Source organism: Pomacea canaliculata, linkage group LG6 (genome assembly GCF_003073045.1).
Source record: "Pomacea canaliculata isolate SZHN2017 linkage group LG6, ASM307304v1, whole genome shotgun sequence".
NCBI classification, from domain to species: Eukaryota; Metazoa; Mollusca; class Gastropoda; order Architaenioglossa; family Ampullariidae; genus Pomacea; species Pomacea canaliculata.
The window spans coordinates 22,768,308-22,893,410 of NC_037595.1; the positions used below are offsets into that span (position 1 = coordinate 22,768,308).

At 42.0% G+C, this 125,103-nt stretch overlaps 2 protein-coding genes across 4 annotated transcripts; one reads left to right on the forward strand and one right to left on the reverse strand.

Annotated features, from left to right (window-relative positions):
• Positions 1-17,415: 17,415 nt before the first annotated feature.
• Positions 17,416-53,152, forward strand: LOC112566178 (ATP-dependent RNA helicase DHX33-like). Its single transcript, XM_025242171.1, is given in 21 exon segments — positions 17,416-17,533; positions 18,127-18,257; positions 18,480-18,527; positions 19,110-19,181; positions 19,658-19,767; positions 20,067-20,184; positions 20,506-20,521; positions 20,524-20,603; positions 20,845-20,930; positions 21,177-21,348; positions 21,954-22,051; positions 22,481-22,654; positions 23,060-23,150; positions 23,443-23,508; positions 24,299-24,387; positions 24,592-24,658; positions 44,487-44,591; positions 44,991-45,124; positions 50,482-50,548; positions 50,773-50,882; positions 52,595-53,152. Coding segments are annotated over 21 exon segments (1,998 nt in total). The 5' UTR covers positions 17,416-17,457; the 3' UTR covers positions 52,683-53,152.
• Positions 53,153-53,416: 264 nt separating this feature from the next.
• LOC112565532 (four and a half LIM domains protein 2-like) lies at positions 53,417-112,283 on the reverse strand. 3 transcript variants are annotated; one of them, XM_025240998.1, is made up of 10 exons: positions 111,842-112,283; positions 75,817-75,902; positions 74,968-75,148; positions 72,104-72,337; positions 71,657-71,872; positions 62,499-62,699; positions 58,533-58,707; positions 57,953-58,122; positions 57,326-57,512; positions 53,417-56,350 (listed from the first exon to the last, which is right to left on the reverse strand). In XM_025240998.1, exons 1-10 carry the CDS (start codon positions 111,881-111,883, stop codon positions 56,202-56,204), a joined length of 1,641 nt encoding a protein of 546 aa, XP_025096783.1. In that variant the 5' UTR covers positions 111,884-112,283; the 3' UTR covers positions 53,417-56,201. The 3 variants fall into 3 exon arrangements, with proteins under 3 accessions (XP_025096783.1, XP_025096782.1, XP_025096785.1); XM_025240997.1 differs by having other exon boundaries at positions 57,311-57,512; positions 111,842-112,282; XM_025241000.1 differs by lacking the exons at positions 75,817-75,902; positions 111,842-112,283 and having other exon boundaries at positions 57,311-57,512; positions 72,104-72,339; positions 74,969-75,096.
• Positions 112,284-125,103: the final 12,820 nt, after the last annotated feature.

The following is a 125,103-nucleotide window of genomic DNA, read 5'->3' on the forward strand; positions in this document are numbered from 1 at the left end:
GGAAGTAAGTGCCACGGACATCTTGTCTTCATGGCTCAGTAGCTCTGCTGGTGGCTCAGGCACACTGCCAAAAGAAAAAAAAAGCCACAAAACGTTTACTAAGAACAAGGTACACTTTTTGTTTGAACACTGATATTTACATGCCAAGATTACATACATCACCAAAGATGCAACAGAACAAGTCATTCCATTTTAAAGGATCTTATTTTATGTTATTCTATTTCTAGTCACATTTCTTCCCTTTGCACTTTTATATCTCTATGTGAAGGCTTTACAAATGATCTATCCTTGCACATATTTATCAGCCACTACGCTTGCAGCTGTGATTAAAGCTACAAACACCATGACATCCACAGACTTACCCTGCACGATAAAAGTTAAGATCACCGCGATTGGTACCATAAACAATTCCCCCTCCAGCCTCTGGCAGCCACCGGGCAGAGTTGACACTGACATGTGACCGACCTTCACTAGTAGCTGGGTGGAATACATCACTTACATGCTGAAGAAATAAATACAACAAAATGTGATAATCTCTTATAATATCAGGCGACTACTATTTTAACCTGCAAAACATGACAATAGCTACTCAAATTTTACGCCCATGACTACTGTACCCCAATGTTTCAAGTCCTACCACAAAACTGAGGTCTGCTCATGTATATAGATGTATTAACAACCCATTAAAACTATTACTTATTTGAGGTAACAGTAAACCCAAGTTGCTATCAATTTTACAATTACTTTCATTATTTTCTGTATATACTCATAAAATTGGAACCCACTCAGTCACAGTTATAAATAATGATAAGAGAAAGGTCATATCTTTGCTGAAAGTGTATCCCTACCCTAAAAGAAAAAAATAAGGTGTATACACAGATTACCTTCATAGAAAACTCGCCAGCGTTTTGTTCGACAAGCTTGTAGATTTGGGCCACTAGCTGAAGACAAAAATGGGAAATACAATATTAAAGCCCTTAAAATCCTACATAACCAGGTGAATGTCATCAAATGTTTTATCGATGGTTAAAGCTTTGGACATTGGAACTAAAGTCAACATGCTAGATCCAAACCAGTTTGCACAACTTTTGCCAATTTAATGAAACCTGGGGAAACTTCAGAGGTTTGATTCTTTGATAATTTGCCCAGTTAAAAAACAGCCTTAGAGGCATGTAGGGAAGACTGAATATACGAAGTTCATACCACATGTAGGCTTTCCTGCATATCATCATTACAAAAGACCTCCTTAATCCTTTGAATACCCTCCTCATTGAACTAAAGATATTTAAGCCACTGCCTGTAATTATTAATGGTTAAAGTCAAGTACTATATGTTTCAGATGATGTAAGCACTAAGAGAAAAAAAAATCACCTCCACCTGAGACGGACTGTAAACCCAGGAAGTCTCTTTGCGGCCAGTCCAACCAATACAAAATGGTTCTCCGGTGAAAGGCTAACAGAAATGGCATTGGGACCTGCAAACAGGTTAAGTTTCAGTCAGAGGTATAATTAAAATGTCACCTTTAAATCTCAAAAGAAAATTGTTACATGTAATATAATGTCAGCACAGGACAGTGCATAAAGACGGTGCAGTTTTAGGGCTTTTTATTTAACCACAAATGCTGCTTTGTATGCTGCAGTTTCTCCAATACATATGATGTGTTTGATGGTGTTTAACAATGCATCAGCAACGGAAGTTATATCACAGCAAGCATACTGTACTTCCTGATTTTTCTTTCGCACGCAGTGTAAAAACTGCCCTGGTGAATGTTATGTGACTGGACTATTTCAGTTAACACCAGTGCATCAGCACTTCAGAACACAACCATTTCATCAACATTCGTTGATAATAACGGCATCTGTACAATGCTACATAATGGACATTATACACTGACCAAAGCTCTTGGTGTAAAGGCACTGTCCAAAAGAATGGGGCTGCAGTGAAAAAACAGCCAGGATGTTGCTATCGGGAAACCCACGATGACTTGGAATAAATGTAGCCAGCAAGCTGCCATCACGTGACAGCTCTACACTGGCATCATTATGCAGTTTACAGTGCTCCACTACGATGTTGGCTTTGCCTGACGAGACACAATAAGTTCAGCTGTCAAATGACCGAGGAAAACAAACTTCATGGAAAGCATGATTTGAGCTGTCAAAATGAATTTTGTGTTAAGATGATAAAGATATTCTGAAAATAATTTATTAGCTGCAGATGACGAAACTCACTATGTTAATCTTTTTCTGAATATACTGATGCCCAGCTTCATTCAACAGTTTGAATATAGCAGATGCAGGCAAGAAATTTACAATATTTATCCAGCAGATGAGAAAAATACATTTTTGATGGTAAATTTTTTCTTCGAGTACTTACCAGATGACATGACTAAATGGAGTTATCCTGACATGCTGTACCTAAATTCCAGATTCCCTCTGGATTAGTCAGACATGACCAATAAACAGAGAAAACACAAAATCAACCAACTCCCCACACCCTGCCGTTGCCAGCCAGTGTGCTCTCTCACACCAGTTTTTCCACCTGGCTGAGAAAAAAACCCCAGGGAATACAGGACAAAACTAGTGAATCAAGTCATCTGGTTAATGGTAAGTACTTTAAGAAAGGAATGTCTGAATCTTGTTAGTGACCAATTGAGAGTGAATAGCTGGAACTGAGGTAGCTAGTCAGAATAACTCCATGTAGTTATGTCATCTGGGAAAGTACAAAAAAGAAAGACACATCTAGACACTGCATACTGATAAATCATGCAAAGCGATTTCCTGATATGAAATCATGTCATGTCATGTGGGACAGTACAAAGAAGAAAGAAAGTGTAGAAAAGATATAATGAGACCAAAAGGAAAAGTCATACTTTTGTCGCTGTAAACATACGATCATGAAGGTACATGTGTAAAGACAAAAACATGTTTACTAAAGCCACAACTCACTCTGGGTCAGATCAGGTATCTGGCATTGTCGGAAATCCCAGCGCTGGATTCGGTGCGTTTGAGGAACAATGTTGCTGGCCACAGCCTGTTCTCCTGTACTCATGAACGCTCCTGTCACAAGAAGTCAATGTTCAGCAGGCATGCAAGTGCACACACAAACACTACACAGATAAATACATAATTTCTTAATCTGAATTGCTCCTTTAAAACAGTTTCTTTTTTCTATGAGTAGGAAATAATGGAAAGAAGCAAGGAGGTATAATAGAAGGGGTAAAATGAACATAGCACAAGAAATGAGGCAGCACGGATTAGAAGAGTGAGAAAGAAGAACAGTAAGTGGGAAAAGGCAGAAAGACAAAGAGTTTACTCTGATAAATTTATAGCTCTGCTTATAAGCCAATCAGAAAATAAAACAAAGAGGGCTCTACCAGCTATGACTCTGTTGATGGCAGCCTGAAAAGTATAAGGTCTGTTTATAGTTTCATCCAGAATGCTAACAGAGTAATGTGGGTGTAGGTGGTGCTGCTGAAGAGAATGCCAGCTTGTCTCTTCCCGACACCCTGATCATCATTATCCGTGTCCTGATGCTGGAGAGTTCTCTTGAGACACAGAGTGGTCAACACGAATCCTGAAAGCAAAATAAATTAGCTTTATCTGGCTATTTATTACACACAGCTACTTCTTTCTAGGAAGTAGAAATGTATCTGCATTGCACTATTGCTTTTGGCCAGATACTCCTACAATTTTGTTTGTTTTCATTTAGCACAATTTTGGTTTCAAGGCTTTTACATTGTTACCAGCACTCTGAAATAAGAATAAAAGTCCCGTAAAGGACAAATTATAAACTAATCTTGAAATCAATTCTGTTAAGTCACTACCGTCTGATAGACCCAGGAATCCTAACTTACGTTGGCAAAGGTCCTGGCCGGATGGGGAAGGGTCATTGTGCATAAATGTCTCCAAAAGAGGGTGCTGGCCACGAGGTGGATCTGAAAATGTAAAGTTTACTTACCAAATATTGACTATGGTGCATTGCACATCTGTACAAGGATTATTATGAGAAAGCTGAAACAAAGTTAAGGTGCTCAACATTCAAAGACTTGAGCAGCATTGAGTTCAAGTTAAAAATCCAATAACAAAATGAAACTGACAAATGATTAACCGTCTTCCTTCATCAAAAGAAGTATTATACTTTTTGAATTCCAATTTTTTTTATGCAATGGACCATAGGATCAGGATATGGTGCTATATAAGTTCACTGTATTACTATTATTTAATTTTACTGCTATTATTATCATTTACAATTTAATGTGACTGAAATAAGTGAAAGGTTATTTGTATTCACAGAATTAATTACAATTTTCTTCCCTTACACTGGTAACCTTCTAAGTGCTGGACTATATAATGATGGTTCACTGCATCCTTTTATGCCTTGCTCACGAAATCCTGCTTAGACTCTAAAATAGTTATCAATTTATTTTTCTCCTGTCCATAAATATTGTGAACTTTATCTATAAATAAAGAAGAAAACTGACTATGTATGAACAATTAATCAACAAAAAATAAATGTTAAAAGTGTATGTATGTGGTCTCTCGCCCACTTCTACATAACACAAACAAGAACACAAATGACATCATGCAAACAATTCTACATAAAATAAATATGTACACAAATGATGTCATGCAAATGTGAATCTACATCTTGATGCAAATTTACACTATCCCTGTCACCAGAACAACTACATATGGTCACTGAAATTTTTCAGTTACTGTGCTGCAAAACAGTGGAAATCTTTTTCTTTCCATATCTGCCATCTACCCACCATCAAATCCTTTAAATGTGCACTAAAAACACATCTATCCCACAAGCTTTACTCCTTACACCAATCAACATAGTTGTCAACAGTTGTGATTATAGCCAACTGACTTGTCTGCCTGCTCTGCCCATCTGTGACACTCTCATCCTTACTGTTTGTTCCCAGATTCCTCTTTGTGTCATCTAGGTTTCTCATTTATTACTTGTCTGTATAATTGTTCTCCTTCCCTTCTTTGTATCTGTCCATGTCTCCTACTTGCCTTAAGCAGTGAGAGCATAGTATTTTGTGTGATCATGCACTATATAAATTACATTTTTATTATTATTATTTAAACAAAAGATAGTGAAAAGACAGAACCTGAAGGCACATGGACAAATGCAAAGTTAAGAAGTACCTAATGTGCCTTGTGTGGAGGGATTCCTGAAAGATCCTGGAGGACGATGCTCTCCCACAACTGTAAAGTCTTCTCTGTTGGCCACCCGCCGGGCCAGCTCCTGATAGCTGATTACCTCGCGTTCCCCAGTGACACCTAGTACCTCCACTCTCTGGTCCCCTCTCTCACAGGCTGATGCTGGGCCTGTGACCAGGTGAGAGTGGGAACTAGGTGCTAAGTCTGACCTCGAGATGGATTCCTGATCGTGTTGTGAAGCTGACCCCAAACTAAATCCTGACGATGATTCTGCACTGCGCCTTGGCCTGGATATGGATACAATAGGAACGATTGTATTAGTCCTTGGCGCAGAATCACATTCATTGGCGATGCCTTGGCATGAAGTCAAAATGCTGGCTGCCGATGATGTGGTAAGCTGCCCTCTTGTTCTGATGCTGGTGTGGGGTCTGGAATGTGAGATGATGTTGACGTGCATGATGTGGGCAGATCTCGCACAGGCAATCTGCTGTGCAACATTGGACTAAGTCCTGTTCTCCTTCCCGATTCAGGAATGAAAGTTCTAGTCAAAGGTAAGTCTCTATCTTCCATGCTAGATCTGAGGGTACCTTGTGGCTGAGAGGCTAAATTGTCTCTGGAAGAAGAAGCAGATGCAGTCAAGGACGATGTGGAGGGAGAAGAGAAGGTGGAAAGTTGAGATGATCTGGTGTGATCCCCATGTAAGGTGGACAAAAGACGCCTACGGTCAGCATACAACATGTGCAGTCGTGTGCTGAAAGTGTCCTGAAGATCGCTTATTCTCTGGTTCAGTTCGTGCACCTACATCAATAAATATTTTGTAAACATGTTCCAGGCCACTGTGCTTTGGTGAAAAATACATAGTATGCCTGAATTCTGACGCAATCAAATTCCTGTTTCAGAAGGGCATAAACATTTGTTGCTGAATAGTCATTTTGAATAATAACTATCCACCATTCTAGATAGGAACTATTGCAGAACTATAGAAATACAAATCTTAAGTTATATTTCTCTCCTGATGTCAGAATTTAGTTGAATGATAAAAAACAGCTAAGCACTTCGACAGAGATCATAACAATGGCAAATATGTGAGGCATTGCACCAGACAAGAAGGCAAAAATAAAAAAAACGTAAACTGTTAGATGTATTGAGCACTGTTTGCATCTTTTTTTTTCGAAGGTGAGAACAGCATGCAGATCCCGACCTGTCTCACCTGCTGTTCCAGGTGCTGTGTGAGACCCTCCAGCACCTGCCTGCGAGATTCTGCTGTCGGTGGCTGGAGTGGAGGCTCGGATTGAGGCACTATTTTCCAGGATCTTTGCCTCTCTGCATCCACATTATTAACACAGCTGCCATCATCTTGGACATGCACCACAGCAGGCATACCTGATGATAGTGACTCAGGAGAATTCTGATTCAAAACAGACTTTTGTATCACAGCTGTAGTGCTGCCTGCATTATCATTGGCTTGGCCAAGTGTGTAAGCAGGATCTTCATGGTCAATGGCAGAGAACTGCAAATGGGAAGTGGAGGGATGAAAAGGTTGTGAGATAATAGTGTCCAGGCTAGTCACTGCATCTTCTGGAGCTTGTCCAGGCTCTGTTGAAAAAACATGACAGCATATGATCATGTTTTTTCTTCTGCATGTACTTAATTATAACATTATTTATAATAACTGTACTTCATACAAAAATGTTAAGTGTGATAGACTGTACAAACCTGGACTCAGTGAGGCTGATTCTTCATCATCCTCTTCATTCATCACTTCAGAATCATCTTCTGGGTCAGCACCCACAAGCCCATTGATGTCTGTGCCCTGGTCAGCTAGCTCTGGCACATTAAGACTGCCTAAGGTTTGGCTGGCACCATCAGCTTTCACGTAGTAATGCTGAACACTTCTACCTTGTCCATCACCTCTGGCATCTGCTCCTAGGTGGTTCTCCCGACCCAATAAAACATTGGAGGAGGACAGTGAGCGTGGTACCCCTGACCCAAAGCCAAAAGAAAAATGTGATGTAGATGGAATAGAAGATGCCCACGACACCTGTCCAGATGCTCCAGATGCTGATGAAGATGGGACAGATGTCAAGAAGGCTCGTCGTGACTGAAGGAGATCCATGTTAAAGTTCCCACAGATAGGGCACATAGAACTGCTAGAGCTGGAACTGCCATGACTACAAGGCTCAACTGAGGCCCTGAAATCCTGACTTGGCAGCACTTGGCGGAAAGCGCTGCTTCCAACTTGTCTAGGGATATTACTGCCCCAGCTAGTCCTCCGTGCTATGCGAGCTGGGTGGGAGGAAGATCGAGACAAGCCATTTTGGTTTTGCACCATTGCAGCCTGGTTGCCAACTGCTGGGTTTTGTGGCCTTGCTGCTTGATCTGATGCCTCTGAAAGAGGCAGAGCCAAACTCTGAGAGCTAACCCTGGATAAGGATGGCAAGGACACTGTGCCTTGTGCTGCTTCTGCTGCTGCTGGCAATAAATTAACATTTTCTGACTTCTGCCTCGATTCTAACCTGGACGGTGAGCACACAGACTGCAAGGTGGCAGGCTGTGCAGCACCAAAAGCTGTTGAGTGTGACCTCTTTCCTACATATGACTGGGCAGCACAACTTTGTCTCTGAGCCATGCCGGCATCCTGCAAGTTATCTACAAGTGAAGATCTGGCTTCTGCAGTGAAACTGTTATCTGTCCTGTCACATGTACCACTGCTAGACCCACTAGTACTCTCACTCTCAACATAGTTTCTATCAGAAGCTACACTGGCAGGCAGTGAATCTCCAGATATTGCATAGCTAGTGCTCCTTTCATGAGATACTGCATTCTGACTGCAGTTAACGACATGTTCAGTTCTTGCTTGAGAGTGTACACCTAGAGGATGGTCAGAGGAATTTCCTGACTGAAATGTTTCACACTCTTTTGAACAACCTTTAGCTCTACCACGTTCAGTCCTCTCAGGGTCATTTACCTGAGATATGGATGTTGAGCTTGGGCCAGATAAATTGGCTGAATCATCTTGTTTTGCATGACTACTAGGCAAACCACTTAAGGCAGTCTGTGAATCTTCAGTACGGACACTTCTATTTAGAGACTGATTACTGTTAATGGTGTTAGCTGAGTGTCCAAGTTGATCACTATCTGAGGTAAAAGTTGCTTGTTCCACCTGATCACTATCTGCGGAACGAGTGAAATATTCCAGTTGATTGCCATCTACTGCACTAGCGAGTTGTCCCAGTTGTTCACCATCAGTGGCAGATCGTCCCAATTGATCGTTGTTTGTAGCATTAGCTGATTGTCCTAACAGATTTCTTTCTCTTGCATTAACAGACCATTCAGAAAAGGTTGATCTGTGCCTGAGCCGTTGCCTTCGCCCAAGAATAGGGCCACTATCATTATTTTGGCTGGAATTGGACCTTACTGTGCTGTCTGACTGGGGATGCTCTTCACTGTTTAGATTCTCCGAGTTGGGTGAAAAACAGTGTCTACTAATGGCAAATCTTACTAAAGCAGGCTGCAAAAAAAATATGGTCAAGTTACCAACAAATTACGTTGGATTTATTCAAGAAATATGTCAGTTATATGCTTAAAGTGAAATCTATCTAATGGAAATATGAAATTACAGAGGGAAAACATTTTTTAGAAAAGCAGGTCTGCTCTATTTAAAAGTCAACAATCATAAAGACAAACAAGAAGCTTAATTAGATCCTGATACAATTTTATTTCTGTCAATAAGCTGCCTTAAAGTCATTTTGGATTTTTTAAAAACTTAATTATCAAACATTCAAGTGAAGGAACTGCTGCTTTTCAGAAGTAGAATTGGTTCTCTATAGAATTTTATCTCTTAAATCCATTTCTGTATGGCAGCAAGGTTAGGTTTCTAATTGTCTTCTAAAAATATCTGAAAGAAACAACCCTTACATTAAAAAAAATCTCAACCAGATGAACCAAAAACAAAAAGGCAAACCGTAAATTGAACAATAAAGCTTTACAAGTCAAAAACATGTCAAGTCCTTACCCCAGACCCAGCTAGTCATATCTGTCACCTGGGGGCCGGGGTGGAGGGCTGAGTGATCCACGATGTGGCAGAACTCCAGAGTTTCTGCTGCAAAACCATAAACCGAGTACACACCCTTAAGGCAACGACATTCAAATAAATGAGGGGCATTTTTCATGAATTTTACTTGTAAAATCACAAATAATCTAGCACTATCACTATCATACAACTCACATTTGAAGATCCAGCAGGGTGAAAGTTATTTGTTTCTAATCAGTGGGCAAAGCTCAGTTCACGATACAATTTCTCCAAATCTGAGCGAAAATTATTTTTGCTCTCAAGACACACACCTACAAACATCACCATGCAGAGAATAAGAAAAAAATCACATCACATTTGTACACAAATATACCCAATTAACATAGGAGTCTAGCCGTCCCATAATACAAATGTATCCATGCACAATCTTAATGTCTGTGCTGTTGATCTCTTTCTGTTCAGTGACATTTGCAGGCCTTTATCTTAAGAACAGAAGGCTACTCACTAAGGTCTGGGGAAATATCTTGCATCCAGCTTTACCTAATCATAAGAAAAAAATATATTCCACCCCACTATGCTCACAGTAATAAAATACTTCTAGACCTTTAAGATGAGCTTTGCATGGATTTCCATGACCCCAGTGGCCAAGGCAAGAGTTTGCCTGACAGATATGCTCTGATAATGCAGAACATCAGTCAGTCCTCCCTTGACTAGCACTGGTCACTGGGGAGAGTATATGGATAGACGTAGCATCCAATAGGGCCCGCAACATGCCTTTCTTAGGCAATAGTGAGCCAGTTTTGCGAGGGATGACCAGTCTACTCTTTCGTGTTCATAAACCAGTTTTTCCTGGCTACCACAATGTCAACCACCCTCCAATGTTCCTTGAACAGTGTCATGCCGGGTCACATGGCCAAACGAGATCAGCTTACGCCACTTCAATGTTGCAAGTAGGGATTTTCTGATGTGTTGTAAGTGTGGCAACTATGCTTTGTACAAAGTCATTGATTTTATGTTCTCTTGTTCTCTGTACAAGATCTGGAGCAGCCTTCTCAGGCACTTATTTTCTAATGCCTGGATTCTCCTGTTCATACAAGCAAGCAGAATCCATGTTTTACATCTGTAAAGTAGGATCAGCACTATAAGGGACTTGTAAAGATTACATTTCACAATAAACCTAATGCTGTAGCTGCACCAGACCCTGTCCTCACTAGCGATTACTGCTGTTAGCTGCAATCCTGATGTGGATATCTGTTGCGGAGTTGCTGTCTTTGGACAGGGAGGATCCCAAGTTCTTAAAACTGTTTGTCTCTTCAAGCCATTCCCCCTCTGTGTAGTTATCTGATTTGCCACTGCCAATGACATTGCAATTTGAAATCATGATCATCAGCAAATGCAAAGCAGAACATAACTACATCCTATCTAGCTCAGTCATTAGGAGGCTAGAATAGACAAATCTCCTTCTGGCTGGCTGGAATGAAGAAAAGTTATCTTCTTGCACTTCCATTCTGCTTTTCTTACCTAGAAGCCCCCCTTTCTGTTCCTCCACTAGTTTGGGATGGATCGCTGACATTAGTGGCAGCACGTGGACTTCCGCGAGACTGCTCAGTCACATATGTGGCATAGGCATGAGCTTGGCTCAGTGCATCAATATGCACAGGTGATGCACGGTGATAACTTTCATCCTCCTGCACTGGTTCCCAGTCTTGAGGATCTGCAATTTGGAGACCTTCAGATGACTAAGATTAGTGAGTGCAAATTAAAAAACCAATTTTAACTAGGACTACATTAGCACTGTTGAATCTTAGCACTCAATCAGTTTTAAAACATTTTTCTCCATGAAATGTGCAATGATTGTGCAAAATATCAGGCAGAACTGAGATATCAGATACTAAATAGGCTGCTTTTAGAAATCAGTAAAACATCAAAATGTAAGTAAATAAGGTGGCTTTTAGACATCAGTACGCAAGTAAGGTGACTTTTAGACATCAGTAAAACATCAAAATGTAAGTAAATAAGGTGGCTTTTAGACATCAGTACGCAAGTAAGATGACTTTTAGACATCAGTAAGACATCAAAATGTAAATAAATAAGGTGACTTTAAGACATCAGTAAAAAAATTAGCATGTAAATAAGGTGACTTTTAGACATCAGTAAAACATCAGCATGTAAGACAGCAAGGCAGCTTTTAAAAACACCAGTGAAACCACTGAAACTAAAATAACCATTACCTAAGTTAAGCTTTGCTGATTCTAATGCTGCTCTTTGAGAACCAATAAGGCCCTGTTCTTGGAGAAAACCTTTAATAATGCACTGTTTAAGTGGGGCATATGCAGTTAACTGAAGCAGATAAAAACAACCCATAATTATGTACAGTAAAATGTGTGTGTCTGCTACCTGCCAAACGACGCCTCATCCGGACTCGATCCTGCTGGTAGCTATAAAAACTCTGAAGCAATTGCTGATATCGAATTCTGTTGGCCTGTAAATGTTGCTGATGTCGAATTCTGTTGATATCGAATTCTGTTCGAATTCTGTTGATATCGAATTCTGTTCGAATTCTGTTGATATCGAATTCTGTTCGAATTCTGTTGGCCTGTAAATGTTGCTGACTAGGGTTGGGTGCTTGACTTGCAGGCATCCTGGTGTTAGTGCCACTGCAAAAGCATTGAGAACTGTTCAAGCTGCATGAATTTAGAATAGATTCATAAAGAGGGCAGAGGAAAAAGTCAGCCAGACTTTTGAGGATTATAATCATCTAATGCTTGTGAGAAAAATTCACATATTATCATACATGGAATGAAAAGGTCTTTACCTCATTTGATGTATCTGGAAAAAAATTTTCTTCTCTACTTACCTAGCATGTGCGACATTTGAAACATGAACTCTTTGAAGTGTTGTGTTGTTGCATATACCAGTAAACAGGTAATGGCCAAAACAATCAAATCTAAGCCACCTGCACAGGCACAAAAGTATGTTAATATAAAGTAACAGTTATTTATTTTTAAACACACTGAAAAACATCCATTAGTATCTCATGCAAATAAACTGCTTACATGACAATTCTTTAGTGGGGTAGGAGTATAAGAGGCCCCAATGAATCCATGTGCTTTACTCAACCAACTTCTCCTTTATACATCTAAGCTACAAACGCCTGGGACCAGGTGCACAAGCTGGATGGCTGCACCTAGCAGTCAGTTTAAGAGCTTACAAAAGTTTAGCAGTTTAGCTGACAGCTAGGTTATCCTTCAGCTAGCAGCCTAATGGTGTGCTGCATCTGGTCCAGGAACTCTTTATAATGTCCAGAGATCCCAATTACCTCAGTTACACATGCTCATATTCATAGTTTGTGATCCCCTCGTGCCTACCTCACACGCTCATATTCATAGTTTGTGCGGCAGCATGCAAATGGCTGTGGTTTGCTCCAGTCCCAGAAGTACACTGTGTTGCTGGTTGCAAACACCAGCACATGGTCATTTGGGTGGAATGTCAAAGATGAAATCACAGAGTTGTTGTTGGATTTCCAGACTTCACTTCCACCACCCTGCACAGTTTATAGCAAGAGCAATCTGTGAAGCTCTTCATGTTTATTTTTTATATTGTTAACAGGACTAAGTGCTCTGGTTGCTTTTCAAAACATGCAGTCTCCTGACATTTCACAGTACGCATTCTCTACATGTACAGTTTCTGTTGCTGATTATATAAAAGAACATGCAACACTAAATCATGTTCAACAGCACAGAGGTTAAAACAACAGGTATAGATTGTTACTTAATCTTTTCATTGGGGATTGAGCTTTTAGAGGCCTCATTTTTCTCGGGGCCATCTTTACCTGAGGGCGGTGCCCTTCTCCTCTTCCTGGCCACCTTACCTTTCTCAACCCTCTTTGGAGTCAGGTACCCATTCCCGACAGCTGGATCAACTGAAGGAGGCTTGCTACACTACTTGGACATCAAACCAGCATGCCTCTTACTTTAGATGCCAGCACTCTAACCACATGGCCATCCAATTTCACAACAGCAGCACAAAATTTTAGAGGAAGAGGATGAAGATTATAATAATTTGAATCAAGACACTGTACAGCTACAAATTACAAGATGGATTAGTTACATCCCATGGGCTCAGTCTGATTTGTTAAAAGGCACAAGAAAGGATTGATGTTTATTTTTTCAGCACCAGAACACAATTAAGGACAGTCTACAACATTGCCCACTGAATAAAGTGTCAGTGAATCTCTGATTTAAAAGTAGTATTTAAACACTCACTGAAAACATTACAAAAAAACATTATGATTAAAATATTTTCCTTTATTTTTAAAAATAATAATAAACGCTAAATTTGTAAAGCACATACTCACACACCTAAGGAGTATGCTCTTAGCACTTAAGAACAAGAACGAAACATGGACAGCATACGAGGGACAGGAAAACAAGCAAATAACATATGAGCTATAAAAGAATAAACAACTGTACCAAACAAAGAATAAAATCAAATACAGAAAACACAAAGAGGAACCAAATAATAAGAACAAGAGCTGAGAGTAATATGATATTGCAAAAGGAAGGGTGTTAAAAAAAGCATGATCACAGCTCAGTTCTACATGAAATTTGTTATGCTTTTTTTTCACACTTAATGTCTCACTCTAGCCTTCATTACCTGTGTTTTATTTCACCTGAGGCTCAGTCGCTAAATGAGCTGGTTTCAGCATGTTATTGTTATCTAGTGTTAGTGTTTTAATATATTTCTATAATTTTTGTTGGTTACTGGTTTGCTTTGGTTGTGATGTGAGAGCTTTATACAAACAGCCAATAAACTCACTCGCAAGTCCCAGATATGTACTTCTCCTCCTAGGCAGCCAGATGCCAGGATGTCATTAGATGCTGGGTGGAAAGCCAAACACCATGGGGTGCGTGGGTGGCCAGTCAGAATGTGGGTGCACTTACCACTGGTGATTTCTGTCACTCGCACTGTATGGTCACCATGTGTGGAGGCAACTTTGGTTCTGAAGCAAATGTGCAAAAGTTTCCTCGTAAGTTATCTTTCTTTGACACTTTCCAGACAATTTGACTATTAGGAGCTTAGGGGTTACAACTATTCTTTAACTAAATGAATTATTACCCCTGGTCTATGGGGTTAGTGACTTTTGCCACCAGAGACCCCATTGAATCCAGGTGCTTCCACATATGAGCTATAAAAGAATAAACAGCTGTTATACTAAATGAAGCAAAAAATCAAATACAGAAAACACAAAGAGGAACCAAACAAAAAGAGCTGACAGTAACATGATAGTGCAAAAGGAAGGGTGTGAAAAAAGACCAGCATTATGGGAAAGGTTGTTAGGAGTAATGTTTACAGAAGAGGTGCATTTTCAGTACACATTTAAAGGATTCAATAGTGGGTAGGTGGTGGATATGGAAAGGGAGTGAGTTCCATTGTTTTGCTGCACAATAACTAAAAATCCTGTGGCCATATGTTGCTGTTTTGGAGACAGGAAGAATAAGATGATCATCAGACAAGGAGTAGAGTTGTGTAGCTGGGACATAAGGGAAGAGCAGTTCAGAGAAATAATCAGGGCAGGTGGCAGCAAAGAAATTAAAACACAGCACAGACAGGTTTTACTGGATGCAAGAATGGATGGAAAGCTAGTGTAGAAAACAAAGGAGAGGGGTGGCTCTAAGCATCAGACTTGCGGCAGAGTTCTGTACTTTCTGGTTTTTGTGAAGAAGGTATTCAGGGCAGCCAGCAAGCAAGGAGTTGCAGTTGCAGTGAACAATACCTGTTTGGACTAAAGTCCACAAGAAATGTTGCCCTGGGTTCTCCAGAAAATTCACAAGGCTGGAATAAATGGAAAAAATACTGTTAATAATGGTCAATGAAAGCAGCAGATATACTATTTCCTAAAATACTTAAGTACTAGAGTACTTGTTGTGCGTGCTATTTTCTCACAAAGGTAAACCAACATATCTATACACCCTTATTAACAGCATGTATATAAGTATGAAAGATTTGTTAATGAGCTGTTGTGTCCACAAAAAAGTACGTTCAACACATATCTAAAAATCATTTACTGTCAACAGAATAAATGTGAAAGTCGCTAGTAGCTGGCGTTCAACTTTGAAGCAGAAAGTCACCAGTCTAAGGTTTTCCCAGCCTTGTACTGGAAAACTCTCCTGGCCCACTTAGCATTTAAGTATCTGACATCAGGGAAGATTAAAAGATAATGGTAGGAGTTCTGCTTTCCACGTACCCTGCACTAGACATTGAGAAACATCTAAGCAGCATCATAACTCTTCTGAGTGTTGTGTGCCATTAACACCAAATATATGCATACAATATACCTGAAGACATAAAAACTAGAGCGCACCTGGTTGATTCTAGGTGCTGCAGCAAGTTTCTCCAGCTTGTTCTTGATGGCCTGATGGCTTTTGTGGTACACAGGAGAGGCAAGTGATCCATACTCCCTTTCTGTCAGAAAGCTGTAGACACTCATGCTGATGGTGCCTAGAACATATTGTGCAAACTGTAGTGTTTCAGTGGTTTTGTACAAAAGCCATTTACAAATGAAAACTACAACAAGCATCATAGTAATATTTAATAATTTAAATGTGTCAGTTTATGGCAATAAGTTTTTCTTACAGTTTGTGCAAGTTGGAATGTAACATTTTATTACAGTATCAACTCTGATCCAAAGAATCCAAAATTATCTAGTTCTACACTTTTCACACTATGAAGTATATTTTGAAATTACAAATGTCACATAAATCCTCATGTAATGGTCAATAATTCTCAGCCTGCATTGTGCCTACAATCGACATCTGCATGTTTAATATGAAGCTGGTAGCGTCTTAAACAGTAAGAATACATCAACAGTCTGTGTTTCCATCAGGTTTTCACTCTCCAGTTAAAAATGTTGTGGGAATTCAGACTCTAAGTTATAACAGAAATTTTTGGAGTCGTTCATCAACATTGGGGTTTTTAATAACTATTCACAGGTTTAAAAATACAGATACATGTTAATGTTATCGTAGACACCATCATACTTATAAACATCATCGTGATCTTGTGTATAGCAACTGATACGGAAAATATATTATCGTGTATGTAAAACTTCTCACCAACAATGAACAGTTATAAGGTCGAAAAAGCTTTTATCTGTTGGGTTTACTACATTATGTCCTATGTGCTGAGACCTCCGACCTAAGATTTTTTCACAGTTTTATTTTACAAGCATTTGAAGCTCTCTTACGTGATTTACACACATTTCTGCGCGATCGAAAATGCTGATGGTCGCACTCTTGAAACACGTTCATTTGTTGGTAAGGTGCATAATGCAACGAGAGAATCAACAATTAAAAGGCGTGAACAATGCACAGAAGTAGAATTAAAACAATATCAGGAGACTATACTACTAATCGGATGTTTTGAGTTCTACTCAGTAACAGCGACTACGGCTACAGCGACAATACTATACTAGTATTACTGTACAAGTAGTACTAGGCAATTTCATGTTATAATCAAACTTGTCACTTGTTTTAAACACCCTCTCAATTCTATTTTAAAGTACAGTTATTCACTTACTGTCGTGAACGTAATATTTTACAAACTCTCTGAGGGCGTTCGGACATCAGTGACCACAACGGGAATCTCGGGGCCTTGGTCAAATGTCGGGTTTGCTTTCGTGCACAATTTGAAAACAAACCAAGTAAGGGTCAGGTCTGATCGTGGAAATATCTGTGGATATATACAGGTTGTAAAGGAACCTGCGAAATAAGCTAGGATGCATGGTTTAAAAACTGAGAGTTGTTAAATGGCATATAAATAAAAAAAAGTCACTTCTTTCAGAGTAATATCACTTAGGTTGAGGGGCATTAATTTTAAAACAACAATGAACAGAATTTGTAGAAAATGGATTAAAAATAGGCCTCCAAAATCTTATGAGACAACGAAATGTAATGCTTTGTGGAAAACGACTGTTTATTCTTGAAACAGAAAATGAAATGTTTTTCCCCGCTCTCCGCTCCAAATTTTACAATTAACATAGAGTTCTCTTCTAATTTCTTAAATTTAAAAAATCACGAGACCAAAGCAGTTGATTTAAATTTGATTAAAACATTACAGGTAAATAGGGGAAAATATATGATTGCTTAAATTACTGCACTGCACTTGTCCGGGCAAAAAACGCTTATTTCCATTAAACCACGAATATCTCATCCTTGATTAAACACAATTCGCGAATGGTTCACAACAAACAAGATGGCGACTACCGCGTGGTCCCAGGATAAACATCTGTCGTCAGTCAACTTAGCAATGTCAGCACAGCAAAGAAAAGGTAAATTAAAGTTGACGAACCACAGGTTAAGTCCACGAATATGCATGAGTAATGTACAATTTTCTAATTTAACTGAGTAAAAAGACAAATGATACAAAGTTACCACAGAAACGTCATAAAACCCTTATCAACGGAGTAACCGAAGTAACTCTAGCAGACGAAGTGTCGTTGGCACCCCTTGTGAAATATTTCTGGTAGTCCACTTCTTAATAAAAGGCCACCAGCTCTTCATTGTGATTGCCCTTTCCAGATATCCCTTTACATGCCACCCAAATAACGCTATAAGTATTTAATACGGTGCGTCAATGGTGCATTAATTGTCGCCGCCAGTCTCATCAACCACACCATCCCCAGCCGACAACTCAAAATAAAAACTGCTCTAGTAAAATAGGTCTTTACAAATCACATTGTCTTTCACATCTATCCAATACTGGTGTGTGTGTGTGGTTGCTCTTCGACTTTATTGTGTGCATCATTTTTAGCAAATTATTAACTTTTTGTGTGAACATTTTAATTTCTTCATGACTTGAAAGATATTTTGACATTCTGTCAGCTGAAAGTATTTCATTCAATCATTAATTTGGGCTGCTTAGATCTTCAAGCCTTTCGAAATAGGCTTCCAATCTTCAGTGTCAAAGGGCATCTGCTGACTGAAATTCAGAAAGTTAAGACAGCCATCATCATCGGAGAAACAGGAAGTGGAAAAACTACTCAGATCCCACAGGTGAGTTTCTACAATTATGAACATAAACCCAGACTGGTTTTCAGCTTGACAAAAAATTGTTGTTCATTATAAGATTGTTCCATTTGAAGCATTAAAAAATGTTTGAATAAAAATTGCTTAAAATAACATGTTATTTTAAACCACTTTTTCCATGAAGGAAATATTTCTTTAACTATTTAATGATTACCTGTTTGACAATTTCTGAAAAATGTTCCTTTGCAGTATCTGTATGAAAGAGGACTTATCAGCAAACAGATAGCTGTTACACAGGTAAGGCAAAATCTCCCTGTTACAACTATAAGTTGAAACAGTTTACCATCTACTTGAATTTATTTGAAGTGTGATATGATATGAACTTTTGAGCCACATCTAAATGTTTTTTATTATTGCATATTCTAAGGCATATTCTGTCTTCGAACACTGCTTCACTGTGTAATGAAATTTTTAATTACAAGAGTTCTAATTAATAAAATTATACCTTGCTTTATGGAAGAAATTTGTTGCATTTATAGGTCTCCTTAATTTCTTCTTGGCGAGAAGGTAGAAATATTAAGCTGTGATTTAATTGATAATTGTAATGGAGCACTCTTTTTCATGTTTATTTACCTCCCAATTTCTTATCATTGAACAGTTTGTTATTAATTGGTATTGACTGTTAAACAGCTTTTGCAATATGTACAAAATAGTACACTAAGTTTATATCTGTACAATGGTTGATATGGGTAAGAATTCTATTTTCAGATTTGAATTAAATTTTAAACTTCTAAGGCTGTTTGCCAAGAATAATTTTTGTACTAATGTCTAAAAGTGCATCACAAATGAGAATCATTATGTACTTTTTTCTTTTGGTAGCCTAGAAGAGTGGCAGCAATTTCTTTGGCACAACGGGTAGCAACAGAACTTGGTGTAAATGTTGGTGGCAAAGTGAGCATACCCTTCTTTTTTCCTTTTATGTACATTAGTATTTTCATGCTCATTAAAGTAACCACATATTATCTGCCCTTGACACTGGTGATGTTTCTGCCTTAACTCTATTAGACCTACCTGCTGCATTCAACACTATCGACCACTCTCTGCTCCTTCAAAGACTCCGCACCCTTTGCGGAATTTCTGGACCCGCACTAGCTTGATTCAACTCCTATTTTACTGATACGACTGAGGCTGTGTTCATTGATGGTCAAACATCTTGCCCTGCTCCACTTTCCTGTTGGGTCCCCCAAGGCTTAGTACTTGGCCCAGTTCTGTTCATTCAGTACGCTAAGCCACTTTCATTATAGAGCAGATGGTTTCTTTGCTCTCTGTTTCTGTGCTTTACAGTAATCATAATATTTTTATGCTTACACATTCACTTGATGTGTTACACCTTATTCTTGATGACTGTGTGAGTCTATTTTCACCAGGTGGGCTATTGTGTTAGGTTTGAAGATGTAACATCCCCAGAGACAAAGATCAAGTTTATGACAGATGGTATGATGCTGAGAGAGACTCTTCTGGACCCTCTTCTTAAGAGGTAGGAGCTAGATCATGTCTACATCTGTTAGTCAAATGCCCCTAAAGCATATAGAAAATAATGCTTATAGCTATGCTTTCAATAATTGATTATCTTTTGAATGTATACCAGAGAGGATATAGTTTACTGAATGTAACTTATCCAACTGTGTTAATTTTACCCTGTTCCAAGCATCCTGGCTGTCAGAGAGGGTACAAAGGATTTGTGTTGAATTTATAGCACATCACACAATTTATTGTTGTTTGACTTACATGTAGAGCTGATCATGCATTTATTCATTCATTTATGAATTATTCAAGGTACTCAGTTATTATATTGGATGAAGCCCATGAGCGAACTGTTCAGACAGACATTCTGTTTGGTGTTGTCAAGGCAGCACAAAGGAAAAGAACAGAACAAGGACACCATCCTTTAAAGGTATTTTGGACTTGATGTTTATACTTTTGTAAAGGCTGCCAGTTTTTAAATGCAGTTTTCACACTTGCAAGAGTCCTTTGTGTGCTGGGGGGTGGAGGGTTGGGGCATGTGTGAATGAGTGTTTCTGTGCATGTTTGTACATCTGTCTGTGAGAGAGACAGGTTGAATAAGAGCATGCAACAATTCGCATCATTAAGCTACTTTATGCACGGAGGATTGGATAAAAACTAGTGAACCAGGAGCATTGCCTAAAAGTGTCCATTTTTTTCCCCTTGTCCTATATGGTATACTTTTTCATCTGTTGCCTGTTGTACTTGACAGATCATCATAATGTCAGCCACATGGATGTTGATCACTTCTCTTCTTATTTCAACGATGCTCCAGTGCTGTATGTGGAGGGACGTCAGTACCCTGTTCAGGTATTATTTCTCCTGAATCACCAGTTCGCACCCTTTCTCATTTGCCACTTTTTTTTCTCATCTTTTATGTCACCTGACTTTCTTTTTCATTTTAAAGATGTTTACAATGGTTTTTTTTTTTTTTTTTAAATTCGATGCACATCAAAAAATCTTTTGTATTTTTCTTCTCTGCATATTTTGTGCCATTCTAATTCCAAAAGTGCTTTATAATAACTCTCTTGTTTTATTGATTTCATTGCAGGTCTTCTACACAGCACAGACCCAAAGTGATTACATGTTTGCTTCCATTGTCACACTTTTTCAGCTTCATAAAGAAAATCCAGACAGGTAAGTATTAAAGTTGTTATTCTTGAAGCATTTTCAAATATATATATATTTTTCATCAGTCTATGTCAGTTTATGTATTGTTTTAAACTAGATGTTTGTAGGTGGCCTTTTAGATCCTGATTGTTATTTGGTTTTGGTGTCAGGACATGTCTAGATTTGTTTATTTTCTTTGTTTTAGTCTTCAGTATTATTGATTATAATGTTTAACACTGACAGAATAGTGGAGAGAAGTTGCTTTGATTCCAGGGGTGATGTACTTATTTTCCTGACGGGTCAGGATGAGATCGATGCTGCAGTAAAGATGATAAGGAGCGTAGCACGTGATCTTGATCATAGTCTTCCTCGAATCACTGTGTACCCTTTGTATGCTGCGCTACCTTCACACCAGCAGTTAAAAGTTTTTGAGCCAGCACCACAGGTAACTTTCATTGCTTTAGTCCAGAAAAGTGTTGGCAAAGAAAAAGGTGTGTGCATGTGTGAGAGAACTACATGTTAGTCAGTTGTGTTTTGCCTTTGTTTGAATTAAAGACAGACAAATCAGATGTGGGACAGTCTGATAGTGTTGTGGTAAAAGACTACTGTTAATACAGTCATAACATCTGGGGCTCATATATCAGGGCACACACATTATTCTCTGGATATGATGCAAGTTGTCATCCCTCAAACGAAATCTTTGTCCCTTTCTGTAATGCAAAACAATCTCTATGTGAAGCACTTTCGTACCAAATAAACCCCCAGAATTCAAAGACTAGGCTGGAAGTGTCTGAAAGGCCAATAAAACATAGCGCTATCATTAGTTTATTATAAGATGTGATTTTTGCTTTTAAAAAGTGCGAAAAGCAGACATGGACTTCACTAAATTATTAACTTCTGCCATCATTAGAGATCACAACCAATATGACAATTTGAAATATATATATTAATGAGTTATTATGGTAACTGCACATTCATTAATGTCGTAAAAAAAAGGAGGCTCTAACACTTTTTGAAAATGTATGTTTTTTCCCAATGTTTTATTTCTAGGGAGTGAGGAAAGTAGTGGTATCCACCAACATAGCAGAAACGTCAGTTACTATCAGTGGCATTAAATATGTCATAGACAGTGGAAGGGTCAAAGCAAAGTGAGTATGGGACAGTTTGAGGCATTGACTGTATATGTGTTTAGAGGGGTGTGTATTTTTATGTAATCGCTAAAACAACTGTAGTACAGTGGCGTAGGAACATGGTTGGGTTTTTTGGGGGGGCTAGCGGCAAACTCCATGCTGACAGGGAAGGACATTCACATTTTTGCCTCCTCCGATATTTTTTTTTTTTTTGGAAGGGTGGCTGCCCCAATCCCCCAACTGCCCCATTCCTACGCCACTGTAGTTACACCTTCCTGATTATGTTCATGTGGGAGTAAAGTCCCCTGGCAAATGCTACTTTTGCATGAGTTTCATTCTTTCTACTCCAGCAAAGAATTATGAAAATTTTTATTCATTTTCTTGATGTAAGAAATCAGAGTATTGGCCACATCCTAAAAGCTTGTATTGGTGTTTTTCTGTTTACAGAGTTTACAATCCCAACAGTGGTCTTGATTTGCTGCGAGTTGTGCAGGCTTCTAAAGACCAGTGTATTCAAAGAATGGGCCGGGCTGGTCGTGAAGAACCTGGCACTTGTTACCGGCTTTTCACAGAGCGAGAGTTTGAGCGATTCCGTGACAACACCATGCCTGAAATACAGCGGTGTGTAAACAATATTTCCCTCATGTTTTCTAAAGTTACTTAACTGGTGGCAGGTGCAGATAACTGGTACCTGAAAATGCACACATCTGAAAAGAAGGCAAACTGCAGCTCTCAAAAAAAAATTTTATAAACTAAAACAAGCAAAAAGTCTCAAAAATAGCCACAGTTTTTAATTAGTAACTGCAATTTTTTGTTGTTGTTTTTTATGGCAAGATTTAAGACTTGATATATTGAAAATCAGTTTTTGTGATTTAAAATGTGTTCCTTTTTGTTGTTGTTATTCAGAAAGTATTGTTTATATGCTTGAAATCCCTGATCATCATTATTACAAAGTCTTAGCAGCTTTTTAAAAATGCCTTATGGCAGCTTGAACATTTTAAATCATATAAACTGTCCTCTTGGCAGGTCCAATTTGGCCAGTGTTGTACTACAGCTTCTTGGATTAGGTATCACTCGTGTCTTTGATTTCGATTTTATTGATCCACCCTCAGAAGAGGTAAGTGACAGCACTTATCACTGAAGTGTTTTCTTTCATATGTATTGTTCTCAGTCATGAGACATTGCCCCTAACCACTTATTTTCATTTTTCTTTGGGGCACAGGTGGCGGGGGATGGTATTGAATAATGCCCATGATGGTTGATTGGTTGATTGCAGACTCAACTCTTTGCTTTCAATGATGATGCATAACAATAATTGTGCCTATTTATGGCAATTTTGCAGCCCTTTACAGGTCTTGTTTTAAGTTTGATAATATTTAATCTATGTTTATTTCATTTTGTCTTTACAGCTGCTGTCTTCTGCCTTGATAGAACTGCAGCAACTGGGAGCAGTGGAGGGCATCCCTGATGCAGATGTAGAGTATTTTATCCTGACTTGTGGGGACTTTGCACCAGTTTTAAAGACAAATTTATGCTAACAGAAGTAAATTTGAGAGTGCTCACATTAAAATTTCATTTTGAATCCTACATAAGAATTTATAGGAAGGAAGGCAGATTTATGGTGCAACCTCCGTTTTTGTTCTGGTTCATGCAATTTCTAGTTTCTGGCTGTAGGTGTGTGTGATAATACAGGGGTGAGGAGTCGAATGAATGCTACTTTCTCATTGCTTGCTGTTCTGTTCAGTTTTGAAAGCAGATGCTTTGGGCTCAGACAAAATTTTGACAGTACATTTTCAGTTTTCTTCTGTCCTGTTCCTTGGTACACTTTTAACAACTTGTGTTCTTCATTATAGAAATTAGTTTTATTTATTTTTAAATTACTTTTTTTTGACAGGTTGGCTCAAAGGCACAGAAGCGGTCTCTGAAGAAGTTGATATAAAGGTGATTACATAAAAAGAAGTTATGTTTTGTAAGACAGTAATTTTTTTTGGAGCTGCAAAAGAGGGTGCATTTGCTTTAGGAGTGTGCGTGCACACATACTGGATTGAATGAACAAATAAAAGTCATCTTTCCTTAAAATTAAAAATTTCTTTCAAATTTGTAATATTGGAATGATCACTTAAGTAACACAGATCAAATGTTTATTTACTAGTCTATATTATAAGTGATATTTCTTAACATTTAAGGGCAAAGATAATAGTCTTCCTGTGTGTGTATTCTTCAATAGTTTGAATGTTATCTCTTTTTTTTCTTTCTCGTCTTAAGTTGACACCTCTGGGAAAACAGATGCTGGCATACCCACTAGTACCTCGTCTTGCCAAGGTTCTATTGCTCGCAAGTACACATGGCTGCCTGTAAGTTTCTCTGATAAAACTGTAAAATATGACTAATATTAAAAGTTGAGGTTGCATCTAACAGGTAGGTAAGTAAGCACAAAGTTTTTTATAACTAACATTGATGGTTGAATGTGAATTTCATGGTTTCATGATTGTTTTAAAATTTAGCTTTTCTTGATAGAACAATTTTATGTAAGTTTTTCACCTGTCAATTTATTTCAGAGAGGAAATACTAACCATCGTGTCTATGCTGTCTGTTGACTCTGTTATGGTCAACCCCACAAACAAGGTAAGAGACTGTAGCATTACACATTTTCTGTCATCCTGTTGATGCTCCTATCCCCTCCTCCACCTTTCTCCTTGTCAATGAAATGTTGTGCCTACACTTCAAAATACAAGATCAATACGTTTACAACAAATGAGAAGTGAGAGACCTGTACTTGCCCACAAACAGTGTGAGCTTGTTTCAATGAAAGTGTTTGAGGTTAGGGGAGCGTATTTCCAGGTGTGATTCAAAAATCTTTTTCAAAGGTACTTTATATTACTATACTTGTTATTCTAAAAGTACCTTTGAAACCAACAGGCCTGCATTGCATGACTATTAAAAGCTGATAGGCCAAACAAAATGAAGCCTGTTTATGAACAGTCATGATGGTTTTCCACTTAATGCATGTGCGCACACACATTGTTTTCCTTTCCCTCCCTTTCCCCTCTCAAGTTACTAGTTTCCATTTCTCATTTGTTCTGGTGGTTCACCCTGTGCTTAACTCTGCATGCCATTTTGTGCAGGAAGAGAGAGAGCTGAATGCACAGACAAACTGTTAATGCATAGATGTCGATGAACACACATGCACTTAGTACATGCACATGTAAAACAAGTGCTAGCTTCTGTATGTTTTATGTTGATGTTTACATACCCAAACTTATGAATTTATGTGCACACACTCCCACAAGTGCCAGTCAGATGTTCAAGCAATTTCTACCCTCACTTGTCAGCAGGAAGAGGAGAGGGGGTAATGTGTTAACAGTAATATACAATTGTTTATTACAAACAGTCCAGATGAATCTGCCCAAGAATTCCTTGTTCTTCATAACTCACTCAAAGAATCATTTGCAAGACCAGTGCAAAGGAAAGTGCAGGTTTTTACTTACAGATACTGTTGCCAGCACCTTGTGAAAATCTCAGACATTTGTTTCAAAGGCTTAGAAATTAGTGGGTTTGTTGGTGTATGTGCGTACATGTTTTCCAGTTCGCATGCACCAGGGTGTTTTCTGAGATTCCGATTTCTCATCCCTCTGCTTTCAAGGACAATTGCAGCATACCCCATCCTGCTACATCCTCTATCTGTTACCTCCTGTGTTGCTCTCCAAGCCGGTTTTACACTTTCTTCTTCATCCACCCACCCCTCCAAGGTTGACCTCTGCCCTCTCTTATGAGTTCATGGCTGAAAGATGCATCAGGCATTAAGTTCTACATCGCCACACAAATAGCAGTTAACAGTGTGCATGTTCAGATGCTTTTCTATTACTTTTTCGTTTTTGCTTTTTTGCTGACATTTAAAGAAAAGTCTTGGGCTTTGTTATTCAGGAATTTGAAGTCAAAGCCTAAAAGGAGAGTTGTAGAGGCAGGCTTGGGTTATGACTTCCTGGACAAGACAATAATGGCCATCTGTCACTCTCGCGCCGCTTCCTATACACACAACTCTTCAAAATCCCTGCAGATTGTGTGTGTGCATGTGAACGTTTATATATTCGCTGTAAGCATCCACTAAGAGGTTGTTTACTGGAATCACAGGGGTGTCATGGAAGGCACGCTTGCTTAAGTTGGTTGATTTATTGTGACAGTGAAATGTTGGAGCATTAATCACCTACCCTGTCCTTTGGTTTATCATTGCACGCTCTCAGTGCCAATTGGTTTATATGTTACCTATGACATCAGTCCACCTGAATTGATGATGCAGGAGGGAGGGGAAGGAGGTCATTTGCGCAACGTGTGCAAATGGCTGTTTGGGCAGGAATGGTAGATACCTTCTGCGGAACGATAAACGCCCCTAAAGTTAAAGAGATTATTGTTAGAGTATGGCAATATCATCTATAGCCAGCAGATGTGGCACACTCAGAATGCCATAAAATGATGTTTTAGGAGTAAAACGTCATTAAACAGCAGGAAGGTCCTGGTTATTCAAACTCTAAAGTCGTCTTTGACTTTCTTCATCGCGACCGCCCCTCAACACCAAAGACTGGGAGTTGTTCATGACGAGTTCAGGTAGAGAGTGGAGGGAAGTGTGGAGGGAGTAAAAACGGATGATGGACTCCTGCATGCTCGCTTGTAGAGAGATCTGAGTACCCTACCCCAGGTTTTCAGTTTTTTTCCCATCCCCCGTTTTCTTGTCTTTGCGTTTCATATTCTGTGTGAGCGAGTCAGCTGTCGTAAGGTACCCTCCCATCCATCCACACCCAACCCTGGGAGTTTTTTTTTTTTTTTAAGGAGGGGGGGGGGAGAGAAGGGGAGGCTGGACTTGCATTAGAGGGCTGTGGGTGTTGGTGTGTGGGTAAAAGGAACTGCATGGAGGTAGAGAGTGATGACTAACTCCGATGCCATGCTGCTGTCAGTCTTCACCCCGGACAGGTACAGGGGTCGGGATGAGAAAGGTGGGGGTGACGGGAGGGTTAGTGGAAGGAAGTTTTCTACTTTTTCGGAGAGTAACCCATTGTAACAGCTGTTCGACAGTGAGTAGCGCTCACGTGCGTTAAAAAACGGGTAGGGGTTGTGAAGGGTAGAGGTTTTTTTCCCAGCTTCCTGCGATGAGCAGCCCGAGGTATCAGGCGTCGCTACTCTCGCGGCGAGACGAGTTCGGTGTCGGCATGAGCGGCGTGACCTCGTGACCTCAAGCTGAACCGTCTGCTTACGGCGGAGGGAGAGCTTGTTTACTCCCGGCAAGTTATGATCTAGTACGATATTTACGCTGGCAAAATTAGTTGAGAAAGGTGCCTTGTAATTAGCTGAGGTGCTGCATTTTCGGTGTCAATTACTCTTCATTTATTTTCTACAAGCATCGGAAGAATATTTATCCTATAAAATAACGCCTTTAAAAAAAAAAAGCAGGTGAAACGGAGAAGGAAAGAAAGCTAATTCCGGTGTGTTCAAATCGCCCTCTGGGACAATTGATTCACAAGTTTCTTTTCCTATCAATTGTTTTATTTATGTGCAGAGTTGTTATTATTACTGCCAAGTCCATTTTTATTTGCTTAATATTTCTTGCACGTTGTCTTAGTGTAGTATGAATTTCTTGTATGACAAATTTTTCTATGTTAAGAGCGAGGACTAGATGTAAGCTAGCACATAATTTGCTTAAGCTAACATTAAAAAATGGCTTTGTCATCGTTCTGTTAACCTCTCTCTTCTCCAGCCTTGAAATGAGTCGATGGCCTGTTGGATGAAATTCATTTCTCACACACAAACAACATGCAAGAACGCGCGCAGGATACACACTGTCTGGACTCCAGAGTAGGCGTGAGTACTCAAGTACCTACGTGTTCCAAAGTAAGACGAGACACGGTGCGGGGGATCGGATTGTGTTGTTGCGAAATATACTGCTGCCTCCTCCGCCTGCTGTGTGCTTTCGTCTGTGTTTCACAACAACCACGGAGGTTTTATATTTTTAAAAAATGTAACTCCGTGATAACGACCGTTTCAGTTGTCTTCACGCCACCTATCGGATTATCGACCTTTGCCGCTGAAAGAAGCTGGTTGGGAGGCTGCATGGATGCAGAGGGGGTCGGCAGATGGAAGTGGGGCGGGTTGCTGCTTTTGGTGCGGTTGCGCGGCCGAGATAAATGGCTGGAAATTTGACGAGTTTTCTTTTTTTTTTTTTTTTTTTTTTCTTTTTTTTTTTTGGTAAAGAAGAAATTAACGTTCTTTTTCTGGTGCTTTTTTTTTCCTTTGGTGAAGGAAGGCGTTTATACGTGTTGTAAGGAATTTAACAATTTAAATTTTCAGTGAAATGTTTGTCAGTCTGTTTGTGCGTCTAACATACGAGTTTGCACCACTATAACGATCATCGTCGTTAGCGGTCTGCCTTGCCTCTGAGCGGCTGTTGGAACACCCAAACAGCTTTCCATCGACTCGCGCCATCTCTCTTGGTTCTGTGCCATTCTCTAGGATCTGCTGAATTGCTTCTGATGCGTCTACCCGTTTCTTCGTCCCCCTCACCCCACTCCTTCAACCTTTTGTACTGACCTCTACAGAAGTACTTTTTCAGGTTCGGATGATCTTCAGATGTGCCCCAATCTGTTGGTATTTATTTTGTAAATGTGACTCGAAGGTCTTCGCTGGATTTGGTTATGTGCATGTTCTGTTCTGTACTTATTGATGATGTGATCTTTGCAGAAGATGTGAAAGATCTTTTCTTAGCATTTGGTATCCATGGCCTGTGTTCTGTTCTGTCTCACGTGGAGCATAAGACAATGAAGGTAAATTTTTTTAGTCTTGCTTTGAGTGAATAGAAATAGTACATCCTTTCCCTTTCCAAGAAGATATTGAATGGTAACCTCGGGGGTGAGGTGAGAGACATTCGTAGATCTAGCCACATCATATACTGACCCTTCTGGAGAATACACTTTCCAAGTGAAGCATGAAACTAAGATTAGCTTACTTTTGTGAGAAGGGTCGGAAACAGGAGGAAACGTGCAGCTTCTGGTAAGGAACATGTGTTGACTACGACCCATTCATAGTTAATGTGCGGAGTCTGGTGTCGCTTGGCCGAAAGGGTACGTTTGGCTGCCATGTCCACCCTTGACTTTAACCCTCTGTTCTCCAGACACGACTCTTGCAATCGTCTGGCCAGACCTGTGCTGTAGAGACTACGTCCCCAAACCTCGGAGTGCGTCATCCACCAAAAAGTGATTGCGAGAACATATAAGCAGACATAACAAAAAAGTTCACCAGGCATGTGCCGCTTGTGAAGTGAAGGTGGAGAGTGGAGGATATCGCTTAGGAGTCAATAAGCCTTAGACAACAGCAACAAAATAATAAAACAAACAAGGACTAGTGGATTGAGGTAAAGGTCGTAACCTCTCCAACTATGTAGTGGAACACGCATTCTTACTGCTGAGTCAGCCAGGTGTAAAAAATGTGTAAAAAGCGGGTGTAGGGGGAAGGGTAGAAGCGTTTTTGCAGACGAGAGTTGCAAACTAGTTTGGAATGCCAGCCCTTCTGACGACGGATGTTGGTGGTGGTTCGATGTGGGGCTGGTTGGGTGAGACTGAGGCGCTTGTGCGAGTGGTGAGGGTGCGTGGAGGAACTGCGTCGGAAGTTGGATGCACCGGCCTGCGCTCGTCTGCCTGACCAGCGAGTCTGCCGCTTCCTTTTATTGAGGTGCGCCAGGCTGTGCACGGGGAGCGGTGCGAAAGCAGGGTGAGGAAGGTGTCTTTGGATACTAAACATAGCACCTTGGGTCAGCCCCTCCCCTCATGTTGGTAAGCTTTTGTATGAGGATGGGGTGGGGGAGATGCCGCCTTCTGGCGTTTGTGGCTAGAAGGAGGGAAGAGAAGGATGTGGGGCTGGCTTGAGGTTGGCTTGGATACGCAGCAGGCATCACCTCGTGTCGTGCAGGTGGCAGTGTTTTTGAGCTGCGTGAGCATTAGCATTTGTGCACGTGCCATTTACATGTGAGGGGGAACATGGAATAAACATAAGCCTTAAAGTTTCTGAAAAAAATAGCAGAATGTCTGGTTGATTGAAGTCTGTTATCCTGCCTTTCTGTCTGTCCCAAGTAAACACGGTGGTGGGGGTTGATTGAGGTGGGTATGACTGGGCAGTAGGCGACTTTGTTATGAAGAAACCAGAAAAAACCCGTTGTACAGTTGTTGGTTCTCGTAACCTTGCAGTGTTTTCACACCTGGCCGTCCCTTGAGGTTGTTCTGCATGGTCTATAGGAGGATTTGCTGGTTGAGGTGGGTAGGAGTTTCACTGGCGGACATAGTCGTCCGTGTGGTGACTTGCAGTGGGAGTCCTTGCGCATCGAATGCACCGTCTACCGGATGCTGGTACAATAGCAGAAGTGTGAAAAATTGATGCGTGCGTGATATTGGTGTAGTTATGGAAACTTTCCTGTTCAGCGCTGGGACAGGAGGCCAACCGCGTTCCTTCTTATTTGCATCTAAGCTGTGGATAATTTGCCAGACATTGGGCAAATTCTAGCTGTTTTCCGTCAATTTCAAAAAACTTCGATGGCCAGCCTAGCGAACAGGTGTCACATGGACAGAGTGTCCCGAGACGAGATATTAACCCTGGGCTTCTCACTGCAGTGGTGACAAGCGAGTGTTTTAGCTAATACACTACTGGGGGACTCATTCCGTATATATTTCCCCAGATATATCATATACCCCACCAGAGCAGCTGGTGATATATTAGATACAGTTTCAGAGCAGCTGCTGATGTAATCATCTACCCCACTTCAGAGCAGCTGTTGGGTGTTCAAGTCAAGGTCCAGCGACAGGTCGGAACAGGCCTCAAACCATCGTTCACCTGGACTGCATACGAGCCGCACTGACCAACGCTGCGGAGAAGACGTGTTACTAACGAACTAATCATGGACGTATAGTAGTTCGCGAGCTAAACGCAGCCTCCAACTCTTAACAGTCACGTGACAAGGAGGATGAATCGCCATACCGACAATGATGACGAGGGCAATCGAGGCCCTTCCTATGATAATAACTGTTAAATTAGAGAGTTTTTAAAAAGTCTTATCGGTTGTAATAAAAATTTAATAACATTCACGCATGCTTGATAATGTTTGTAAGTGTTGAACGATGCCTTTTTTTTAAACAGTGGATGTCAGACACCTTTCATGATAACGATAAATACGCTGGGGAATTGAGGTGCTTTAGGTTCTTGGCTGCACCTTTGTGAAATATTGATGACAGAAATATTTGGCAGAGGGCATGCCCAGGGGAGATTTGCGCGTGCATGCACTGCGGAGCGCACGTGGCTGTGGAGAGCGCTAATTGCAGGCTCGTGCATCCGCGTGTTGCAGCGCCTGGAGTGGCTTATCATCGTCGTCCTCGCTGTACATCTCCTCATGTCATGCACTTTGCTTTGGACGCCTCTTGTCTTGCAGTGTGTAGAGAGCAGTTGTAGCAGAGACCCAGCAACTGTATTACCGGCAGCACACCTCAGTGCATTTAGTTTGTAGTGTAGTTTGTTTTTAATGCAAAAGTAAGCTTGTAATGCAAAAGTTTTGTAATAAGTTTGTGATAATTACTTGTATTGAAAAGTTGTTGGGTTTTTTTTTTTTTTGGTACGTAAGAGTTTGTAGCAAATGGCTTGTAATGTAAGATTTTGTTTAGAATAAAGAACTAGACTTGGCGGAAGTAGCAGTCACGCTTTCTTTCTGTCTGCTGTTGGAGCGAGGTTAAAGGAGATGCAGCAGACACCCCTCTCCCCCCCCCAAAAAAAAAAAAAAACAGATGGGGGAGGCAGAGAGGGGTGCAGTTATTTACGATTGGTGGGCGGCTCGCGCCATGCTCGTGCCATTGCACTATCAGCAGACGACGAGTTGGAATTCTCCACGGACCGATAACAAAAGGCCAACGAGCAGCCTCTCAGTCTCCGGGCCTCGTTTTCATCCCTTGTAGCTTCGTATGCGGGATCCCGGCGAGGTGTCGTATCCAAAGCAAGTCCCCTAGTCCGACATGTTGTCTGGTTTGTTGACATTTGCCTCTCACCATGTTCTAGGGCTGGGGACTGTGGTACTGCGGCTATGGAAGAGAATTTTATCTGAGTCCGTGCGTGTTTGTGCAAGTAGCTTCATGAAGTTTGATACCGCCTTTGTTGGTTTTTTTTATTTTTTTTTAAAGTTATTTGGGAAAAATGAACACATCTACATCTTCAGAAACAAATTTCCATGATCTGGAACAAAGAGCTGGTTATTCAAGGTTGAGGGTCCTAGATATTTGAAGGTGTATAGAAGAGAATCATATACTAATTAATTTTCTATATTTGATTATTATAACGGCAGGTGCAGTTATGACTTTTAGACTAACTTTTTGTAGTATGCGGAAGTGACGTCATCGAACGTTTCGTGCTGCTTCTTGTAAGTCACCATGTCATGTTAATATTGTGCTACACGGCTTGTTTTCTCTCGATAGAGATATATAGTTTCGAATCAAAACTTTCAGCTTTTTATTCTCCGGGCCGCGTGTCGGGACCAGGAACCCGAACTGTCCCAGAAGTAGAGAGCAGTGCATGTGTACTTATTGAAAGTGAGATTCTGTATCCTCTCCTCTCAGACAGGCACACTGAATTATAGATTGCGGGGTCCACATGTGCGGACTGGGGACTAGCCATTAACGCACAGATGGAAGCAGAAGGAGGATTAGTTGACTATGAATTGTTACAAGACGAGGCAGAATCACAACCCCCCCACCACCACCACCAAAAAAAAAACACCAAGCAAATACCTTTTCTGTACGCATCTTAAAATACACCTGCAATCGGGAACCGGAAGTTGTTTCGTTTTTACCATCCCCAGCACGCAAAAACAAAAATCCGTTAACGAAGTCAATCTATTGGCGAAGCAATCATCGTGTCTGCTGCTCCATGTACAGTTATCTGCCATCTGCGGGGCTCGGTCGTCCCGTCAAACATTTGTTCTCCAGTGCTGGTTGACAACGCCACCGACGGCGGCTACAAGTCAGGCCTCGTTTTTCTCTAGCCCAGGGCCTGAACATTGATAAATTCCGCCATGGACGACAAGCCGCACTTTGTGGAGGAAGGGTGAAGGACTTTCCATCAGTTCATGGTTAGACAACTTTTCCAAACGAAGGGGAGACTTAGGATGGGCTTGAGTTTCGTCACTTCCGTCAACAAACCCGACCGCCGTCCACCATCATTGCTCGATCGCGTTAAAAAATTCACGTGATCTCGGAGTGACGTCAAAAATAAATAACGGTTCCACCAAGCCGTGGGTGAGTGGTGATGGTGGTTTTAGATAGGGGTGTTGGGGTAGTTAGAGGAAGCGGCAAAGAATTTGGAAAATGATGTTGCGGGTCTTGGAGGGAAGGGCTGATAAGTAGGGAAGTTGGCAGTTTTTTTTCCCCTTGTGGTTTCATGCATGCCTGGCTACATGGCGCTTCCTGGTGTTACAAGGAGGAGGGGAGAAAAGAAAACACAAAACAAAGACCGAAAGTGTGATAAGGGGGTGGGAAGAGAGAGAACTACCATGGCATCCACCCTCTACAGCTATTTCCTCCCCAATCTCAGTACTTGCTTGTGTTCGGCCTTGGTGTACTTCACACAAAGTTCTCCTCGTCTTGATGGAGGTTGTCCCAGAGACCTTTTGCAGAGACTTAGTGCAGTTGGTGTGATGAAGGAATATAGATGTCCATTCGCTTTGCGCAGTTAGTTTTCTAAAAATTGGCTTTTTAGTGAAGTAAAGAGCTGTGTGCAAAATCTTCTTAAATGTAAATACATGAAACTAAAATTAAACAGGTGTATGCAAGCAAAAAAACAATTTCTAAGCCTGTTATTTAGCAGTTGTCCTGTTTGTGAAAGACCCTGTGTAAATCTTGAGACGAAAATCACTGAGTGAAAAATCAAATAAAACCTAGAAGCAAAAATTTGCACGAGTGAAAAACAAAAAATAACCTTAAGCGCTCGGAAAATTTTCAAGGAAAGTAAAAATTATACAAAACTTGTAAAATAAGGTGCTGAGAAATATTAGAAGCCAGATAACGGGAAAGCTGTTTGCACGCTGCATGTGGTTTTGCAATACTCGTGGCCCGGCACAGGTACGTGCGGATGAATCACGCTCGGTGGAAACTATAGCCGCGCACCTGGCCGATATGCCGCATCAGCATTCTGCAGGGATGTGTCAGGTCTGTGATTGGTGACGTCACGGTGGCGGCGTGCCAAAGAGATCAGCGGCGGCATTCTTTCAGGGTGATCTTCCTCCCCTCGCCTCGCCACCCCTACAGACTCCGTACGCCCTCGGCGCTCACGAGCATTGCTGCCCACCCCCCAAACAAACGCACGCGCGTCCGCATCTCCACGTGAGCTCGTACGAACAGCATGATGCCGAAGCTAACAAAAGCCGTGGAGAATTATGGCGAAAACGTCCTCACCTCTACCCTCTTCCTCCCAAAGTACCCGGCTTTGGGTTCTTTCATGGGGTTTCGAGGTGCTTGAAATGTTACGAAAATCCCTTTTTTTCAAGGATGATGGGGAGGGGAGGGGAAGGGGCTTTTGCCGAACTGCGACTGTTGCCAGAGCTGAGGAAGAATGCAAGTGCCCCTTAGCGGCTACGACCTGGCACAAGCAATGAAACCTGTTTGGCAAGAAAAAAGAAAAAAGGAGTGGGGGGATATGCATGTGCCCACCTATTCGTATCACGCGCGATTCTACAGATCATTGTGTGGGGCGCAGGGTCAGGATGGGGGCGAGAGAAAGGTGGTGGGGAGAAGACGAGCTGCATTAGAGAGAAACAGGTAGAGAAGCATGGGTACTGTCCACATTGGTATGGCAACCCGTCCCATTGCAATATCAGTGTGGACAGTATCCACTTGAGCACATCAAGAACAAAGAAAAACACTTTCCTACCCACTAATCGTATGTGCCAGAAAAATAAAAGAGGGCAGAAGTAGATTTGGCTCCTGCTTCTCATTCCATTGGCCTAGACACGGCGAACCACTTACCCCTGCGGGTACCTGGCACTGGGACCCTTAACTTTTTACCTTATGTCCCGACACGGCGAACTTCAGCACCGCCATTTAAGCAGCAGCATAAAGGTTAAAGTCCAGCTTGAGTACACAGACTCACAAAACATCTTGGCTTAGATTATTGGAAGATAGGTCCGTGAGTCGGAGTCAGCAGTCGATTTCCGCTGGCCCTCAAAGTCATCGACTGCTTCATCTGAACATGGAAGAGGGACAAAGCCATGGCGTCATCTATAACTTGTGTAAAGGTAGCTACTCTGTCCCTGAATTTAACTAAAGCTAATACAGTGGTTATCGAGTGTTCTGCCTGTATATCTCGTTCGGGCATGCTGTTGCGCATGTTTACAGAGCTGGCTGCTTTGAAAATATAGTCTTAGTCGCAGACTTGGCACCGATTCCTTCCTTTCTCTCTTTGTTGTTCTACATTCCAACCTTAAGACCACATTGCACTAAATTAACTTCTCTGTTGCGAAGGCGCGTATCTAGTGAACTGAAAGGTTGTCTTGCGCATTGGATTGGTCGGGGACGAGTGGGGAAGGTTATTCGGGTTGGTCTTTAACGGTATTTTTCGGGAGACAAGGTGGAAGTCCGAGTATGGCGAAATGTGGGTTTCCAGACTGCTGCAGGAACTTTTACACAAAGCCTCGGTAACACGAGTTGGTCGGGGTTGTCAGGATCTGGAAGTTTCATTTCCAAGGTGTTCGTGTGTCCGACCCAGCGACCAACCCTCGTACCCGGTTTAAATCATCCAACCTCTCACCACAAGTTATTCACCAGCTTGTTTTGCGTGCACCGGGCCTGGGTGTTGAGAGCCGGTTGGCACTGTTAACCACTCATCGGCGCCTTGCGAGAGGTGACGCGCTCGTATACCTGTCTTTGAAGAAAGTAAAGGGGTCGCTCCGAGCCTCGTAGCTCAAGGGGGATAACTGTGTGAGGCAGGATGTTGCGCCGTGGTGCGAGGCGAGGTAGGTGGTAGGAACTAGAAGAAGACTTGAGGGGGAGGAAGAGCCGGAGGCGGGGGAAAAAAATTGCTGCTTTTGTTTAGGGGAAAAAATGTCAGCGTAGGTTCTCGTCTGGCAAAGTCTTAAACAGGAAGTGACGTAACGGAGTCGACGTTTGTTTAATCCGAGGATAACGTGCGGTATGCGTTTTCGTGGTAAAGGGTAGAGGAGTGAGCGTAGGGGGGAAGGCAAGAGAGGGATTGCAGCTTTGTGCTCGCGAACCTCTTAAAGACAATTATGGCGAAAGCCAGCGGCTGATATCAAACTTTACTGCGTGTGCGGCATGCGAGGTGCTCAACAGAAGTCTTGGAGGCTGGTCTTATCCCCCGCTCTCTTCCCTCCTGTCGGTCTGCCCTCACTGCTCGCGGCCATAAAGCATGCCATCGGGAACCACCTACTGAGGGACTGGAGTGGATGGAATTTTAATCGGCATTTTACCTGCACCCGGTTGGGGAAGGTCGTTTTTGATTGGGGTTCATTACGATCAGTTGTAGCGAGATTCATATTTGTAATTTTTTATCAGCCCAATTTTCTTTACGCTTTTTCTTCGCAAAGTCAATCATGTACGCGTGTGTGTGTGTGGGAGAGAGAGAATGAGACTTTCAAGGTGAGTTGAATGCTGCTTCCTACCATGTGTATAATTACTCTTTTGTATATGTTCCCGAATGTTTATGTATAATGTTTACGAGTGTTTACGTAAAGCTCCCTCAGCTCTTTGGTGGTGGAGAAAAACGCCGGATAAATAAACATTATTTATTTATCTCCTGCATTGCCTTATTTTTAAATCACGTGACAAGCAAAGCGCACGGGGGGAGAGGAGGTACAGAAAATGGAAGAGTCCGTCGTTGGCAAGGAAGAGGTCAAAGTTCGATATGCGCAGGTTTTTGGATGGACAGATCATGGCGTGAGCGCTGGTTTGCACATGTTGCTATCTATTAGCGATGCTCAGAGCTCGTGACGAGTTTATCATTTTCTGCAGACTATGACAGCAGGAAGGATCGCATTTGCGAGGCTGCGATACTGAGACCTCGCTCCAAGCCCTCATCCCAATCGCTTATGACTGAGAGACAACTGGATCTTCAAGAATGAAGGCTGGTGTTTTAGTCTATGATACACGTGGCGAGTATGTAAACGTCGACTGATACGTAACAGTCGCCCCAGCACGTGACCTGTTCCTTACTGTATACAGCTGTATTACAGCTCATCTCCCACACACCGCCTCTCACTCTCTACACACACCACGGAGCATATGCGCCGCGAATGTGTAGAGCAGAACGCGGTGTGACACACGTAATGTGAAAGGCACGCTTGCAGGCTTATATCAACTTCCAGTAATGAAGCTCCTGCATCTCGCAGAGTCATCGGATTCATCCATCAAATCCTCCTGGCCTCCCTTTTTTTTTCTTCTCTTCCTCTCTCCACCCACCCTCCGCCTTCCCTTAACTTTGCTTGTATCGTTGTGGCTGGGTGGCTGGAGGGTTGGAAGTGTTCAGCGTAAGGAGGCCTGACATGTCATTCAATCTTTTTTTTTCAAGACAAGTACTCAACATGTACTTTCTACTTAAAACTTACACTTAAAAACGGGGGTGGGGAACCTTTTTTTTCTCGGAGGGCCATTTTAATATTTTTAAGACCACTTGCGGGTCGCACAAAATTATCTATTTAAAAATTAGCATGCTGTATTGGGTCAAGCTGTAGTTTCGCCAAGGTTTTTTTTTTTATATTATTATTATACTACCTGAAGAGCAGAGCATGGAAGTGGGGGGAGGGATGGAGGAAGACGGCAGACCGTAAGTTGTGAGCATGCAGACCGGAGGACCGACAAAAGCAAGCATTCTTCTGAGTGCTGTAGACAGGTGCTTGGTTATTGTTATAGCAAACAGAAATAAGAAACCTTTTTTCCCCCTTTATTTCTTTTCTGGCAAACGACTTTTTTTTGGCAAAAATTTGTCGTCTGCAGGAAGAGGAAAAAAAAGAGGGAGAAGGAAAGGTCAAAGTTGGGCAGACTAATTATGCCGAGGTGTTCTTAATATTGTTTGTGTTAGTATTGTTGGCGTTGTGAGTTGCTAATTTTGTGTTACCCTTGTTAGCATTGTTGGTATCATGGCTTGTCAGTACTGTGGTGTCGTGGCTGCCCGCTTGCGAGAAGATGAACATCGCCGTGTGACAAGAAGAGACACGCAGGGTCTTGGGGTGTGTCCAACGATGTGGCTAACCTACGATGCTGATGAAGAATTATGGGGCTCGGGAGGTCCCCTTGTTTCCACTGCGGCTGCAGTCAAACCTAAGCTCCGCGAACGTGCAGTTCCTAATCCGCGTCTGCACGCTCTCTCATTCCCTAACACTCCCGACATCGCTAAGTACCCCGGGTACTAGTCACATGAATCTATTGAAAAAGAAATGTCTCGATTTGGATACTGCAACTCATTTTCTGGTCTTTTAGCCAAAAGGCTGAACTTGTTGGCAAGCTCCTGCAGGCTCTAACACCGTTGCTGGTTGACTTCTCCCAAGACTGATAGAGTTGCCACGATTTTTGGTGAGTTCACTGGCCTCCATTTCCTGGTCACATTCAACCGTAAGATAGCTGCAGTGCTACATTTAAGGTTTACATCGGGGTATCTTTTGCTTCTATTTTTATGATGGTGGTAGAGGCGGTGATGCTTGTCTCATAAACAAAAAAATAAAAAGATTTTTTCCTTAACTCAGGAAGTAGGTTTTCAGTAACAGATAAGCTCCTCCGCTACGTTAAGGCGTTTTGTAATGCAACAGGTTGAGATAGGCTTCTGGGAGCACGTGGTCTGTAGGTAGTCGGTGAGATGGTTTTCAGTCAGCAGTGCAGTGAGGTGGGTGTTAGGAAGAGCCCCAGTGACGTCACTCAGTCAGAAGTTCAGTTAGAGGGAAGAGGGCCAATGACGTCACTCCGTCAACGGTGCAATGAAGTGAGTGTTAGTAAGAGGCTCAGGTACGTCACTCAGCAGTGCAGTAAGGTGGGTGTAAGAGCCCAGTGACGTCACAGTATAGCAGTGTGAGATTTCGAGGGACGCAGGGAACAGCGCTGTCAGATCATCAGGATAGTGTCGGAGGAGAAGGTGGTCGGCCTGCGGAGCAGAGAGCAGCTCGCACGGTGGCCCCGATAGCGGCGTGCGTAATCGCAAACAACTGGCAGGTCAAACAACAAACAGGCCGACAGGCGCAGATTACGGGGCGTGTGCGCTGTGCTGCGTGTGCTGCATGTGCTGCCGCCGCGCGTCTGCACCAAAGTGCACCGTCAACCAAGGTCGTGGGTGTCGGCAAGGGAGGGTCGGATGCCGGATAAGGGAATGCGGAGAGGAAGGAGGGAGTGGAGGAACTCGAAGGGGATTTCTACAGCGCCTACCTGTTAAATGCTGCGTCTTTCTCGTCCTATAAACGAGCCTAAGTATAAAGATTTAGTGCAGCAGACCCGCCAGGAACTGCAGTTATTCCAGACTTCGTCATCGGTAATTGCTCGCTCTCTCGTCCCTCTGTTGGCTAATTATTTTTTTAATGCCTCTTCTATACATTGAATGACAAGTTCAGATGCTTGGTTACATATACAGAACACAAAGTGCAATTTACTTGACGATACTTCACAGTGTTACTTAACTGACTGTACCTCATACTGACAATCAGTCACTACAAACCCAGACGTCAGCTCGCTCAACTACACGTGCTGCGCGAGGCGCGACGTCAGAGCACGAGGGCTACGTCACAGATCGTCTGCCAAACACACAAATAAATAAACAACAAGGACACCGGCGGAAGTGTGAGTTGTCTGTTTCTCTTTTGTGTTTATCTTTCTTTTGCCTCGGGTTCTGCTACATCTTCCACATGGCTCACGGGACGGGCTGCGTCTCCTCTTCGTGAAATCAATTTTCTGGAAGTAAACATTTTGTCGCTTGGTCGTCAACGCCTCGACGTCTGGCTGATGAGAAGGTGCGAATGACGCGCGATGAAATAAGATTTGATAACCTGCGGGGTCTTCCCACGACCTCCGTGTTGCATTCTCATATTTTTTTAAAGAAGAGACTGTCAGTTGACATTATAGAGACTTTGACTAACCTGTCGCTCACCTGTAATGTTCGCCATGACAAACCTCCCTGATTCACAGCTCTCCAAGGGAGGAATCATGATAAGGCTTCTCAGTAGATACCTGACCCAAGTTTTATGGTCTGCTCTTCGTTTTCGCTAAACAAAAACTCGAAACCTGGATATAGACATGCATTGTTGAAAAGATTGCAGTGTTGGTAGTATCAGCCTTTTGTGTTTTGTGATATGTTCGTGATGTTTGCACCACCCACTTGTTTCTCTGTTGTAATGGCGTTTGTACCACCCATGTCGTCTGTGAAAGGAATGGTGAGGGTCTGCAGCTGAGAGTACATGTACCGTGATGAAGGTCGGTAAAATGGGGATACTGAGCGTCAGACGCAAACAGCGAGGTGCGTGTGGTCGCACGAGGACGAAGAAAGAAGTTTAATATCATTTCCACACGGAGGGCAGGTCGCGCCCAACAAGCAGATGAAGTCGTTTTCGAAAGTCTTGGGAGTACAGTATATGGAGAGTTCCGTGCTGGCTTGAGAAGTCTCGGAACGTGGCACAGCATCCCTCGTACACCAGTAGGGGGCGCTGTCAAACTGCACGAGCACGTGGCGTAGGGGTTGGCTCACCATCCACATGGCGAATATGTTGTGGTTGTGGTGCATGTGGCGACTGGTCTGTATAGGCGCCACTGCCAATGAATTCCAAGTTTTGGCACTAAACAGACGCTTTGGGAGCAAGTCGGTTAATGCCCATCACTACATGCCTCGCGGTTTATTGTAACGGACCCTTTCTAAAGACGGAAAACACTTCTGCAATCAGTCATTCGCACTCACATTCAAGTAACGCACCGTAAGAAATAAAGCGACGGGTAAGTTTACAGAGGCGATGGCCCAGAACACATACAAATGGAAACCAAACAAGGGCTTCACATTCCCCACGAGACGAACCTCCGCCTCTTTGAAGCCGCTTAGAAATGGGAGGTTTCTGGATCGGTCTGAATTTTACAGCGCTGCCTTTCTCTGTCCCTCTTAGACCGGAGGGTGACTGCTTTCCCTCTCTTTTTTTGTCCTTTGCCCCGCAGATGTGTGTCAAACATTGTGACTACTGTTCACATGTGTTTTTGTTCACATGTGTTATCTTGTGCGTACGACGGCAGTTTCGGCTTTCTCTGCCGGTTTCACGCGCGCTACCTCAAACTGACCTTTCACCTTTCCTTCTCACACTGTCTGCAAGTCCTTTTTTTATGCCAGAACTTCCCTGGCAGGCTTCGTGTGCAGGATTTTCTGTCTTGTGTTTTTGTGATGTGTCTGTTTGTTTGCTGACATGTTTTGGTCTGTATCCGTGTCTGCGTCCGTGTGTGTGTGCGTGTCCGTGTGTGTGATATTTGCACTTTGTGTCTTTCTTTTGACTAAGCGCACGAGCGTTCAGTTAACTAGGAAAATGCGCTACACAGATCCTCATTATTAGTATTAGTTCACACCTCCGTGGGTGGGCAAGCGTTTTCTGCTGTTAGTGACTTTCACCATTTTCCTGCCTTAGTTACTCCCCTTTATTATTTGTCTTGTTAGTTACTGCCCTTGGCCGCTTGCCGCCTGTTGCTACGTGTACTTGCTGTCTTCCTCCTCTCACATTAATTAATAGCCTCGGGAAGAAAGCCAGAATCCGGCTCGAAACCTGGTCATGTTGCTTGTTTACCAAAGCCATACTTTTGCTGGTATTGCTTGTATTTTTTTCTGTGGGAGGGGTGGTTCAAGTGCGTAGTTATTATTAGTCGCTTTCCCCTCATTTGATAGATTGAGATCTTGAGTTTACAAGTTTACGGATATCGCAATCAGATGTTAGTGGGAACCACTTTGCACAACGCATGTGTTAACCTTTGAACTGTTTTGTAGAAGCAAATTGATAAATATTTTTCGAAAATTGCATCTACGTCGTTTAGAAGCGTTGTGCAGGTGTTTCAGAATCGTTTTAAGAAAGATTTGCTCTTCTTAATTTAAGCCTTCTCACCGTTGTTCTAAAATGTCTTACACGATTTTGAAAGTGATGGTCACTGTAATCAGAATCAGCTTTAGAGATGAACTCGAGGTGTTGAGTAGCAAAAGAGACCTTATGATGAAATGAAACGACGACAAATCGTCTCATCGTCATGGTCGTCTCATGGGAGTGGTCGTCTGCCTGTCGAGCCACATAAGCTTTATAATACAACTTTATTTTTATATGCTGCGTATCCCACTGTTTCTGTGTGCTATTGTTCGTCACTTCATGCACAGTTGAAAAATGAGACATTCCTGCTTGAGAACATTTCCTTAATAGCAGACTGCGTTTGGTTGACATTTCGGTTGCCATATTTTTCACACCCACGCATCGTATAGCGTGGAGTTTCGGGTTGGTTTTTTTTCATCTCGTTTTTTTTCCCAGCTAGACGCTGGGTGGATTTCTACACTTCCATCACTCACTTTACGGCGTGAACTTCTGGAGAATTCTACGCTTACCAGCTGTCTTTTAAAGCTTTTTGTGAGTGTGTGTGTGTGCCAGCCTAGGGGCCGTATTCACGAAGCGAGATCGTGGTCTTGGGGAAAATGGAGAGCAAGCGTCTCGTCTCTGTTGATATAAAGCCATTTGACCATAGTTATACAGTAGTTGCAAAAATTCCATTGATAAAGCAATATAACGCATTATTCTCGATGTGTGGACAGTGCATCGTAACAAAGGAGACTAGAAATTTGTCCATTTTGCGCGTTTTACCCCTGGGATCGCTCTGTCGTCATGTATGTGGCCCCTGAACCTTATGCACCCGCTCGGCGAAGCTATTATCTGACTTTTATAACTTTGTCATAAACATCAGACCTCCTCCCTCACCCCCACTCCACTCTCATCCTTTATTAGACGGTTTCTTGGCAACAGAGAAAGCATTCGCTTTGTTAAATGTCGGTTTGGTTTGTCTGTTTACTCTTTACTTTTGCATACCGCTTACTCACTTCTGTCATGTAGAATTTTCTTTCTTCTCTTTGTATATATTCTCTTTTTCTGCATACCTTTGCTTTGAAGTATAAAATTGTACATTCTTTTTAAATTGTTAAATTTGTTTATTGATGAATTTAAAGATGTGTGATTATATGGAATGGGATAGGAAGAGGGTGGGGCCGATCCCTTCAATTTTTGCTTTGAGTGGGAGGTGTTACAATTGTCAAAACAGCAGGAAATATGCGCCACGTAGTCTACATGACCACGTCATCGCACCCGCACTTTGCACAGCAGGTGACCCTGAACAAAATCAGAAAAAAATAAAATCACATTTCCCGGGCTGCATGCACGCGCGCTCTGCCGACAGCAGGTGCATGGCACGGCGACCCTTTATGTCTTCCTTCCTTCTGCTGTCGTACATGTAACCTCGTGTCTTGTCGTTAGATATCTTAGCGAAACAGATAAATCTTATCCGTGCATTTCTTTTCTTATTATTTCTCACTAAAGATGGTGCAGCGCCAAATGACATGTAATCATTAATTTGGCGCAAAACCTTAAGTTTCTGTCACTGTAAAGAATGGTTTGAAAAGGCAAATTAAAGAAGCGCTTATTTGTGTAGATGTGCTGGCTTTTTAACATAGTTATGCCCTGGGACATACACGCTGAGTGTATAAAACATTCCCCTGTAATGGATTCCATTTATCACCCTGTACATATCGTCTTCTCCATCTCGAGATATCGGGTTTCGCGATCTTGAAATGCCCCTGATCCGTAAATCTTGATTTCCCGATCTGTACATGTGTGAGTATCAATTTGAAGTTGCTGATTTATTTCGCATATTAGAAGAAGAAAGAACCGGGAACGAGGGGTGGTGGCAAGAAGGTACGTAAGAGGTGAAGGTCGTCCCCTAACCTTTCTTAGGTCGTGAGTGGTGTTACAGACCTCACTTTTCTCGGGATCATGATATATAATGAAGATGCCCAGCTCCTTTCACTAATATCCTTAACCCTCTGTAGCCAGAGATTCATTCTAGCTGGATCGACTGGGGGACGTTTACTGCGCTTCACAAGTATCGAACCGTCGCCTTTCGGTTCAGGCGCCATTGCTTTAAACATTCCGCTATCCGCTTACCTGGGATGAAGGGTTGAGTGTAAAGAAGCTTACTTCTCTGATTAGTTGGCTTTGAGATGCTTGTTCCCTCTTTAGATATCCAGCTGATATTAGTACATTATGTGGGTATTATATATGCATTAAGTATGAGCATGCCGTAGTCCTTACCCGCTCTCATCGTCTTTGGCTGAGTTACTTGTACTCGCTAGTAAGTTACAGGCTGCTGGGTCGCACTACTCACCTCCTGATTTACGTGTGTGTTTGCAGAAGGACGAAGCGCAGGCTGCCCGCGACAAGTTCATGTCCAGTGAGGGCGATCACATCACCCTGCTCAACATCTTCAGAGCTCACAAGGCAGCCAAAAGCAGCAAGGTTTCTTTTTTTACATTTTAATTTTTTTATAGTGCGTTTTTTGGGGGGGAGAGGTTGATGCATGTGGAGTGGATCTGGAAATAAGATGGAGTGGTAGTGCACGGGATGATAGTAATGGGGGTCTTGTTGGTATCACTAGAGGTGTTCTAAGGTGTTAGTGGTGAACGGGAGGGTAGAGGCGGCGATCTGTTCATCACTCATAACAGACAAGATCACGTCTCCGTCTGGTGCCGATAGATATCTGTAGTCGGTGCTTTCAGTGAGGGTAAAGATGGTGGTGGGGTGGTGGGGTGTGAAAGAGAGAGAGAAAGGCCTGAACGCACCAAGTGTACAAGCGCATGTGTGCGCGCGTGCGTTATCAGCAAGGTCGCATCTCGTCACGCTGTGCGTGTGTTGCAGCAATTCTGCCAGTGCAACTTCCTCAACGGCAGGAACCTGTCGACGGCGACGAGCGTGCGCAAACAGTTGCGCGACATCTGCACGCGCCAGGGGCTGGAGGTCACCTCGTGCGGCCGCACCACCACTTCCGTCAGGTCAGCTCAGCGCCTGGATGACGTCAGTTGTGGTCTGTTCGGGTGATGATGTCAGAGTGGCTGGTTGTGCGCGTGTTGACGTCAGAGTGGCTGGCTGTATCAACGTGTGATGACGTCATTCTTTGTTATCTCTCTTGTTTATAGTAATCGTTCTTAGCACCTCCCGCTCCTCACCCCATCTCCCACCAACTACTTGACGAAACAGGTTTTGTTTTTTCTTGTCTTAGAAGACTAGAGAGTTCTGGTGTGAATGATGTATGAACAAATAAGAACGTAAAGACTGAGGTGGCTCATGTTGCGTCACATCAAACACGATCCTGTATGCGGTTCTGGACCAGAGGTTGTGTTCTGTGTGCCTCATCCAAGCCTCCACGCTATTCTAGCCGCGTCCACTTGAGGACGGCGCGCGTGGTGCCAGATAGCGCCGGATTGTAGCCGTCAGGTGGCGCTTAGCCAGCAGATAAAGGTCGCACGTCCCGACTTGGCGCAGCAGTCGTCAAGCTGGCGTACACTAGACGTCAGCAGAGAGTGAGAGAGATCTATAATTTCGAGTGGAGAACCTTATTAGGCAAGTCTGGCCGGCCGCCCCTGACGTCTGCTTGGTGTGAACATCACAAGAACAGTGGGGAAGCGGATATCTGTGTGGACTGAGCGCTTGCACGGACTAAGGTCCATGAGCACAGGGGTACAAATCCGAAGGCGTGGTGGCTCGATACCCGTGTGGCGCAAGAGTCGGGAATGGGTAGCTGACGTCATAGAGGACTGGGGAACGGTAAAAAGGAGGGAGAGGGGCACTTCCCTATAAAAAGCTGGTGCCAAGAAAAGTATGGTCTCTAATGCATCCCCTTCTCCCACAACAACCTTAGGAAAAAATGGGGGACGACCTTTACCTTTTACCGAACAAGAACAACAACAAAAACAACATCCACCGTGCAGCAACAGGTTGCAACATGGATTGGGTGGGACATGTGCGTATGTTGGCTTAGTGGAGGGGTATACGCAGTAGGTCACGCCCCTTATGAAAAATCGGGGTGGGGTTTGGGGAGAGGATAAAAGAAGTTTTGGAAATGCATATACTTGAAACAAGTAAAAGCCATGACCGAAATTCACATGTTTATTAATAAAATTGTTTTACTAAAGGGCTTAGAAATGGGTGTGTGCGTGCAGGGGGGTTATAACAGAAATTGAATGACAAAGAGCTGATGACGTGGGTGTAAAACTGTGCGCGCGTCACTGAATAGCGCTTTGTGCACACGCCGTTCTCTTCCTGTAAATCGCCGGAGGAAACACGAGCGATGATGCTTTCAACACACCGACTGTTCTCCTTGTAGTGGTGTTTGCCGCTTTTGCCTGCTGCGTCGCTGCACGGAACTTGTATCTTCACTCAGAGCTGCATGTGCAGCAGTTTTCTTTTGACCACGACAGCACTTGCTGTGCATTTTTCTTTTTCTTCTCTTACGATGACGAGCAAGGTCTAGCCTTTGTGGCTTCACGCCAGGTGAAAGTTCTGCGGAATCACCTGGGAGGCAAGACAGGCCGGGTATCTGGACACCATCGCACTTCGTCTGGGTGACGTCATTAGTAGGGGACGAGGGAGGGGTAGGTGAACACAGTAGTACTTGTGACGTCAACAATGGGATGCCAGGGAAGGTTGTTTGAATCCCGTTCTCTCCTTCCACTCACTCCTTCCTACCACCACCACCACCAACCCCACGTGAAGGGTGAACTGTGATGTCGATCTGTTTTCTTGCAAACGCTTTGTTGCTAATCTCGTGCCAAGAAAATGTCGGCGCCAGGAAAGAACGCTGGGGTCCAGATGCTGCGTCACCAACAGAGGGCGTACAGTCTGCCGACTTGTAAAGTGAAGACGCCGCACCTAGCGCTAACTGAAAATAACCGAAACCTGGTTGGGTATTAGGCAACACAGATCAAAACATTTTGACGATTCTAATTCTTTTTTTCATCTCTTTCCCTTCTTCTTCTCGTGACTGTGAATTCGCTTGTTCTTTTGTTTTTTCAGCTTTTAACGAAAACCGTATGCGAAATGGAAAAAAAAACTAATAGTTAAGAGGTCATGCCACAAGAAAGCTGATTGTGATTGTGAAAAATATGATTGAAACAAGTTTTTTAAAAAATAATTATCTTCAGACTTGCTTTATCTGCAAGATGTTAACGTGTGATGAAAAAAATTGCACCTCTTCGTATCCCGTGAAGTATTTGAAGTAATAATAAAAATTTTAATCATCTTTACAATGCACTTGCCACACCGAATGTCTCAACTGGAAAAACCTGTTCTAGCTAGCCAGCGGGGTGGGGTGGGGATAACTGGAGAAAAAGGAGTAGTATTAGTGATGCGGTGCATCCTTTTTAACATGTCCACCTCGTCGACGTTTAATTTTAGGGCGCCGCCTGTCGGTTCTTGCGAGACAACCTGATTACACCACAAAATTTATTTGTTCGTCAGATGGACCGCAAGTCAAAGCATAAGACTGTACTGCATGCCATCACCTGACGCTACACAACACTTCAATCTTTAAGCCTGTGCATTAACACGAGATACTAGACTGCGTCAGCTCTTGACCTATGCGTCAACAGTTGACCCTGGACTGTGCGTCAGCCTGACCTCACGTCAGTACTTGACGTTAAGCTGCACGTCGACACTTGATTCTGACCGCGGCGTCGCGAAGTTTGCTGCCAGAGCAGGTACAGGCCGCCTGTATTTACCTCAGCTCCGCCTACCCAAGGCAATCCACCCGCTCATCTCTCGTCCTCTGAAGACCCGGATGGCCCAGGAGTCGTGACGGCGCTCTTTATGCCCTCGTAACCCAGCGCCGACTCGTTATGTGTGAGCTTTTAGCCCCCGTGACACAGATCACAGATAAGGAGCGGAGGGAAAACATCTCGAGTGGCAGAACTAACTGTCGATTCCAGGGGATGCTCCCCAGCTCCCTGCCTCACAGTTGAGAACTTTATGTCGTCTGCGAGTTAGGAACTGAGGGACGGTAGGGATTGGGAAAGGAGAGGCGTTGGTGAGGTGTATAGCTAGAGGCGTTTATAACTGAGGTTGGACATGGAAGGGGACAGGTTTCGCCTAGACTGAAGTTCTGACCACTACCTCGTTCATCTCACTCATTTTATAGGAAACCTCCGTTTATTGTTCTATGCTTATAATGCATGCGCGTGAACTTTTTAAAAGCGGGCAAACGAAATATCAACTATTCCTGCGTTCAATCAGAATTTTTTAAGGAAAATTTTCGGTTGCCCGTTGGACAGCGCACATACATTTGTAACAGATTACAATGTGTGTGTGTGTTTTCAGACTTTGGCATGGTTATCGCGCTTTTTTCCCGATAAACATGAGTTCCAGATTTCTTTTCCTTTTCATTTCATTCTCCACGACATTCACCAATCTGGCACGGGGTAATACAGTATCTTTATTCATTCTTTTCAGAAAATTGTTTTGTCTGCTAATAGTAACATGAGAACAGCACATTACATAAAACATTAACAGAAGTTATAAAATTAAACTTACCACATCCAATTCATTTATGCTTTGCACTTAGAGTCTCTCTCGCAAGAATTAAAAATCTGAATGCATTCGTATTACCACTCAGAATATAAATACAGTATAACATCAGCTCAAACGTATACATAAGTGGACACTCCAGACGACCATCTGCATTCAGGTGCGTGTCCTATATCCATGAGTGGAAATCTTTCTCTTTGTGGAGTGACGGAGGTGAAAGAGGAAGGGGAGACGTGAGGGCTGCTGCAAAAGGAAAATAAGCTGTGAGGGCGACTCGGTGTGCACGTGCATGACTTCCTGTCGGCCATAGCTGTGTCGATGTACTTCGCGCGACGTGCTGGCGGGTCAACCAACGCTTGCAACGGTTTTGTATGGGGAGAGGGGAAGGAGTGAAGAGCAGAGGTCGCATTCCCACCCAACACGCGGAAGTTCTGCTAAAAGCTTAGAAACATTTGCGCTTAATTAATTCGTGAAGCTTTGAGCACGGAATGTCAATCGAGAATTCAAGCTGACATCTAAATTAAAAGTAGAAGGATAAGATATAGCCCAGGGGTGGAGAACATTTTCCCCTCCAAGGCCAATTTTTGTATTTATGACATAATACAAAATTATCTACTTAAAAATTAGCCTTTAAAATTTGTTATATTTGTGTACAAACGTGACGCTCTTGATTTTGAACTCTCGTTGTAAATGTTCATGTTTTTGGGCGTGTATCTTGTAAACTGAAGAGGAGTGGTATTTGCCCACATATATCTTGCATTAATCATCTATTAGGAAAAAAAATTGCACTTCTCTAGTCGTTAAAGTATGAATAATCATTTGAGATGCACCTGCTGCGCGTGTGGCATGGGTGCTAGAGACCACGTGAGGCAAACAGCGGCGACGTTGTAGTAGTTGATGATACCGACGCTTACACGATATGGCGGTGGGGCTGGTAGGTCGTGTTGTTATCAGCGCTTACGTACGTACACCACGGGACCAGATATCCTTGTCTCCATAACCAGTACAGATCTCCATAGCAACGCTGTCATCATTCCCTGCACGAGCATTGCTTTTCTCTGATGTGTTCGCAGTTATGTTTGTACCTGGCTGCTTGGGATGAAGAGATAACTAAAAGCGAGTTCTTAGTTCAGCGGATAGCAAATGCATCATTTTGGAGGTGGGGTGGGAGGACAGGTAGTCTGAGGGTAGGGGGTGGGGCGGTCTTTTCCTGCACGAGGGCTTTTTTGTTACTCGCTCACCCGACTAGTTTCTGCTTTCACATACCCATGCTGGCTTTTGGGTATTTTTTCTCCCTTACGCTGCGTTTTTGGTTTGCTTTTTGTTAAAGCTTTTCGATCATCGCTCTTCCGTCTTTTGAATTTTTCTTATGGGGTTTTCTAGGTGATAATGGGTGCATAAAACTGACTTGTTTTGTAGGAGGTAATGGGAGGAGGTGTTAAAATTCACCTTCCATTTTCGCCATTCGAAGTTTCACACACACACACAGACATGAATAACCGGAGATGCTAATGGGGACAGCGACAATCTTCTGTTTCAAATGTTTATGTGCCAAACTAGTTTATCTCTCTGTCATTTACTTTCACACAAGATATTTAAGCAAGGTTAAGGAAGATTTAAAAGAACTGTAAAGTTGGTATCGCTCGCTGCTATTTTACTGCGCCTAATTGGCTACTCAAAGTGTCATGGACGCGAGCTTAGCCGAGTAAAGATTATTGTCATTCTCACCATCATACTCGCTTCCATCCACGCGGAAGTTAAAGGCCGCATTTGTGCATGGCATTGTTTTCTTCAGCTGGATATGTCTCTTATCTGTTCCGTCTGCTTTCAGGAAATGTTTGGCTGCGGGTTTTTTTATGAGCGCTGCTCAGCTGCAGAAGGAAGGCGAATATCTCACGGTACGTTACACCAAATGTTTTATCTCTTCCTTCCTTTGTGTCTTTCCTGATGTATTTGCGTGTTCTCCTTCTAGCAGTCGACCACCTCGAAACTTGATGGCCCTTCCATTTCAGGATTTATCAGCTTTAACGAAATAAATGTTTGCATTGTCACTTTAGGAGGCATAAAGTGTGATTAATGTTGATGGCACTGACACGCATGGGATGGTGGGTGTGCGTTTCAGCTGGCCAGCAATGAGCCGGTGTCCATCCATCCTTCATCAGCCCTGGCGCGTAGCAAGCCGGCGGTTGTGATCTACACGGAGCTGGTCAAGACCACAAAGTGCTACATGAGGTGAGTCATTGGAGAGGCTTTCTTTGCCTGGCGCACTCGCCCCGCACTAGGCCGGAACAGCTTGGGTGAGAAAAGAATGAGACAAGATCTTGAAATGTATGCAAGGACAGAGAAAAACTAGTTGCAACGGCGGCAGTCCGTTCGAAGATAGGCTGCAACAAAACAAAACAAAACAAAACAAAATGTAAGATTGTAAAGAGTAGTGTAAACTATAAAGATATATATATATACTTTTTTTTAGGGAGGTTTGTAGTTTTGGCGGGGTCGACAGATTTTGTAGATTTTCAACTTTTATTTTAAATTATCTTGACAATCAGCGTTTTATGCTCCTCTTCACTACTAGAGCACAATAAATGAAGAATGATGAAGCTGATATATTGCTCCACCTTCTACAATTATATGCGTGTCGAGACACAGCCTAGCTGTTTGTTATTCGTGAACGGGAGCAAGATTGTGCAAATCACCAACTTTGAAATTAGATAATAAATAAACTGCTGTTTCAGGCGCGGAAATTTGCCGAGTATATTTATATTATCTCTGCCTCGCGGAATCTGTTTATAACTCGGACTAAAAGGGTAGGTTTTTAAGTGCGTTTTGTTGGGGTTTATTTTTTTCGTTTTTTTTATTTTTGTTGTTTTGTTTGCTTGTTTTTGTAGACTATCAACTCTTTTAGGCTGGCTTCTTTGATTTCTACTTTTGTAAATTCTTACCTGCTTTTTATGGTCTTTTGGCTATTTTTCTTAGGCTTTTAATTGTTTTTGTAAGCTTTCAGCTGTTTCGGTGGATCCTGCCCCTTTGCAACAGTCCAAAAGTTTTCCACAATTTGCGTGTCTGTAGCTTGTGAATCTTGGATATAGATTTCAATGTTTTCATTGCTTTTCGTCTGAAAACAGCCATCAGACTCCTTGTGGAGTTCTTGTAAGAGAAAATCTTACTATATGTAATGAAAACCACCGACCTGTATCGTAATCGTCAGGGTCAGTAAATGAAGTTTAGTTTAGTCCTGTTACTCCTCGAGGAGTATAGAGCTGCAACATCTGGTCAGCGGACCCGGTATAGGGCAGCTTCCCTCAGTTGGGCCCATGCTCTTCCCACGTCCTTTGCTCTCTACTGTTCTTTTCCAAGCCTGCTTCGGTCTCTCAACACTCATCTTCCTCTGAGGGTTCCAGTCAAGTGCCTGTTTGGCAATGGTGTCAGCTGGTTTGCGCAGGGTGTGTCCTATCCAGGCCCATTTGCGCTTTGTGGATGTTTTGGCTAGTGGCATTCTGGTTGTTCTTTTCCACAGGCTGCTGTTGCAGATCTTTGCAGACCATCTTATTCCCAAAATATGGCGTAGGCATCGGTTGGTAAAGGTCTGGAGCTTGTTGACGGAGTTTGTCACTCTCCTGGTTTCAGAACCACACAGTAGGACAGCTTAAAGATTTGTGTTGAAGATGCAGATCTTACTGTGGAAGATAATGCTCGGGAGTTCCAGATAGGCCGTAGTAAATGAAGAGTGAATGTTATTAACCTCTATCTACAAATATCTGTAGCAAGGAAATGAGGACAGAATTACTTGGGGATTTTTTTCCTATAAACCTGGTGTTAGTTTTATGTGGGTTTTTAAAACAAAGGAATTGCATGTACCCTGACAGTATGACAAGTTTACCCTCACAGCCACATACAATGCAACCCATAAAGCTCTCGATAATATTCCTTGTGCACTGTTTCAGGGATGTGAGTGTGGTGGATCCTTCCTGGCTGACTGAAGCAGCTACAGACTACTTCAGGAGAAAGAGACTTGGGCATGTGAACACCTAGCATGAGCAGTTTGTGCCAAGTGCCTTTTCAGTTTCCACTTTGGTTTTGTCAGCTGTGCATTTACTGCTTCAGGTGAACATTGGATATCATTCATAAAGACTGACGAAGAAAAACAAGACTTCACGAGACAGTTAATGTGTTGCCAGTAGTGCTTCTGGTGCTAAGATGTCATGTTTGCAAGTTGTGGTTCTTGCTTTTGTACGAAGAGAAGTTCTTCACTCATTTCTGTGTGCCTGCCTTTTGCCAAGCTGCAAGTCATCTTGAAGTATGCTCACATGAAATGCAGTGTACAGACAGGTCAACAAATCTAAATTTTTACAATTCCCTAAGACATGTTGATGACTGCAATATTGTGGAAACTATTGTTTAAGCATGGAAAATCATTATCCATATTCAGAACATGGACAATAGTTATCCAAATTACAGACTGTTTGGGGAAAGGTTCAAGACAAATAAAAATGTTGTCTGTAGGTCTGTCTGGTTGTCTTTACTCTGTGGATGGAATTGCTTGTCATAACCAGAGTTTATCCCTTTTTTCTGCTGACAACACTGAACATTGAAAGTTACCAAGTCAAACAGATCTTTACGAGCCCTCTTCAGATTACCAACTGTTTACCAAACTGGAGTGGTGTGAATATAGGTAATACCAATCCGATTATCCAGCCTGTTGTGGATGCAGGATCTGCAGTTTTCATTCGTCCATAGAACAATTTAAAAAAATGACAAACAGTATATTGGATTTTCAAATAAATTTTTTTTTAATCCTGTATGGCTTATATCTACATATCACAAATTCTGTGTCTGCTGTTCTGCCCTTTCACAGAGTTTGCTTACACACTGCACACTACACAGCAAGACCACGACTTTGTAAACAAGCTGAAGCATGGGCAGCTACATATTTCAGAGTAAGGTCAACATAATGCCTGGAAAGAAACAGTAAGGCCATGTATAAATGTTAAATTTTTAAATAATTGATAAAAATTTTCTGCATCCTCACCCTTTCCCTTCAGGGCAGTACCCAATTGTGTTTAAGAGATGGTTGATGAAATTCTACCACTTGAATTAGGAAAGTAATTTTCCACAATTGCACATATAAAAATACTTGCGTGGCATGTTTGAAATGCCCTCCCCTAAGCCGACAAAATAATTCATGCTACATTTTATTAGGCCCTACGGTGTGTCTACAGCATATTGACATTCAGCCTTGACAATCATTGTATTTGTGTGCACATTTTTTTGATTGTTCTCAAACTTCAGCACTTGATAAACAGTTAACAGGATTAACCTGAGCTGCTACTCAACAAGCAAGAAAGGGAGCAATAAATATTCGAAACAAGTTTCTTCAAAATAGATTAAGGTGACCAACTTGTATGCACAAATTATTACATAAACAAGACTAACAAGGGTATTCCTATTTCAAAGCATGAAAATCTATTGGTTATTGTGGGCTAGAAACATATCCAGATTATAGGTGTTGGCAGTATAAACAATGCAAAAATAACTTTAATAAAATGCTGTACTCTATGTACATCAGCCTTAGTCAAAGTTTGCAACAAAGATAATCCATCTAATGTTGCCTCCAGCTGTGCATAGACCAAAGAATTAAAATGAGACAGAGATGGATTTGAACAACACTCAAGCACTGTGACCAGGAGGTTTGTACAGATAATAATATTGCAAATATATGATTATCCAGACAACAGCCCCTAGGCTTCAACAGATACTTATCTTTTTTGTATTCACAGCTCACTTCATTTTAGCAGCCCTTCTCAAGTTTTCCAAAGTGCATGGGCTAATCCACAACTCTGTAGTTTATGACTGTAACTGAAATGGCAAACTCTAATAGTTTGGCAGCAACTTTTCTTTTCCCAGTGCCCAGCACATGCTTCTTCACTTGGCCTGGAGATTGTTCATGTGTCAGATACATTGCATGTACAATGATTTAAGTAGGAACAGATTTACCTGCATGGAAAAAAATACATATTTTACACATTTTGTTGGATAGACGGTATTTCACACAAACCACTTTTACACATCCTTGTACACAAGGATGAAGACTTTATCTCTTTATGATCAAAGATCAGCTGTAGCACTATAGCATAACCCCAACATCTAGCTTTGTTGCACAGAAATCTCTTCCTGAAATGCAAGCTGACAATGGCAGGAAGGGTGACAGCAAGCAAGTCTTGGCTGAATGTTAAGCATATCACAGGTAAATGTGCTGCCTGGCATGGACAAGGATTTTGAAGCAGCCCTATTTCTGAAATTTTGTGTGCTTCAGTTGTGTGTTTACAAAAGGTATTGTGTTTTCTTGTCTCCTCCCCAGAAAGTGAAAATGTATTTTGAAACTTAAGGCAAACAGTGTTTTATGAAGCTTAGATGCTGAGAACTTCTTTTGTCATCAGGCTGTTAAAGTCTTAATTTAATATGTGAAAAAAATTGCATATCATTTTGTTAACTGCCATCCATCCCAATGGTTTTGTGCCAAAACAAAGCAGGTTATGGTCAAAGTAACAATTCACATTCATGAAGGCTAAACAAACGCCAGAACAAGGGAGTGGAAAGTGGAAATGCACAATACTAAGAAAAACAACTCAAAACATCTGAAAAGTACAGAAAACAAACTCTTAACATGAAATAGCAACACCTTGCATAAACACACTTCCTAATGGCAAAAATCAATTAAGTTCAAGACAAATAACAGAACATTAAAACTGGTGATCATGAAACTGACTAACAGGCAGAGCACAAACCTGCCATCCATCAGACTGACCAAAATAACTGCAGGCTGTGGCAAATGTAACTTCTAACATCAAGAAAATCAAATAAAAATAATGCAAGAAGTTACCTACAAAATACACCAGCTCTCCTCTAGGCATATAAAGTTGAATGAGCTGTCAAACCAGGTTCTTAAAACATGGCTAGCCTATTATACACAGGATACCTTTTAGCCATGCACATTGATTCGTTATACACAAACCCTACAACTGTGCATGCAATCACGTTTCACGCCTTCACTTCCTCTCCTCTCATTCTGATTCCGTACCATCAGCACAGGTCATTCCCATCAACATCAAACTTGGTCATGTGACAAGATGTGGCTTTCCAAAGGTACCCCCAACTAAACCCCTTTGAAAGTGTGGTCTCAAAATGTGTGAAAAATGCAACACAAAAGTCAGCACTGTCTCTACTTGTACTAGTCTTGTATTAAAAAGAACTAGCAGAAGCAGGAGTATATATATGCATCAATGTAAAACAGATCTGCATCATCCATTCAGCAAAATCTGTTGTCTGGTGACAACATTAGCTATGGCCAAAATATGCTATGGCAAGAGTATGCATGCCTTGAGTAAAACTTGCCAAGAACTGTCATATCTTGGTATCAGTTCAAGGGATGTTCACCCAAAGCAACCTGCAGAAGGAAACAAGTCCCAGCTTTTTGAATGCAACTTTTCTTGCTTTTTCCTGATGGCTGGTAGCTAACACTGGAAGAAAGGACAAACTACATGGATGCACAGATTAGCTGCGTCCACACTCAGGGCAGAGGATCTCGTCACCATTCATCAGGAATCCACGGCCGACCATGGAGGCATCACACTTGTAGCAGTTAAAGCATTCGCTGTGCCAGTGGCGTTCCTCGAAAGATATGAACTTTGTGCCGCCAATACCTGCAAGTGAGATGGGAATGTTTTCTTTATAAGTGATCATTTTGTGCTGGTGAAGCTATCTGACATCATAAATCTGGATTTAAGATTTTACTTGTTTTCAGACATAATCTACTTCCTTGAGCCCTCTACTGAATGTTCCTTACAAAAAAATGAAACAAATATTTAGACCCATCTTTAAGCATCCTTTAAAGATGTGCATGCAGTAGTGCACCAATGTTTATTGCAACACAAAATCCTTCCCTATTTGTTGTGAAGTGCTCTTATTACCACTTGAAACAATTTATCTTATGTCAGTGCACTATGCACAAAATTGTGTGGTTTTAGCGATTAACTTCACAAGTCTAGAATAATGTTTTCACAGAAACAGAATCAAAACAACATACTAAATTTGTCTACACTAAATATGATAAGCTTACAACTGAGGGAAAAACAGCTACTCAAATGTCAATAGTAAACAGAAAACTACAACCATAAATACTACTGGAATAGTATTCCAAACAAGAAAGGAAGGATGCACAAAGATATATTTATCAAATGAACTCAAAATGATAAAAACATCACAACAACGCTGGTCATTCCAGTTTGCAAGGCATGGGTCAAATGCATCATACACATCTTAAAACAAACACAACCAACACATGCAAGGAAAAAAAAAAGGACACTAACATTTATCAACATATAACGATATGTAAATCTGTACTTGTATGCACCTGCACAAGCACTCAAAATCAAAAAGGCATTCAAAACACAGGTCCACGCAGATGCAAATGGATACAAACAAATCAAACAACACACTTTAAAGATAGCAAGCTTGTAAAGAGAAACAGAAATCATTGTGCACGAACAGCAAAGAGAAGAAAAGCAATGACTCACATTCTCCATATGGTACATCATGACAGCCAGTCATTAGTAAATGTTTTATACATATAAAGATATGGGAGGGGAAAAATCAAAGCATACCATTTTCTGAAGTACCTGTGATAGGTTTGGTGCATCGGCAACATTTTTTGGCAAACAGCTCACCAAAACAATCGCCACAATAGGGCTTCTCATCCTTGGAAGTAAATTTTTCACCAGCCAACATCTTGTCACAGCTGGTGCAGGTGAAACACTCACGATGCCAGGGTGTGTTTTTGTAGCTGATGCCACCTTTGTTGATCACCTATGATTACAGTAGTTTATGTCATGTAAAAAACCTCAAGTTTCAGATACAGTTTTATTGCTACAGTAAGACAAATGACCAACTTTATTAATTGCAATGGGCAATTATAACTTGGAAAGTTACAAAAAGCAGAAAAAATGGATTGTTATAAGGACAAGGATATTGCCAGCCATAAAGAACTGTAGCATAAAAAATCATTTGTAAAAGCACTTCACTGGTAAAAGCTGATAAAAAACAAACATAAAAAAATGTATCAAGATGAACATCTCAAATCTCCTATAAGCAAACTTAAGAAATGATTGAATAAAATATTTATCTCCTCATTAGCTAACAACAAGATAATAGATGCAACACTGATGACAACTCCCACGATGATGCTACTTAATTTGTAAATTGCTTTCAAAGTTAGGGGTTATGCAGTGTATAACAAGACCACATACTCCAGAACATTTAGTACAGCGTTGTGCATAGTTGCTTTCATAGCATGGTACGCAGATGACACGCTCATCCCTTGGTATGAAGCTTTTGCTGCCAATGGGCTGGTTACATTCAGCACAGACGAAACACTCATCATGCCATTGCTTTCCCTTGTATTCAAACTTCTTCATCCCTGATGAAGACACACCAAATGAAGCATTTCTGCTTACTCTATCCTTTTGAAATCAAGCCCTACCTCATAGTGTGCTAAATAGTTTTTTTTTTTTTTAGAAATACTACCCTTTGGTCACTTCCTGTTTTCTTGATAAATCCAGGTGTGATTAAGAGAAAAACATTAATATAAGGTCTTGTGCCTCTTTGTCATAAAATACCACCAGAATATGCTTTTGTGATACTTCATTCTCAATTTCAAGCAATTTTTGCAGAGCTCTCATGTTTAATAATGCTCCTTTCCAGCATTCTAACACAGTGCATATTTCAAATTTTAAAAGGTGATTTTTAGCGACTAGTCTATTCATAAACGTCATTATTTCAAAGTCATTGCCCAGTGAATTCCAAATTCACACAAATGGTGACACCTACCTCCCCTGAAAGGGTTTGAACAGCCATCACAGCGAGCAGCAAAATTGTTGTCATGGCAGTCAGAGCAATAGATTTTGTCATTTTTGGGTGCAAATGGCTGATCCACCAGAGATTTATTGCACATGACACACTTGAAGCAGAATTCATGCCAATGCCTCTCCTTGTATGATAGGTCCTGCCATTAAAGGAGAAAATTATTAGTAACTGTTTACTGAGAAATGCGTGGATCTGCAATGTGATGGTGTCACGAGAACAAAATAATTAAAACTTCCCTTTCTTAAAGTGTGTCAATTATTGTCTCAGTTATTACCAAGTACAACTCCTTTTTCCCAGTAATGAAATGTGGCACACACCTGCTGACATTTCTCATAAAATTAACATTTTATACCTGCCTAGCTACATATGACAGATGTTTAGACTGGGGAGGGTTTTGTTAGCTGCTTACTAGAGCTTTATGGTAACAATATATTAAGGCTGCTTATACAGAAATTATATGTGCCTGAGATGAAATGTCAGCTCACAGCTAATGTTCCTCAATTTCTTACCAACAAATGCATTACTGTAGCACCAATGGACCACACAGTAGTTAAGAGAAATCAGTAAACAACAAATCTGGGAAAACATTACAAATTTGAAAAAAATGACTGCAGTGTAAACTTACATCCTGTTTTAATTGCTTTGGGTGTATTTGTTTAAATCCCATTACCAATCAGCAACTCACACCATGTTACCCAAACAGTTGCCTATTAAAAAAAAAAGGCACTAAAAAGAAGTACAAAAACTTTACGCTGTCTTTGACAAAAACTAGAAGTTCTGTGGAATTATCATTTATTTCAATTAAACTTGGAGTATATATCAAACTTAAATTACCGGAGGTGTTTTCTGAAGAACATGATCTGCATTTCAAAATTTTGAAATCTCAGGCTGATTAATAAACTAAAGAGTATACAATCATACATCATAGCAGCAATGCCATTTAAGGAACTTGCACTAGCTTTTGCAATCATCATAGTGACAGGATTTTTATTTACTTAACTGACTGCTATTAACTTGCCTTGATGTGGTGACAGCAGCTCTCTGGTAATCATTATAAACTAGTATCCATAAGGAATGGTGTGCATTTATATGAGAGAATGTGTTTAAGAGTGAGAAAGGCTTTCTGGTTTTCACAATTATGAACACGTTTAAAAAACATGAAAAGTATGCTTGAAGCAACAAGCATCAGTCCCTTCTAATCCATACTGAAAAAGTATAAAGTTTAAAAATGTGCTGTAAAGCTTCCTGATGGAGGAAGGGTAGGGGTATCAGCAAGAGGATATTCTGTGGTTGTTGATAACTGAAGGAAAGCCTGCAGTTCAAATCACTTCAAAGAGAAACAGAATGTATGAACTGCAATAAGGAAACATTTCCTGCTACATGCACACAAAACCACTGAGCACATTTTTTAACATCCAGTTTCTGAGGGAAGACAAGGATAGGGAATCTACTGAAACACCACAGCCCCAGAATTGAAATCTGGTGAAAGGGGAGGAGGGGTATCTGAAAAGTGCTCATGATTCAGAGCTGCCTTTAGGCACCAAGAGATGGGATTAGGGAGTGCTCCATCACATTCTTGAAAAACTTTTGCAGCTCACCAGGACTGTGACCTATTTTAAGCACAAGATCTCTATCCTTGTGTTGGCATGCTGTGAGCTGAAAACTGGCAACAAGGTTACTGTAAATGGGAATACTCAGCAATTTTAACAGAATGACTGTCTTTTGTGAGAGAAGATGTGGGTGAACTTGAGAAATAAAAGTGTACTCCAGCTGACAAAATCTTCACTCCCTGCTGCTTACATCATCTTTAAATTTGTATGGAAACTTGTAACGGTGTTTTGAAGTATCTCTTGACACTATCTCTACAGTAGTGTGTGCTGTATCTGACATGCAAGAACATGAATTTTTGAAAGAGCTGGTATGGCATTTCCAAACATCTGTAAGTTTTTAGGCAAAATGTAGCCTTTCATCAGCTGTATTTTTTTATTGATTTTGTATACAGAGAATGTAAATGTAAAGACTGTGAAAATGCTTCTGCAGTAGTAACAGTAGCAGCAGTAGTATGAATGAAGCAATGCAAATGGACAAATCTCAATAGGACCCTTCAGATGCAAACAAGCACAGACCTTAGAGATCAGTATAAAGCCAGATGTACCCATTTTTCTGTGTAGTCTATGCCTTAAGATCCATGAAGATGGTAAAGAATATTAGAGGAAGGTGGGAACTTCTGGCTCCTTATGTCCTCTGTATTCTTGTGTGTCCTGCTTTACTTGCACTCTCCTTTTGTGGATATGTTTAGTACAGCATTTGAGCTGCTTTCTCTGCCTTTTCGCTATAATCTTGCCACAAGTCAAAATATGATGAAAATAAAACATCAATTTTTCAAAGCACTAAGCCTAAGCACTTCCCTATGGGTTTTATCATAAAGACAGTCTATTTATTGAACAGACACCCTCTCTTCCAAGCAATTTTACAGGTTACTCCTTTTCCCTAAATTTTTGTCACTTTGTCCACGGACGTGTCTAGCCTCTTGCAAAGTTCTCCGCTGTTAGTCTCAGTCATCCTAAACAATGACTGTGACTAAACCAGGAGCTTTGTATATACCAGCATCGTTTTAGTAGTTAACTGGAAAAAATCGTCTGCAAGCAGTCCAGTAATACAAGATTGTGGTTCTTGACAAGGCAAATGGGAATCACTTGGTAACCAACACAAAGCTCCAACACTGTTATTTTCCTGATCATAATGATCATAGCATTAAAAAAAATTAGATGTTTCTTCTGTAAGCCATGACAATCTTGTGCTACCTTGGTTGAAGTCTGGCAAATTAGGGGGCTGGGTAGTAGAGGGGAGAAGAAAGACAACTGTTCAAATCAAAGCATTCACCATGATTCAAAATAACATGGTATTAAAACTATTAGGGGAGCTTGTGAACCCACATGTTACATGGCCTCACATAAAACAGCAAGGGCAAAAAGACTGATTACTTGTCTATTGTACTAGTTTTGAAAATTTCTCAAATACTTAAAGTCAAAGGGCTAAATTAACCCTTCTCATACTCCTGCTTTTAAGGTTTTAACATATTCAAACCTTCTGCAGGCTTTTTATCCATTGTATGTTATAAAAATATATTAAGAAAATTGCTTGAGGAATCAAGCTCCTTTCTGCTGTTACATGCAGGCATGTGTCCACAATTGTAGAAGTGACAAAGAGGGTATATGGGAGTAAAGCCCCTTTTTCTGTCTACCAACAATTTCCTCATCCCCCAAGCCTTCCCTCAAGTCTTGCATGCACAAATGCCGGTTCACCAATAAGTTTCATTTGCTCTGCTGAAGATGAACAGAACAGCTTTCTTTCCAAGCCACCCATCTGTGCACCCCAGCTAGAAGGCAATTTTCTCCACCTCTGCTTACTGAGATTCTTGACAAGTCATCTCCTCTCCCCAACTACAGGAACAGGAAATGAGCAGACAGCTTGCTTGCCTTTTAACACAGATGCCAAAGGTCTATGGTTTGAAGGCTACCAGGGAGAGGGGGGAATTGGTGTTTTAGGCAGAGCCAGCAACTAAGGCTATATCATGGCAAGGCTGCCAGCCCTGTAAACAGATGCCACATGCAGAGAAAGAAAAGCCCGTCCCAGATGGGAGCTGAACCCAGGACAGCCAACCCTAAAATTTCTAAAGGGAGTTTAAGGCAGACTGAAAACTCTACAAGAACAGATGCTTGTTGTCTGGAAATTGGCATGGTGACTGAGGCAAACATACAAGTGCTCTCACAACACCTTCCTCCTTCCTAAAAAAATTTCCTAGTGGGATCTTTATAATCTAACAATTAATAGAACTGTGTCCAAACCCAAGGCTGTCAATCTATGTGAGCGAATTCATGAACTTACAAATTTGAAAACTGTTTAGCCTAGCCAACAAGCCTCTCTTACCTTAAAATCAGGACCGATGGGCTTTCCACACTCCTCGCAATTGTGGGCAAAGAGCTGCTGGTAGCAGGGGATGCAGTGAGGATGCTCCTCCCGCAGAATGTAGCGGCATGCAATCAGCTTTTTGTCACAGTTCCAGCAGGCCAGGTGCTCCTTGTGGTAGTTCTGCTCCATGGCCTTGGTGTATTCCGCCGAGAAAATTAACTGTGCAACAGAACAAGAATCATCCCTTTATAAAACTACAAATTAATAACAATGATCATGTGAGGTCATGCCCATCTCTCCCCTTTTACTCAAATCCCAGCAACATTTTTGCCCCTTAACAAAAAAGGAATCACCCAGGGTTGCTCATAACTGGGGCTGCAACAGGAGAGTGGAGGGAGAGATAAGGCAGACAGGCGCTTAATTTTGCTACCTGACAGTGATTTGCTGCTGCTAATTGGTGTGCGTATGCTGTCTTGTCGCTGAAACAAGCCTGCAGTCCTTCTTGCTTGATGCCTCCTGACTAGGCCTCATTATGTCATGACCAGCAACAGTCACTCGCTACACACTTGCCTATCACATGCTTTGCGCAGAAACGCTCAACAAGCAATCGTTCAAGGCCTGGATGGAACTGACGGTCAACTTAAACTTTCAAGGAGCTTAGTCATACATGGTTGTGGCAGCAAGCTGTCACCGAGGTATGTGTGCATAAAGCAAGTGCCTGGATTTGTAAGTGTGAAAGTGTGTTCTTATTGAGAGAATCTTGGGTAAGTATGTTTGTACAGATATATAAGTGTTATACTATACCCATTTTACATTGTGTTGTTGATAACTGACCTTTGAATATCTAAATACCCTTGAGTGTAAAAATAAGGTATTTTGTATCATAAAAGGCTTTTATTAAAGGTCATCAAGAGTGCAATATTTTTAAAGCGACTAAGCTGAGCTCAACTATAAAATAATATTTCCCAAAATCCACGGTCGAAATAAAACCTATTCACCATGCACAGAAAGACGTCGATACTGATGCCAACTATATCCACTGATGTGCTTTACAGTTCAAGCTCTCCCACTACTGCCTTGACACACTTTAGGTATAAGGATACCTGCCTATCAGGATTTTTGGCTTCTTGCTGTGTGAATCAAAGACATCTGTAAACACTGTATCTTGTGAACTCATGAGACCTATTTACTCTGAGCATGAGAAATACATAGTACCAAGTTCAGTCTAGCCATTTAAAACAAACTGCACTCTGGTGAACTTCAAAAAGGACCCAGTAGCACAGCTGGCGACACCTTCTTGGACATATTGATCTTCCAGCTATCATGCAGACAGTTGCAAGGGAAAAAACATGGAAGAGCAACTTGTTGAATAACCACTACCACCCCACTTCGAAACCAGAAGGCCTGCCCAGATTCTAGCCAACAGCCAAGTATTTTCGTGCATTTAGGGACTGATTCCGAAAATCACTGTAATCTGAAGCGCGTCTTATGACCGCAAAATACCAGTGACGTTTGTCATTCGCACGATAACGCCAGAGAACGTCAGTAGTGTGAAAAAATATAACTTTTATGCGCAAGGGAGGCTAATCTCACGATGACACCAGTCCACCAGCAAACCTGACCTGACGTCCCGACGAGATGCTTAGTTCCGCACACTAACAACACTCCTCAAGTTACCGATATCATCTGGACTTTGCGTGCAAGTGCCAAGCATATCAGACAGGTGGCCGAAGCTACCTTCCACCGATCCCCGTCTCACGTCCAGGCACTGCTGCATACAAAGCTGTCAAAGCAGCCCCACCCTTGCGCTCAAGAGATGTCACTTCCGTTTCGACGGGTTACCAGCATTTTACTGGTTTGTAAGCTGCAAATATATAAAACTTGAAATCTGCATCGTAATCGTTTTGTCTCGATTTTGGCATGACGAGGGTGAATGCTTCAATTGTATGCGACTTTGATTTTAAAATGTGAACAGCTAACATTGTAACAACGTTAACAGTTAACAATTTAACATAGAGCTCATCGAAAAATTAATCAGAATCTGAAAAATCCTCAAACAAGCCGCATCGCTGTTTAAGCCTAAGAGTTTAAAGCTGGCGAAAAAGTAGCGGCTTATACTCTGAATTTTACAGTAGACTTCTGGGTAGTGTACGTACAACAGAAACTCGAACAGGCCGGCAATATTATAATGAACTGCCGGCCGCAAACATTCAATCTCATTAGTTAAACGCGCCACGGTGAAACCCGTCTCACTCGAAGCTTCTTACCCTGGTGCCCTCGGACGTGGAAACAGTGTTTGCATCGGAGGAAGATTTTTTCAACAAGCACAGCTGACACGCAGACAGACCGGTGACCACATTCGGCGGGGCCGGAGCTGACGTATTTTGCGACCCGAAGTGCAATGGAGTGACGACCTGTAGACGCTACACGACTGCCCCGCCGCAGTTAGCCGGTGCTGGACGGTTAGCGCATGCCGGCAAAAATGGGGGAAGGAGGAAAAATGTTGGCTCCCCAAAACACACTGCACTCTCAGACAACAACGTAACAGGCCAGGTCAGCCTGGCAGTGATCAGACAGTATAAGCATTTATTGATTTCCTCTATGCTCTCTACAACGAGCATGCAGCCGCAGCAGCAGGGATAGCAGCAGCAAAAACATTGATAGGGCTAACAGCGACCTTTATTCAATACTACATGCATCCTGCTACTCTCTATACTGGTATACTGAGAGAAAGGGGGTTGTCGACAGCTTTGAGCAAGTGTATCTAAGCATGGATGTGAAGTTCGTGATCTAAGAAGGCACGCTGTGATCAACCCGTCCCTTGTTTCAAAAAGTTTATCACCTAATTTCGTTAGTGATGCTATAATGCATTTTTCGTTCATTTCTATAAGGAGAATGTAACAATCTTCTTGTTGTATGTCGTTGTTACCGCTAAAGCGTTGAGTCAATGTACGACGTACCGAAATTTGTTTATATACAGCAATTCAGCAAACGGCCCGAGTTTTTTCCTGAATCATCAGACACATATGAAGCGGAACAATGGCCGTAGCCCGGGCCTATGCAAAAAAAAAAAAAAAAAAATGCCATATCGTTAAGGGAAATGTGTACGGTATGAAGCGGGCGTCATCGAATTGCTGTTATTTTTGGAAAAACGCAGTGACGACCACTGTGTATCTTCACGGTTTTCCGTCCGCATCACGGCTCTAGACGAGGGCTTCGACTATTTGCTAGCAGGGTCAAAGTGACCACGCTGCTCCACTCTGTTCGCTATCAACACTTCATTCTTCCAGAAAGTAGTCACTCCTCTAGGCAAACATAACACGTTTTATCCAAACATTGAAGCTGTCTACCCCATTCCACTGTCAAACAAGGCTGCATTGTTTTCCAGCATCATAGAATGTCTACAGCTGGTCCGTTAGCCTTCGCACGCATCCGAAACAAAGAGTTTATGAAGTATAAATAACACCTGAAAAGATGTGCTTTAAACACACGTTCACTTTATTAAGGGACCTTATAACATGAAGAAATTCTGCTGCTCACTTTTCTCTTCTTGCAAACTTCACTGCCACTCCTCCACACTATGTTCTGTGGTCTGTGCAGGTATTCATCCTCAATACCAACCAAGCCCTTTGTACGAGGTCATGAACCAACCTCAAAACTTAGGAGCAGATGACTCAAGAGTTTGGGCTTACGGCCACTCTCAAGATATGACGCAGAAAGCCTACCCTTTATCGATCTGAAACTAATCAAATATGCGTCCGAAAAATCCTGACTTCGTACACGCAAATTGATAGCTGCTATTTACGTGTTCGCAACATCACTTATAAAACACAACGATGCCATTTAACAGAATAATAATGGCAATGCTGAAAACATTTCGGACACCTGCCGGTGAAATCACTTAACAAAATATCTCCCACTTCTTTCCTAAAAATATTTTCTTCGGGGGAAATCCATGAGAGAAGTTCTCCTAATTGGTTAAGGTAATTATAATAAGAGAGTACCAAAAACGTCATTTAAAATGAATGACAAAGTAAAAAAAAAATTAATTTCCATGCACATTGCATGTGTCATCCATGAGCAATGTTGAATGTGTGGGTGTAGACAGTAGGCGGCTGACGAGAATGGTAACTCAGTGATGGAAAAAATAGGTCAGACGGGGTGTCAAGGTATAGACCACGTTCAGTGGTCACCATCAACAGGCTTCATAACGCCTCTACAGCCACAGTTACAGACTGTAGTTTTAAGGCTATTAAAGCAAATCTCATGGCAGCAAGCGACAAGAGGAACACTGCCTGTTTGTTTAGAAGGCTGGAGAGCTCAGTGGTTTAATGTCTAGCTTTGTGTATGAGGTGAGGCTTGCCAGCCCCGGGCCTTCCGGTCCCCTGTCGAGACTCATTTATGTTTCCGCATCCAGTGGGTAACACGTACACAGAGTCAAGACTCTGAATACTCCCTTTGTTACTGTTTTATTTGGTCTTACAATACTCGGTTTTATATTCCACTGACTCATATAATAGTATGTAGTACTGTCCCATATTATCTATATCATACCAAGTCGTATGCTCTACATCTTGTATGAATTAAATGCATATAATTTTATCTTTTCGTGTGAGAGGACAGCGTTACTTCATCAGCCAAGAAAAGCACATATAATTCAAGAGAACACTTGAACAATAACAGCTGATGCATTACTCGATTAACTTGAGTGCAGCAATGTGCATAAATAAATGTGAACAAAATTATACATATTAACAAGTATAACTTTCCACAAGTACCCGTTACAAACTATCGACCTAAACTGACTTCGTTTGCTCTTTATTTTGTTTTGTTTTCAATGTAGTTCAGATAAGCACACACTAACACAAGCGTAACCATGTGCAAGCGTAAAGAAAGGCAAGCCAAAAAAGCTGTTCGGAATAAACAGGAGCGAGAAAAGAAAACAAGTTTGCCTGTCACGAACACAAGCACCTGTCATGAGCAAACACCCCAAAAGCGTTGCAGTCCCTGTACCTTACAATGAGAGAGTTGTGAGAACTTCAATTTGCAGGCACCTACAAGGTCATAGCAAATCGGGACGACACCAAGTATTTTTCTTTTCAATGCACATATCTACAAGGAAGCTGACGATCGAGCAAATCACAAAAGAGTTAATAATCTAAAAGAAAAAAGTATGACTGGGCTACAAATAATTTAAGTTACCAATTAGATAGTCTGTTAAAAAAACAACAAACAAAACAAAAAAAAAAAAAAAAAAAAAAACAACGAACTGAAAAATAAAATTGTGAAGGGTGTCCGGGACCAAATAGGCGAGAGGCTTCAGTGTTGGCTTGCACAGACAGCTTAGTGATAACAGATGCCCACGCGCGAGGACGTACCAGAACGTGAGTGCGTGGAAAAAGAAGCAGTGAAAGAACCATCTGTGAGAACGTCAAGGAAGGCCACAAAGCGATAGGCACAAACAGCCCAAATGATCGTAGGCGCTATTTCGTCTGTTTTTGTCCAATAAAGCTCTCTTCATTGAGTCCACACAGTAAAATAAAGCATTTTCAATATGAGAAATGAAACACTCTTTTACTGATCGTTTGTGCATTTATGCATAGAAATTAATGCACAAATGTATGCATGAAAACGACTTAAGTGGAACTCAGTCAATATCAAGGAATTTGGAATTTTGAAGATTTTATGTAAATTGGAATGATTCAAATACTCCACGAACCGCATAGAAGTTAATGTCTGATATGAATTCTCTGCTGCTCTTCGTATTGTTTTACTTGTAACGACGCCTAGCAAGAGTTTATTTGTTTGGGGGTTTTTGTGTTTGTTTGTTTTGAAAGCTGCCACTACTTCTAGATTAATCCAAGAACTTCCATCTTCTTATATCAATACAATTATTTTCTACAGGCAAATATTACCACTCCAGTTTGTGTTTGTCCGAAAGAAATATATGCCTTCTACATTGAACTGCATGGTAGCTTTCGATGTACCCTCTTCGCTCTTGCCCTTAATTAGACTTGCTACCCGCCCGACGTACTGACTAGAATGGAGCGACCAACTGCATTCTCTTCCAGCTCGTAACCGAAATGGAATGCCGGTACTTGCCATGCGACCACTCTCTGCTGATGTAGTTCTTTGTGACTAGGACTATAGGAACCCCTAGACGACACAACTGTCTATCCGACTCAAGTTGCATCATTAAAAATCCATAATACATGTAACCCCCTTTTCCTCCCACACAAGACAACAAACAAGCAGGAGCGAATTCCACGATAACCGTCACTGCATCTCAAGGCAGACTACATTTAAGAATCATTTTTCGACTCCATTCATCCTTAAACGGGTAAAAGGAGACAGGGTGCGGAGAAAGAATGTTACAGTACGATCGTGAAAGACAACACTGGCAGGGAAGGTCAAGGCAGAAAGGAAGGATTATTTGATTTACACAGCTTTGAAGTACCAGAGTTAAAGTCATATTTTATTGTCAGTACTATATAACATTTTCACTTCACCAACATTTGATGAGAAAAATTTCCTTTGAAAAAATAACCAACCAAATAATTAAACGAAATCTGCATTATAACAGAAATACGGCAATAGCTACTAACCAGTTCCTAGCCTTATGTCTTCTGACTAAAACATTACAACGGTCACTATAAAAAAAAAAAATCTCGTATAAATTCGGAAAGAAGCTGTTAGAAGAAAACACAGTGCCTGATAATAAAACTACGGGGTGATTACCCTCTCCTTACCTGATAATTCAGGGAATAAATCCAAAACAGCTATGCACGGCGGCCGAGGTCTAGAAAGCTGAGTGGATCGAGTGTGAAGGCAGGAAAAGCTGCGTTTCATCGTTAAGAACATGACTATATATGAGACGCCAGCTTCAGTGCAGTGTGCAAAAGGCGGGTTGGTTAGTGCAGCCTGTTAGTGAAGGAGGCAAATACTGTGACAACGCTTTCGCAGCGGTTATACTGCCTAATTCGGAAAGCAGCTTCTTCGTTTTCTACTTCTGCGTTTTAAGACCGTTTTTTTTTTTTTACCTTGAATATATTAATAGGCTCATTAGTCTGATAATAAGAAATGCATGTGTGATACGTGTGCGCGCGGAAGCAAGGGGGGCGCGCCTGTGCATGCGTGCATATGTTGGTTGCGAGTCATGGCTGAACACAGGATGGCATTTGATATGAGGGGTGAGACGATGATAGGAGAGGGAAGATGAAAGGTTGCAGCTTGTCCCAGGGGCTGGCCACGCCACTCCTAGCGGTGGTGATTGGTCTGCCTGTACCAAGGACGCCGGCCGGCCGTGCCTCTCTTCAGTTTCAGTCGTCCCTCAACGCGGGAAACGTCGTTTACGCACGTACAGAACTTGCTCAAGACCGACAGTGGCGGTGGCGTGCAAGTGTCGGCGCGCCACTTCCACACATCCGTGTTTCTAATCCACACTGCCGTGTGTCCCTACTCCCCATACCTCTTAATCTCACCCCGTCACTACCCAACCTCTCGTTGCTGAGGAAATTTGAAGGATGTCAACCCGAGTGCCTGCTATCTCACATCTTCTGTTGCCATGACAGATGTTAGAGGAATATCGATAAAGTCACCAGAAACGACAAAAGCCGAGGAGTCTGACTTACCCTCAAAACGAAGCCGCAATAACTAGACCTGCGTGCCTGTTTGTCAGCTATACGCATGCTAGGCTAACCGACGTTTGGGCCCCATCCCCTTTTGAATTTGCCATCATTCCCCTTTACACTGAACTTGCCTTGCCACTCTGCTCTATTTTTTATGCTTGCTTTTCACCCACTGCCTGCTGCAGATCCAAAACACGCAGACGACAACGGGTATTTTGAGAGAGCTTCACCTGTCACGGCAATCACGAGCTGACAAAACCTGGCAAATTCTGAGAATCTGTGACTAGTCAGTTCACTCTAACATTTCCATCTCATGCATTATGCAATCTCCTTTCACAAAGACAGGGAGCAAACTCGACACATACAGAGAGAGGGGGTGAAGAGAAAAAGTACTGCGTTTTACCCCAACAATTTGATTCCACTGTTACAAGACTGCCTTTAATGATCACTGCATTCTTGACCTATTTGCTTCTTGCTTTACATCAAAACAATTCAGCTAGTTGTATGGATACAATAAAAGTTATATCCTGTCATTAAGGAAGGAAATCCCTGCCCACTTGTTTTTCTTTTAGTCTGCAAAACTTTTGCTGTATTCTATTTTGACTTTTAATTCTCCTTTTATTTTTTTTTTTACTACATATACATGTTCCTTAATTGTTTTCATTTTTAAAAGATTTCTCCCCTCAATCAGCATACACATAAAAAGTCACACATATGTACACAGGCACATACACATGGAAATAATAAAGACAGAGAAAAAATAAAAAACACTAAAATAGTATGAGTTGCCAGTAGCAGTTCTCTTGGCTATTACTTAAAAGGCTAAATGGTCCTGCTTTACTTCAACTGAAAGTAGAAATCAATTCATTGACATTTGAGAGCAAGCAGATACAGGTTTTTATTAAATGTGCAGGGGTAGCTTCCCTTGCACAGCAAAAAGCCACAAGGGCCATTGTTAGCCAGGCAAGTTGCCAAAGTCTCAAACTTTCAATGTGCCCTAAAGTCTTATTGCACAGGCAACTCTATCAGCAAAGTATTGGCAAACAAGTGAACTTAGCTAAGGATGTTCACCAAAGTTTTAATGTCCTAAATGCTTATCCTAAACCACTAGTTTTCTGTCACCTTCACACACAAATTTGACAAACCTGGTCAAACATTCGATCTCATTTAAGAAGAATCTTTAGGAAGCTTGCAGCCCTGTCATAAAGGCTAGGAAGATTTCAAATGTATGTGTGTGTGTGCATGCATGCACATGACAATATGTGCATAAACAAAAGCATGCATGAATATCTGGTGAATGTGTGCAAGAACATCCGGAAATGGTAAGTACAATATCTGTCACAACATACACTTGAGAACGCATATAAAATATCCTTATTACAGTTTTGTTTACATAAATCTAATTTTTTAATGTATTTTTAGGCACTCAAATCTCTATGATAGAACATGCCACTGACTTCCTAAAGACTTTCATCATGCAAGGGAAACTACTGCTGTATATTTTTAAAAATCTGCCTTCAGAAGAAACTCTAAAAACATAATGTGTACCTCATCACAGCTGGGACAGCGTGGGCGAATTAGTTCAGCATAATGGCGTTCACAGTACAGATTCTTGTGGTGATGGCAGTATGTAAGATCTACCAGCAATTCTTCACAGGTGTGGCACACAAAACAAGCAGGGTGCCATGAACAATCCTCACCCACTTTCAATGCCTTGACTACCAACTCCCCTTTGTCAATCTCTCCTTTGCAACTGAAGCAAGTCTACAACAGGAACATTCAGTTATTAATCAGACCTTCTTGTGTATTATGAAGAAATGAATTATGAACAAACAGATTTGTATGTACATGAACTTAATTGTACCAGAAACTGAAGTGCATAACAGCTAACACAAAAAGATGGCAAACGAAAGCACTGAAGACAATTACAGTATTGCAGCTTTTATTAGATACTAATGCACAATACAGCTAAAATATTTTGAGAAAATTACTCACTGTTTCAAGAGGTGCCTCAATAACTGTTCCAAAGTCCATAGCCACCTGGTCACGAAGTTCACGGAATATGCGAAACTCCTTATGTTCACTTGACTCTAACAGGTGCCGACAATAGCGGTCTGACAAATCCTGTTTTGGAAGCTGTTTAATAATCTGCAGATCACGGTATCGTTCACCCTGAGAGCCTACACGGGGAACTTTATGATTTGGCAGCTGGTCCATGTACTCTTCAATCTAAACTCAAAAAAAAAAAAATACCACTTTCAACTTCATAAATCTGGTGTATATGTTGCATCTCTCTTACTCATAAACAAAGTTTACTACAGTCTTAGGCCACCACACTGTATCACAACAATAAAATCTTTCCAATCCTCATCCATATCCTTAAACATCTCAAGCCTATTTCTTTATTCCAAGTGAAATTTTAACTTAAATTTACTCCTGAATGAGCTGAATAGGTTGTTTTGAAATTCCAGAAAGGACACAAATGTCTAATATTTGTAAAACTGGTTACGGTATAATCTGTAACAGTTTAACAGCATGTTTATATATAAAAAAAAAACCACAGAATCCACATTCTTTCCAATGGTATGTGGATGCAAATTATGTTCATCTGATGCTTAACTCTATCAATTGCCACAACCCAATCATGAAAAATATGCAGTGTTTCGCTCTGATTATTATAATTATTATTACTTTAATTTATTCCATCTTATTTTTTTAAGATAATTTGTAAGAATGACATTCATCGGACAGAAAACATGCCAGCATGTTAAATCCATTATCATGTAGGAGTTATTTCCCTTGATCAGAGAACTAAGTAGCTGCTCTGCATTCCCCACGCTCTTGCAAAACTGCGTGAGGCCATTTATTTCTTTTGTACAACGCAAAATAATATACACAGTGCGCAAATATAAACGTTACAGTTTATTTACGATCATCATTAATTGCGGATATCATTAAATCCTTTAATTGCGTACCTCTTCCTCATCACTCCTAACAGTCCACAACAACAATCCTTTCCTCTTTCCTTTTCCCCCTTATTACTACTTGCCTATTCATCTCCTTTCCAAAATCACGATACTCTCAGTACTTGTTACTTGGTTCCTCTTTGCTTTTTCTGTATTGTCATTTACTACTCATCAGTACTGTTGTTTTATCATTCATATGTTGTTTGTTTGTTCTTCTTTCCCTTGTATATATTATCAATGTCTCGTTCTTGTCCATAAGTGCTACGAGCATACTCCCTACGAGTGTGAGTATGCCCTATGCAAATCTTGTGGGTTTTTTTTTAAAATTAAAGACTACCAAGAGAAGCGTGGCTTGAATTCAATTTCTCGTGGCAATTTAAAGAGGTACCCTCTCTGCAAGTGTTAAAATTTCACAAAAAAAAAACGATTTATTCAAAATATGGATGCTGTACTAAAATGAAATCATTGTTAAGAAAATGAAATTTAACGATATGATTAAATGAAACTGCAGGAACAAATAATCATTTAAAACGGATGATAGGGCTATGGACACAATAAGCAGTGGTCGTAATAACTCCACAGGCAAGTAAATTACCCCACAATGATGTCACAAATAAATTATGCAATAACTATGATCCTACAACTTACTGAGTTTATTAACTTCTAGATGAATGAACAATTTATTCCTTGCCTTCCGAGGATACTTTTGTCTCTTGGTCCTAGTACCATTTGTACAAGGCAACACCACAGCAACCAATTTTGTGATGAAAATTAATGTGAATTAAGTTTAGATCAGGCAGCCATAAGTGGGAGAAGATTGATTTCCAGAACATCATCAATCATCTACAGTGCTTCATGCAAATCATCATCATTCATCCATACCAGGTGCTGCAAACTGCCTGAGTTATCCCAGATGCTTGCCTGCCAAATCAATTTATTGATTTTTGAATGAGCCACAAGTAACTCCTATCCATCAGTCTACTGACTTGAGAATGCCAAAGGTCCAGGAAATACAGTTCTTTCAGACATTTCTAAAGCTCCAGTTTGCTTTTGCGGAATCTCCTCATCATGTATTTGAAAAGTTAGGAGTATATTAAATGTTTTGATTAATAATCAAAGTATGCTGCAGTCAGTCAATAATATTAATAGTAATAACAGTCCACTGAACAATAACTGATCATAGCTCCAAATAATTGTTACAACTTTTAACTGCTTTACAAAGCTTGAACAAAATTGGTTTGATGCCAAAGTGAGATAAACATAGAACTTCCCAACAAGAAACTGTAAAGACTTCAGGTCTGTAGCTATGTTGTCGAAAAAAGAAACTTGTTTATAGCTTTATGTTGTTTTCATCTTTGCTGAAAAATCCAAAGCAAGACCTACTACTGTAATTGTTTTCATTATGATCATACTGACTGGCATGATCATTATCTTTGTTCATCAGATTTTTATTCTGCATTTATTAAGGGACTCAGTGGTGCAACGGTTAAGGCCTGTCACCAATACAGTGAGATTGGCTTTCCTGGATTCAGCTCTTGTCTCAAGCATCACTGCTGTTTTTCTCTGCATGTGGCATTTGTTTACAGGGCTAGCTGCCTTGCCCTGACAGTCTTAGTTGCTGGATCACCATAAAATACCAACTCCTCTCCCCCAATCCCCCTGCTCTGCGTTTATTAAACTTTTTTCTTTTTATATAATTAAGTGATGATCACCCAAGTTAACGTTTCAGCAGAATAAATTGCATTTGACTTACTGATCATCTTTTTTTAATTGTATGAGTATTTTTGTCATAAACTAATTTACTGTAACTTTAAAGTTTAGAATTTTGTTCATATTCAACAAATGTTAATTTTCCATTACTGATCACCTCTTTTTTGAATTGCCTGTTCTCACCTTTTTTCTTGAAAGACCAGGAGGCACCCAGGTGAATCCCTCTCGTAGTGTCTTCTCTTTGGCAACCTGATGTGCGGGCTCTTCCTCCCTCTTCCAGCCCAGTCGGTCACGCACGTTGACAAAGTTGTCATTGTACACATCATGAATCTCTCGTGAACACTTGCAATGACGACAGTTGTTCCTTTTTATAACAAAAGATTTAATTAAAATTTTATTGAATTATTTACAAAGGACCACAAAAATGCTACATTCATTTTCTGTCTAATGAAACACGGCTGATTATGTAATCTTGTTGAATAATTAGTTTCTCAAATTATTTACTGCTGACTAGATCACTTTATAGGAAAAATGAAAAGCATCACTGCTGTGGATTCACAGAGACATGTTTAAATGAGAACCATATAGTGCCAAAAATAAAACAAATTATTACATTTTTTAAGAATACTTTTTAGGTGGAGATCCAATAGAAATTATGCCAAGGTGAAGTTCTGGGGTTTTTCTCCAGAGGAAGCTAATGTCTCATGCATATTATCTGATTATAGCAATTGTTCAATAAAAAATAATAGATATAATATGCAATATACACAATTCCATTTGGAATAACACAGGCATGACCCATCTGCATAAACTATTTTTTTTCTGCTTCTGTATCTGTGGTGTGTGCTTTGTATTCTTATCTCAGGTAAGAAATAGAAAATATAAAAAAGCAGTAAATATATTAAATATAACTTTTTTCATCTGAACTAAAACTTAAATATGCTTAATTTTTTTTTTTTTTGAATTATGAAGGTGCATTTGGGAGGATAGGGGGATAGGGTTTGTGCCCACATGTATGCATGTCAAATTCACCTCCAGCTGTGAAAAGCAAAGCCGGGACACATATCTTCGCATGACAGACATGGCTGACCCTCGTCCACTTCACACACTAGAATCTCCTGCAACACAAGAAAGTTTGTTTTTGGAGAACTCTTCAGACTACTTTATAATTATATAGAATGTAATGATTAATTTATTATGGATTTCATCACAATTTGATCATAACTGAGGATGCAAACAGCAACCTGTAGGTGTCTGCTACACACTGTGAGCACACACTAACAACTTTATACCTATTCCACTAGTATAAAGCTTTTGACTAAATACCAATACCATAGTTATGCTTTTAATCACTAGGAATCAGAAAAATGAGGGTCAATACAAGAAAAAAACTGAAAGAACATAACAAAACGGGCTCCAGAGAAGTCATGCAAAAAAGCAAGAAAAATTGTGGGGGGGGTTGCATTTTGACTGTACGGAAAAAAAGCTGAAAGAACATAATACATCATTTATCAAAGCATAATTGCACAGATGCAATGGACTGAGTAATGAACAGTGAATGGCACCTAGAAAACTGAGATCAGAAACGGAAAGTGTGCATGCATTTATTAGTGTGTGAGCATGTGATGTGAATGTGGATGATTGCATAGATATTTACATACTATCAGATGGTGATTGATTAGTCAAGTACACTGATTTTTTAATGAAACTAGGTAGTGCAAACAGCCTACAAACTACTAGTGTTTCTATTGACTGTACTGAATACTATCATGCCCTGTGTCCAGATTTTCGGAGCTAATATAACTATCCACAAGCATAAGCAGCTCAAACAATGCTATTTACAATCGCTATCAGTCACACTTCTTTTGTCAATCACAGTGCTTAACTATTACACAACAAACTTTAAAGTCACTTTCTTAATCTTCTCCAAAACTCACCTCATCACAAGACACTACTATTTCTGGGATAATGTTTTCCATCTTTAACTTGACACCCTTCATTTCAGCAAGTACAATCACTTTTCAGAGGTTCACATAGTTCATTTTTAGTATCAGTTGACGAAAATTGACTTTCCTTAGAAGGTTGTGTCAAGCCACTGTTTTGTCCTCACATAGCTGTCTCCCTGCCGTGAAGTCTACCAGCTATGTTTTCCGCCTTCTCGGGGAAACCGTTTGCTTGACAGCGCTCAACAAACACCAGGCAGAGAGAGAGACAGAGAGGTTGGGGGAGGTAGAATGACAGGACATTGTCAAAAAGGGGGCACTCCTTTTGCTGACCAAGAGTATTTTTTTTTCCTCGCCCACAGCCAGCTATGATTTTTTTCCATGCTACTATACTTGGCAGGTATGTTGTGCTCTCATGTCCTGCCGCAGGCCCACAAGCTGAAGCGTGGTTGTGGTATGTTGTAGTGCGCTTTCTGGATGATGACGAAACCCAGGTTAATGGTACGCTTTGTTAAACCTCTTGCCAACTGCGCATCTCTGCAAGGAATACTCGTTGACCAGCAAAGTACAGCACTTGTCATCTACTGGGGCTTAACCTAATCTACAGCTGTGAAGTGTACACTGCTCGCCGAGAACCGCTTGAAGATAACAGTCGGTGTGTAGACCAGAAGTCGCTGTTTTCCAACGACTTAAATTTGTTCTGACCTGAATTAAACCACACTGCAGGATGCAGGGCTCTGTTGATATTTTTTTTTCTTTCTTTTTAACAAACTGTCTCCAAATCCACAAGGATGAAGCAGCGCTCAATCGTTAAGTTACATAAAGCCAGCAGTTACGCTAGTTACAAGCGTTAAACAGTAAACGTTATTCTCCATTCCTCACTCCCTCCAAAACAAGCAAAGAAAAGGCCAAAGAAAAAGAGTGCTATTGGCGTTTGTGTGGGATAGGCTCTTGACACCTACTGTACAATCCACCTGGTCTCGAATCAGCGATCGATACACTCGATGTGCGATATTCAAAACAAGTGGCTAGATTGTCTGAAGCACACGTTACAGGAGAAACTTACACCACGGTCCAATAAACTTGGCTGGAGGGACACCTTGCGTACGTTACGCCTCACGACTTCAGCCATCGGAGGTGCCGAGTACGGGTTCACGAGCTTCAGCCTGCAGGACAACAAAAGCTGATGATGCACACGCTGCCTAGTTGAAGCCTGAGCTGGCAAGGCCAGGAAATGTATCTCCAAATCACCGATATTCTTAATTGTTGAGATATAATGGACTTCACCACACGGCGGATTTGGGCGCTCCTTGGCCGTCAGCTCCCATGACTCCGTTATTTCGGATAACGAGCTTTTATTAAGCCTACTTATGACAAAATGGCCTGGTCCAGACTCCAAGCAGACGCGATACACGCCCACCTCAACACCCAGCACGTGCAGCCCCTCTCATCTATATTTATCTCCACGTACCCAGTTTTTAGGAAACTATTCTGATGAGATCTGTCTAAAAACGGATGGCTCTTCGCTCTAGCAGATTTTATGTACAAGAGTGAAGCATTTGACACGCAAAATTCGACAGAAGAAATAGGGCACAAGAAATATTTGTTCGTGAGAAAATGCCAGCCTAGCTGCAAAGTTTTTCATAGGAAAAGCGAACTGATTCTCTTCGATCTCTTAATTTGTTTGTTTTTTTGGTTTTTTTTTTTTTTTAAATAGCAAGGACGACATGAATTTTTTGACACCAGGAGTAGTTAAAACACTCGAAGTGATTACGTCCCTCATCATAAAAAAATTCTTATTGCCCACTAATCTTTCTTCTCCTCTTACACAGTGTTTGAAATATATCCCCTTTTTCCACTTAGAAATTTGATGCTCTAACATGCACTGTGTAATACTCATACAAAGAAATGTCACAAAACCTTTCAGACCAGTGACATATAGTCAGTACCACATTGATCTGTCATTTTTGCTGTCATTCTCATGAGATTAAAACCAAGCTTCTTAAGTTTAAAAGAGCATTTAAATAACGAAGTCTTTAGGAAAAGGTCTCAGCACGTACGCCAACATTTATTATATACAGTAACATGTTTTCCATGTAGCGAGACCACATTTATCGACCACAGAGAATACACAAAGATGTATCGTCGAAATGCCACATTATCGTTTCAGCTGCATGCTACAGTCGGCTGGATGATGCCGGATGAAAATCATCTAGTCTCGCTTTTTTCAAAAAAAACAAAATAATTGTTGAAAAATGTAGGCGGCAGCCTCCAGAGAGTTAAATGCTATCTTATCCGTCCCTACCTGGATACCAGCAAGTGAAACGACTTGCACAGCTGTTTACACGACATCGTCACCTCGTCAGACATAAAATGAAACTTGTGCCGAGCAATCTTCATAACAGCCACAGTGACCGCAGCTTTGAACGCCACAATAACTAGGATGTTCCGTGGCTTTGATGAGAAAGCACATATTAGGTATTCTGCGCAACCACACGCCACTGAACTTCCTTGCTTGTGATTTTGGGTGATATGTTCACTCGAGGTTACCAGAACATTCTGTCAAAAACGTCGATCACGTTTTATCGTCAAGATGTAAACACAAACTGCGTTTGCATTAAGTATTGAAGTAGGTGCCAGTTGAAAATGAGTTCTCTATGAAGTCCTATCAGCACTTTCCTCTTCAAAATGCATGCAGGCTTACACAGGATTTTTTTCTGATAAAAATTCTTATTGAAAATGTGTCTGATCGTCAAAAGTGTGTCCGCATTGAAGACCTAAAATAATCTATGCTAGCCGCTCCATTTACCATTCACAGGAATGTTCTGATGTTAACAATGAACCAAATAACTCCTAGTTCATTTATGATACGGTCTTAAGGATGCTCCTTAGTTTGATCAGCAAAACTAATTGTAATTTAATGTTTAAAGTTATGCACATCATGCTAGGCATCTAGCTGTGACACTTAAACCTAGCATGTCATTCAGACAGGATACTGTGCTCATGCAAAGAAAGTGGTTTGTTTTGTTACATGAGCATCTATGCTCTTAAGGAATCCATACTGATACAGAAAAAGTCAGTAATATATGTCTGCATATAGCTGAGTAAAACTGTGACAAAAGAAAAAGTTCTGCCCTCTTTCATAAGTTTGAGACACTTCTGTGTGTATGTGTATGTTTGTGTCCACATGTTTTTGTTTCTCTGTGTGTGTGCTGGTGGGTGGGGGTGGAATGTAAGAGAGAGAGGGAGCTCTCTGTTGCAGGAGAGGGAGTTGAGTGGTCCCGCCACTTGCCAAATTCTGATTCCCCATGTAACAATCCCCATAAAGTGATGAAACTCACACAGCGCCTGAATGTTATCTACAAAACAATCTTCTGAGTTTGTAAAATAGTGCCTTTTTTTACTATCCTTTTCTATTGTATTATAATGGTAATCAACAGTATTGCAATATGATCTATATCATTGTTTTATTGGTATGTTTGAGTTTATTCTTTTTTGGTATTCATTTATGTCAATAGTCAATCTGGAAATATACACTACTTGTGACGATGATGATGATGCATGGACAGCAAGGAATCTTAGCATGCAGCCAGGCTCCTTAGTTTCACATTCACATTACCAGCTAAGCATCATACAGGCATAAAAGTTGGGGAAGGTTCTTTTAAAACCTAATTCTGTATCCCTGCTTCTGTTACATACAACATACACCAAATCACTATACAGATCTTAACAACAACAACATAGAACTGCAGAAGGAATGGTGTTGCTGCAAGAGATATTTCGAAAACCAAAAAAATCTTTAATGTCTGTTAAAAAATAGGGAACTAAATTGTTTGAATTGAGAACAACAGTTTGGGTCCGGTGTACATGAAGGAATAAAATTTAATTCTACTTTCGCTAAATGAAAACCCTTTTTAATTACATATGCTCCATAAAAATTTGTTTTTATAGTCATGTATCAATGAGAAATGGTGAGGAAAAAAAAAGAAACAAGAAAAGAAAATGAGTGAATTGAGCAGAAACCAACGCAACAGCAAGACACAGACAGAGTGGGAAACATATCAAGACTGTGATTATGTGTGATAGATGAGCAATAGTTTATTTTTAATAAGTACCTGTTTGATGCGATCTGGCTAATGTCACATAAATTGTGATGGAAAAATGCCTTTCCCTGTTATCATTCTGAGATAATTTTTTTTACTTTGTTTGGATTTCTTCCTTTTATTTCTGTTGAATCATCATATAAAACATTAATTTTATCTAGTTTCTAGAGAGCTAAGTATATTTTCCTAATAATACGAAGTTCATTGAATAAAAAAAATTCTACTTCATTTAAAGTGAAATTTTACTAAACTAGAAAAAAAAGCAAAGTTATTAGACTAATACTTGTAACAACGTTTTAAAAAATGCTATCAGAAACTAAAGTTCACTGAGAAGCTTATTGATCCTGCCCCTCCCAATCCGCTGTACACAGATACAACCCGAGAAACACTGCAAATATTGCCAAAGCCCTCTTTTTCTGTACGTAAATATAGTTGTTGTACAGTGGCTTGTTGACATTCGATCACTGTAATCTAACACCTACTGAAACAATTTCAGTGTTACAATTTATTTTTAAACCAACAATGACTTCAAAGGCATTTTCTCTTTTTTTTTTAAAAAAAGACATCTGTCAGCAAGCAAACAAGAAACTCAGCCTGATGACAAAGCAGTCGACGGGTGGCAACAAACTTTTAACGGAGATCACAGTGACAACAGTGGAAAGCAAAGTTTTCGTCCGATATAAACTTTCTATCGTTATCTCTGTCCTTTTTCTCGTAGCTAATACTCAAAGTTTATTTTCAACATCTCTGTACTACGTGAAGTAATTATACCTGAAAATCGTACCTTAAAATCACCAAATTTGATGTTCTTGGGTCCTTTGACGATGTCGTCTGCTTTTCTCACCGTTACCGGCACACCGCCATTGCCGTTTAAAGCAGTAGGACCGTGTGCAAAAGGGAAGGCATCCGACGATTCTTTACCGCACGCTCTCGACAGAGTCTTAATGTTTGTTGTTCTTCAATGATGGCGGTGGTTTTATCAACTTGTATACACCGTAAAAATTATTTAGTCGTAAGTGTACAAATTTATTTACTTACTGTTCCATTCATTATCTTCGTCATATCAACATTAAATTGTTCATTGAGCAGCTATAGCCACTGCCGCGAAGTGTTGACTCAGACGCAATAGAACGACATTAATTGGATGTGATACAGATATCCGCAATAAGTATATTTTTTATTTTAAAAAAAGAAAGTTAAATTTGTGGTAGGCAATAAAATTATTGTAAAATTATAGTAATAAACATGCCTGCTTGTGTTGTAGTCACTTATCCTGAGGGTGTTTAACAATTTTGGACAAACCAAGAGATGGGAAAGCTCGCATGGCTGCACTGTCACAAGCAGGTTGACACTCCTCAAAGGGCATTTCTCACGTTGACAGCCAGGTACAAAACACGGTGGCGGTGCATGGGAGTGCAAAGCGGTGTGTTTCGCGACATAGCGACAAAATAGGGTCTTTCGATGTAGATAAACTGCACATCCAGCCTCGGTAACGAGTCCTCTGTATTTTCATAGCGATGTAACCGCGCGAACACCTGTACGCGACCTAAACTTCAGGCTGTCGTAAGCTGAGTTTCAAACAGTCGCTATTAAAATTGTGTATGTTGGGGAAGGGGAGAATCATAACAGTGCTGATAACTGCAGGGTTAAATACTACTGTGTATATACATACTATGTAGCGCATAGGCTCTACAATTAATGTAGTGTACATATATTACCCAGGTATAATTAATATTAAGACCTTTATTATCTGTGAAATGTTTGTACTGTAATTGCAGACGAAGTAATGAAGTGTCAAATGTTCACATCCTGGATGTCAGTTTTGTGAGGAAACAGATTTTGATCAAGTTTTGTTTTAGTGGTAGTGGGGGGGGGGAGTTTTCCTTTGTGAAAAAAAGAACGAGGAGCGAAAAAAATGAAAGGGAGAAAACAGACGGGGATGGGGTTGGGTAACCACACTTGAAAGTTCCGACAATATAGTATGTTCGTGCCGCCACATATGCTGTTTTTGGAAACACGCAAACCTGGATGCTGCACCAAACGCGCTTTTGATCGTGCGCTTCACAAATTACCCCTCCATCCGCTTACAAATTGCTTACACGTACATTCGATATTTACAGAGAGTTGTTGTGTATGGGAGTGGATGCTTGCCCGCAGAGCAAGTTTTTTTTTTTTTAAGTCATTTCACACGTACTCAAACAATGTGCTCCTCTGTTGCTTTGTTTTGAGCTTATGAAAGCGATTAAAGCGTGCTGTCGCTATCACAATAATGAACTCATCTTCTCGTCACTTTTATCTTCGCACAATGTTCGATGCGACTGAAGATGGCAAATTTTTATTTCTACTGGGTGCCCCAGATCTTTTCTTTCCACAAAGAAAATGCTCTGATCACGCAAGAGCGGACTAGCTGCAAGCAAAGCTAACTAGGTGCATGCCAAAGCGGGCTAACTTCGTTGCTTGCGGAAAGCACGCTGGCTATATACATGCCAAAACAGGCATTATCTCCCATCGTCCACGAGCCCTAAATGTGCAAAACAATGAAACGTTATAGTGAAAGAGTGAATTTGGTGTGCATCATCTGATGTCTAGATTAAGCAGTGTCTAGCACTGTTGGGAAAGTGTCACTCGGCAACTTGTCAGACCCCAATCCCTCTAAGCGAGGGGAGGCTAGGCAAGGGGGTGAGTAAGTCATCTCATAAAAAATCCCCACCAGGGTTTTGATTTATATGGGGGCAACTGACGAAAGCGACACGGTCGTATACGACCTTTCAACAACATTAGAGTGGAGGGACCTTGTTGGCATTCATTTTGATACGAATTTGCTGTTCATAGGCACGATGTGCATTTCCTACTAGCTCTTAGACACCCTCAAATAATCTTCTACTGGGAATTATCTATCATCTATTGATCGATTTATCTGTCTATTTATACGAAGCTTTTACGGATTAAAAAAATAATTTATCCCTTTATGTTATTTTCTTATCTTCTATTTCTTTCGAAAAGATTGCAAGATAGCGAGCCCGTTTTAGATAGGTAAATGACAAAGACACGTGCACTGCACTGTATGGTTGATGTCGGCAGCTGCGATGAGTCTGTAATCGGAACTTATCGAATGTCGTCTGAATGAAGCTCATCCTGCGAGCAAAGCTACAACTCTGTCCCAATCGATGAGCACAGTCCAGGGCCTTTTGTACTATCCCATGTGCACTGGCACAAAATAACTGAATACTGGGGGGCAATCTGTCGCCGGGACCAACAGAAAAAACCCCAGCGGAAACTGGCAGTTGTGTACATCTCACCCAACCCACCCATGGCATAATCCCTCTCACACGCTAAGCTTCACCCCCTGACCTGCCACGCAAAGTGCAGTCCCTGTGCAGTTCACGTGGATATCCTCAATCTGCGTGTCAATGTTTGGCGATCGTTGGGTGCTCATGAGCGGTATTTCATTTGTTTGCAATTTTTGTGCAGCTTGCGCGTGTTCGCTATCCCCAGTTCACTAGCCTGGTGTTCTATAGCAAACTTTCACTACCCTAACGATCGTTTGGTGCTGCCTAGCGACACTTCTCTATTCCGACGATCGCTCGGTTGACGATAATTGTGATGCTGATTATAAGCTTCTCTATGATATCCCTCGCTTTCATTTGTCTTAGTTTCAGCAACGACAGTGTCACAGGTCACGCGGCATACGAGTTCACGGGAAGAAAAGATACAGAAGCATGTAGAATGTTAGGGGTAATTTTTATAGCGATAAAATTTTTAAAATACATTTCTCTGCATTGGGTGCATTTCATTTATATCCAGAGAAAATAATATTTTAACTAAATTGGCTCACTCATAAAGTAGTTGTTGTTTAGTTTATTTGCAGAACTAACCATCATTTTATATTTTAAAAAAAGACCCAAAAAAACACTAGCAGTTGGACGTAGGCTTCAGGTGTGAGTTACAGCTTTGCGCAGCAAGTTTGCACAGTGCATACTACCTAGCTGTGCGACCTGTGTGAAATATAGGAATCTATAAACATGTTACATCCCAGCCTCACCCCTTTCAAATCAGCCCCTGTGCAGCCAGAGTCACGTGCCTTTTTGTAATCCATTCTCAAAAGGCGTGCAGGGTTAGGGTGTAGGGGTGGAAAGGCCACGTGGGAGTGGTAAATTGAAGGACATTGTACATGTGCCTCAAAAGATCAAAGCTGTGGAAATCAGCTCTAACTCGGCACAACATGGCGAAAAAAGTGAAGTGCGTTTGTGTGTGAATAGATATGTAAATGTGTGTGTGCGCGTGCTTGAAACATTCCATATACACAAGTACATGACTAGATTTTTGCAATAGTCATTATCACAAGTTTGCATTGTCTCTATACACTGTCTTCACTTGTTTGGCATTGACCCTACACACCGTTGTTGTGACTTTTTTGCCATTGTCCCTATACAATGTCGTTGTCTTTTATTCTGTAGTCCCTACACCTGCAGATTTCTGTCTGTCCTCTCTCCCCCCTCCCCCCCCCCCCCGCCCAGTCCCCACCAGAAGAAAATTCAGCCTCGGTAAGTTGCTTACATCTGTTCAATTTAGCATGTCATCAAACCAGGAAAGATTTTCAAGTTGTCGCAGAAACAGAGAGACAATCTTATGAAGCAATCGTCATCCCTCATATGATCAACTACACTTAGGTTTCAAGAGAAACAAGAGTATTACCCGAGGCTTGACTCGAACTCTGATTACTTTCTGAACCGTTCAAACACATAAGCATGGCTTTGTAATGTAAGAAACAAACGACTAAAATAGTGCTGGCTGTTCATTCTCTGCTGCACATAGGAGTCTTTACGACTCTATTCCAGAGACTGCGCTCTGTGTCCGCGGAAATTTCAATTTGTCTAATGCTCTCACCTGAGCAATGATCGAGTGCAATAAACAGTAAATAAGGCACTTCCAAAATTGATTGATGACACCGGCCACTCTGCCTAGCAGTCGCTTTGTGCACCTAACAGTGACCTAACCTGGCAACCGACTGAAGGGGAGAGGTGAAGAGAGTAACCCTGCGCTGTCTGAAGGCATAGAAATGTCACACCGAGACATTACTGTGTATGTTTGCCCAAGAAACCCACAAGTGACAGAAAAACTGAAAATAGCACGTGAGTCACGAACTCTCACTCTCACCCCTACCCACCAACCGCTTACCGTTCTCTCAAACGGGTATTGGAAACGACTACGAGTACTCAAGTGCACTTTAACAGTGTCATTCAGTTGTGTGTGAAACAGTGTGTATTGTGTCAAAGTGCGTGCAAATGCGTGCAGTTTGCAAAATTTTATTTTCTAACGAATCGCCTTTTGCTAGCTTATTCAATTAAATTTCTCTCTCTCTCTCTCTTATGCGGGTGTGTGGGTGGGCTGAAATATCTTTTTTTTTATGATCTAGTTTTACTTCCCATAATAACCGCTGCCTAGTCGTTTGTGATTCTGCCCTTTCTGCCACATCCGCCTTCTCGCTATGAGACTGCAGAAGTTAACGGGAATTCTAAACCTTTTTAACTGCAGTGCATGTACAACGGCAGTGTCTATTTTTGTGTTGTAGACGCCATGACATCATCTGCGATGCACCCTATCGGGCGATGCACAATAATGTTCGATTATAGAAAGCCGGACAATGTTCACGACGAGCGGACAGCCCTTCAGCACTAGAAAAACCATGATTTTGGTGCTTGTGCCGACGATAGAGGGCCACAGCCGGGCCCCTGTGTGAGATAATCGTCCGAGGGTGTTTTCGATTACCGACAATGAGATTAAGGCAAAGATAGCACCCATGGAAATTCATGTAACACCCTACCCCCAGGACAGAAAAGCAGCCATATCGGGGTTGAAAAGAGCTCTGCAACAGTACTGTGCTGTCCGTTCTGACCTTATATCTAAACGCGATAAAATTATTCCGGGTATGAAATGAGACGATAAAATGTGTTCACTGCACTCAGTGTGAAAATTTCGATGCAAAGTTAAGATTTATAACTCTTCTGGGAAATTGTGAGTATAAATAGTAGAACTCAAATAGTTCTTCAGCTGAATAGGCTGAACTCGGTTCAAGACAGTATTTCCCAAAACCTGAGTGCATACTCCCAATGTGATGTCATTCATTCGCCATCTTTCTGTGGTGGAGGATGGTTTGACAAAGAAGACGATCAGAGCAGACTAAGAAAGCTTAGGAAACGTTTGTTGTTGGGTTGATTATACCACTGAAACGGACTGCTGGAGCTGGTATTTTAATACATACAACTATTTTTGTAAAGGTGGGAATGTGACAAGAAGAGGTAAGGCTTTATGCTACTTGTAAACCCCCAAGCCTTTGTTCTAACGGTCATGGTTTCCTGTAATAGCTATTTTTTAAGTGCTGTAGGGTAAATTTATAAGTCATTGTGCATTGGGAATATACGACAATTCCATGCATGTTGACGAGTCAGGGAGTCTAGCAAAATAAACATCAGCGCACACGCACACACGAGCATTCTGCCTAGCAGGGAACGGGTACCACTTAAGGTACTCAAAAGACGAAAGTACCATAAAAGTTTTTTTTTTACTTTGCTGGGACCATTCATGGGTGCCATAGAAATTGCTAAGCATTAAAAAACACTGCCCTCATTTTTTTGAAAAACATATTCTGCACGAATTGATAATAAAGACCAATTTACTAACGCATGTTATGCTCTGATAAACACGACAGGAAGTGTTTTCTACACTCGACAGTACATGATCAGTGTATATATCGTATAAAGATGTTCCCCTGTGAAAAGTCAGCAAAGCATGAAGGGTTTAGAGCGCGATGTGTATGAGAAAACACGAACTAGAGAACCCCCACTGGCGGTACGTGATCCCACAGAGAAACACAAGTTGACCGGGGCATGTCATTGTTAACGACACAGGGGAGGTAACAGAGCCGGGTGACTCACACACAGTGGTCGGTCTTGCGCTGCTATGGCGAGGGCTTATTACACACGCACGTACACACAGACGACTGTATATGTACATTAAAAACAGACACACACGCACAGAGTCTTTGAAAGGCACTGTTAACCTCAATTTGCTCCTTTTCATCCCCACCCACCCCTTTCGTGACTGGTCCCGAGGGAGGAATGCAACTTGACAAATATTTTAGAATCAGAGTTGATTCATGAAATCTCAACCCCTCCTTTTTCTTTATGGTAATCCCTTTCTCTCTCCCCAACTCTTATTTCTCATTTTCTCGTTCCCCTTCTCCTTCTCATATGCAAGAGCATGGCGACACACCACACACACAAGCAGTCAAAAGAGAGAGGGGACGTGCTAACACAGGGGTACAGTATTCTGAAAGCCACTTGACGGTTGTAATCGACACGGTCGTATACACTTTCAGATTCTGAATTTGATATTCCCAGCCTGGGACACATTCCTGACTGAATATAAATTAGCAAGTCAACAGATCAACATCATATATCTGCCAAATACATTTGTTGTTACTCTCATAAGATTTGTGTATTATAAACTTTATAAGCCTTAAATTATAAACCTTCAACAACATGCAGTAAACAGATTAACCCTGGGCAATGAGCTGCCAGCTCTCTCGCTCGATCGCTCCTTCCAGAAGTACAGGTGAGTGAAAAAACAAAATTGCAAAGCAAGGAAAAGAAAAGGAATGACCCTTTTTGTGGTGGTGGTGGTGGTGGTGGTGGTGGAGGGGGGGCTACCACAGAAAGACCCACGAGACTAAAAAAAGAAAGACAAATTACTAACAGAGGACGGCACTGAGAAGTGCAATCTATTATTACCTACCACGACAAAAGACATCATAGATCATGTCCTGAAGAATTGCCTGGAGGTAATGACTATACACCGCAGGTGTGCCTCTACAGTAAACTCTCTTAGAAAAGCATTCTTTTTCTATATTATCCTCCTTCTAAATGTTCCTCTTAGCTATCATGATCAATACTCTGTGGAATGCTGATGGTACTGACCTTTGCTCCCTCCCTCCATTTTCTTTCTGTGACATACATACACACGCACGCACCCAGCCCACTACGTGCTCTATCCCCTCCACACACACATACAAACTGCACGCAACAAACTGTTGTCAGTCTACGTGTTTGTTTACTATGGTTTAATTTCCTGAACAATATTAAATCCCCATTGATACGGATTTCAGCTGCACGAAAGGAGTGCAATATGCGTAGCTAGATATCTGCGTGCGCGCACGTAGCTGGAAGCGTGCGTGTGCTTGCAGGCAGTAACACTAGTAATAATGCGCAGTAACAAGGACCAGACTTGTTTCTGATTGCTGTTGCAAGGGTGGAAGGAAGTTGCGTTCATCGTCAAGGCTACCCTGCTAGTGAGTGCTTGCTGTCAACCTTCGTTCGACTTCCTGTTTAGCATTCTGGTAAATACCAGCAACATCCTCGCCGTCCGTGTGATATTACATTATTTCTGTCTTATCTTGCTTTTAGTTTATTTGGATACGTGTCATTAATACGCCTAATTGTTAATCTCTCTCTCCATCTTCTCTCACCCCATCCACAACCTTTTAATTAAATTGTCCAAGGCACTGTGCACTCATTGCCTCTGTAAAATAATTCATGCAATGAAGTTACTTAGTGCTGTTGTGAGTGGCACGGTGGGACTAGCCGCCACCAGCTGTGGCAGACAGACAAGTGGCCAGGGGTTCAGCAACAAGGACGACTTTGTGTTGTCTGTTTATGACCCCACAGAGAAAGAGTGTGTGTGTGTCCTTGCAAGAGGTCAGTGCAGGAAGCGGCAGAGCATATCGTCATCACATTCTGTGCGTTATATCCGGAACACAAACACGGCAGTTTGCTGGTGACGTCATCAGATCCTGGGTGCCACCGTTCCTATGCGCGTGCCTCTTGCGCTTCCTGATAACAAAATGGCTACAACACAACAACTTCGCGAGGCACCTGCTGACGACTTCGGCAAAGAAAGACATCAGGAAAAAAAAATAACATGACAGGTACGAGTATAATCTGAGTGGGAACTGCAGAACACAGTGTTCCTAAAACATTCTCAGCTAAGTGTTGGAGTCCGTCATGATTTCCGGAACATGGTGATAGAGATATCTAGCCCTCGGTCACGGTGTATTAAGAAAAACTATCAGGCTGAGATAAAATTGCCTTTGGGCGAACCCTGCACTGTCTACATTGGGCCGTGTACGAAAAGGGCAAAGAGTTGTCGCGGGGCTGACAGGTTCCTCTGTGCATTAGTCGGTCAATCTTTCCTTCCGGTTCGGATGTATACAGCAAACACTGTGCGTGTAGACACTCGAACACATCTACAAAAACGCGTAAGACAGAGAATCACGTGCATTTAGTCATATTAACTCGTTTAGAAAATCGTGCGTGGGGCCTATCCTGCCTTTGGGAACTATGTTTGACACTCCTGCCAGTGAGATTCTAAACACGGCTGCCAGCATAACACACACGCAAGCTCCACAGAACAAAAATAAAGTAAAATCCCGTATATACCAAAGAAAAATATTTGAAAGATCCACTGGGAATCGAACTGCAACGCTCATACACGAAATTGTTCCCTAGTGAGCACTACACTATAAACGAGACAGCCACGAAATAATCTGAAATGAAGTGCTGCGTTTTGATTGCAGACCCTAAAGGACACCAACAGACGGTCTGCGCACGTGAGGCAGAAGTGGATTTGAAAGGTGTAGTCTCCACGGCCAGTACTGAATACAATCCACCTGGTTTGTCTCGTTTTCGAGCTTGTTTACAACTGGCTTCTATTTGTGCAAAGGCGCTGTCATTTGCATGTCTTTGTCCGAACCGGAAAATGCGTCTGCAACATGTACTAAGCTTCTCAAACTTTCGATTTCTGCAAAGAGCCAGCCATTCAACAGCCAACACCTCCTTGTTAACGTGTGTGGCGCGAGCGTTTGTTTGTTTTTGTCCCGGAGGTTCTTAGCGACATCAACACAAGTGCACTGCGTTTGACTGAGCGCCCTCGTGCACCTACATACCACATACCAGGCAAAGAAAAATGCAGTCAAAGGCTCGCTGTGTTTGGGCAACAGCCATGCAGAGTAAACGACATTTTTTTTTTCCTACTCTAATATCGTTTCCCCTTTGATGGCAGAGAACGCAACACAGCAGGTCAAAACTAGGGCCGTTAAAAGGTAAATATTGAACCTTTGTATAGCGGTTTTCACTCTTTCAAACCCATGGATCTTTCACTGCCAATGTCAAGGATTAAAGACAATTTTGACAGCCTCTGTCCCATTAGCCCGGCGAGATGATACATAAGATCAACAGCTCGCTTCCACCGAGAGCAGCCATGATGGACTCTGTACGCTCCTCTTTGGAAAGTAAATACCGACGGGTACGGGGATGTACAAAGGACACCAAAGACAACCTGTGAACTAAGTGTTTAATAGCCAGGTTGGAGAATGATAAAAGTGTCAGAAACCTCGACAATGTTTGTCATGGACATTTCGCTGAACAGGTTTTCAAGGTCCGAAAGATTGCTCGGTAGCATCGCAATTTTCTCACACCGACGAGCTAGCAATTTTTATTACCTGCCGCTAACACATATTGTTATTAACAATCTTTGTTGCTGTGTTTGTTTGCTTGACTGATGTTTACTTCTTGCTGATAAAAATGGAAGCTTCTTTTTTTGGTGTTCTTTTCAAACACATGGATTCGTCTGACTAGAGGTTGCGCGTGGCTTTCAGCAAGACAAGGATTGATCTCCCCTGACCGATTTACATCGATCACAGACATTCTCTCAAAATCGAAAACTCAGAAACCTAAGGTTGTTCATGATTGAAGACGCTTTTCCAGATTCACCCACCTGAAAACTTATCCAAACTTTTCTTCTTTACTTTCTTTTTCCAAGATTTATTCATCAGTCGGGTCCTGAGGGTATCGTCTGAAGTTCATTGTGCCTCCGAACATGCCTGCCGGTGTACATGTGTGTGAGTGTATTGGGGAGGGAAAAAATGGGGTTTTGGATAAAAGAATTTAAGGGAACATGGTGGAGCAGACCCACTGATTTAGTCTTTCAAAATGTGAAATTTTTTCCCTTACTTTCTGCGTGCTGCCCACAGGCTCAGACCTGTTTACTGCCATAAAGCAATTATCTGTTCCGTTTCTGCTCTGACCTGACCTATCGACCTGAGGTACTTTTTTCTTACCTGTTACGTGTTTGTGGATATTTTTTAAATAATTGCACTGTTTAGCACATATTGTGTTACATCGGTTTAAAAGTATGTGCCTGACTCATTTCTGCCACACTGTGCGTACTTTGACAGTTAAGATAACATTTACACGTGCAGACCTGTTCATTGCGTATCTTTAGGTGTCAAGTAGAGACAACTCTTACTTCGCGAAGTTAAAGCAGACTGCCACACAAATCTTAACAAATGTCGATTTTCTATATCTGCCAGAGAGAGAGAGAGAAAAAACACCATCTTGCCTCTCGGCAAAACGTGTGAAAATTAAATAGAAAAGAGAAATCAAAAGCCTTCAAGACGGGGGAGGGGGATGGGGAATTACATGGAGAAACAAATTATGCAGGTGAGCCTCACGAGAATAGAAAGCAAACTGAGGACTCGCGATGGTTGTCTTTCGATAAATCGACTCAGCCAATGGCTGCGGGAAGAAATATTTTTATAAAGTCGCACCCTACAACCTTCGGTTAGGCACGAGAAAAACAATAACAGGAGGGGCTGAAGTGAACAAAAGCTGATAACCAACATCTCCAAATGAAGTGTCGGCCTTACCTTTAAACCCACTGAGTGTGTGCTTTGGACATGCGTGCGTCTGTGTAAACTGTAAAGCATGTATGCATAATATATGTGCGCATGTTTGGGCACGTGCTTGATTGTTATGGTGGAACCGGATAGCTGGAGTGTTGAATGTTCTTTTTTTTTCGTACTTGTCTTTGTTTTTTACTGCTATTTGTTCTGTTCTTCCCCTATTTTTTCTTTCAGATTTTTTTGGGGGGGTTGTGGGTGTTGAGAGAGTTAACTATTGTTCGGAATTCTGCTTAACACATTTATCACACGCGTACAGCAGTTTGTTTGTTGTTGTTTTTTTTTTTTAACTCAGAGATCTTACCTGGGTTCTAAAAATATTTTGAGGTAACATGACACAAAAATGCGATAAGTTAAAAACATTCACACACAACGAGAGAGAAGGGGAAAAGAGAGAGATACATTCCTGCATGCCCATCATACAGAAACAAGCGGTAAATCAAAGAAGACTTGTAGACTTGCAGTAATATTCAACAGCAAGGCGCACGTGCGCTCTCTCTCTCTCACGCACACAGGCGAACACACAAACGCTGTGACTGCGCCTTCATAAACATGATCATGGCTGTTATTCCACTCTCCCCTGGTACGATCGTTACACGGCCATGCCCACCGTTGTATGTGTGTGAAGTCAGTCAAGAGAAACATGACATCTAGCTTTCTCTCCTCGAGAGGTAAACAACAAGGTCGCATGCGGTGAAGTTTTTTTTTTTTCTAGTGGCCAGGTGCAAGGTATTATCCAGCTGGATACCCCCATTTCGTTCTCGAGATACAGGCTTACAAACAGAACCATGCACACAGCCCGAGGTCAACAACACAAACGTCAGCCCTGTACATTCTGTACAAAATGTTTACATTGTCGAGGCGACAACCTGTTTACACTGTCAAGGGGCAGCTGGTGGGAGAGTTGATTAGTATGTAGACAAACGTGACGTTACAAATTTATTTTCTTGCATGTTTGCAGGTGTGTGTACTTAAGGAAAGGCACTGACCAAGAATTTGAAAAATAATATCTTGAACCGAGATTCACCCTGTTACTAGAAAAAAATGGCACTTTCTTAAAGGCTCGTCCACCGACGAACAGTGCCGTAGCAAGGTGCGTGCAAGAAGCATGTTCGCCTACCTGCACGTACCTGTAAGCCGCTAAGCCAAGAATACTGCATATCAAATGAGATTCACCAGGCCCGCGATAATTGTGATGCTCTAGCGCCACCTACAGGCTATTGTTCTAGCTATCTTCAACTAGACAAAATCTTCGGAAGAGATGGTGAGCTGTTTATTTTGTGCTCGACAGCTAACAACCACCAGTTTTCTAAGAATGCCGGGATCACACGCGATAACAGGGCACATGAGTTCAGTCTCGGGATGTCACTATGAGCTCCATGTCACGATACATCACATCACTTCAAGGTAACGGTTCGTCACATCCACTATATCCGCTTTCCCTCCAGGCTGCCTAGATGAAAGTAATTTTACACTTCGGAGGAGAGCGTAAACAGAAGGGGAAACACAGGCCATCAGCGTGCTGAGAGTTTTTCTTGTATCCTCCGTGAACTAGTCCCTCAACCCTTTAATGCCTTACCTGCACTGAATGCCCAACGCACGTAAAACAGACTCGCCTTTTTATGCATGATTTTTTTTTTTTTTTTTTTTATTTCCCGAGGTAGCATTCGCAACGATTTCCCCATCCAGGTGTTCAGATGGAAAGCTGGATAGTAAACAGAGAACGACTGCCGCTGATTGTTCTAGAAAAAGGGTAAGATATAATCGCTTTGGGTGGCATGGTGATTTTAATACAGACCGCAATAATAATAATAGCTTTTATTTAGAAAATGGTATGATGAGAAGGGGAGGAAATCTAAAGCTCCCTCGTTGTCGGGTATAGCTTCATTACAATGCCAGCAGAGAATGAAAAACGAAGCAGGAAACGTGCCGCAAAGAGGAAACGCTCAAAGTGACGTCACTCCCGAAATGCACCCCGTGTCCGGAACATGCCACCCGATGCCCTGTGGCTCTGATGCCGTGCAGATTAGCTTGTAATCGTGCAGGTAACGAAGGCAGCTCGCTAAGGCAGTCTCGATCTGCAGGTAGGGAATGTTCTAGAAATGTGTGACACCTGACCTTCCATGGCAGGAGTAACTTCAGGGTGCCAGACATCTGACTGCACGTGCTGGTTGAAGCGCAAAGACAGATGTGTGTCAAGATCGTAATGGCGTCTTCCGCAACGAGGGAGAGATAATGAAGTAACGGTGTGATGAGCCGATGAGAGATTTAAAAGACGACTGCAGATGATGTAGTGATAAGAAAGCGCGATAACACCAGACAGGCTTTCCGCAAGAACGGCTTTAGTTTCGCATCTTTACATTTATCTGCCATATCGCCGAGGTTCTTACCACATTTGGATATAATTTTATCTTCCTTTGTTCACATTGATTTACATTTTTATTTTTCTTGTGTAGATTTTCAGGTGAACTTTAAGAGCTATTGATCAATACACGTGCACCGTGGTAGACAAAGATGCTCTCTTAAAATTAATACACTGTGATTTTTAAAAGTGATTTTTTTTTCTAAACGTCTCAATAAAAGCAAAACAGACGGTCACAAGAATCGTATTTTTGATAAACACATTGCTTCTCCAAAAGGTCGTTAATGAAGCATAATCAATATGAGCGCTAATAGAAACAGACAACAATGAAAAGGAGTCCGGTCATTTCGACCCCAAACCAGATCAGTCCAGACATATTCATCTCTCGTCTGTGTCAGATCGACCCTGCCATGATCATATCGCCTCCATGTAAGACCACATCGACCCAACACAGAATGTGTGATCGACCCATGCCCTGGCTAAATGATTGTGCGAACAGCGACACTCGTTTGATGTTAATCGAGCATCTGTGTATACATATATAATTTATGTAGTCAGCCTCCAAACTAAAGAATAAATGATGATAGCAACAAGCTCGTGAACTCTGGCAACACACTAACTGACGATGATGAGCAAAACGTGAAGGAAGTCAATGACTGTGATAATGATCATGATAATGAACAATCCGCTTATCGTCGTTTTGTGACAGATTGTGACAAGCCTGACGATATGTGAACTCAGTTACCCTCTCCTGGCAATACTGAGTTACGTCCTCCTGGAAATATGGCGCACTGCAATGCCTCGTGGAAATATGTGGACTTAGCTATGTTCTACTGGCCATATGGAGGTTCAGTTATGTCCTCTTTACAATATATGGGCCTAGTAATATGCGGCCACAGTTGCGCCCTCTGCAGCAAGCTGCGATGCGCCGCGTCAGACGAAATTCTCGACAAATTTCAGTCGGAAACCCCCAAGCACCTGTAACGGCCGGTCTGGTGGTCCATCACTCTTGTTTAAAGTCTGAGTGCATCTTTTCCCCGGAGAGTTTGGAGAGAGGGTGAAAGGAATTTCTTTCTACATGTAAACGCATTCTGAGAGCGTTTTGTCGAGTTGAGTGCGTTCCTCTTTAAAAAAAAACACTTGCCAGCTGCGCATCGCTGCGGTTGCAAAGGAAGGTAAGCGAAGATCTGCTACAGAGGCAGACATGAAGACGTCTGTTGTTACCGAAAAATAAAGACCAAACATGACTGTGGTCAGCTCTGCTAAGTGCATTGCAAAGACAACAAATTGAGCTACAACAGGGATGCAATTACATTAGTCGAGTGAATTGACCTATTCCCTGTAGGCCGTTAGTCCAATAAGAGACATTTTCTGCGGTTATAGCAAAACGCTACAAGTGGTGCGAGCGTTCTCCGAGGTGGAACTCGCTCGAATGTTCAGCATAACAGTGTTCCTTTTTCTGGCACCAGTGTGTCAAAATTAGGTCGATGTTTCCACGAATAGATCGCCAGTTCTACAGAAGGCACTACCCCTTTACCCTCGCGCCTCCCGTCTAAGAGACGCCGACATTTCATTCCACCTTGGCAATAGCTAACCTCGGTGACCCCTGCAAACTTCTAGAATCTCCCATCTGTATGCCTCGCTCAGAAACGTGGTTTTTTAGATGACGGAAGGTACTCGTAGACAAGAACACCGGCGACGAAGATACAAGATTTTGTTTGGGACTTTTATGATGATGTGAGAGGGCCGTGAGGTTAGGCAATGACGATGAAAGTTAGGGTCACTGACCATGCAGTGCAAGCATTAGACAGCCTGGCGACCGGGCTGGGAGGCACCCGGACAAAGGTCAGCAGAAGGAGGTCAGCAAGGTTAGATCTGTGAGATATCGGTTATAGCGGCTTCCTCTCCAACTACACAACCACCACCACAACACACACTGTTTGGTTTTTTGGTTAGTCAGATTTTTTTTTTTTACTTTAGAGTAAACGCAGTCTGAATCTCATTATCTCAGATAATTTTCTCATTTCCCTTTCCCCGATGCAGAAAATAAAAATGCATTATTTTGATCATTTATTGTTAGTCTATTTTCTGTTTCCTAATTCAATATTTTTGAATAGATATCCATTTCAAGGGCACACATGGCTTACTTTGAAGAGAGGCAACAACAAAGGCAGACATTTTCAACTAAATGCAGAGTTGAATAATACAAATTAACATTTAACTTCACAAGTACCCTTCAGCGACTCCCATTCGCTTTGTAATCCTGGAGGAAACACAAACCAGAGTGAGACTGTTGATGACTTTTCATTGTCGGTAAAACTAAATTATTAATGACGATCAGTAACTGGTATCGACTTCTTTGTGGAAATTAGCACAATTTTTAATAGTTCGCAAAGGCCAGAGCAGACATTTTGTTCCGCCAGCGATCGGCAGCTTTTTCGCCAACGTTTTTCAGAGTTTTCTTCCAACGATCGGCTTATTTTCATGATTATTCTAGGTACTCATGCGTGTTGAGTCCAGCCTCAGTGTCTTCAAGAGGAATGTAAACAACACTAGACTAGCATTATGGTTTGTGTGTTCCGGGCTTCGCCTGCACATTAATCGGAGAACGCGCGCAGTGGAAAATTTTAACGTGACGACAATATTTCAAGGCGAGACTTAAGAGGGCAAAAAGAAACTACCGCCTACTTTTTATGTGCAGATATTAAACCGCATAAAATAAAGATTTATTGGCGATGGGAGAAGAGTGTCACTGTCAATACAGATGCCTGGCACTGATGTTAGCTATCCTGCGGGTGTAAACGGATTTGGTCCGTAAGATCACGTATTACTGGACTGATGGCAGAGGATTTTTTACACTTAACTACTAGAACGAGGCTGGTGTATACAAAGCTTCCAGTCATTGTTAAGGCTCGCCGAGACCAGCAGTGGATAACTTCGCAAGAGGCTAAGCGTTGGTCTCGGCAGACAGACAGAAATCCACCTATACACATCTGTGGTAAGATAGACGCAGGCAGGGGCACACAACACCGCCATGTCCGTTAAAATGTCCTTTTCGTGGAGATGGTTTTTATATTATCGATCATCACGGTCAGGGCACACGATATGAGACGCAGGGTTTGCATCCAACTGTACTTATGTTTCACAAACTGTTTTGCATTTCAGCTCACACCTCTTCTGTAGGAGGTGAACCTTTGTATCAAGGCATTAAAGAGCAGCGATGCTAAACCTTGGGGTTTGTTCATGTTTATATGAGACTACACCATCAAACGACAGACCCTAATCGCATTGTCGATTTCCATAAACAAAACACCGGTCACAGAAAGGTGAGACATTAGGCTAAAAATGTTAGGTCTTTTGCAGAAATTAAATGAAACACAAATATAAAAATGAAAAGAAAGGATGCAGGAAAATGCAATTTGAACGCCATATCCCATCATGCAAAACACTGCTTCAAAGGAATTATTTATAATCTCCTTTCATTAACTGATAGCAAACTGAGGTAATCACCATGGAGATACAATAAACCACTCGGGCTACCATGGCACACAAAGCGGTGGATTTCCTGTTTTTTATTTGGTTCCTGATTTTGTTTTTGATAATATTTTAATTAGAAACGAGGCTCCCATGGCTTCTAACATTTACGTTATATGAAGAATAACATCTGAACAAAACCATTGTACACACACAAACAGCGGCCGCTTGTCAATGTTGCCAACTCTGCTGGGGTTACCTGAGAAGTCCTAGTCCTGGACATTTCACTTGAATGGAGGCTCAGTAACAAACACTCATTGTCCAAAAGCCCACGACTCGATTGTCTGCTCTTCATTCCCCTCACCTGCCCTCCACTTGTTGCCTAGCACTCCGCAGTTTGTAATATTTTGTGTCGCAGTAAGGCTACAAAACAAAAACAATTATTCTCCTGCGTGTTCATTTATTTTGTATGATTATTTGTCCAAGAGCATTCCAGTTTACTAACGAATAAAAAAAATTGTCGGCCCTTCCCACACCTCCGCTAAAAGCAAGATTGACACAAACAAGTTGTTGTCGATATGTTCTCCTACGCTGACCTCCTACTGATCAGTCTGCTGGGACACGGAAGATGGATCGTTTATCCGTATAAGTCACTGCACGGAAGACTTGTGCCTAGGTAACTCATATTCTCAAGGCCAGACTACTACATTTCTAGCTCAGAAGAAGGTTGTTAATGTTTTACTTTTTAATTGGGCAAGTGAGGTTCTGTGCCGGTGATCTACTCCAGCCCTGTGTCATACCCAGAAAGAAATTGATTGCGTATTCCGGAGTCGAGATTTGAATCCACAACCCTGGAACTTGACTAACTTGGTGACAAGCGCTTTGCTGATTCGCCTTCAAAGCGCCTGCGCAGTGAAAGTAAAACAGGAACCAGAACTACATTCACATAGGAAAACATTACACTCATTATCTTTTTAAGTTCGAGAAAGCTTTCCAGTTTTTACAGAGAAAGGAGACATCAATGCCATGTCTGAGCAAGAAGGTCTTTGATCTCTTCACACTGAACAGCGGTTCCAGGATAGGTCCTCGATCAATCAACCCGCACGAGCCTTGCTGCATTAAGGGGTGCACGTGCAGCGTACAGGCATGTTTTTCAGGTCCTGGCGGCGCATGCTACAGGTTTATTGCGGCAACCACGGAATTAGACAACAAACGTGGAGAGTCGAGACAGAAACTCTTTGAAACATGGCGACTAACGAACCAAGGTGATTGTAACGGACAAGTGCGGGTGAGGCAGTGTACACACGTGATCTAGTATAGTGTGCTGGGTGTCACTTGGGAAGTTGCTTGAGCAAAAGACGTAAGGTGTGACGTCAAAATAACATGACGACAAAAAGCTGACGAAAGCAAGGTGACGAAAAAAAAAAAGATGACGTTAAGAAAAAGGAGAGGCGGGAAAACGGTGAATTCGAGAAGGAGCATCGACATCCAGCAGGTCGAGATGACCATAACGTTTGGTCTGACAAGAGTTGCTCGGAGAAACCTAAGAAGACTGTTTCTTTCAATGAATGAACTTTGTTTCACCTCCTGCTGGCAGTCAAACGGTGATGTCAGTCTCTTAGAAAGTAAAGTCTTGCAACTGATATTTTTTGCTGAAACTCACAGCGAAGTACGATCCCTATACACAGAAGTAGATGCTATGTGCACTAATACACTCGGTACCTTTCACTGGCATGAAATTCTGTCCCAGAATCGCTAGGCAACGCATGTACTACTTCTTAAAAAGTTTGAACTGGCAATGTTTCTGCGCTGAGCATCTGCCAAAGAAGAACGAGAACAACGCGAGATTTCACTGTCTGCATACTAAGCAAGTTTTCTTGGCGAAAACGTTCCTGGCAAACAAACAAAAAAAAAAATCCCACAATTCCTGGTTCGGGAAAATACTTAGTAGCCCTTGCCCACTTCTCGTGATCTGTTAGCTTTGTCTTTGACGAAATGTTCATTAGCTTTGTTTTATATATACATACACACACATCATGTCTTTGACGAAATGTTCATTAGCTTTGTTTTATATATACATACACACACATCATGTCTTTGACGAAATGTTCATTAGCTTTGTTTTATATATATATACACACATCATGTCTTTGACGAAATGTTCATTAGCTTTGTTTTAGATATATATACACATCATGTCTACAAGATCCGATCACTGGGCTCATCAGACAACAAGACGAGTTTCATTCGTAGTTTTCCACATGACGGGAAAGTTTCAGCTGATGTCAGCATGTTCTGTAACGAAATATCACTTGATCGATCTCACCGCAGGTTGTAAAAGCCTCCACATTACTCCTCGCTGGCCAGTCATCAGTTCAGCCAATCACTTGTTGAGGCGAACTCGACCCTGGTCTTCAGCAGGACTTTTCTTGTATTGCCGCCATTATCGAGCTGCTGATTGAATCGTTACTAGACATCGCATGCTATGAGTTTGTCTATGATGAGACCCTGGCGCTCAGAAAAGAATGTTGAATGTCATGATGATGATGATGATGATGATGATGATGATGATGTCGTATACTCAGTGTTTGTGTGTGCGTTCGGCTGGGTGTCTCGGATTCTCTCTATGAAACACATATTGTTGATGTTTTATGCATAATTTCCCCCTTAAATCAAACCAAATGGTTTGCCCAAAAAAGAAGTCGAATTCTCTCTCAAACACATGCCCACACAATTTTTATGTTTTTATGTATTCACTGATTATTTTTTTTTCCTAAATCAGATGTGATGTTAAATGTATGGAATTGTTCACCCTTTTCAGTCACAGACACTAATAATAATAAAGTAAGTCTCTCTCTCTCTCTCACCAGCACTGCCCAAGAGCTGGAATCTCCTCCCTTTATGGATGGCAGGGTTAGGATCTGGGGGCTGAGGGACAGAGGTGGGCTATCATCTTTGTCAAGAAGACGGCTCTATCGATCATACCGTCCCAAACTACGTACGATTTCTACAGGACCAATCGAAGCTCCTGCCAGACCTCAGACACTGATGATTATGGCCAAAAGAAAGGCTCCAAGGGTTGAATGGGGGTTAGAGAAGACAGAGAGGGTCCCTCCTCTTATCGAGCGAACAAGTCGCCAGCCTGTCCACGTGTGAACATCATCTGTGAGTGTGTCGGCTTGTGGGTAGATGATAAGGCCGCACAGCCATTCCCCACCCGCTTTTTCTTCACTGAAACTACTGTTGAAAGTCAAAACCCGAGCAAACCAACCGCTGTATGTAAATGCCGGCTTTTTCTCACAAAAATTACTCAAAAATTATTGTTGCATCCACATCTACAAACTTCGCCAATTTTTCTTTTCCTGGGTTCCACTTATGGCGAACAGAAGAAAAAAAATATATAAATGAAAAGATGGAAATCGCTGTTGCATTTACACGAAAGTGCGAGTCCCGGAAACACATCTATAAAACAGTTTATGCACAACCAGTGCGGGTTTTCCTTTGGCACATAAATGTCTGACACTTATGTACGATTTATGCGTGTCTGAGCCTCGAGGGAGGCAACTGTCTAATACTTTCCTACGATATGTGCTTTTCAAGGCATGTGAATGTCTCACAATTATGTACGAGATTACATGCATGTCTCTTCTTTGCTTCAAGCAACTACTTCATGCACGCGCGAGGTATGAGTGCTCCAGGTGCTCCAGACACACAGCATGGAGGTCTGGTCGTACACAGACTGATTTAAATATGTGAACAGTCAGGTGATAGTTCATTAATGATATCATTAAGATGCAGAAAGACGATAATTTTATACATTCGTTTGGAGTGTGGAGGGCAAAGAACTTTTAAACGTTAGCCTGTGATCTTGGTGGAGCGATGTGGAGAGAAAAAGGACGATGACGAATTGATAACAGGGTAGCTAGTACGGTCCTTATCACTCAAGACTGAGGGGATTTCATCTACCTATGCAGTCTAGAAAAATTACCAACAAACTACGCTGGATATAATCAAAGGTAGAAGAATGTTGGCAATGTAAATGCACCTTTTTTGCACTGCCAAACCAACATGGCGGTGGACGTTGACACGAGGCACAAAGCGCAGCAGGTCGCTAGTGAAGAAATCGGTAACGGTGTACATTTCATAACCTCAAATAAAATGTAGGCATTCTTCCCCCAGCTAGAGATACAATTTTGAAACATTCGGAATTTCTTTCGCCATTTTATCAACCGTCAATAGCGCTTTCTTTATCTCAGAATTTGTTGCCCTTGAAAGCATCACGTGGTTAGATGCAGCTTCATCTTCGAGATGTTTCTCAGGAGCAAATTAAGATAAAAGAGTGTTTCTTATCTGCTTGTTTTTCCCTTCCATTGATGCCTGTGTAAAACCGTCAGGACTGAAGAATTGCCGGGCGATGAGAATCAATAATGGACTAGAGAAAAGACTTCAACGCCAAATCTCACACAAGCTTCTGAGCAAGGGGAGTCTATAAGGGATATGATTATCTCCCCATAATGTTAGACTTATCTCGGGACTGACATTAGTGTGCGGGAGCAGCTGATTGCAGGTGGCTGTTATATCGGTGTTCCTAAAAAGAACGCAGCAAGAAAAAAAGTTTTGGACGCCTGAAGAAGCGAACACGCAGCCGACCACTCGCGCTCACGCACAAGCACGCGCACACGGATAACATACAACACGGGCTATGATTATTGCAAACGATCTTTTTCGTATGCGAGTGCGAGTCGGCAGTGTGTCAATACATTTGAGGGGATTTTTTTTAAGTGGGAGGCGGGAAAAGAGCATGTGAGGAAGTCGGTCACTGATGAACGTTTCACCAACTGTAATTCTAGTACTAGACGTACCGGTGAAAACTAATCTTTTTATACCCGACTGATATTTGGCAAGTGCGCAACTTTTTATTATACATAGTGAAGAAAACCGACGACCTACAGCTACTCTAGAGATTGCGGGGAGCGGGGAGGGAGGGGGAACAAACAAGAACATTTGCACCTGTTGCTAGGAGCAAGGCCCTATCACACGCCTCACACACCGAGTAAGAATGCTGCGGATGCTTTGTGCACGCTGCAAGCAGCTCGTCTTTACCTTCTTCGTGCCAGGGACGCGAAGCTAATGATGAAAATACTCGACCATTTCCCTCCTCCCCCTTACCCCTTCCCCCTCCACACACACACCCGAAGCTGAAGGTGCACGACTTGCAAGAAGGAGCATGTCCCCATGGCTGCTGCTAACAGCAGTTGGTGGACGTTACACCAGCCGAGGAAAACACTGGTGGAACAAAAATGCAATTTCATCCCAAAGTGAGAAAGTGGTTTTGGCCATTTATACTGATTTCAAAGAAAACGCAGTGAACACTACTCTTTCGTTTTTGCTCTGTAAGTGTTCAGAGAAAAAAAACAGTTTGGAGGGGAGTCCCCCTAATGACTGTGAGTCTTGCTGTGTGCGATAGAAGTGCAGTGCATGTACGAAACCTAAGAACATAAAAATAAAAAGTATGAAGTAGTCTTCTGGCTTTTGGCCAAAGACCGGCTTTCTGAGAGGACATGCACGGAGTGCCATTAGCAACAGTGTTTATAGGAGTAAGTCGGTTATACATCGTTTGGAATTATGCGTGTGTGTGTGTGTGATGGCTATTCTTTCATCTCTGTATATTAAAAACCACATGAAACAGAGTAAGATCAAAGCGTCCATAAGGTAATAAAAATCATGGATGGAGATAAAAGGCAACTAGACAACTGTGGGAGTGTTTAGCATCAAACAAAGCAACAGAGCTCTAAGCCTGTAATTGAACAAGCTGGGATCCAAGGATCCAAAAGCAGCAGCGCCACCAACAAATGTAGATATATTCACTATAATCCCCGTTCACCTCTTCTCTGAAGTGTAAAATCGCCGCGAGGAATAAACTTGTTCACATCAAACGAGCTAATGCACTAAAAACATGTCGCTGGTGACTTTTTTATCCCACAATTCCGTCAAACACTGTCATCCTCCGCACCTCTGCTTCCGATCATTAAACGGTGCGTGGGTGTGTTCATGCGTGCGCGAGCGTGGGTGCAGGATGGGTGAGTAGGTGAGTGAGCGCGCGCGTCCGTGAGAAAGAAAGTGAAGGATCTAGTTTCTCAAATATATGCCTATCATAACAGAATAATGACAATATCCGTTATGTTTGATAATACACATCACGTTCATTATACATTGCTTGTTGTATCCATAGCCACCCGTACAATCGTAACATCCATGCTTATGGAGGAGACTAGGATGAAGTGCTGCTGTTCCATCTGTAACCGAAGGCAGCATGCGCTTCTGGCTCTTTATTCACGGTTCGTTTGCTCTGATTGCACAGAGCACGCACGTGCTGCTCGGTAACGCGCACGTGGCGTCATCGCGTCATCAGGTCAGCAGATGAAGATAAACTATCCTTTTTATTACCTCGGAAGGCTGAGAAAAGACAACCGGAAGATGTCTGAAGCTGAATGTACCGCAAAAGTACAACGGTTCATATAGTGTGGCCGTGTACAGCAAGAACAGATTGTGGAAGAGACACTGAACGTCCAGGTGAGGTAAGAGATGACGGTGAGTCGTCTCCCCTTTGAAATAGCCTTTGAGTGATAAAGGGAGCATATTCATTCATCAGGAACTGTGACTATTCCAGTTTGGCTTCCTTTTCACCACAAATCTCTTTGGAAATGTATCTCATTGACAAAGGCGGTTTCGAGCCCTTATTGGTTAGTAGAAAGTGACAGGTAGATAAGTTTCGGATACATGACTGGATACTTCTGGTGAAGCTCTAGCAATGACCTGCAGCCAGGGTCATGAAGTCCTGACTCTCACAGCCACCACAGACTATTTATGTCAACAACACTGCTCTGTCCAGACTATTGCACTATTTCACTAGACTGCTACACCACTTCTCATTCTGCTAATACCACCTCTGGTGTTGACACAAGGTAAGAACCAACATCTAGCATTCCCTATCCTCATTCTCCTAGTACCAAGCTATCGCGGGAATGTCAGATAGCTGTGTGGTTAGAGAACCACTGTCTGCGGCCAAAGGTACACACAGTATCCGGTTCGAAACCTATGCAGTGATGTGCTATGCAGATACTCCCACCCACCCGGGACCATGTCACCCCTCTCCTTCGTTTTCTGCACTGGCTACCCGTTCGTTCTCACATTCAGTACAAACTGTCCGTGCTGTGTTTTAATTTTTTTGCAGGATCTTGCCCTGACTATTTCTCTGAACTTCTCTTTCCCCACTTCCTAGACAGACAACTCCGCTTCTCGTCTGATGACCGTATCCTATTCCTGTCACCAGAACAGCAACATAGGGTCGCACGAGCTTTAGTTACTGTGCAGCACAACAATGAATCTCTCTCTCTTCCATATCCGCCACATACTAACCATCGCATCCTTTAAATGTGAACTAAAAACACACCTCTTACTTGAGCATTACCCCCAACAGTTCACATCTTAAATCTTCCCACATTTTTTCCGTCTATTGGCTACTCGTTTTGTTACCCGATTCCCATTTGTGTTTTCTATATTTGTCTGATATTAGTCATCAGTACTGTTGTTTATCGTTTCTTTTTTTGTATGTTATCCATGTCTCGTTCTTGTCTCAACCGCTAAGAACAGGGTCCATACGTGGGTGAGCATGCGCTATATAAAACGAACCACTCCTTTCAAATGATACATTATTGTGACTTAACTCACGCCTTTTAATCTCTACGCCTTTCTCTACCCCGAAATGTATATTCTACCCTTTTAAACACTGTCTAAACATCAGTTGTTTGCTTTCTGGTAAACAGCTGCATTATTATTTTAAACTATATAAAGAAGCAGTCATGCGAAATAAGCTATCAGTGAATGGAGGGGCGAACTCGGTCGTGACAAGAGGTTACCTGGGTCACGACACCGGCAGACATCCCATCATGCTCAGTGGTTTTCTAAAGCTAGCTTAGGAAAGCCTATACCGCTCACCTACGCTTATTTACCTGGAAATTTAGTTCTCTGTCACGAATTTCAGTGACACAGCAACAAAAGCCTCCTGTGAAATTGCATAAATAACAATCAGGACTGTTTCTTTTTTCTTTTTCTTTTTTTTTTTTTTTCACTGTTTCTTTATTTTTGAGCTTTAATGTTTGTTTCGACCTGAACACTGTGATGGCAAAATAAATATCGTATTCACTATTTTTTTTTCTGTGCCCCTCTTTCTCACAAACATTAATGTATAACCTTTAATCGCTAAAAATTTGTTAGCAAAACAGGATTAGCAATGGACCACGGAGTGGGTTAATTAAAACTGTCAAACTGCAGGGTGTAAACTCGTAAACCTGATATCAAATTCGCTTACTCCAGATTTTGAGGTGCACGTTCTGAGGGTGGGAAAAGGTGCATGTATTTTTTTTTATAATAAAAGGTCATCGGTACAATCTAGTGCTTCCGGTGCCATTCAGTTGCCTCCCCATGTTGATGTCATCAAATAGATACGAGTTTAAAAGTAGAAAACACTCGATCTAAGAGCACTATGTCGTGAAAGTGAAATTATTTGAATTTACAGCTTATTTAGCAGTCTTGAACAGATCATAACATCTTTTAGCTCTCTAAAAACTAGGAAAGTATGTGAGAGATTAACTGGATAAATAATGAATGCCATTGCCAAAAAAACGTGAGGGGGGAACAGAAAAACGAAAACAAAAGTTTCATTAGACCAGCAACAGAAAAAGTGAATGAAAAAAAAAAAAAAGCAGCAAGAAAAAGTATTGAAATTTTAAAAAAGGCAAATTCCAGAAATCCTGAGAATAACCATGCACAATATCGGTCAACTGACAGCCACAACAAAAGATTGGCTTCACTGACATGAAACACAACAGCCTTTTCAGTTTCCGTTGACGTGGTGTGAATCCTGCGACTAATATATTTAAGATAAAGAAACAGAATATTTATTCTCGGGGGAAAACCCATCTGATTAAAAATCTTAAATCCACGCTGCAGGAATGTTGCAGCATTCATTGATGCTTTCTTACTTCAAGGAGGTTGTTTGTTTGCTGAGAAAAGGTCTATTCAAGAGCTGCTATCACTTCCAGTCTATCATAGACATTTACAAATGGATATTTCATCAGTAAAATCCTTCTTTGTAAATGCCATGATGCAACATTACATTGCAATCTCTATTTTAAAACAGATATACAAAAGAAGTTTTTTGGTGGTCACTAATTTTTTTTTTTTTTTGTCGTGTTCAAAACTAAATTACTTTTTATCATCGTCGTCGTAAATAGCAACAACGACAACGGTTTAATTGTCACAAGCTTTAAAAACTTTAATTCTTTATATTTTAAAAAATAATCTTTCGTCCCACGGTATGCACCAGCGAACTAAAATGGAGTTACAAAGGATGTAAAATAAGTTCAGTGCAGTGCGGAGGTACATTTGGGAATATAACTGTGCGATGGCCATCTATCTCCGCGCAGACAGTAAAACTCGGGCGCTGATGGCGGATGCGCACTCATCCAGCCATCGTTGTTATTGCCGTTTTTTTATTTCGATGCCATTATTTATAGATGTAAATTTTGTTTTATGTTCATCGCGAGTGAATGCTTACACGGTGCACCAGTCGAGCGTGACGCGTCAACAGGCGACGCTGTGCGTGAAGATCTTGTCACGTCACCGTGCGACGTCACCTGCTGGCAGCGGGTGCTCGGTCGTTTCCATGGTGACGGCCGACCTCATGACCCAGCTGTCTCCGTCGGTAGAAATACAGAAATGAGAAGTGGGAGGTAGAGGCTGTCGTGCAATAATCCCAGGTCGGGACGCTGCTCACTGCGTGTCGCACGAGCATAAACCTGTTTGTGTCGTCACGTTCTCCAGAAGGTCATGGTCAGTTTTGTGCATACGGTGTCCTGCGCTCAAAACTCTTCCTTGCCTCAGAAATCCGCCTCAACAACGCGCATGCGTCATACTTAGATTCTTAATACACTTAATACATTTTTTAAAACACCTTTAGAATATTCACAATATCGAAAGGGATATGCCGCTTATATTTTAAATAGTACTTGGGGAAGACACCTTTAAAGAGCTAAATACGCGTGGAAGGCAGATTTCGAGGCATATGACTCCGCCTTATTTAAATGTATCTAACGATGGCGCATGCGCATTAGAGAAGTGGATTTCTGAGGCAAGGGTGATATCTGAGAACGTGACACCTGCACGGCACTCTCAAGTCGTGACGTAACACCGTCAATGGTCACGCATTCACAAACGCAGGTCCGACTATATTTAGCACCTAACCGCTGGAGTCACTCCAGCTTCGGTCCAAAGCCGTTAAAACTTGAAACGCTTGTTTTTGTGTTGAAGACACTGTGAATGTCTTGCTCGGCGAAGCCTCCACAAGGAATATCGGAGGTCGAATTCGCCATGTCTTAAAAACCTTGTGGGCTCTTGTTATGTCTGAGGATGTGTTTGAAGCTGATGAAAGCAGTGTTACAGGAAAGGGATCTGGAAGTGAAACAGAGGCCTTCGCGTACTCGAACGGATATTGTTTGGAGTATCAAAGCAGGCTGGCGGAGCTAGATGATGAACACACTTCACTCACAAGAGCGCAACCACTTCAGCGAACATCCGCGGACGCCAGTAGTTGGCGGTTCGTGCGGCAAATTCCTTCGCCAGGGAAAAACAAGTTTCCAGATCATAATTTTTTTCCAGTATTTGTACCTTAGAAAGTTCAGATTTTATATAATACGATACAATAATGCAACAGCAACATCATGATGATGAGGACGAGGACGACGATACCATGACGGTACTAATGCTGATTTAAAGATCGATTATCGCAACCCGGTAATGTTTGCCCTGTAATGTTTCAGTCTAATAAGAGGCAGGGATGAGTGTAGGGTTGAAGTGGAGGGCGGGAGATAACTTTTGTAGAAATTAAAAGCACACAGAAAAAAAGGTGAGCACGCGATGCTTGCCAATTACCGGTGAGCAGGCTGAGGATGAGGCAGGTGACGATTGAGAGAGGGCCGCGAACTTTCTCACCTGCGCAAAGCAACTTAGCCGAACAGCCGAGAATGATGCGAAACTTAGCATGTCATTATGTGGAAGCCCATGCACCACTCACTTCAGATACACCTATAACCACTGTAGGCAGTCCCATGCTTCCACCATTATGCCTCAGTAACAGACTTACACGCACATACATACACACTGACTCGCTCTGCCTGTCTCCCTCACTAGAGAAAAAAGTGTGCTAGCACTGGAAGCAAAGGGAGCAATCGGTGGAACTAATCATGACACTTGTACAACAGTTGTACCGGTTTTTAAACATGCACAGACCAAACTGGTGATCAGTTGTTCCATTCACTAATGCCTGCAGTGACCGGCGTTCAGTAAAACCCAACGGCCAAGGGGTCAGGCGCATGTTGCCAACTAGTGAAGGCCTCAAATAGCCTATCTGACCTGACGGTCACCCCTGAGCCATGCAGCTAGTATGTCCTGCATCTAGTCTCAGGGGATCACCAAGTCTACTGGTTTTCACTGCTGCCAGCGAAAAACAATAAAGAACAGAAATAATTTTGAATAACAGTTGTACCAAGTGGTCCCTGCTTTAAAACACATGAACTGACCAGATCATTATGTTGACCACAAAGCTGATGTCTCGCCAGGCCTAAGCCGGAATCTCACACCTGCATAAAGGTAGATAAAACAAAAGAGCAGAACATGGCAAAGCTAAAGGTGAGTATCGACGCAAACGATCGAGACACCTTAAGCTTCAAAGTTCTAGCGAGGCTGTCTTCGCCACAGGAAGCCGAGTGGTAAGAGTTTCCTCACCTGTCATCAAAACTGTACAAGATGTCACCCACACACCTGCGAAGATCCGAACAGATTCCATGCAAACCGCATGTCCGCATGCACCAAATCACCCTTCAAGGTGGTTCGGGTTGACATCGGAGGGAAAATACTGTTCTTCATGTTCGGGGTGTGTTGCCTAAGACTGGATAACACAACACGAACGAACTACAAACTCGGGGTGGGAGTGGATGTTGCCTGACATTTGTAATGTCACGCACGTGTTGATAAGACAACACAGCAGAACATCAATATACAACACAGGGCTGCCCGACACAAACCTCACAATCTACCAGCTGCAGGAACTCACGAGGCCTGGGCATGGGTGTTATTGTAATACGCCCTCCTTCATCTACTACCACAAATTAAGGACAGGGACAGCTAATTTCTTATCCCCAAGACGAAACAAAAGGCGACAAGAGACAGTTGAGTAGAAGGAATGATGACAACAACACCCTCCGGCATTCGCTGACAATAAAAACAATGTGCCACCCGTGGTTGGAATGTTGTTAATTTACAACTTGAGCATGGAATGCTGCGAGCGCGAATATTTCATCTCCAAAGTTCATTTATAAGTTTTCAAAATACATCTTATTTCTAGGGACTTCAAAGAACCCGGTTAGGAAGGAATTCTGACATCGTGGTTTCCACAGATTGCTTGGTCAGCAAGAAACTATCCGGGTAGATAGAGAATCCCGCAAAGAACAAAATCCACCCCCTTGTAATACTTCACAGGGTGGCAGTGGAACGATTAACAGGCTTACTATACACTAGGACAGTACTCAGGTGTGACGCACCTTTACTTACATCCAGCTTAAAAAACATGTGAGAGAGAAGGATTAACACATGACACACGCACACCTACACCGGCAAACACGTATGTTCGTGTAAGTGACAAAAATAGAGATATGTTTCGAGGGCCGCCCGAGTGTCAGCACAGTAGGTACATCACACAAGAACGCGCAGGGCATGACACGATGTGAGAGAAAGAATGTGACAGGAAATAGCGAAATGGAACCATCTATGATCGATAAGACAGCAGAGATAAAATAAATAGAGATGTTGACAGATTTGCGGGCCACACATGCATGCGTGTGTGTGTGGCTGGGTTGTATGTGTGTATGTGTGTTATTCGCTGCAGGTGCGTGCGATTGCCTGAAAAGCGTGCTTGTAATTGTTCTGTTATATACATACATAGCGCTATGGATGAACATTAGGTAGAACATATATAAACGGCTGACACATGTGGATAAATCATAATGTCTTAACAGTCACAAGAAAGTATTAAACATCCATGGTATATATTCAACAAGAAAAAAAAGTGGACAGTGGGAAGGATGTACGAAGAAAAAAAAAGAATAAAAATAATTATAAAAGGAAAAGGCTGGCTGGGAGAAAAATGAAAGAAAAAAAAAGACAGAAAGCAAAGGAGTGGCAACTTTCTCTTAAAACTCTCTCAATTAGCTCTAGAGTACACACATTCCTCAACCATTCACCCCGAAATTAAATGCTCACTCACCCTGTCACTCTTTTCTGCGATGGACGTGTAGATTCGCTCCATAGTTTCCGCACCCACTGGCTGCGAGCGTGCGTGTGTGGTGTGAGTGTATATACACCTGCCAGACCTCTGCTAATAGCTGTAGAAATGTTTCCGCTGACTCCAACCCCTGTCGGTCCGATCCCGTGCGAAGCTGCAGTTGCCGCTTGTACACCGACCGTATCGTCTGCTTCGCGCCCGCCAGCTGTCACTCGCGGCCCTCGTGGGACGCCCTCTCGGCTCGCGCTGTCGAGGAGAAGTAATTTCTTCACGAGCCAAGTACTGCGTTTCCGTTCCTTGTAGCTTTGTAACGTCACTGTAACTAGTTTGCAGTATGAATAAACCGAGCTCGGATCGCTATCTCTTTGAAAAAGATTTCGGGAAGGCAGATGACTGGGAAGGAAAAGGAGACCTCCCTCTACCAAACGGTGTATAGTCGTGATGCGCGCGCAACGCTTTTCCGGCTGAGCCGTCGCGCGCCACTGAAGTTGAGTGTACATACATGTATATGTACAGCCTGTGTGGTTAATGAGGTTCTGACGACCCTGGGGGTGGGGGGGGAGGAGCCGTTGATCGACAAGGAAGTAATTTTGCCAGGGCAATCTGCGCAGTTCACAACGAAAGTTTATGTTTTTAATGGTGTGTCTGAGTTGCGTGCCCTTTAAAACGGACGGCAGAGGTCACGTAAGTCAACGCAAGGTGTTTTGAATCCGTTAACAAACGAATGAGTAGGCGTTTAAACTGTCTGTGAACATTTGAAAATATCTGTCGTACTTTATCTATTGTTGTTCGCATGCCCTCGGCTCATCTACACCAAGAGCATCGCAAAATAGCATCGACAAAAACTAGATACCAAACTGTTCCAATCCCTTGTTAGCCAACTGAAGACAGGTATTAAAGTTTAATTTTTACTCTATGTACAAATCTTAAATTAAGAAAGGTAAGTAGAGAAATAGCACATCATCAAGAGGTGTGGACTATGATGAAAGGAAGATATCGGGGTTAAGGTCGAAATGGACATCAAGAAAATCTGGCTGACCCAGGAAATTATCTTTACGAGAGCTCGTATCCATGACGACAACGTGCTTCCAAATGTCTTCGCAGATAAGGATGAAAGTTATTGATTGAATCAGAATGTAGAGAGCATCATGTGAATATGGAAGAGCTTACATGGAAGATGTTATTGATGCAAACGAACATGTCGAGGAGAGCTGACGATGAGGCCAGCCTGGCTTACTGTTGTATACAAAGCGGAGAAGTCTACAGGACAGCCAGTGGGCGGCAGGAAATAGTTGACAAGGTGAATATACGAGGCCCCTCCTTGAAAGTGTCAGGTGTGCAAGAAGGAAGAGCTGGCAAGACAGTAGGGATGGGTGAGTTGACGAAGCAAAGTTCATGAGAGGATTGTTTCAAGCACGAAGTCGCCGAGAGGAAAGCTAAAGGTGGTGGGAGCACAAACACGAATGTTTGTTTATAGTGTTTATCACCTGTTTATCAGCTCAATCACCGACCGTCAACCTCCACCCTCTTTCCTGCCTCTATGCCTCCCTTCTCTCCTTTTCCGTCCTGTCGCTGTTGTTTATGTTTGTAATACAGGTGAGGGGGAGTGGGAGCAGCCGCCCACCCCTCAAAAAAGATACTGAGGAGGCAAGTGTGAGCGTCGTTCACTGTCAGCATGAAGTTTGCCCCTCCCTCCAACACCCACACAAATCCAAGCATCTTCCTACGCCACCTGAGAGCTACAATTTTTACAGCATCCTGGACAGAATAACATGTGTGCACTCTGTCACGTGGTACAGGGGAGGTAGACTGAAAATGCAACGAACTGTGACGCACACACAGGTGGAGACCAACGCGGATGGAAGAGCACCAGCAGGCAACAGCAGCCAGAGACGTAGTTGTGAACCTAGAATGAATCGACCTGTTGAGGGGAAAGTTTGACAGAAGAAGGAGGGAGGTGGAATTGAGGAACAAGGCGGCCGCTTGGACAATGATGGAAGTTGCCTGCCCCTGGAGGCAGACGTGAAAATAAGTCTGTAGACTAGGCGCGTGCAGACGAATGCAAAAGTACCACTCAAAGCAAGCTCGCTGACCGCTCTATGCGGTTACCAAGACAACGGAGGATGTCAAATGTCAAAAATTCCTAAACTGTGACCAGTTTATTTTTCTTTAGCCTTCATCTCAGGGACATATATTATAATTACTTATGAGTCAGCTATGTAGTTACTGTATCAGAAGTGTGACTGAAAACTTTGATGAAGGAGCGTGTATGTGTATATATATATATCGTGTTTATGCAGGATATGTATATAGCTTATGTATGTAATCTTGTGTATATAATCTGTCGACTGGTTGTCGGGGCTGGGACATTTATTTTATATGGCGGAGGAAGATGGTATTGTGGAAGTAGGGTAAAGATGATTACATGTCAGGTTATAATTGCTTAGAGATATTTATGTTTAGCTTTTGTTAGACCGGTGGTCATTCCATTTCCCGCTGCCTTATCTTCGTGTACCCATTCCTGGGTCAGATGGGAGAAAAATGCTGCGCCACACGAGTTTCGAACAGCCTAGAGTGCACGCCTGCGTGTGGTCACCGTCTATAACCACCAGACTATCCTCTCCCTCATGCTGGGGCTGACCAATGGACGACCGGAAGGTCCCATGCTGACCGATAAAGCATTGGGCTTAGTTTTACCTATGGCCAAATGCCAAAGGTATTGACCTAAATGTTTGACCTACTTTCACAACGAGTTTTAAAAATTGCATATTTGTCGATCGTATGGCTTTATTTGTCACTGCATTTTAAAAAAATAGAAAAAAATGGAAGTTTATTCATTACCATCCCCCTCTTCACACACACACGTAGAAAAATCGAATGACGATGCAAATACTGGAAGATTTGTTTTTTTAAAAATGCGCTTGGCGATTTGTTTATTTACATCCATTGTGAGAGGATAGTTGTCATCAGCATTGAATCTCCTATGAAAACTTTATATTGTATAGTCTTCTAAAATGAGTGTTATAAAATTGACGAACAATTTTTTTAAACCCATCTTTCACTCATGCTTTGTGAATTTCTGAGTCTTTATGAACAGTTGTACGCACGAGAAGGAAAAAGATCTGAAATCACGTAAATGCAAAATTTATTTGGATCGGGCGAATGTGCTGCCGGCAATTTTCTGAAAGGAAAGGGAGATACGAACCCTTGTGGTTTATGAATACGTCACCGTAGCCATGTAAATGTCAGACACGCTTGACAGGTTCTCGCACCGACACGCATGCGTAATGAGGCACCTGGAAATCCCCAGTGTGATCGAATGGGAGGGATCCCCGGGACATCAGGCTGACATCAAGCTGACATCAAGCACAGGAAGGGGGCAAGGGCGAGTACAAAGGGGCAAATAAGCAGGCAGACAGAAAGACAGACGGAAGGATAGCTAATTGATCGATGGGATTGATTACTCATGCTTGACGGCAAATCAGCAAAACAGGTGTTGCATCATCAAAGACATTGCAGGCAGAACATGAGATCTCGGTATTTGGGTAGTATTTTTAGTGTTGATCACATGTATGTACAATCTACATATATAACTTCTTAAAGAACCAGAATTATTCAGAACAGGGATCAATGACAATCGATTCAGTCAGGAAAAGAAAAGAAAGCCAGCTGCCAGTGTCTCACGAATAAAGGGCTGGAGGGCCTACCTACAGACGGCGCCACGTGTGGCCCAATTGGGACCACCCCTACACCGGATTCAATCAAACGTGAGATAGAAACGAAACGGCACCAACGATCCAGTTGGGCCACCAGTGCCCAGACAGGGGTCACCCGTGCAACTTTGAAAGGAATGTCCGATGCATCATGGGAAAGCGACGCTTTGTAGAGGAGGGAGGAGGGAGGATTAGCGAGAGGCTGGAGAGGAGGAATGGAGGGTCTGGCACATCCAACTAAGCGCTTCACTGTGATGAAAGCTTTCATAATCAGGCTCAGACCACAAGATGCCGCCAGAGCCCGGGCTCTCTTATCTGCGACAGACGAAAGAGAAAGACAGACGAAGAGAGATGGATGAAAGGCGAGACAAAGAATAAAAGAAGTGTATTTAGTTTAACAGTTCCGTGAGTTGTCGAGAACAAGAAGACAAAAGCGTTAGTGTGTGTTTTGATCTGTATGTTTTATTGTTTATCATTATACCTATCTAGAACCTTAAAGGTGAACCTAGACAAGAAACCCTACTGGGCGACTTGGGTTTCCCGCTGGTTTAACTGTCATTAGGACTTGGCTGAAGCAATGGAGAAGTTCGTACTAAATATATTTCCCCTTCTGAGTGCTACCCGGGGTTAAAGAAAACAAAACTGCTTTTCGTGGATCTCACGTGGCTTAAAAAAAAAATCGGGCACAAAGCAATTAAAGTTCAGAGCTTTACGTATAACGGGGATTTTTTTTTTTTTTTAAGGTATACCCGTATATCGACTACCCGAGGGAATTACTCTCCACTCCTTCACATCTCCCGGACATCCTCAAAGTTGGGTCAAGGGGTCAGAAAATAAGGATGCGGCTGATGCACCCGAATAGAATAAAAGGCCGAACACTTGTGCCAAGTGCTTGGTCCTTGAGAGCAGACGACCGGAGATCGAAGCTCGGCTTTGTGCTGTCATCAGGGGGAGAGATTTTAGCCGAAAGTCTGTATTAACAGGTTTCGCCAGTTGCGTCAGCCTCACAAATGAACGAGCTCCGGCAATTCACATCATATCACATCACATCACTTCATATAAGTGAAAGTTATTCAAGTATACATCTCTCGATTTCTTTTTCTCTCTCTCTCTCTCGGTGCACATACAGACACACAGACAGACACACAAAGAGATACACAGACAGACACACAATACAGAAGAGCCAGGGATGTGCCAGGCAATGTTGTCTTCTACAATCCGTTTCGTGCTGTCGAGGTTTTAAAAATCGTACACTCAAAAGTTCTCCTCCCGCTCCCCCCCAACACACTTTCTGAGTTTGCGAGCGAAAACGTTTCCTGTTTGTAGGTTGTTTTTTTTTTTTTTTTTTCTCTCTCTCTCTTTTAACTGTGCACGAAAACTTGAAACCTTGCAGACCTCTTGTTAAATGTCACGTGCTAAATGTCACCTACATCCCCTATTTGTTAGCCGACACTTGGCCCCTGAATACTGTCTCGGTGTTGGTGCGACAAGTGATCCGTGGTTATGAGGCGTAACGGCTTTCATAAGCCGCTTAGTGTCTACACAATGTGAGAGAATGTACACCATGTGTGTGAGTGTGTTTGCGTCCGTGCGTGCATGTGTGCGTGAGTGCGTCCGTGAGTGGAGATGTTTGCGTCTGTAGTTTGTCTCAGTGCGACTTTATATGTTCTTTCTCGTAATATAAAGAAACTGTATACCTTAATAATATATAAAACTGTATATTTATTGCATTGAACGCAAGAAAAAGGTAGACGTGGAGTCAAACATCGTAGATGTCAAGTCCAAAGATAGACTGGTGTCTTTTGTCCGTGAAATTCAATCCACATTTTAGACATCCACGTTTCATCATTCAAACTGTAATTAATTCCTGTCGAAAGTATCATCTCTGAAATCAGTCCGGAAGGAAGCCGCGGTCCCTGATCTTACACAGCCCTGAGCCTTCACAAGAGGGCAGCAACCGCTTTCTGAGAAAAATAAACAAAGACTCGCTGATGGAAGAATTGTTCTTTCTCGATAAACTGCGGCTTTGCGAAATGCAATCTGCGATTCTGGAAAAGGATTCCACGGTATACTGGAAAAACAATCACAAGTCATGGAGTGGAAGACAGAACAGAGCTTAAAAGCATCCAGAAGCAGAAGATCAATAAGCACAGCTTTTACAACATTGCAGGCGATTCTTCTCATAAACAAACAAAAAATATAAATATTAGTGCATGACGGGATTTAACAACGTAATAACCATCCCGTCATAGCTGATGGTTGGAAGCTGATCAGAACTGAAAGAAGTTATTATTATTATTATTATTATTATTATTATTATTATTATTATTATTATTATTATTATTATTATTATTATTATTATTATTATTATTATTATTATTATTATTATTATTATTCAAATCAGAGCTCGAGTTGAAAAAGAGGATGATGGGAGGAGAGCGCGAGATAGAAGGAGGAATAAGCGAACTTGCTGAAAAGATTGTGGTGGGGAGTGAAAGCAGCCATGCTGGACTGAGATGCAAGTCGTCTTCATCGATGATTTTCATCGAACGATGTGTTTAAATTCCACACAATGTGTTCACAAGCTCCCTCTCTTCACTACTCTTCCTCACACCCTACCCTCAACCTCTTGCTGCATCTTTTCGGTGCATTGTTGCTGCTTCTTCTCTAAGCCATGTCCAGTCTCTGATTCCTCTTTATCTAATTTGTTGTTGTTTATTGTAATTTCGAAACTAAAAATGTATTGTATAAGTTTGAGATTCTTAGCCGACTACGATCTGAGAAATGTTAAATTGAGTTTAAGACCCCAGCGCACATTCATCCACCTTGTCGTCAGACAGAAAGGAGGTTACTATGCTGCACCGAAGTATCTGCACCTCATCCCCAGGTGAGACGATTTTGGTATTTGGTGCATCACGAATTTTCATCCTGGCAGCGAAAGTGTCTTGATAGACCCTTGATGAACGGATAATTTGATGGAGAAGTAAATTGCTGATACAGTTTACCTGGCGATGCAGCTAGCACCCTGGCGATCTGCATCTGACCCCAGGGGAGCTGGTTCTCACCGCCACAAGAGCGATATCCTGTAAAGGGAAGGGCAGCCATTGAGGGGAAGTCTTAACAAGTTTTGCATCTTTGCGATGAGCGCTGTCTGACGAGGGCTTCTTGTTACGCAAGGTGGCGTCATCTGCCGGTGGTGAGCGCCATGCTGCCTCGGCCCAAATCTGCGCACAGGTCAATGCACTCTTGCAGGATGAAAATAGAAACAATTACATTCTGACTTTGTGAAGAGCTGAATAAGTAGGCGTTCTCATGCATGCTGAAGTCGGGTTTCTACCCACCCCACCACACCCCTTCAAGACGTGCTGTTTCAACTCACATCTATCGTGAGGTGATCCCGGGGTGTCTGATGACCTGTGACAGATTCTACCCATCTCGACAGCTGGGGGTCAGAGCAAAAAGAGAGGAAAAAAACGGAAAAATTATAGAAAACCTCTGAAAATATAATGGAAGAGGTTGGGGGCGACTGGTGTTGAGAAACGGCCAGAAAAGATTCCATTTGAGAGGATTACCGGTGAACTCTTAATAACTTTCTCCGCACGCACGAAGAATTCATCAGAATACAACAGAATCACCAGGAACCACTTCTGAGAAAGCAAAGAAGACGGAAAGGCTTGACAGAAAGATGGGAGGGGAGAAAAAGAAAGTCTGGTTGGATAGTTGTATGAGTGGCTGGATGGCTAGTTAGACGAGTGGCTGGATGGATAAGCTGGATGAGCGGGTGTGTGAATGGGTGAATGGATAGTTCCACGCAAAAAACTGTGACACACGTGTGTCTGGATGTCCGGAGGGACACCTGAATGAGTGGATGAATAGCTGGATAGATGGCTGTGTGGAGAGTTGGATGAGTGTCCAAATGGATACCTGGATAACTGAAGTTATGTATAATTGGATAAGGAACTTGGCAGATATTTGGATGTCTGGGTTGATTGTCAGACTTTGGATGGATAGACATACAGAAGGAGGGACGAAAGGACGCCTTTCCTTTCCTGCCTGGTCCCTGCATCCTGATAGAAACGGCCTCCAAGCTCCTCAGATTCCGGAAAAATACATATCTTCTTTTTTTAAAATTCCAGACCATGATGCATGAGTATTGTAGTTCAATACTTCTCATGGCGTATCTCGACATTTGAATTCCAGCTTTCGCCCAGTCGTCGGCAACATTCCCTAATCACCATCTTGGCCCTTCGCCAGCCCTGCAGCACTCGTTCCTTCACCTCGCAAGAGCAGCTTCATGCCACACTTCAAGCTCTCTCCACGTCCCAGCGGGAGGTGGTGGAAACTATCGATAAATGAAAAGATAGATTGGGTTTCCCCCTCAACCTTGTTTCATTGGAGAAACTTATTTTTCCTCTCCCATCTTATCCACTCATATGCTTTCTTCATATCTTCACTCACTCATGTTTGATGCTCCCTTCATCAGCCACCTACCTGCGGAACTGCTCTTATCGGTGCTCGGTGCTCTGGCTTCTAATCGACTTAATGGAAAATAATTATTAGCTGAAGGGAGAAAAAGCGCCTGTATAATGAATGAGCAAAATCTGCTTGAGATGACTGCCATACTTTTTTACGAATATTATATTGCACAAGTTACCTCAAACTTTCAGTAGAAAACAATTATTTAAACTTGTCCCTGGAATGTTCTGTGCACTGACACATACTGTGGATGTCAGCATCTTTTTTCTTTTGCTTCCATTTTCTCCTTTGGTTAGAATCTCCTGAGAGAGTTTGGCAATTCTTGAAGCTTACAAAACGAAGGTTTTTCGCTAACAGCTTTACTGACATGAGTAAGAAAATAATTACTTAAATTAAAAACTAACATCATGCACACCCGTTCACACAGAGATTTGAGAGGGGGAGGGCTGAAAAGAGATGTGCCCCGCTGTCTGTTCTCTGGTGAAAAGTTCAAACTATATAAATAGTACGAGAACTACTTACTACTTTTCTTTTCCTTCACATCTGTCTAAATTAAACATGGGGAACACATGCGTAAGTTCCTCCTTATTCCCACCAGGTTTAAAAATCTTTCTGCTTATCTGTCGGAGTCTTTGGGGAATCATGAGAGAAGAGACCATCAGATAAAAGCAGGAAATATTTTAAGTGCAAGCATAGCATAGTGATGCAAGAGAGAAAAAAGAAAGAGGTTGTAGAATGAAATACCACAGAAAACTTCAAAGCAACAAAAATAAAAATGTCTAAATAAGATAAATTTGATTCCAATGGGAAAAGTCACTCTGGAAGTACAGTTAAAATAGCTCTGGTCTTTGAATTCTCTCTACTGAAATATCTGTTTTATACAACCAGTCATTACATGTTGTCAAATAGGATATCCGGGTGGGCAGGGGTAACCTTAAGTAGAGTAGTGAACAAACACGAATGATGAAATCAGGTTAAAGATGAAAGCTGTGCTCGGAACATGGGAGTCCCATCCTCCCATCCTCCCATCCCGAGAAGCCCCGACCATGGCAGTGGTAGTGGTTTTTCGTGTTCACGGTCGCAAAAAGAAAAATAGAACCCTTTCTCTTTCCGTTACGAGACTCTTTTCTGTTTGAAGTCCTATCCGAATCAACAAACATTACAGAAAGAAAGAAAGTGCGCAATCTTTATGGTCAAAAACTCCGAGACACTACAGCCACCCCGATATTGTACAGTTCAGAGAAGAAGCAGCATTTTAACAGCAGCTTCCGTGCCAGCCAGCATCCCCCTGTACTCCAAACTCCATCTCGTGCCACTCGCCTCCCCCATCATCCCCATCAACCCCCTGAACTTCTCGCTGAAGGAAAGAACGCAGATGCCATGTCAGACAATCGACTTATTTCTGCTTCCAAGAGTAATGAGACGAGCATTTGTGGACTGGGGGCTAGGAAGCGGGATTGTAATCAAGACTGGTGGCTTTGAAAACGCAAGGTGGCAAGAGCATGGGGATGGCGGGGCGGTGTCGGGTCCGACTTGGGTAAGATCCTCCCCCCTCGTGACTGAAGGTGATTGACTGAGGCTGTCAAACTGAAATTACCTTTGACCTCTTTAGGCAGCTGCATCACTTCATCGCGGGTAGAAAACTCGGTTATTTTCTAACTCTTGTCTGGAAAACAAAAAATCTGCAACACTTCTGAGAGGTAGGGGATGGAATACCGAGACAAATTTAGTCCTCTTTGGAGATGTCAGCGAGTACTGCTGCCTTGTCTAGCCAATTCATTTACCACATCAGAGGGTTTCTCATGGTGGTAAAGCTTTAATTGCTACTCCTTATCACTAAATTAGTCGCTTAAATTCACACAACCCAACCAGTTTAGTAGTTTATTCCTTGTTACTCCTCAAGGAGCGCATAGCTGCATCAAAACCCACACCGTCAGACTGACGTTTAAATCCTCGGATAAGTTGAAGAATCCTGCTGGTAAATAGGATAAAACTGAAGTGTGTAACAAACGGAATTATTTTTCGAATGTTTATATCTCAAATGAGACTTTGATTGGTCCCGGGTAAAGACCTCTGAAAAGACCTCCATCGTCTGCGTCACTCCATGGGAGTCGTGAGTCGGGGGAGTCGTGTAGCCTGCTGACGATAATCCGTTCAAAGCAATCCAAGGATTGCCGAAGATTGATCTCTCTCTCCTGCTGGGGTGAGCTGTGCTCAGACACTTGTCCGACGACCCAGGGTCTGTCTCTCCGCTCGTCAGGGAGCCGTCTCCACAAAGACTGGCGAGGGACGTTTGAAATACCCGGCTGATGACGTGGACAACTTCTGCGATTTTATCGGGGTAGACGTGCTGAAAATAGCACCCCTGATGGTTGTGACGCAAAGATTCGTCTCAAGAAGCTGGCGAGGGGCAGGTTGGTGGTGAGTGTGGGAGTGGGAATTGAGGGAAGGTTGTGTTATCGTCCAACATTCTCAAACATCGCTTGCCGCTTCAGGCACCCGACATGCTGAGAGCAGTCTAACGATCCGAAGACTGATGTCTGCCAAAAAAGGACGAGAAAGCCACTTGGCTGGAAAGATGCTGACCGTTGAAGCAAATAAGGTCAAGGCCATGTCCGGGTCTGTTTGCGGGATTCGAACATCTCGAGTAGGAAGTGGGGGAGGGGAGGGCTAATCTCAATGCAGGTCATTAGACTCCATTCGCGTGTCCTCACGAGTGCAGCTTTAGAAAATTCTAGCAATACCGAAACGAGAAGTTTTTGTAAAGAGAAAGGAAGGAAGGCAGGAAGGAAGAAGCAGAAGCAGGCGTTTTAAAGACTCTGACTTGTTCACTCTGGCGACTTGATTATCAAAACCAGTCTTTGCGATGACGGCAGTCAAAAGATCTCAAGAATAAGTAAAATTCCTCAGGGAAGAATATCTCCCTATTTGCCACCTGACTGTGTTTTCTTTATTTGGTTTTTCTTTAAATGAAAGCGCGTTTTACTTTTCAATTGTTCTCGCGCTGCCATGATAGTTTCTATCCACACCTTTCTTTTCTCCACGTTTCCCTATTCTCTCTCTCTCTGTACTCACTGCAAATCTGTTGTACTTTCAAGTACTTCACTGACAACCACAGAGTAGACCTACTGCTGCTAAACCTCAAAAACTTACTCAAGTATATTTTTTGGTGATTGATCTACGTTTTGGTACTGTTTGCCAAATGTTTAATTATTTATTCATCCTCTTCTTCGAAGTCGTTTCCAAAAAAAAATGAATTCTGGTAAGTTTCTGGGAGGCACAATACAACCTCCTGCGTTTTTATGCCTTCTAGCTCCCTATGGTGAAACTGAAGAGCTCTTAAAAAATATCAAGAAAAGTGAAAAAAAGAAAAAAGTCTGGCGGTTCTGCCGTTACCCATCTTTTTTTTTCATCATTATTCTTCTTACAGCTCACTCTCTCTTGTGTGTGGGGAGGGGTAGGGGAGTGCCGCGCGCATGTGTGTTCCCAACTTGCTCGCTTTATTTACTTTTTATTCTGATTGTCGTTAAAAAAAAAGTATTTTGACGCGAGTCGTTTACCGAGGTTGATGAAAAATCCACATAAACTTGCGTCTTGCACTCTGGCCCGTGCTGTCTGGGAGGATCAACGACGGACTCCTCTCCCATCAGCAGACCGAGCCGATAACGAGGCTGGCTGATGGCTGCTGAAGACACCATAATAAAAGGATCTTCCATGTTCATCGCTGAATCATCAGCAAGAGGCAAGTTCCCCGAACGATCGAAGGCGATGATTGCCGCCGAAATTATTCTGAACACGAACCTTCATAGAGGTCTGGCATTCTGAAGGCTTGCAAAACCCTATTATTTTCCTGTCAGTTTAAAATGCACTTTTTAATTGATGCAAACCTGTTTTAATTCTGCATGAAGCCTACGATATTTTTTCGTGTTCGTTCGTTGCATTTTAATATGTATGCCAAATCTTTAATAAATTGGAATAAAGTGCATTTAGCTTTATCATTGTTTCTATTCTATATTTATGAATTCGATGGATATTTGTAAGAACTGACAATTTCTTGAAATGATGCATCAGTTTTCGTACTCAGCTGAATATTATGTTGAATATTTAGGAACAAACTAATGAGATGACAACTATGTTTTTTACATTCTATTTATAGGCTCAACTGAACGTCACAGACATCGCACGTTACAAGATCGTCACGCACCATCGGCAGGGAACAGAAATGCAAACAAAAATCCCCACTGGCTAAATGGAGGGATTTTGTTTTCAGTTCAGTAACAATGACGGCGAATCTGCGGCAAATTGCGCTGACCACTGACAGCTGTCATTTTGCCGGGGATTGTGTACTACGCGGGATTTCTTGTCGATTTTTTGCTTCTTACAAAGAGGTGGTTAGTACACCTATAGTGGGCCGCCATGCTAAGGGCCCATCTCTTTCTGCTGGTCGGAATCAGATGACTTTTTCAGACGTGTTTCGGAACAAAAAGATCGCGATTTGTGGGCGCTGTGTGACGTCTGGCTGCCATGTTTGCAGAGATGAACTCAGTCGTTCCTTTGTGCTAAAGTGACGTACACCTTTGGCCTACTTTCCCTTCAACAAACTTTTTATTTTTTTTAACAAAAAGAACCCGAATTCGCTTCAAATATAAAGGTAAAGAATGTCATAACCTAGTTGTTAAAGTAAGTAATTATAATGTAAGCAAAAAAAAGGGGGGCTAAAGGTAAGGGTCTTCTCCTCGAACCTTTTCATGTCGTCGTGGGGAGTGGGGAGGTGCTAACACTCTAAACACATGCTAGACCTCACTTTTCTCGGGGCCAACTTTACTTGAGGGTGATGCCCATCTCCTCTCCTTCACTGCCTTACCTTCCCCAAACCTCTATGGAGTCAGGTACCCATCCCCGCCAGCTGGGTCGACTGGTCGAAGTTTTTTGCGTAAATCGGATATTGAACCAAACGCGCGTTCCGACACCAGCAAGCTAACCACTCGGTTATCCGCTTCCCCTTTTATGATATAAATGGTTCATCGTGTCTAACGCAGTGCATGCGTAAGGTGA

What these genes read in the sequence shown, in the direction of transcription:
- LOC112565532 (XM_025240997.1), bottom strand. Translation starts at nt 111,883, where the DNA reads ATGGAGCGAATCTACACGTCCATCGCAGAAAAGAGTGACAGG. An exon ending in TCGCAGAAAAGAGTGACAGG is followed by an intron (nt 75,903 to 111,841) that starts GTGAGTGAGCAT and finishes CTTGTGTTGCAG; the next exon opens with GAGATTCTAGTGTGTGAAGT. An exon ending in CCATCGGTCCTGATTTTAAG is followed by an intron (nt 58,708 to 62,498) that starts GTAAGAGAGGCT and finishes CTTTAATGGCAG; the next exon opens with GACCTATCATACAAGGAGAG.